We start from the raw sequence: 121896 nt of genomic DNA, 5'->3' as shown, positions 1-121896 counted from the left end.
TACATTGACTACACGGCATATGATAATTGTATATGAGAATTGTACATTCAATAAATGTTTTATATCATTTCAAGTGAATTGAATTATAATTAAATTAAACTACTCCTCATTTGGCTGGGGATCCTCTGGAACCTAATCAAGGTCCCCTGGGAGTCTCTAGACACAACTTTGAAAATAGCAAGACCCCATTAACACTAAAATCAGGAGAAATGTGATTTTTTTTAAAAACACAGTTTCGGTCTAACAGGGTCGAAACCGTGGAGGCCTACTGTCATTTTAATATTTAATCACAATATGAGTCCCAATGTTCTTCCATTTCATCACCTAAAAAGTTTTCAAACGTATAACAATCATTTGAAAATAGCATATCTATTAATAATTAAGCTCACAATGCATAGAGATCGCCTATTTTCAAATGGCCGAAATGTATACAGAGCTGAAGGAGTTAATGTATGTTTTGTAATAATAATCAAAATCTATTAAAGTAACTGGTAACTAAAGTTGTCAAATAATTGTAGTGGAGTAAAAGTACAATATTTGCCTCTGATCATATGAAGTGGAGTAGAAGTAAAAGTACTGAAAATTTGAAATACCCCAGTTAAGTAAAAGTACCACAAAATTGTACTAAAGTACAGTACTTGAGTAAATGTACTTTGTTACTTTGTACCCTGGTTGTCTCACTGTATTGATTCAAATGAGATGAAATGTGACGTCACCACCAGCCTGCTCATTCTCATGCAGCGGTCTCGCGGTCTGCCCGGGTCTGAAGCAGCGTTGCCATATCCGCTTATTATAAGCGAATTTGGGCTTATTTTTCTGTAACGTTGCTTGTAAATATTGGTTAGTTGCGGGTTTCGGTCATTTTTAGCTTGTTTCTAAAGTGTAGTTGCTTATTTGGGCTTGCTTCCTAAATGTTGTTTAAAATCCAGTGGTTCTCAAACATTTTATGCCAGGGACCCCATACAATATTTTTGTGTTGTTAAAATGTAAAAACATGTATACATATATTCCACATTTTTCACATTTTCTATAAGCTCATAACCTGTTGCATTGCAACGTGTTGTGAGCTTGTAGATCTGCTATTTTCAAATTTAAAGGGCGAAGGGCTTCTTTTGGGCTTGTTATCATAGACCTCGTTGCTTATTTCTTTCACAAAACCTGGCAACGCTGGTCTGAACCAGCTCCAGTCAATCGTAGTAGGAGCGAGTGAGAGAGCACAGTACGTGTGGAGGAGCCGGGTTATAGAGAGAGGAATCAGAGGACCACACTACTACGTCTCTGCATTATTCTACCCAGGACATGAAACCCGTATTCTAAGCGTGAAAACTTTAATATAGTCTCTAAGATGACGGTGGATTTTGAAGAATGTATTAAAGATTCACCCCGGTTTAGGTAAGAACATTTTCGTGTTATTGTTGATGATCTGTAACTCTTGCCGATCTGTTGAACGCCCGGCCTAAACGATCAATGCAAGCTGTAACGAAATGTGATGTATTTTTATATTCTACCAGTGTTGCTTTTCTTCACCATATAAAAATAATCCAGCTCCGTCGTTGCAGACTGACAGCTTTTCCTTTCGGTCATGACGCTACATTGCTTACCTTGAAAGAATATTGATTATTTGATTCGGGCATGCCTATTAGCTTAATTTACTATGGTAATTGGATACATGTTGGGTATATATATGCTATAGCCTACTACTGTAGGACTGACAACATTTCTAAATACTGTACATTTAAATTGGTAGGACTTGTCTTGGCAACATCAGATCATCTTTAAAGGGGTAGTTCACCCCCCAAATAACTTTTTTTTCTATTGATTACTCACCCCATGGAGCCTTGAATTCATGGATATTTATTTGTTTTTGTCGCATTCCTTCCTTTATTATTTGATTATAATAAATTTAGCCCCATTGATTCCGGTAGGAGACACAAATGCATTTGTGTCTCCTACCGGAATCAATGGGGACACATTTATTATAATCAAATTATTGGCTTAGGAATGTGACAAAAACAAAAAAATATCTATGAATTCAAGGCTCCAGATGGTCAGTAACCAATAGAAAAAAAGTTATTTTGGGGGTGAACTACCCCTTTAAATCAGCCATCAGGCAGAATACCAAAACGCTCGCCCCAAAACACAGTCACCCCGGGGCAAATCCGGCGGTATATATAGCTGGTATTCCCGTAACCTCAGTAAACTATGCCTAAATCTAAACTTATTTCTAACCTTATCCTCAGTAAAAAACAAATACAAGAATACAAGAACCGCTGGTCCGCGAAAAGAAATGGGGGCGATCGTGTTTTGGGGCGAGTCTTCCGGTTACCATCAGGCACAGTAACGTTCTGCATGAGGATGAGCGCCCTGACTTATCACATGCATTCTGACAGGCTGTAACTGCAGGGCATCTATGCGAGTCATATTCCCGTATGAGATTAAATGTCATGACATGTAAATAGCCTATGTACTACTACGCCCTCTCTATTATGTGTGTATAGCATAGGCAGTACCAATTAACCAGCGGCTGGATATTTAAACATTTGTGTGAGAGAGAGGAAACTAGGGCCAAAATGTATCTGTTGGCCATCACATTAGAGTAGTAGGCTATTGCAAGCCATTTTGTGTTTTCCACTCCACTATTGCTGCAGAGGTCTGATGGACATGTGCTGTGATGTTCTGATGTGAAGCAGGTATATCTTTTAAAAGAGAGAGTTATGTGTGATCCTGTAGTAGTCACCATGGTCAACGTCTAAATGTCAAAGGAACAGATGTATTTTAATGCTTTATGGCAGGTATTCTCCTTAAGTCTTGAATGGACTTCCGTTTTTAATGAACTGTTCTCATGACACTGACTGAAATACTCACAAAGGAGGCAGTTCAAACAGTGTCACTAACCATTGGATCAGAGGAAGCTGAACGGTTCCATGCACAGCCTCATGCTCTTACTGCTGTGCGCTCACAGCACCAAAGGTTAGATAAATAGCATAGGAATTCCTCTACGCCCACATCTCTCCCCTAGACCTGGCCTGTGCTCTCCCCTCTGCCTGCCTCTGAGGAGCCAAGAACCTTCCAGACTGTGTGTGTGTGTGTGTGTGTGTGTGTGTGTGTGTGTGTGTGTGTGTGTGTGTGTGTGTGTGTGTGTGTGTGTGTGTGTGTGTGTGTGTGTGTGTGTGTGTGTGTGTGTGTGTGTGTGTGTGTGTGTGTGTGTGTGTGTGTGTGTGTGTGTGGATAGAATCTCTGCTCCAAATCAAAGACTTCCACACTTGGTAACAGCACCTTAATGACTGCCATCTGGCCTGGAGAAAGGCAGACCGCAGGAAGTGAAGGGTATTTACACAAACCTTCTCTCTCCATGTTTACAGTATGTGCTAAAGAGCATGGCTATTATTGAGATGAGCTACATGCAAACTCATCACCTAAGCCATCTTTGAGGTACCTTTACCGAAAATGCCCCATTCTTTTCTCTCATATACTTAAATATGCAGGCTAAAGCCATCACTTATTTGGCCAAGGCTGTGAATGTGGAATGAACGTAATGCTTTCACAGTATGTACTGTTTGGCCCACACACTATCTCAACAGCTAAAGAAGATCAAGTGGAGATGTTCTCATGTTCCATATAAAGCTGTTGGGAGCATTCCTCTCGTTCATTGTGAGGAGTTCTGAAGCTCATGCGGCGCTGGCACCGCATGAGCGCAACGGATGGACATGAATGGCAATAGAGACGCGCTGTAAAAGCGTATTTTTCTGCCCACTGAAGCCTGTAACAGGGTTTTCAGAGAACATTGAAATGGCCCCTTTGTGGAGCTCAAAGCAGTGTTAAGTGTTACGCAACAAACCCCGGAGGTGGATAACCAGAAGGAAGCGCATGGCCCAGAAAAGAGGAAAATCGTGCCTTTTTCATAGTTGGGTATTTTGAGAGACACCACTTCCCACATGTGTGAAAACACATGCAGGATATCAGCTCTGCATGATTACCTCTCGCTTGTGGTGGGTTTGACTGCTTGTTATGAGTTCACACACGACTCAACTGTTTGCTTCCCCTAGTCAAGGCATGCTATGAAATACCATAATGATACAAATGTGTCTCCATTGTCGCACCTCTGTTCTTCCTTCTGTTCAAACGTCTGCCATGACACTTTCCAACTTCTGTGCAGAGATGGCAAGCAATATGGTGCATTATCACACAGCAGCCATTTTGCTCTTACGTCATACTTAGGGTGACGGTAACCCTCGAGTGTGACGTAAAAGTAAAATGCTGCCGTGTTTGAATGTGGTCGATGGTGCACATACGTACCACTTCAGAGCCCAAATCCAGTTTTGGCTCTATAATTCAGAGGTTCTCAAAGTGGGGTCTGGGGACCCCCATGGGTCCTTGAGGGGGTTCCAGGGTGTCCACAGCTAAATGATGGATAGTGGGGAACCAAATGGATCCTTACTGGTCTGTAACTCTGAGAGTTATAGGGGTCTGTGGCCTATACCAAACTGGGGGTCCTTGAAATAAAAAAGTTTGAGAGCCACTGCTCTATATGTCTGGCTGCTCAAGAGTTGAGCTGACAGATGTGAAGTTGCAGCCTCTTCTCCACATCTGTTTTGAGACAGTGGACCAGAATGATTACATGGCCGCAGGAACGCATGTGTTTGTGTTTGCTGCAGCACAACACTGGCAACATGTAATGTTTGCACTGCCTTTTCCCCACCGATGCGCTAATTTGAGGTCACTGTCACATACTGTCACAACATAATATTATCGATGGCTTCTCTCACTTAAAAAAACAACAACAAAGACCTAGGAAATCATATGGATCTCAGGATCCACATAGAAACAGTGTGGCTCCATTGTGGATGTGATGTGACCAGCAACGATCACAGACCAATAAGACTTTCATTATACAATTAATTAAAGTTAAATATTTGTGTGTATATACATATACATATACATATACATATACATATACATATACATATACATATACATATACATATACATATACATATACATATACATATACATACTGTACAGGCATACACTATATACTATAGGCACTGATCAGTCCTGCTATTTGCACTCTGGACACACACACACACACACACACACACACACACACACACACACACATACACACACAGAGTCTGCTGTATGCCATTTGGCGGGACGTCTGGCTTCCTCGATGCTCCACGGTTGTGCCGCAAGCATTGCTTCAGCAGAATATGACCATTGTCCAAAAGAGCGCATTTATTCCGCTGTGAGACTGACTCTTTTCATTGAGTCTGAATGGTCAGGGCAGAGAAACCCTGAGGATGCTTGCTCCCCCCATGGAGTCACCCGGGGCTGGGGGGTGGGTGGGGTGCTGTTGTGAGGCTGCCTTCATGCCGATGGGCTTGTCATTGAGTCATGTTAGCCTTCGCAGGCAGAGAACAGCTTAGATAGACAGGGAGAATCCCAGGCCACTGAGGGCAGTGACCTGTGGTGTATTACTGCCTCTGTGTCTCCAGCGTCTGTGGGAGAGCGACTGATCGGATGGATGCGTGACCCAAAGTCAGATGACACGAGAGCATGTCAGATTCCAGGAGGTGCCTGCTGCTGTTAGTGCTGCAGAGGAATGCAGAGCATGTGTTACAGTTTCCTGCTGTTCTGTGAACAATAACGATTGAGCACCCTGGATTAGATTTGACAACAATCAGTAGAATAAAACAATCATGTATCTTTTGAGTACAATGATTGCATATGTAGTGCATCTGCATGTCTGTCTACAAACCTTTGCTTTGTTGTACTGGTCAGAAGCTGCCATTTTCAATTGGGGACAATATGTAATGCTGGCTCTAAGATTGTAGCATGTCATGTCTGATTTCCTCTCAGTCAGGCTGCATCCAGCTGGAGTTTGATTTCAATAAAGAATACACCACACCACACTGGTAACAATTATTGGGTATGTACTCTCAATTTCAAACATAGTCAAAATCACATTTGTATTGAATCAAATTTTACAATAAATTTGACTTTCTTACTTGAACGTATTTTGCTCCTCAAGAAATCAACAATGAGCGAGAAAGAAATGCACAGAAATATTGCCATTTCACGATATTCCTACACCTTTCCCCCTTCCGTTTGTTGAAAGGCATTTATGGTGTGAATACATTTTTGACAGCCTCCTATCTAATACTTGTTTACTGAAACACACACAAAGCCAAGCCAGGACCTCCCACCCACCCATCCATCCACCCACCCATCCACCCACCCACCCACTCACTCATTGACCACCCTGAATTCAGGAAAGGATCCTGTTCCTGACAGTCTTTTCACACAGGGCTGTGTGCCAGTCCCTCCCAGTTTCAGCCCAGGCCCAGTAGCAGTCATGAGGCATTCCAACCGTCAGGTGTGTGTTGTGGTTGTGACAGATAATCCAGCTGAGCATGCATTTTGTCTTGGGTTTATTTCTTATATGGGGGTGGTGCAAGATACCAGTACTTGTCATCCACCTGGTTGAGCTGTGTCTCCAGCTGCGTCAAGCTGGAAGACATTTCTTCTGCATGGCCATGTTGTTTCTGCTCTATTTCATACTGACCCCTTGTTCCATTTAAACTTAAGTCTCTGCTCTGTCAGTTAGTTTCCCTTCTGTTCAGCCAAGGGTGCACCTACCGAGACCCTCACTTAGGCCAGCAAGGGTGGGGGATACGCCATTATTCAAATTGAAAAAACGCTTCTCTGACATATAGCTGGCCATGGTCGCATCCATATCTCTGCTCAGTGTCCATGCTGCTGCGCTGACTGCAAGTGGTACTGAACATACATACTGTATACAGCATTCACACCAGCCACACTACACACACAAACACAAATTGTGTGCCGTGGCAGCACAATGTGAGTTGGTGAGCCCTCTAAAGCATTCTGTTATAAGAGGATACATATTTTTAGCTAAGGTCTGAGACATGGAAAATGGTAGTCACGTTGCTTGTGATCTGGTTTGTGTTCTATTCATATTGTTTATTTTTATTTCCACATAAGACACTTTGCTCTGTCCTGTGATTTAATGACAGAGAGAGCGATGCAGGCTTGCCTGCAGGCACTTTTCTACCATCCTGTTAAGGGTGTCGGCGAACTCCCTTCCCTATACACTGGAGCTGACAAGTCCAGGTAATGAAAGTGACAGGGATTAAGTTCACTGTTTGATAGCAGTGTGTCTTAATCTGGGATTAGCCCACATTCCTCTCCTCAAACCCTTCATGGCAAGGTGTCACACACCTGGACATGTCCAACTGGTGTCAACCAGTGCATGTACACATATACACTATGAGTATTAACTGTAAAAATGGACTCTTAAATTAATTTTGTGTGCAAGTGGTGTGATCATTTCTTAACCACAGAGCTCATCGTGCTGTCAGCCCCTTGCTGAGAAGACAGGACAGGGTACAGTGATACCAGTGCAGGCTGAATGAGAAGCTTTCATCTTCTTTTCAAACGAGAAGAGATGAAGGGCATCTTCCCAGCTGGAGCCTCAGAGCTCAACAGGATCCCTCCGAGGCAATGGAGGCTAGAACAGCCACTGTAACATCATGTCAGATTGTTACTGTGTGTGAAGGATGTCCTGCAGGACTGGAGAATGGAGTTTTTTTTTTGCCACTGCCACCACAACAAAAATATATGACTGGGTAGAGAAAGAGCACAGACCTCTGGAAGCAGGCATGGCTCTTGCTCTTGTGGAATTCTATGCAGTTATTAAGGTGAATCAGAGGATATATTAATATAAAAACAGGCTAATAATACCCTTTTGAAAGTTTAAAGGTAATACTAATATTTATTTGAAAAGCAATATCAGTGGCTTTTTAAGGTGTATTGTACAACATACATTTGTGATTATACTGGAGTTAACTTTAGTAAGCCCTACTTCGACATAGGCTATGACACACATTGTTTGAAAATGTTTGCCGATAATGACCAATGTCCAAAATATGGACGCCAGGTTGAAAGTGGTTAAATTAACACTCAGGATATTATTGTTTTTCTAGGTTAATAAAATGAGCAGAGAGTAAGCCGTGGTGAAATGGCTCTGGGATGCAGCGATGATGTCACCCCCTAAGCCTTTTGTGTTGGAGGGGGAACTCTCTGCATGAGCCCTGGCTGTCTGTCGCTCTCATTTCATGTTGATGAATAGCAAGACGTTTCACACACTGCACACACAAAGAGCCGTGTGGAGCAGGGCGCTGCATTCTGATCAGTGTGTTAATCTACTTCCATTAGGCGTCCTTATAGGTGATAAAGAGACCTGGGATTTGGGCCAGCACTAACAGGGACACTCGCTTAGATCCTGACCGATGGCAGATTTTTCAGTCCGTGGCTGATCCTGATTTTGGAGAGTCGTCCACCGATTAGGCGATTACCAATGTTTTGACTGAAAAATATTTTTTTGATTTGAAATCAATTTGAAAACGTTTGATTTGATTTAAGTTTCTTAAGAACATTTAACTAAAATCAAATAATGACCCATATATCGGCAGGACTGATATGTCGGTTCGGCTTAAGACTCGCTCTCCTGCCACCATTTACGCACAGCCGCCTGCGGCCGAGTGTGTGAACAGTTTATTAAGTGGGGTGAAATCTAATCGTATTGCTGTCATTCTTGCTCAATTCCGGTCGCCTCTCTTTCACCCCAGCCATCCGGTATTGCCACAGGTTGTGCATGCTGTGTTTTAGACATTGAATCAGCACTATGGTAACTACTGAGCCTTAAATGATGGATGATTCAGAGTAGACTGACATTAGTATTCCTATCACAACCTACGGTGAATGGACCTAATGATGACTAATGTGAGGCTGGGTGGGCAGAAAACAAGCTGGACCAGTGAATGTTAAAGAACACAAATAGATTTTAAACTCAGTCAATTTAGACCGTCTGGGCCTTTGGTCTTACACTGCGGCATGGTCGAATAAAATGATATAGTAAAGTTATAATTTTGTATCCCCCAGTAGATTGGATTTGGGTATTCTAGACCAAACATCTGATCTCAATTCAGTATAGTGCTTAGGTATCAGATGTCTCATGCTGTTTAGAGGGGGAAATCCACTTTTCCTCCTGATAATGTACCAGGAGAGCTCTGATTTCAACCAGAGACAAACCCAATCATGGGTTTTGCCACAGAGTTGTAAACGCTTTATACTGTGCGCTTAAACTGTTGGTGTCTATTGGGTATGTTGGCATTATTATGACACAGGCCAGAGACCTTTGGCTCAGTGTAATATTAGACCACACCATGGACCACAGCATAGCCTACAAGAGGCTGGAATCCACAGTGTTGGATTAGTATCATCTGTGCACCTTTGAACCTTTGTGACCCATGCTGAGTTGAGTTAAGCCCAGGATGCAACGTGACTCCATTGAGGATTGCTGGCTGCCGTGTAAAATGGACTATAATTCTGATTTAATATAAATGGTCTGACTAATGTCCCTGACTCCCCGGTGGATTATCCATACCATTTGCCAGAGCTGCAAGACTGTGTGGCAGTTGTCCCATTCTACTCTTCTCTGAACATGTTTTGTTTGTGTCGCTTTCACATCAAATTAAATTGCTTCAAGAGCTTAGATTGTTTTAAATCGTTTTATCCCTGTCGAGTGGGTAACCTACAAATATTGTTCATAGGGGTCAGGCTTTAGGAGGAGATCTAGGAGATCTTAGACCCCTTTGAGATGACGTCTTTCCGTTTTCCATCGACAGTGCTTTATGTTTGAGATAAAACCCTAATTGGAAAATGTCCAATTTCCTGCCCAGGACTCCGTTCAACTCCAGCTCATGCCGTCTCGTTGCTCAGCTGTCAGCTGTGCTTTAAACAAGTGGAGGGGATTTGCCATTATGAAGGATTACCCAGTAGTATGATAAGGCTAACAGCAGCACGTGAGGGACTGTCCTGTCCTGTCAGACAATAATTGCACGTTGGGCACCATAGTCCCGTGGCTACATAGCTGCGACTGTACATTAAAGCCCGATATATAAGAGCAGATCTACAAGCTCAGAACATGTCACGGATGCAACGCGTTGTGAGCTTTTAGATCGGCTATTTTCGGTGCACCACACCTCCGTATGACGTAGCATAATTAAGCATTACTACTAGCCTGAGTTTTATACTTCATCTGTGCAGTTGCTCTGCTATTCCCAGAGAACGCCTACAGACTTATTTGTTGAATATGTGTGTTTGTGCGAATCTTGTGTTTCATTGGATGACAGTGGACTCGGAGTGATTTATATAGACACAAAGCTTTACAGTAATATGTACAGTATTGGGCTTACCAGTTGAATGTGTGTTTCATGGGATGACTGCAGTGATTTACACACACACAGCTTTACAATAATATGCATGGGCTTACCATTTGGGGCTGACAGGAGAGTTACGAGTAACAGATTTTGCTGTGTAATGGAATGTCTCTGAAATGCTTCCTCTGGTGAACACCAGTCTCGTGTGGGAAAGGGGGGGCGTTTCCAGGTGTGTAAACATCACCTTTTGCCCCAGGACCTGCGTGTCCCATTCATATCCATTTATCACCCCACGGTTCAGGAAACTTGGTGACGTTATTGATAGCAGTTTGGGATTTCAAGCCATCCAAGCCATTCTCCGTCGTATTAAATACAGCGTAACAGGACAAATACAAGACTCTCGCATCCCGTCCCTCGGTGTCGGTTGCCTTGGGAGAGTGTGATTGGCATTTTCTTGATCTCCATTTCACATCGGGGGTTTCACAGCTTTCCAGCTATGCTGTTTCCGCAAAAGCATAAGGGAGAGGGAGAGGGAGAGAATTTAAGTTGCCTCCTGAGTTCAGGTCTACAGGCTCCGGTTTTGAAATGCTGAATCACACGATGTGTAACCAAGAAGAGCATCTGTTTTTGATTTCTCCCTTTCTCCATCACTATTCCTCTCACTCTCTTTCTCCCTTCTACTTTTTGCTTTCCTCTGTGAGTGAGTGGGAGGGTTAACTTCCTGGTTCTGGCTTGGCCTCGGCTGGGTATAGAGTAGGGACGGGTCAGGAAATGCGTCAGTTTTGTGAAATATTCAAAAAGGGGGCTCTGAGTGAACGGCAGCGATCCGGTGAGACTGTGATGAGGTTGCTGACTCCCTCTGTGCCTCGACCCACCCTGTCTCCGCTGGGCTGAGTCACTGCGGAATCCTGACTCTGCATCCGGGCGCATCACATGGAACTAGAAGACAAAAGTGTTAACTTTGAGAGCAGATCTGGACTCTTATGGGTTCATTTGGTTCTATTTGTACACTCTCAGAGTTACAGATCTGTAATGGTTATCAATCGATTATTGCTTGAAAACTATTATCAAATTAAACCTTTGTAATCAAATAATCGATGTGTCGTGGACTGTCACCAAAATGCTATGTTTTTGTAAAATGAAAAAAAGATTATGACGATAATCATTACTTGCAGCTGTAACCGACACACTGTTTAATGGCCATAACTCTTCTCTATACTTTTATTTTCTGAATTAGCAGTGTGTTGCCCATTTTGATCACTAATCATCAAACATTTTAATGTTTGGGATGCATTTTCCAGAGGCATGATGGGAAATGGTCATTAGCATACGGTATACTTACTGTAGATAGATGAGCCTGAGTTAACTCATTATGCATTGTTTTCTCTGGGGACTGTGTGGTTCAGTGTACACATTGATGAGCCATGACTGAAACCCTTTTTTTTCCTCTCCCGTTTGTACACTTGTGCTCCATTCTCCCATTAGTCTGAGTCCCAGAGAAGAACAAGATCAAATTCTCAAGAGAACCATTGTTATTGCCATTTTTCACCATCGCTAACTGAGGAGAGACAGCTATCTCACGCCTCATTTCACCGCGTCATTACGGCACATCAAATGTCAAGGTTGATTTTCTGCCTTATTGCCATTGAATCTAACCCCCTCATCCTGTCAGGGGGCTCACAGTAGTAGCATATTACGTTTTCTCAAAGAATAGCCTAGCTGTTGCTAACCTAGATACTTTCCATATCTAAAGATGCTGGTGCGAGACCATAACCAGCAGTCGCAGTGTATAGGTTAGTTAATGCATTATCTGGGTACCCCTCCCTTTCCCTCGTTTTTGTCAGCTTGTTATGCTTTCTCCATCACAATGGCAGGGGTCTGGTTCTGTCTACGGCACGCTGGTTGACACAGATGTTTCATCAACATCCTGGTCCTGATGGCATGGGGTCTCACTGAGGGCAAACACATTGACGTCAGGGGCACAGTGCTGACTTCAGGCCAGAGGAAACACCTGGGGGAAGGATGGGAGGAAGTGACAGGACCTTCAACCTCTCCCGTTGTCTCTTGACTCTCTCTCGGCCTGCTGCGTAAACGTTAGCGTTGCCGAGAAGTCGGGATGATATATGGGTGTGTAGCGTGAGCGGGCAGCAGCTCCGGACGCCTGTGTAAACTATGAGTCTGCTGTTTAGACTGTGTCTCAAACTTGGTGTGAACTGAGCGAGGCAGCTCCGTGTACGTTGATCCCCATCTCTGCTTTTGCAAGCATGCATGTAAAAAGAAAAAGAGAGAGACCTAGAGCTTTGGAGCATTTAAGTGTGCTCAAACCTAAACGCCTGTTAGCAGGATCCATATGGAAGCAGTCTCTGCTCTTTTCAGTGTGGCCCGTTGTTTCTGCGACTTCCATCTCCCTGCGAGTTTTTCAGACAGGAAAGAGCTGAATGCTTCACGCGTCTGGTATGTCTTTCTAGTGTGAGCCAAGCTGCATGTTTAGCCCACAAAAATGCCGGGAGCTCCCAGCTCAGCCCTACCATCACCACCACCGCTGCTGGACATGGTGGCAGTCGACGGCTGTGTTTCTCAAAGTGGGTTCAGACGACCCCCAGTAGTCCTTAAGGGGGGTTCCAGGGGGTCCCTAGCCACATTATTTTAAGATTGCATCTAAATAAATGTTACCACTTTAACTATTATGCTAATCATGCTAATTGTGAGCTTGTAGATCTGCCATTTAAAAACAAATCTTTTAAAATTGAATGGGGGTACCTAGCACTAAATCTTTTCAGATGGCGGTCCACAAATACATATTAATTTGGGGGTCCTTTGACATGAAAACGTTTAAGAACCACTGGTCTATGGGATGCAAGATGTTTTTAGTTTTTTTTTCCTGATAGAATTCCGCTATTTCACAGACATATTTCAAATGACAGGCACTCTCCTCTGCACCCATTCACCCAGGCGGCCTGGTGGGACGCCCAGAGAGAGGCTGCGTTTGGCCTTGTATCTTTGGTCTCATTGTCCGTCTCCTTACAATAGAACATTGTCCGGGCCAATTCTCACAGATCAGGGATTTGCCGGCTTCTGTGCGCGCGCGTGTGTTTTCGTCTCTCTCACTCGATATCATCTTTGACATTTTTTACATGACATTGCAGTCATGTTGGACCACCCTGTGTTAATATAAACCCGCACTGCCAGCCAAGGTGTCTCACATCATTTCTCTGGCTCGTCAGTTTGTTTCTGCCTGTTGTTTTTATTTACATTTTTTATAATTTATTGGGGCTTTTATTGATAGGATAGTAGTCTGACAGGAAATGGGGAGAGAGATGGGGAGTGACATGCAGCAAAATCCGCCGGGATCGGGACTCGAACCCGCGACGCGCTGTCAGGCTACTTTGGAGCCTAGGTGCCTGGACCGCTAGGCCCCTGTCTGTTATTTTTGGGATCACACTCGCCCTAATGGTTCTGTCTCATCCCCCATCTCTCAAAGACGGACGTCTTCTATATCGATAAACACACCACGTATTGAGACTCAAATGATAAGTTGCCCCACGTGGGTGGACTCGATGACGTGCTCGTAACCAGCAGCAGTGTGTCATTCAGACGATAGTTCTCGTTAGTTTGGTGTCATTACTCGGCGGAGAAATGACTCAAGCATTGTTGTACTGAAAGGGTTAAGCCCTGTCACACTTCCCTTACATGACGGCTTTTGTTGTCCTGTTCTGTTTCCTGTCTGAAGTGCCCTTTTCCCAGTGGTCTTCTGTTCTGTGGCCTAATTGCGTGACCTCTCCAACACTGATGGGGTACACAGCTACTGCTAGAGCCTGCACTGCATAATGCATAGTGTATAATGCATAGTGTAACCCATCTGGTTTGTCATATTGTATAGTGTCTATCCCAGCAGCTGGTTTGTCATAATGCATAGTGTGAGTGTCTATATCCAGCAGGTTTGTCATGAAGCCCAAAGGCAGATAATAATATTATACAGTATGAGGCTAGTGCGACTGTGCGAATGTACAATAACTCCAATTTTGTTCAAAACTCTCTCTCTCTCTCTTCCTTCCTTTTCTGTTAATGCTCTATTAACTGTACATTCTGATATTTGGCCTAGCCTATAGTTACAGACAGTTACATCAGACATCTCCTTGTCCCTCCCAGTCCCTCATTTTGCATGTGATTAAATTAACTAAGCAGTGCATGTTGTTTACCTTGCGGTTGGATCAACTAAAAAAGTTTAAGTGATAAACATTAGGATAGGAATGTTGATATATCAGAGTTAAGTTAACTTTACAAAATGACTTCACCCACCACTACTCCAGTTCATAGTCACAAGGTACTTATGGCAGTATTCCCATGCATTGTGTGTTTTGTTCGTTCGTTGCTGCATTCCACTTCAACTGCCAAAGAAAAGTACTGTCGGCAGGAAGGACAGGGGAAAAGAGTAACATGTCAATGTCATGCCGAAACCTTGTATGTCCAAAACCGTTACTTTCCAGGAAATAGAACCAGTGTTCCAATGGACCCATTCATTGTAGTTATCATTTAGTCACAAGAGCTTGTTAATACTTTTCATAGGTTCAATAATTATAAAACGCACAGACACTGCAGTGTTTCCCCTAGGTTTTCTGGTTTGTGGGGGGTGGTGCCTGGGCTGGATACAGATGGGCCGGGGGGGGTGGTATGGACCACCAAGGTTTGAATACATTCTCAAGTATTTTGGGGCCATGTGACCTTGCAGATCAAATCCTTGCGTATCAAATTTGTTCACATCTGGAGTGTTTAGAGAATGTCTTGGGAGTCTCGAGAATGATTGAAATGGATTCCCAAATTAAACTGAATAAAACACAGGCTGGTAATTCAGTGGTCTGAAAGCACATACATAATGTAAATGACAAACAAATATTTTGTTTCTTTATATTTAGTTTCTTTAATTAAAACGTGTGATCTAAATGTGAAAGTGCTTTTAGGTAACTTCTGTTGTGATTTGGACTTGCGGGGGGGGGGGGGGGGAGCATTGTTATGGCATGGGCGAGGAAACACTGGACAGACTTTGGGCATGTCATTGTATGTGAAAATATTCAAACATCTTTCAAAATGTGCTATTTCTGCCTGAGTGCTCTCCTACTTTGGCCAAATGTTCACCTATCATGACACTAGGGTTCATGTGTCTTCAACAATAACTCCAAAATGTTGTGATTAGGTCCAGGTGGGACGCTACAGTTCAGTGATGGCTTGCTGGATGTGATCCCACAGTTCCCACTGACCACCCAGCCTCCACAATGCCCTCCTTCCTGCCCCCATGTCCTCCTCAAGGCTTTAGCCATAGCCAGGGGCTTTAGAATGGACACACGTCCCCAAGCCATGCGGTTACAAATCCCCTGTCCATTACCCGGTAAGCATTGGCCCTGAACCCAGTGTACCACCGCTGTTTAGCCCTCGATCTCTGACGGACAGCCAGGCTGCAAAAAAATAACAGTCATGTCCCTCTGGGACCCACAGAATAATGGCTGCTATCAGGTTATCCAAACAATTTGGAAATGCTCTGAAAGGATGCTTGTAAGAGGCAACAATGGAAGAACAACGGCTTGTGTAATAGAGTTACTGTTTTCTTCCCAGCAAGTACGGTACAAAGACACATTTTTCCTACGTTTTTTTTTATGTCCATCTGCGATACTGAAGTGTATCCAGTCGTATTGACTTCTTGAATGAAAGGCAATATTGTGCAGAAGACATCTGCTCCAAAGCTGCCTCGTCATCAGAGCTTTTGACATTTTAGTGGAAAGGCTGACACAGGAAAGAATAGCTCCATGTCAAGATACGGTAGGAGAGAAAAACATGTGACTTTCTGCCGCATGTGAACCCTGTGGGTTATAATTTTGGGTGCCCGGGACGTGCTTTTATATGATTTTTAAATTGCACACTGACCAGGGACATCAATTATCTTGACATGCGCAAATTAATTCTGTTCTATTAGTCGAAGTATGGATTTGCTCAGGTCATGTCCCCTTAAATCTGCCTCTGTCTGGACAGAGGCTAAAATTAGATGATCCAGATGTTTTGCCCAAAAGCCCTGAGCCAGGATAGTTAACATGGCAACAATGTTATTGCCGTTATTGAGGCATCACAGAAACTTCAGAAGTCACTAAATGACTTCATATAGCATTTTTGACTAGAAACAGGGCTACTTGAATTAGCCACCTCTCTCTCATATACAGTGTATCTGACAGAACTAAATTTGTTCTGTGGTTTTGCCTTTTATACTTCTCATTTACTTTAAGTTTCCAATGTCCTTGTCCTATTTTCCACACTGCAGTTGAACGGGGAGAGCTGTAGTTGAATGGATTGAGTGAAAAAAAGACCGCCAATGAGAGCCGCAGCTGTTGCTGTTGGTCAGAACAAGCGTCTTGTGTCCATCTGACACGCTGTTCCCTTGATTCTGACTGTGAAGAATCAGAGGAGATGCCTACTGGGAGAGACTGTGTCTCTTTTGGCAGGTTAGGCTAGCGCAGAACCCCTTCTCTGCCAGTCTGTGCTGCCTGTGAACCTCCTGTGTGATCCAGGGGCACAGGGTTTAAAAAGTCTTAAAAAGTCTCAAATCCAGTTATCTGAATTCGAGGCCGTAAAATGTCCTGAATACAATTTGGTCAGGTCTTACAATAGATTGGATCATGAAGTTAAACATTACTTTTATGAAGTTCAGTCTCACTTTTAAATGTGTTTTGGGGAATAATTTGTACTGATCACTCAGTAACAAAACTACAAAATGAAACCAACAATGGAACCAATAACCACTAATTTATGTTCTTTCTTACAAAGGTTTTAAAACAAAAACTCGTTGTTGAAACCTGCAGAAACCCTTGGGGCAGCTGCTCTCTCCCTAGAGGTTAGGTCACCGTTTTGCAGGGGTCGCAACAAGGTCAGGACTCTCGGGGGGCCTAAGCCTACTGGTGTGTGATTGTGTGTGTCTGTGTGAATGTGATAATGTCTCTATTTAAATAATGCTTTCCATTTATGTGAGATGGTAGTGCGATGATTGTACTAGATGGCTCTCCCTACTTAACTTGCAGAGCATTCATATTTGAATAACAACATCCGCTGAATGTTTCTGTTTTGTTTTAATGCCACTTTAAGACCGCCCGTTTTTTGTTAAAACATGCCTACATTTATCGCGTGGTTTCTGCGTTTTTTTGCACTACATTAATTCGCCAGGGAACGAGCACTATCAAAAAATTGTGTTAGAATGAAAAGCGGGACCTGACCGTTATTTTATTCCTGGGCCTTTTCCATATTACAAACGCTGGCAGCAGGAGCATACTGTAGCAGGAACATGGTTCTCATGAGCCAGAGGAGTCTTGTTTGGTTTGAATGTCTCTGCTGAAGAATGCGTCTCTGTTTCCCGCTCTACATAGGAGTATTAAGAAGATGGGATTCATGTGGTCAGATTAAACGGGAATGTTATCCTCTGCTTGGGGACTGCCTGCCTGCCTGCCTGGCTGCTTTACTGCTTGGCTGGGCTGAGAGCCTGTGAACCGTTGCTGGTTGTTGGACAGGGCCAGAACTAATGTCTCTCTCTCCAAGGGAGGGAGTGAAAATATGTGCACATGTTGTTCAAGGCCCAAGGAGACACTAACGGTCTCAGAGCCATACTCGAACAGCAGGTTTTGTAACGGCAGAGAAAATGCTTTGCTACATTTGAAGTGTTTCACACACGGCACACATCTGCGTCTGCATTTGTGCGCACGCAGCCTCACATACATACATACACACACACACACTCACGCGCACACACATATGCGTTATGGACACATTCAAAAAGACAGGTGGTCCTGTCCTCAAAACTTTACAATTTCTGTAGGACATTGCAATTATGCGGTCAATATATTAACTGGCCGAGCCACCAAATCGCCACGTGATCTAATATCCAAATGATGAACAACTCATTTTTAGAGTAACACTTTCTGTATTAGGAAGGGTCCTGAAACCTGAACCTTTATCACTTTAACCTGAAAATCAGAGGTCATCTCTCCTACACCAAATGAAGTGAAACCAACAACACTTTTATAGAAAACGCATTTTTCGGCAAGCTTTTGCTTTATTTTCCAGTCTTCTGCAACTTTGTTTTGGGGCTGTTGTTTTGGGACCGATTTCCACAAGAACATATAGTGCCTCTCTCAGGCATGCTGCTCATTCATGATTTATGTGTTGCTGTGGTCCCTATGTGGTGGAGAAGCACCACGGACGTGTACGGGAATGAGTTTGAGGCTGGTGACCCAGACACAGGGGTGTGGCACACATGAGGTGCGGCAGAAAGCAGACAGGCAAAAGTTCAGCCTCAGCGGGCAGCCTGGTCATCCGAGGTAGAATACTCTAGACTAGTCTCAACCCCCTGACAGACTAGATATCTTCTCTCTAAAATAAGGAGTGTTGATTTTGGAGGGTCAGTGTGCAGTCAAGAGGGGAATATGTTATGTGAGCCAAGAACAAGTCCCCAGCTCCTGACACGCAAACTCTTAAACACGCATTCTCTTATCTCCCCTTCTTTTTTCTCTTTTTATTTTTCTCTCTATTTCTTCTCCCTGTCTCTTCTCTCTGGACTGTGTGTGCATGTATATGTGTGTGTGTGTGTGTGTGTGTGTGTGTGTGTGTGCTTATAGCTCTCTGTTTGACTGACACGATCTCAGCTGGTCTCCATATGCAAATTGACTCCAAAATAAACCCAATGCATGCCTTTGCAAGTTCTGTGCAGGGGGAGATACAGCACAAATGGTGTACTTGTTAACGCCACCTTCTCTCTCGCTCCTTAAGTTATTTGCCGGTGTCAGCCAGAAAAGGTGTGCTCAGGCACCTGTCCCATAGGCATCATCAGCGGTAGGCCATACAGTACATGCTGGTAAGACAGACGGGACACTGTTGGCATGCATAGCATGTCAGCTGTGGTGAGTACACATGTCCTCTCCCTTGGAGACGGAGGAGGACACACAGAGTGAACCCTAATTTATACTACGGTGTGACTTGCCAATAATGACTGATTCTTGACAAGTGGCACCACCATGTGCCTAAGTATGAATTAGGCAACAGTAGAGGATAGATAGTGTTTTAGTCTCCAAAAGAAAAGGGTTTTGTCCAGATATCACTGAAATGTTTTTGTAAGCATATAACAGTGCTCAGACAGAGTGCAACAACATTTGTTTTACTTGTAGCACCACTGCCAACCTGTATGTGTTGGGATATTCATTAAATAATTTTAATCTGAAGTTTGGGTATCTTAGAACCTCGTAAATGGCCAGGGCTGTCAGTTGCCACAACCACCCAACCAAGTGGCTTAAACTAGTGGTCTTTGGTTTGTTTGTGTAGAAACGGCAGCGGAAATTTCCTCCGGTCTCAGCCTGTACGGTATCTCACTGCCCTCTTCAGAATTGTATGAGACTTAGCAACATCCTTAGAGAGGACTGACATACAGTACGCCCCTCTATTTAGGCACGTGAGGACGCTGCTGGGCCAGGTAGCAGTTAGGCCTGTCACTGTCACTTAAGTCGCTACTTTACTGAGTGAGTGCCCTTGGGGGAGTGTGGGGAGTCCTGCATGGTGCATCATTGGGCACAAGCCATGGTGAAGTTGTCAGAGGACCAATGATGTCGGTCAAATTTCAGTTTTTGAAAACTTTTTCCTGTTTTTAAAGTGGATACGATTTATTTTGATTTGACTGTTCTATTTAGTTTTCACACTGCATTACTTCAGTTCTTCTTAAGGTAGCTCTCGACCACACCGACATCGGCGGCGGTAAGCGTTGGAAAGCGGCTGTGGCCGAAAATCTGTTGTCAAATGGGCGGTGTGCACGCTGTCGTGGCGGGTCATAAGCTGTAAGGAAGCGTTTGAAAGCCGACCAAACATGCTCGGTAGGCTACCAACAGCTACTGCCCGTCGGTAGCAGCGGGGCGGTGGAGAGGGGGGAGAGAGGGGGGGTGAAGGCTCCGTAGAGAAGTAGACCTCTCGTCTGCTTCTGGTGCAGGAGCAAGCCTAGATAAGCCAGAGACATTGCCCGTTGCACATTTGAACTAGATACCATATTCTCAACTCTCAATTCCTATACCGACCAACTCCAAAGCAAAGCAGTACTATGACTAGCCTAGCGCAAAATAAATCTGTGTTTTTGTTTTGTTCCAAGCTGTCTGAGGACTGCAGCCACTGGTGTGAATAGTTATTTCACCTGATTTCCTCTGACGCATGCGCACAACAAGGTGCCATCGTCCGACCGTTTGCAATAGTTTGTGCGTGCGGTGTGGTGACCATAACTTTTGGACACCTGAAAATCATCTACTTCCTGACTAGAAAATAATCTGGCGTAATCTGGCGCTTCCTACCTGACAGATCCCCCCCCCCCCCAAAAAAAAAAACACATCCCCCATAACACCCCCTACCCCCGCCATATCCTCCCATCTTCCCCTTCCTACCCCCCATACCCATACAAACTCCCCCACCCCACCCACCCCCATAGCCTGCACTGCCCCCATACTCCATTTTCCCATCTTTGTTACCAAGCAGTTCGTACCTAAAAAGCCCCTCATACACCTCCCGAGCCCCTCGATACCTCCCACACACACACACACCCCCATACCAACCAAACCACACCCTCGCTCACCCATACCCCCATATCCCCTCCCCCAATCTTCCATACTAAGCAGTGAGCCATTGTCTCGCCACCTTAACAACGGTGCCCACATGATGTGACCAGCTCAGGTCCTTTCAGATGTGAACCGAGAGGAACCTGGAGCAGCTAACTTTCCACTGAAGCCCTGTTGATGTGAATGGGGGCATGTGCTCCCTGCAGTTCTATGTAGATGGCCCATGCACAATTACGGCTGGTCCCCTAGTGGCCATAATCTGGATCCGAAATTGAGTGTTTATGCAAAGTGTACAATTTGTATGCAAATTGAAACAGGGGGAAGTAGCCAGTTCAATGCCCAGACCCATGAGCGATATTTATGGCAAGTTAAACTTTGGAGTCAATTCAGACAACTGGTCCGCTGTGGGGATGCCGAAGCACCCACAAACAAAATCCATGGCTTCCTGTTTAAAGTAATGAGATGAGATGACCAGGAGTCATTAATTGCATGAAAGCCCATAATTTGCCTGAACTCAGTGTCAGACAGCAGGTTGATAGAGAAGCTTAAGCTTAGACCCACCAATCCTCAGTTAGGAAATGTATAGTACTGCAAGCTGTTGGTGGTCCTGCTGTATTCAATCTACTGAATGAGTAGTTGTGCGAGCGGGTGGTGGTGGTGGTGGGGGGGGGGGCACTGTCTGCAAGTCTATTTGGCGATTGCCTTGGAAACGGGGTTTGGTGAATGGCTGCCACTCAGCTGTTGGCTACACCCAAGTATCTGGCCCAGTAGGACACTGGAAGGGGGAAGGGAAGAAAGAAACCATCCGCTCGCTGCAAGACTGAAAATATTGTCCAGCGCCTCAAAAATTGTAACCCTGTGATGGATACAACTTGGCCCCGTTTGTACACGACTCGTACAGAACATGCAAGTGAATCTGCTCATCCGATGACAGCTTAATGCCCGGGCTCCTGGCATGTTGTAATTGAGGCATAAATGAGTAATTATTGCTGGAGAACACACATGTCATGGTCTGTGAAGCCATTAGTGCAGACGTGTGTTGAAGACCGTCTGAGGCTCACGTAGCAACAACAGCACTCTCTCTTTGGGTCTGCAGTAATGGGATGGGACCGCTGTTGATAGCAGGGTTGGGGTCTTCTTCCAATTTGAGTAAGAGGAGAGCATGTAAGCTTTCAATTGGAAATAGAAGCCTGGGCTCGTGAAGCAATAGCCTGGATTTTGAAGGCATTTCAAGGAAGGGTATTTTGGGAGGCATTTGAACTGCTCCTGCCACCTCCACCCTAAAAGCATTAGGGTCGGGTGACTCGTGTTACTACAGATGAATGGTTCTGGCACTGCAATTTTAAGTTAATGGAATGTTGAAAAATGTATGGCGCCAACTGGATAATTGCAATTATTTTGGAAGATGCCAACAAATAAGGCATAGTACGGTGATTGAAATATGAGTCTCCCTCTTACACTCTGCAGGATGGCTGGTAGAGACTGTGTGGAGAAGTAGGATATTTTTTGCGCGTGTCCAGCCAACTCTGAAATTTAAGCTGGAGCTTTGGTACTATACAGTAATTGCTTGACATAGCATAGCTAGGGGGCACCTGCTCTGACTCTGCATTAGCCTGTGTAGTAGTGGGCCAGCCTTCTCACGAGCGGAGGAGAGAGGAGAGCTGGACAGGGCTTGGGCATTAGAAGCCATGCATGCAGCTAAGAATAAACCAGGCAAGTCTGCTGCTCAGCAGAGCTGAAGGGAACATGCTCAGGAACCACCCCCTCCAATCACCCATTCAGCCTCACAATCCGACCTCATTTAAGGCACTATAAAGCAATCAATATTCGAACAAAATGCTGTCATGCCATGTCACAATGGGACCCTCAGACTGACAGAGCCGTCCCGTCTCCTTTCCCTTACCCACCCTCGCCGCCCCGCCTCTCATCCTGGCCCTGCACTGCAAGGGCAACGACTCTGGGGTGTTACTTTCACTCCGAGAGTGAAACTGAAGCCTGAGCCAAGCTCACATTGTGGCGTGTTGTGAGCTTGTAGATCAGCATATTTTCCGCAAGTGATACCCTTGCGCAATTGAGTAAATGAAGTTTTAATTTACGCTACTGATTTGCAGTGTGGTCTCCCAAACAGCTCCCTCTCCCTTATCGATTAAATCCTGCTTGCTGGTTGTTAAATTTAGCTCAGATTAAAGGTATATTGAGCAGTGTGAGAGAGAGCAAAGAGCGGATTAAAATCAAACAGCTCACTGATTACAGAGGGATCACTTGAAGCGAGCATCCAGGCTGAGCTATACAGCTGTTCTCATTTGTATGCTGGCGCAGCGCAGGAACTGAGGGACAGCAATGCAAACGGCCTTGCCCATTGGTTCCCACGCTGGAACTCCCACCTCTTGTAGGTTCAGTTGATGCACCCCAGCTGGCGGGTTGGGTCTGGGAGCCCATGGCTGCTTGTGTTTTTAGGGGTCAGTAGTACCTGGGCCCGGTGTTGACTGTCTCCTCGGCCTCCCACCTGCTCGTTACCCATACACAGGCCACCGGGCCACTCTGCCTGGGTTGGTCTCCCGAAACACAAGCCCTCTGGGGCATCTGTGCTCAGCTGCAATCACTCTCAGCCATCCAGCTCGCAGAGAAACAGATGAGAGATAGAAATGAGGGTCTGGGAGCGCTCATACTGCAGCATGCAAATAATGCTGCTACACCTTTTTCAATGAAGTCTCTCTCTCTCTCTCTCTCTCTCTCTCTCTCTCTCTCTCTCTCTCTCTCTCTCTCTCTCTCTCTCTCTCTCTCTCTCTCTCTCTCTCTCTGCACAGTCATATCCTGTCTTAATTTAGCTCTGAGGCCGTAAAGAATGGAATTTCTTTACACTCTCAGAGTTGAATTAACAGTGAGGATTTGACTGCGTGCGGTCAGGCACCATGTGACTTTAGTTAAGATGCGAGGTGGCTTGTGAAAGAAGAGGAGCGTGTCGTTGTGCGTTCCTCTCAGGGAGTTCGGCTGTAGTAAACGGCACCTCAGGTCCTTCCCTCTCTCTGGACGCCCTGTCAGCACATTGACGGGCCAGAAACCAGCCGGAGCCCTGCTTGCACAGCACAATCTCTGCATTTATTATGCTTTTTTTAACACCGCTGTGGTCCTTGAACGGCAATGTTCCATGTCAGAAATGAACCCCAAAACGATCCCAGATTAATCTCGAAGACAAGCCGCTGCATGTCGGTTTCAGTCTGCCCTAACCGGTTCTGAACTCCTGCTGTGGGGTGTGACGTTTCACCAGGGTTAATAACACCTACCTGCATTATAAACTCTGCACTGCTGCTGGTCAATCAGTGACGCCCCTTACTTTTCATCGTGGAGGAGATTTGAACCAGTGTTTACTGCCACTTTGTGACGTCTATTGATGGGTTCTTTAATGGCGCCTGTTCCATTGATTACTCCTTACGGTGACATGTCTGTCACATGCTTTCAGTGGCCTTGTTGTGTGAATCATGTTATTATCTAAAGTGACCACTCCAGTGTGTGTGTGGCGTGAGTTTTAGGGTCAACTCGCAAGCACATCGGGGACCGCTGCTGCCCACTTAATGGAGGGTTGCCATAGCTACATGCCTGGGGGATGTCTATGTGGATCCATTATTAGAGGCATGTGCATTGAGGTGGGGAGGTGGGGGTTTGGGGCCCCCGGGGGCCGACAGGAGCAGCTGTCCTGCAAGCCAGCCCCCCTGCCCCCTCTGCCCCCCGACCGTACGCTAGGGAGACACATCTGGCAGGCCAGGGGCTCAGAAGGCCTTCGACCATAAGGCTCATTGAAGCCTGAGCTGGCTTCACTTGTGGAGGAAACCGCTCTGTTGAGACTAGGTGTGCTCCAAATGTACTCAGAGCACCAGCCTTGAATCTGATTGTACCTGCCTTAACCACTTAAGCCCTATACAAAAAAATCTAAATTTGCCAATCTACAAACTCAATGTACAATCTACAAGCTTAAAAAAATCTGACATTTTTCTTTTGGGGGAGGCTCTTTTTTTTTTGACAATTTGTTTTTTATTTATTTTATATAGGTATATATATATTTTTTGTGCCTATAAAGACATTCCCAAAATAGGGATGCCAGGTAAACGGGGGTTGAAGAGAGGATATCTGCAATGTGGTTTGGCTTTGGCAATGAAATCACTGTCCATAGCAGGTAGAATCAATGGTCATTAGAAAGTGCTTGTCAGTTTATCATAAATAAAGTATAATTGGACTATCACTGGCATGCCAATGGATGCAGGTGAAGAGTGTGAGGAAAATGGGCCTCCTCAAACAGCGTTCTCTCTCTCTCTCTCCCCCCTCTCTCTCTCTCTCTCTTGACTCCGCATTATCACATAATTATAAAAAAGGGATGTTTCTTAAAAAATATATATCAATGAAAACCTTATGAGTGGGCCAGCCTCTGCAGTATTGTCGCTGGGCGTGGTGAGCAGCAGGGTGTGGCCTGTAGGAGATCAGTTGAGGTTACAATAACACACGTGCGTGGAATAATAATAATATGGTATCGCTTAGTTAGGTAATGTATGTTTCCAGTCCTCCCTATTTTTGGCAGATATTTCTCTCTCTAATGTGTGTGTGTGTGTGTGTGTGTGTTATTTTCCATTTTGATGGAGGCAGTGAGAGTAGAGTCTGTGGGGGCGGAGAGGCAGAGGAGAGCGCACGTGCCTGCCGTCCTTCCTCCCCCTGAGCACGCTGCAGCCCAGCCAAGCAAGCTAATCCACCCAAGGCCAAGGGATATGGTGAAGAGAGAGAGACAGTCACATAGAGAGAGCGACCAAAAAAAAGAGAGAGAGTGAGCGAGAGAGAGAGAGACAGTAAGAGAGAGAAAGGGATGCATATTGTGGCAGCCACTCATGGTCGATAATACGGTACAGATATTCCTTTTACAAAGCTGCTGTGTGAGGCTGTTGTCTTAATTCGCAGCCAGATGTCCTCTCCCCTCTCTCTATCTCTCTCTCTCTTTCTCTCTCTCTAATAAAAACGTTTATTTAAAATGTGGGTTTGTGTTTAACTGATACCTCGTTAAGAGTACATTAGCAGTCTAATCTGTGGAAACCTCTACCGTTACAGTAGTGGTGAATCATAATACTCTCCCACAGTCAGGCATGTAGCAGGCATTGGAGGTTGGGCAGCAGTAAAGTGATAGCAAGGAGAATAACGATCCTTCGCCCTCTGACCATATAGCTCCATATATAAACCCACTCTCTTATTGACATGAAGCTGTCAGATGAGCATTGGGAGAAACCGCCCCACAGCTGTGGCCTCTGAGGAATGATGTTTGGGTAGACGTCAGCCAGCCGGTTAGCCCACCCCTGGCTGTAAATCATCCTCCACCCAGGGACCTCCAGATGTGGTTGGGTGTGGTGGTGGTGGCGTTGGTTCTGATATTGGTGTGGGCAGCGGTGGCTGCGGTGGGTACAGGTGCGTTGAGGCTTTGGTCCGCGACGGTAAAAGTCACATTGATTGCTCACACTGTGTGTCGTGTATTTGTGTGACTGTGCTGAGCTGCTCCTGGGACGGTGTCTTAGTCACTTAAGGGCGCTCCCTCAGCAGTACACCCCAAACTTCTGCCCTTTATGCTCGAACATGTCTGGGTTTTGGCTCTCCAGAACCGCCCTCTGACACTCTTCGATTTATGGAACACCCATCCGCATGCTGTCTGAGGACATGGAGAAATCAGAAGCAGATTGCAGAATGGCAGTGCTTTCCAGTGAGAGAAAATTACTTTCTGTTAAAAAAAAAAGACATAGAGATTGATTATGGTGGTTTTGGTTCAAATTAGGACAGGAGTCTCCACCAGTTATTTATAAAGTGTTCACTGTTCACTCCAACATTTCCTTATGTTTCCCCCCCAGGGCAAATATCGATGAGGTGGAGGCGGAGGTTGTGGAAATTGAAGCAAAGCTAGATAAGGTAAGACACGGCATGTGCACTGTTCTCTGTGAACACATTTTTTATCATCTCAATGCCAAACTTGACCTCATTAAAACCAGATCATACACACACACACACACACACACCCCTTGTTATAGTAGCCGCAGTCAAGCCTCGTAACATATGGCTTCCCATAAGGGAGAGCTACTGTTTGTACAATTGGATTTTGTTTCGACAGAAGGTACTATCAGTGCAGGCCTAATGCAAGCTTCTTGTGAAATTATTATATTACAAATACAACCTATTCTTTGATTATTATTGCGAGCGTTGTTAGCTGTAGAGTACATGTTCCATAAGGAAAACATTAGAAATCGGTATTGCTGGATTAAAGGATGATGACTGTGAAAGTGCCACACTGCTGGCTAATTGGACGGATTTACAAACAAAGTGATTAACACAGTAACATACACTCTTTTGCAGCAGGCCTTTCAAGGCTTTGATTAATCCCAGTCCCTTAGTAGCTCTAGATCAATAGCTGCTCAAATGTAGTTTTTTCTTTCTTTCTTATTTTGACGATGCTTGCACATGAAATCTAGTAAGGCAAATAAATATATGCTAAACATACACATCAAAGAAAAAAACCCTGCTCATTAGTATTATACAGCTCACTGCCAACACTATTCTGCAATGCTTATTCATAATAGGACACGGTAAAATCCTCAGTGTTAACTTCACTCAGAGAGTGTTTACATGTAACCAAATACCCTTACCCATTTGTTTACATTTGTACACTATCAGATGAGTTACAAATGAATACATTAAAAGTGTATTTAAAATTTTACTTAACTTTGTTAACTTAACCGCTGAGGGGGCATGATAACATTTAATCACTCTCAGTCTTGCTTAATGTTTAGCATGTTTGCTGAAATGTGACCTGGTAGGATGGTGAGATGCAAGCCAACGATGACATTACTAGAATGCATTAAAACCGTCTATCAAAGCATCCGGTTACCCCTTAACGACGGGGCCAGATGCTTGGCCTCTAATGCTATAATGTCACAAGTCCATCTGTTCCTTTTGACCTTGAGTTACTGTATGTGTCTGTGACAGGAAGGATGAACCGATTCAATCCGGCAACGCATCTGTGTCATTTTAGATTTTAGAAAATAGCAGATGTGCAAGCTCATAGCACGACACAGAGTGCCGTGCCACGAGCTTGTAGATCTGCCATTTTTGAAAAATAGTGAAGATTTGTACAAATCTTTGAGTATATATATTTTTTAGCGAACATTTGTATATTCAAAGATTTGCACAAATCTTTGAATCGATTTTTCAAAAATAGCAGATCTACAAGCTCATATTGTGGCACTATGAGCTTGTATATCTGCTATTTTTTAATAGCCAAAGAAATCTAAAATGACAGAGATGCGTTCCGGGATTGGATGGGTTAACCAGTCAGTCTCTCTACTCTTCACTGTCATCATTTTTCGGAAACCTCTATTATGGTTCCTTTGAGCAATCACCGTGAAATAGCCAAATTGTTCAGGTCTAGACACTAAATCGACATTGCGATTGTGGCCTGGCATCCATCACATATTCTTCTCTTGAGAAACAATAACTGCAAAATATAGCGTTTACATGCTAGGTTTTATAAAGTTACCCTAGGTACGCTATGTTCAACAAAAGATGTAGCAATAGCATATTGATTGAACAATATGTGCTGTTCTGGGAGTGATTTGGGGTTGTTTTCGGAACTCTGCATGAAAGACGCTAATCCAATTACAGGGTTTGAAAATTAGATTATGTGCGGGAAAGAAAATCAGAACAAGGAACTTATTGAGCCAGTGATGCATGCTGTGCTATATATTCACCCTGGCACTCTCATTGCAGATTACCAATGCTCTAAGCACAAAAAAGAAGAAGAAAATCCTGTTCCTACAACTGTTAATATGTTATTCTATATAATATTCTTTATCAGTATGATGTGATGTAACATAAAGATGTTTCAGGACGGTTTAAAGCAATCTCAGCCTCTTCATGTAGTGACCACAAAAATGACAGGGCACTTTCTTGCAACCCCCCTGTTGCTGTGGTAAAGAGAATGTTGTAAAGTTCATAGAATGAACTATGATGCCAAACCCTAATTTGCTACACACTTTATAGGATATTTTATTTGGAAAATGACTGGAAGAAGTCTATATAATGTAAATATTAGAGAAAGACATCTGTATATGCTATATAAATCATCTAATATGAACTCAACCCTTCCCCGCCTAAGATCATCTTGTGATCCATGCTGTGGGTCTCGACCCCCAGCTTGAGAACCGCCTGCCATAAGTGCTGAACACGCTGTGACCATATTCTTAACCTTGCCATGTGTGCAATGTGCGTACATGAATGTACAGTGCATTCCCTGTGCCAAGTGCTTTTGAATGGGGTGTTTATGCTCTATCTCAACAGTGGAAACTAAGTCAATGTTTTATTGCTTGCAAACACACACGCACGCGCACACACACACACACACACACACACACACACACACACACACACACACACACACACACACACACACACACACACACACACACACACACACACACACACAGATGGGCATTACAGTAGCATGACCCCAACTGTTGAAGCACTAATCCACTATCTGCTTGTCTTTGCTCTGCATGAGCAAACAGGTGTGATTCCCCACTGTCCCTTCCCAGCTCATTTCTCAGCCCATTCTCAGCCCTGTGGGGGCTCCTCTTGGGAATTGGAGAGAGGGACAAGGTTGCTCAGCCCCAAGTCTGCTTAGCAGCTGGGAGGAAGTGGGACTTTGCTGGTGAAGAGGGTATTGAGGAACAGAGAGTCTGGCTTGAGAACACACAGAGAGAGCGAGAGAGAAAAAGGGAGAGAGCGAGTGAAGGGGGGAAAAAATCCTCTCAGGATTGGAGAAACAAAAGAAAGGATATTAGGGAAACAGGCTACGGCACATATAACAAGTTCAGTGGTCAGAAGTTAACCCTTCTGACAAGTCCTTTGTTACTCTAAAGTCTCTCGTGGTTTATTTGCACCAGGAAAAAAATGCATTGTGCATTGACTGCAACATATTAAATCAAAATTTCCACACAAAACATTCATGTTCAAAGTTCTCTAACAAGCCACAGCCCTAAATGACCAGTGTCTGACTTAAATCCCCAAGGCCTGGTTAACATTAAGACATCATGCTATTCTCATATGATGTCATAGGCTAACATATGTACCCCACCTGAGAATGTACACACTCCATGTTACCACAGCTGATAATTTAAGCCTTTAGAAAGAAAACATGCAACTGTGTGACATGCATAATGTCTATGTGTGGTAATGGCAAGCATGTGCTTAAAAGCAGAAAAATAGTGTGTCAGACTCTGCAGCACGCTGGAAATAGAAGTCAGAGGTTTGCAGTAGAACATCTGATGCAGAATAAATGAGTTGCTGTAAGTGTGAGTGTCGTGCAGAGCAGATTTCTGTCTCACAGTCCTCTGACTATAGACACACACAGACTCACAGACAGACAGACCCAGTTCTAGACGGCCCGCTTCCTACAGCGACACACCATAATAATTGGTCATTTTCATATCATGTTATGCTATACTTCACAGTTCACACACACAAAACACTTTGACATTGACCTGTTCTCTCTGGCACTCTCATAACACTAACTAACTAACTAACCCCTTCCTCTCTTTCCTCCCCAGCTGGTGAAGCTATGCAGTGGGATGATTGAGGCGGGGAAGGCGTATGTCAACGCCAATAAGCTCTTCGTCAATGGGATCCGGGACTTGTCCCAGCAGTGCAAGAAGGACGAGATGATCTCGGTGAGGCGCCGATACGCTGGTCCAGTTCATGTGTCCAATCTGTCCAAATCAGGGTGTCTGCCCACTAATTGTTGAGATAACCACATCTGTCCAAATCAGGGTGTCTGCCCACTAATTGTTGAGATAACCACATGAACCCCAGCGTCCCTATTCTGGGGCGAGCATTCAGCTCACAACATGTCGCGTTGCGGTAAAGAGATTTGGTGTAAAGTGAAATATTAGCTTAGAGGCCAGGGGGACTACGATCAACTAAGTAAAAGGTTTACGTCAAGTGGTCACTGACTGGATAACTGATACAGTATGGTGGAAACAATTTCTTAGATGTACAGTAGCCACTTGGAAGGGTGCATTCCGATCTCTGTGTGTGTGTGTGTGTGTGTGTGTGTGTGTGTGTGTGTGTGTGTGTGTGTGTGTGTGTGTGTGTGTGTGTGTGTGTGTGTGTGTGTGTGTGTGTGTGTGTGTGTGTGTGTGTGTGTGTGTGTGTGTGTGTGTGTGTGTGTGTGTGAGTAAACCTGATTACTAATGGATTTGTCAGTGAAGATCATAAGTGACCAAAAATGTTGCTCTTGGTCGAGCTTGCACTACGGCATCTTCACGGTCTCTCCCTCTACACCTCATAAATCAGTCTAATAATAATAATAATAAGTCTTCATTTAACCCTTGCTGGTCTGTTTCTTGACACTCAAGAGTTAAATTGATGGGCAGAATTTTATAGTGTAGTTATACAGCTGACAGATGCAGACTCATTGCCGCTGACTTTAAGTGCTATTAAAAGCCTTCTTGGCTTCAACCGTATGACTAATTCTGAGTTTAAACACAATTAAACTTGTGTTCCTATTTGTATTTTCCATTGTAAAAAAAGAAAAAGAAATAATCAGGCCTTAAATTACATTTCCCATTTTCTGTGCAACATTTGCGTAAATAAACAAATCCCTCTAAATCATGAAAATTAACTTTAAGGACATTAAGCAGTTTCCACTTTAAACAGCTTCCACTTAGGCTCTATTTGGTACCACGTACGGTATGAATTCAGATGAAGTACAGTAGTGACAGTAGTTTGTATTTACAGTACTGTACAATATTACAGCAGCACTTACAGGAATGTTTCTTTATCTGCAGAATGATCTACTTAAGGAATGTGTGTAACACAATATGCCCTGAAAGTATTGTGTGTGTTATTTTCATTTGCAGGAGTGTCTGGAGAAGTGTGGGGAAAGTCTCCAGGAAATCGTCAACTACCACATGGTAGGTCTGCCCCCCCACACTGTCCCCATATGCCACACACGATGTGAGCCACCACTGTGGAGACTCACACAATATCATCATCCTGTCTGCTAACGCAGAGTGGCATTTAGGTCCCACATGGGCCCTGTATTCCCTTTTAGTTAATACCGAGGGTCCAGTTGACCTGTATGTTAAGTGATTCAACATGCAAAGGCTTCTTTCACAGATTATTAAGTGTGTGTGTGTGTGTGTGTGTGTGTGTGTGTGTGTGTGTGTGTGTGTGTGTGTGTGTGTGTGTGTGTGTGTGTGTGTGTGTGTGTGTGTGTGTGTGTGTGTGTGTGTGTGTGTGTGTGTGTGTGTGTGTGTGTGTGTGTGTGTGTGTGTGTGTGTGTGTGTGTGCGTGCTCACATAATATGCTCACTGTCTGTCAAACATCTTAACCACTGGCCAAGAGGGTATCCCCCTATGGCTAGCGGAGATATTAGACTTCTGATCTTCAGGCTGAGGCTCTGAGTGACTCTGCTGCATTACATATGGAACCTGCTACAACTCAACTAATTGACGGTTATAATTAGGTCCATGTGCTTTTCAGTCAGCTCTTTATGGAGGACTTGATGTTCATAATAAAGCTAATCGAGCTCTAGCAGTGATTCTTCCTTTTTAATGTCAAGGACCCCCAGTTTGATATGCATTAGACCACGGACCCCCAATTGATATACTTATTTTTTTTAATCTCTGGGACCACAATCTATACTGTAAAATTCTTACTGTTATTTTAGGGTGTGCAAATGTAACCAAATGGACCCATAAGGGTACATTTGGTTCTTAAAGTCCTATATTCCACACGTACAATGTGTGGTTTATATCCTCAGACAAATCGGTCTCTGATCAATGGACATGACAGTACATTGGCTTGAGTATTTTTCTCCCCCCACAAATGTCCATAAAGTAGCTATTCATTACCTTTTTTCTTTGCTGTATTTTCCCCCTCATTTAGAATTCCATATCCTATGAATTGTGCATAAGTTTGACCCATCAGAACAATGGGTAATCCAAGAGAATATACACAAAACGCATCGACGAAAACGTTGTTGATGACTGCCTCATTGACACGACGCGTGTCCCTGCATACTTACTCATCGCGTAATGCTGCATTAAGTGAGGCTCTGATTGGCGAGTACATTTTTGACGTAACACTGTGTCTGAATTTTTCAGGAAGTGGAAATCTGAAAGCCAGATTTTAGTGGTAAAAATCCATACAGAGTAAAAGAACCAGCTCCAATACCATATTAACCACAAAAAAACAAACATGATTTGGAGTGGAGTGGGTCTTTAACTATTTAGCTGGGGACCCCCTGGAACCTGGACCCCAAGTCGAGAGCCAGTGCCTAACGGTAGCTACCACAGAGCTCTGGGTCTGTGTGGTAGCTGTGGTAGAAAGCCAGTAGATTTTTATTTGTCAAAAACAAGTCTTCACTTTCTAAACATTCTCATTAGCTTCCTTTATGTATCCACTGATCAGACACCAGCAGAGTAAATCACAGCTCTAGTAAAAAAAAGAAAACATTCTTTGCTTTTCGTCTTCGTTATCAGGGTTTTTAATCATGCCGGTTTATTCTCCCACATTAATCCTCGGGGGCTTTACTACTTCTGTAGCGTTCCAGACCCCCTGCCTCTCCTGCGCCTCCGTGGTCCTTTGATGTCCATTAGCTTGAGCCCATTACGTGTTTGAGGACACTTTAAAGAGATTTTTTAAGAATGTGAACAAAGACGTGCGATGGTAAATCACCACAGTCCAGTGTACCGGCTGAGAGGGAGGTCAGTAGTACAAATAAAAGGTTAATGGCCTGGGTCACTGAGGAAAGCATGGATTAGCTTTATTGGTAGGACAGTAATGGCCCTGTAATGACCCCAACATGCCAGGGGCTCTAAAATGTGTTTATTGTGTGTGTTGGACATTAGTGTGTATGCTATGAGACTGACCTGGTGCAGGTCTTAACCCATTAATACCTGGAACGCATATGTGTCACTTTAGATGTCTTTGGCTATTCAAAAATAGCAGATATACAAGCTCATAGAGTGCCGCGCTATGAGCTTGTAGATCTGCTATTTTTGAAAAATCTTGAAAACATTTTTTTTTAGTTTTTTTTCCAAAAACTGTTATGATTTAGTTTTTTTTAAAGAATCACCTCAGGTCTTAATGGGTTTTAACAGACATGGCAAGAATGATTAAATGTGCCACAGATATGAGGAGGAGCTTGTCACACTCCTGCACATTGGTGCTAAAACGTAGTCTTGAGTGCAGGATGACAGTCAGACAGGACACAGGAATGTAAAGGATCTGCATTGCAAGGCCCCCCCAAGGCACTCGGATCCCCCTATCATTATGCTGGGAACCCACCAGAAAAGCATCGCTCACGCGCTTTTATTTGCGCGCGCAGGTGTTCGCGTGACGGTTCTCGCCAAACCTGGCCGCAGCGGGACGTCTGGTCAATGCATTTAACTGAGAACTTTTTTTTACACACCCTGAGCGGTAAAATAAATCTTCACGTACGCGAGTGGAACGTCCGTGCATGCCCAGTGAGAATGGCTGCATTCATTAACGTGGAGCGGGAATAAAATCTGTGTCCACGAGCTTATGCTTGCGCACCTGGTGGGTTCGTAGCCCGCCTAGACAGAACAACAACTGAATGGCCTGGAATTCTACTAGTACATCACTGAGTTAGAAGGACAAGTACACATTTAATGGACACTTATGGGTCCATTCATTTTGCTTACATTTGTACTCTCTTAGAGTCACAAATTGATCAATTATCACTGAGAAATGTTACTGTGTGTACACACACAACACAAGCAGTCTGGATCATGAATAAACCTTCAACAAGTTAATCATATGATACATTATTATTGACATGCAAATGTCCTAACCTTGTTTTGATCTACAATGTACCTGTAACCTGCATTTATTTGTTTCCGTGTCGTTGAAGAAACGATTGTGAAACTATTCATGAAACTTCACATATTAGATCCATAACTGAATAGCTGACTGACTTACAGTATGGTACAATTTGGCGGTCACGGTCAGTGAGGAGCCATGTGGCTCATCACTCTGGGTTGTCCTTGTTTATCTCTGTGTTGTGACCAGTGGTGGAAAAAGTACCCACATTTTCTACTTAAGTAAAAGTATCAATACTGCAATATAGAAGTACTCTGTTACAAGTAAAAGTCCAGAATAAAAAGATTACTTGAGTAAAAGGACAAAAGTATTGGCATAAAAATGTACTTAAAGTACCAAAAGTAAAAGTACTTAATGTTTGAAAATAGCAGATCTACAAGCTCACAACGCGTCGCATCGCGACGCGTTGTGAGCTTGTAGATTGGCTATTTTCAAATAGCCTAGGTATAAAATAGGGCTAAAGTAGTTCATGTATGTTTCATAATATCATAATTTATATCTGAAAAGTAACTAGTAACTAAAGTTTTCAAATAATTGTAGTGGAGTAAAAGTACAATATTTGTATGTAATTTTTTAATGTAGTGAAGTAGAAGTAAAGGTACTGAAAATGGGAAATACTCCAGTAAAAATCCCTCAAAATTGTACTTAAGTACAGTACTTGAGTAAATGTACTTAGTTACTTTACACCACTGGTTGTGACCCTCATAGTCTTTGTAGTTGTGTTTAAGCTATAAAGTGAAGTTTGAAATGCCTCTTCTCAGCTCCAGTCAACAACTAGCCTTTAGCATTTTTCTGTCTATTTGGAGGTCTGTCTGTCTGTCTGTCTGTCTGTCTGTCTGTCTGTTTGACGGACTAACTCACTCACTCTGTGTTACATTTTCTGCAACTGTGACTGTACAGTACCACACAGAGCAGGATTTGGCTTTGGACCAGCTGGCCTTGTCCACTGAAAGCTCAGCTGGGTGCTCCCCTCCCGCCAGTCCGCTGAAATTCTGGCTGGACATTAATACAACTGTCTCTTAGATGCCTTTTTCTTTTGTTTCTTTGATGTGGAAGCAGAACAGACCGGGGGGTTGGCAGCATGCATACTGTGTGATATCGAAGCGAAAAAGGGGGTTTCTGATGACATTAAAGAGTTTAGAGAAATATTAATAATATTAGCGATTATTTGATCTTTCCGTGGATTACAGCGCTGACGGCCTTTGTGATCCACAGACAGCCTTTGTTAAAAGGTCAAAGGTCCTTAGTCAAATAAAAAATCGGAACCAACTTAAATAACATATTGAAATATTTGTGTTTTGTCTTTAATTAAAAAACACAGAATATTATAATATTATATTATATATATATCATAATAACTGTGCAGTACTTCGGAAGTTGTGTGGGACTCCAGCAGTGCTGGAAATGACGGATGTTATACCTACTACTTGGGATGGATGTCCGACTGTGAGTGCGTGTGTGCTGCACAGCTGCTACTATAGGCTGCGGCTGCACAGTAGGCCACACTCTCAAGGAACACTAACAGGACAATTAAAGAGTGCACAGCAAACTCCTGAACGTTAATTTAACCATGAGAGTGTACAAATGGATCCTTTCCGCTCAGAGTTAAAGTAACCATATTAACCCTTGCATGCCTATCTTGTGCGTGTCATTATAGGCGGAAAAAAATCAAAAGGCTTGTAGATCGTCTATTTTTGCTCTTTGTCGTGCAAAGACGTATATGGCTTAAGTGGTTAACACTCAGGATTTTCTGTGTGGCTAAATGGAATTGCCCACGTCACGTTAACCACACGTGTTTGAGCCGATACGTGGCCATGTGCTTATACACATGCATGCATAAAACAGCATCCAATGAAAGCAGAAATTCCTGGCCTTCGCCTCGCTCCATTTCCTGATACAGTTTGGTTCTCTTTTTGCCAGTCCAATACCACACAACAGAACAAACAGCCTCTGTTTGCTTGAATGTCAAATGTAAGCCAAGTATAGCTCCTTTCACTTCAACCCAGAGACCACATGTCTCTGCTATTCCAAGGATTTCACAATAGATTCTCTCTCTCTCTGTCTTTCTCTCTTTGTCTCTCTCTCATATGCACAGAAACTTCCAACCGAATCAGGCCAACATTTAAACAGTCACCGTCTAATTCAAGCGTGAAACACCATATGAATACTCGATAAATTATTGACACACCTTTGGCTCTCTTAACATGCATTAGAAATGAGTGAAGAGTGGAGAGACCGACAGAGACGCCAAATGAGGCTTACATCTGCAGTCGCTAGGACTTAATGCAGTAGAACAGTCTCTGAACAGTATTTGTACACTGGCCCAGGATTATCAGTGGGTGGGTGAGGGGTTGACAGGACTACAGCAAGAAAAAGTGGCTCTATGATCAAATGTACATCATGTTCCAGTAAGTGTAGATTACGCTGGATTCTCTTATACGTCACATGAACAAAATTCCCATTCCGAATGACAACGATGGCATCTGATCTCAACCTGGAAAACAAAGAAAGACACTTTAGGGAAGAAATCCTATAAGCAGAATTCTTGTCTATCCAGAAGCAATTGAGAATGGAGTGAAATTATCTAAAAGTATGGCTTTCCTTTTGGCAATTACTTATTTCAATTATTGTTCATCTTTGTTATTCACACAGTTATTCTTGCCACCGTAGCTTTAGGCTTTACCATTTTCTGGCTGAATAGACCGCTACCGAATAAGCAGCCTAACTTGTGTAATAGATTGACGGCTGAAGATGATTTGCTCGCTGCCATGACACCTCTCTGTGTCCCAACATGCCACCGAGAAAGAGGGGGAGATGACACAAAGTGCATATGATAGTAGTCTCATGTGATTGAGTGTGTTCCTGCCTCATTCCTGACATCTGATATCAGCTCTTGTGGGATTAAATGTGTCACATTTTCCTCACCTCCCTGTAGATTACAATTGCACATGTTGACAGTTCTTGAAACCCATTCACACCTTGACAACGTGTTGATAAAATATCTTCATTGGACTAAATTCCAAATGTATGTATCATTAATGTTGACATTGCAAAATATGTTTTGAAAGGCATTCACTCTCCAGAACATTACATGTTCAGATGATCTCTTTCACAGGAAAATCGTGAGCGTTCATTTAATACTGAGTGTGCAGTACAGAGAGCACCTGTGGCATATTGGCCCAATTAATGCAGACAGATTACAGTATCGGCAATTTCCACCAAAGTGAACCTATAGTAGTTCTGGTTCTGGGCTGGTGCTAGTGTCGTCGTTCAATTTGTAAGAACCAGTTTGCTTTTCCACAGGCTAGAGAGCCACGTCTGTATAATGTACCTCTCAGCTTTCAGCAGCACCAACTTCAAGCACAACAAGAACAATGGCGGTCTACATTGCATCTTTACAAGTGTTACTCCTGGCTTTGCAAGCCTTTTAAATCCATGCTGAGGCTCTGTTGTTGTTTCACAAAGTTTTTGTTGGTCATGATAATCCTGCCCCAGCTAATGCGCAACTAGAAAAGTGTGCCCCTCAGAGCACAGGTCTCCGTCAGGCCGGGTTGCATACCCAGGGCCCGCAAACTTTGAAGTCTTAGCCAATTGGAATGGCAACAAAGCAAATCCAGGAAAGCTCTCACCACTTTTCTGCCACTGCACGCACGCACACACACACACACATGCATAACATGAAGACGTACTTGTTTGCTTGACTGCCTTTAATGTGGTTATGGATAACACAAGACTAACCAACCAACTCCCTCTGGTTGATTTTCTGGTACCATGTCCATCAGAGGGCCCTAATCTTAACACCCAGGTGTTTGCGTGTCCACCACGCCGCACCAAATGTCTGTGACATTCCCTGATGCCACGACATCTCAGTTCTCACTCACTGTATTTGTAGGGGCCTGTTAAAACCACTTAAACCCTACCCTTAACCAGATTCCCGAGGGCCCTATACTAGGCCCCCTCCTGTTTTCTCTCTAACCTAAAAAACTTTGTGGAAAATAGTCAATCTACAACACATCGCATTGTAGATCTGCTATTTTCGGTGAGTGTTCTGCCCAGAATATAGCCCCTACGGAACCTCTCCCTCCGCTGTATAGCTCCGAGATGAGGTTCCTCGTTTCCCTCTGCCGTTTGAGCAGGACATTGTCGCACATTTTCCACTTTACACATCGTATCCAAAAAGTAAAGCTTTTCCGCCATTCTCTCAAATGTTTTAAATTCTAGTGCACCATAAAAGCTATCCAACGAGTTGAAGAAAGTATTTAATTTGCCTCGGTCCTCAGCCGGTTCCATAATATTTTGCATTAGAAGATGCAATTCAACATTTGACCAGTAGGGGAATCAGTAATGTTATCTCTACGGGCGCAACTCTTGCGCAATGTCTTAAAAACATGTAACCGGATGAGGACGAGGCAAATTAAATACTTTCTTCAACTCGTTGGATAGCTTTTATCGTGCGCTAGAACTTAAAACATCTGAGAGAATGGCGGAAAAGCTTTACTTTTTGGATACGATGTGCAGAAAGGGGTAACAAACATGTAAAGTGGAAAATGTGCGACAATGTCGTGCTCAAACGGCAGAGGGAAACGAGGAACCTCATCTCGGAGCTATACAGCGGAGGGAGAGGTTCCGTCAGAGCTACCCAGAATAGGGATACTAGGGTTCAAGTGGTTAAATTGCGTGTAGCCAAACAAATTGACCGCACACGCACAGTCAAGAAGACAGGCCTGCTGTCTCTTTGCCGTCGGCAGACAGATTTACGGTGACAGGGGGGTGGTAGGCGGCTGCCTCCCTGACATGCAGCTCCATTCAAGAGCAATCCCAGAAGCCCTTGGAAGCTCCCGCTCACATTAAAGGCAGTATATTTACTCTGAATGGAAAGGTTGGATCTCCGATTTGCATATTTACAGCCAGCTGCAGGAGACTGAAGGAATTCCTTTGTTCATTAATCAAGTGCAGGGGAGGGTTTCTGACAGGATTGTAGAAAGACGAAGCATGCAACAGGAAGGGAGGACTCCTCTCTAAAAATAAAACGTACCACCAACTCTCACCATCACATAACCTTGAATCATGGATCAGAGAGAAGGAGAGAGATAGGCAGACAGACAGAGAGATACGGAAAAGGCGAGATAATGTCACGGGGGCTGAGAAAGAAATTGATGGATATTATGGATAGAAATATAGCAAAGTAATTATAGTGTAACAAAATTAAATTGTCCTCTTAATCTTAATCTTAATTTTATCAGGTTATGTATCATTAATGGTGCACACACACACATAACTAAAGCATGTCTGGTGAATTTTGAGCTTTAGTGTGTCTAGCACAGGACCTGATCTATTCCAACTTTGTTGTAACAAGAGAAAAGCCTGAGGCCCTCAACAGCCCTTCATGTGATTCCACACATGAAACCTGTCAAAATGCCAGGGACATTGCACTGCTGCTACTTTCATAGGGTTCAAAATTTTAATCGTCTAATCCATCCTGTTCATGACTTCATCATATTGGATCACTCACTCATCCAGAGATATGATGCACAAACCGTCCGCAGACTCTGCTAATTACTTGTGTGGACAGTGTCCACCACTGAGTGCAATGGTTTCAGTGCTGAAGCCAGGGCTCTGACATTTTGTCTGGGGTTTGCACACTGCATCGGATGCAGGCTCTGCAGTGTCGTCACGCGGTACCAAAAGCCTGCTCTCCTCCCACTCTGCTTCCTCACTCTCCTCCTCCCAGACTCCCTCCCTTTCTGGCCGAGTGACCTATTTAGCAGCAGCACCGCATGAACAGCCACTAAGGACGTCCTCAGAGGGAGGGAGGGGAGGAGGGGGGGGGCTGGTGAAATAGAAATGCAGACCATGGTGTTTATGTGTTACAGTGGGTCTGTTTCACTCTCTGTGACATTGTGCATCCATGCTGTTTTGCAGGCATGAAAGGGTGTTTTTTTCCTTACTTTGCTTTAGAAAAGTCTGGACTTTAGCGCCCTCTGTTGGTTGAATGGAATTTGAGAATAGTGCCGCAGTAGAGCATTCCCTCTTTTCTTATTCCATTGGATGAGGAATAACCAAATGACCATGAGGTTCAAATTAAAAGTGATACTATGAGGTATTTTGTCTTGGTATTTTATTCCATAAGATACTAATAAGGGAAAAAGAAGCGGAAAAAATGCCTTTTATGTAAAAGGTCCTCCATTTTTAGGATTGCCTTCCCATTCTAATATCAGCTTCATACAAATGGCTACTGCACAATTCTGTGCTGTAGCCACTTTGGGTCTGCATTTCTCAACATTCCTTCTCATGGTTGATGTACAGGAACTGAGCATGATTGTAATAATCAATCCGGACGAGACACAAACTCATAATGTATACATGTATGGCCATGCCTCTCAAATTTATAGTGTACTTCTACAATATTTGTTTTAAAATCTACCCCCTTGAGAACTATTAGCAGCTGCTCGTATCAAAAGAATACTAATTGCTTCTTCTGTTGTATTTCAGATTCTATTTGACCAAGCCCAGAGATCTGTCAAGCAGCAATTGCACAACTTTGTGAAAGAGTAAGTAGACCTCAAGATCATAGATGTGATGTTTCAGCAAGGTTTTGGAGTTCAGCTTGTATAAAAAATTAAACACGGGTAGAAAAAGCCAAGTTCCGCTGCATTTTAAGGGGCTGATCGCTAGCTTCCTGTTTTGAAATGTTAACCTATTTTGTGGTTTGAAATATTACAATGTGCGACCTCTTTGCAGCCAAAGACATACTGTAGCACAAACAATCCTACTGTAATAGGTTATGAGTGATGTATCAACAGTGTCAAAACAGCTACAAAATAAACGCAGAACCTTTACAGATGGCTTGTCGTCGCCCAGCTGTAGAAATGACCACACCGGGTGTCTCACCCCTTTTTCCATCTTTCAGGGATGTCCGGAAGTTCAAGGATACCAAGAAGCACTTTGACAGGGTCCGTGAGGACCTGGAGATAGCCCAGGTGAAGAATGCCCAGGCCCCCAGGAACAAGCCTCACGAGGTGGAGGAGGCCACCTGCACGCTCAGCATCACCCGCAAGTGCTTCCGACACCTTGCCCTGGACTACGTTTTGCAGGTCAGTGGATAGAACTCAACATCTACCGACCGACCACATGCACATGGGGGTCATTTTGCTCTGATGTCATACTCTGGGGGGGTTGGAAACCGCATGGTAATTGGGTATGAGTATGACGCAGAGTGAAAATGGTCAATCGATTTTCATTTTGCAGTTGCTTGGAACAATCCTAGATAACCACTTAAACCAGACAGAAAATAGCTGATCTACAAGCTCACAATGTAGTGCGTTGCGACGGGTTCTGAACTTGTAGATCTGCTATTTTTATTATTTTTAAAATATGAAAATAAAATGTACCCAAAATAGGGATGCCAGGGATACTGAGGTTAACTCTTTAACTGCCAGAGTATATACACAATCTACCCCCTTCCCTGCCATAGAAAATACATTGCAAAAATAGGTAAAATGTGAATTTTGTCTTATTTTTTAACATTGAAGTGAATGGAGCAAAAAATCTTAGCATCGCGTTATCTCCTGCTTCCTTTGTGATAAACGAAAAATTAAAACAAAAACAAAAAAGCCGTTTTTCTCGTTGACGGAGATGCAGAGAAAAACGAGAAATATCGTCAATGGCAGGTAAAGAGTTAAAAGATTATAAATTGAGATTAATTTAAAAGGGACATAAAGAGACAGACGGACTAATAATGCCAGTGGAGTCCACCTACAGTACATGTACGTGACACTGCTGTCACGGAGCCCTCCCTGGTCTATTTTTATACAGCGTGGCTTCATTCTGCCAGTGCGCTGTGCCCTCCTCATCACGACCATAATGACTGCCTGTGGGAACAAAGACACTGATTCAGTGTGGTATGATAACCCCCTCCCTTTGCATTCTGCTGTCAAAGATTTGACCCTTTCAAGTCTTAATTGAAAGTGTCTCAAGGCAGAAGAGGTCATGGTCACGACTCGTGGAGTTATGCACCATAATGTACAAGTTACCTCTCATACTGTAAAAGGAAGTTGTGTATTGATTGCAAAAATGCCACCGTTTGTTTCAATGTCTCTAATTACTCACTTAATTGCACTTAATTATAACATTGATTATGTTTATTACTTTCCCCCCCATTTCCATTTCATTACAATGGCAAACACTGACAGGATGTAGGTGAAGGTGAGGTGATTTATTCAGCTCAGGCTCAATGGGATATTGAGAGAAATATATAGGCTGGTAAATATATATTGTCCACTAGAGGGCGTTGTTCGAATACAGTCTGTAAAATCAGAAAACATTTGACATGCTAAGAGCACAAATTCCTATCATCTGTGTAGGAGATATTCTTTATGTTTTGGTGTTGGCATGTTATTTTGTTGTTAATTTGTAATGTAGTTCTATGTCTAGACACTTGGTGGCGGGCATTAGATTGACAGGAAGCACAGGGTGTGCATACAGGAAGCACAGGAACACAGGTGTGTCAATTAGTGTGGGCACAGAGTGGAGGGGAGCATACCAGACAGATGACAGACAAATAGACAGAAAAATACAGACAGAGTGAAGAAATTCAAAGGAAACTGGGCTTACAAGGAGCCAAGAGAGACCACTAAGTTCACTGCCACGTTCTTGTTGCAGTATTAATGTGCGGTGCTTCAAAAGAACTACAGGAATATTGATTGGACTTTGTTTGTATATCTGCGTACAGGACACTCCCTTTCCTGTGCATGTAATGGCGAGGTGGACTTCCTGTGCATGTAATGGCGAGGTGGACATTGGAATTTTAATGAAATCAATCTGTGTAGATAATGTAATTAATTCCATGTTTTTGTTTTGTATAATACTTGTTCATTCACTTGTTTCTATCTTTCTCTCCCTGCAGATCAATGTCCTCCAGGCAAAGAAGAAATTTGAGATCCTAGATGCAGTACGTACCATCTCCATCCTGTGGATGCACAAACAAAAAGATTACAATCTGCAAATAATGCAACAATTACACACCTGTGAACATCTCTTCAATAGCATAATTTTGTCTGTCTTCCCTAGATGCTGTCATTCATGAATGCACAGTACTCACTATTCCAGCAGGGCTACAACCTCCTGGATGAGATTGACCCTTACATGAAGAAACTGGCTGCTGAGGTGAGCAAAATGGCAGGAAACTGCCTCTTTTATCACCATTCAACTCCCAGCTTCTGCTCAATGAGCTGTATTTCAGGCCTTGGGCCAGAAGGCATGATTGGAGCTGACAAATATCGACAGGGCCATTTGCGTCACCAGTGCTGTTGTGGGTTGATGTGATATTCTGTTTAACCACTTGCAACCTGCCGTCCCTATCTTTGTGTCAAGTCATTGAAGATGTTTTTTTTGTTCGTTTTTTATTTTCAAAATCTTTCTAAAATTTACGAAAATAGCTGATCTATAAGCTCACTGCCTGTTGATTGCCTATTTTTGCATACGTATAGAATTGGGCTTACGTAGTTAATACTCTGGAGTATGCAATGTGAAATGTTTCCTCTGTGCACTGTACAGTATGATAAATTAAAAAGATGAGAGTTAGAGCTGCATCCATCTTTTACCAGTATGTTTCAGATGCACAATGTTGTGCATTGTGTTAATGAAGAGCAATGCTGTTTGCACAGTGAGCTCATCGCTGAAAACAAGTCAATTCTTCATTAACAAACATTGATCAGGCATTGATCATTATAGGCTCAGACCTCTGCTAGCCTAAACTGGATGAGCCTTGTACGGAGCAGCACTTCATTAACGGTGATCTTGTTGTCGTGTTTTCAGCTGGACCAGTTGGTGATCGACTCCGCGATGGAGAAGAGGGAGATGGAGCATAAACATGCAACAATACAGCAGAGGGTGAGTTTTACTGCACCGATAAATACTCTGAATGTAGTAGTATAGTCAATCGGGCGATTCCAGGTGAAGCTTAACCACATGAACCCTAGCATCCCTTTTTTGGGGGGGAACATTCACAGAACATAGCAGATCTTCAAGCTTAAAACACATCACAAGCTTGTAGATCGCCTATTTTCAGAAGAAGATGATATTTAGTACCCTTGGGAATACGGTCAACTAAGCCCTAACTATCCCTTGGGAGTCAAGTCAACTAAGTATGCATTCTGTATGGTTTGCACTTTGCAGTAAGTGGTTTATTTGTTGTCCATTGAAAAAATCAAGTTCTACAAGCTCACAACGTGTCACAGAGCTTGTAGATCTATTTGCAAAGTGCAACACCCTCATATGATGAATTATCAGGCGGCTTATGTTTTTAGGGTCATAATGTGTTCCTGGTTTAGTCCGATAGTCAGATAGATGTGGATGTAGGTGTGTTCAATAACTGTAGGATTAAAGGTGACCAACCAAATCAAAGGTGTTTGATTAATCTCCCTCACAAAGGCCAGGTATTGATTTAACTGTTAAATCAGGTGGAATTGAGTGTTTTAAGATATACTAATCCCACTGGTTGTGGGTTACAATGATCAGCACATTAAGTGTATGCCGATATACAAGGAGTAGTCTCACTATGGTTGATTAAAATGCTGATTGTGTTGCGTTGTCCGCTTGATATTGAGGTCACCCCTTTTGCTTTGTGTAACTAGCAATCTGCATCTTTATAGGCATTTTATAAACATTTTCAAGCATAAATGTCCCTATTTGAACCAAGCTATCGCCCTCAAGCTACACGGATAGTAGGCTGGATAACATGTATCTCCTGATGAGTGTGTGTGTAACCGGACATACAGTAAGTATAGGCTTACAGGAAGTTCCGGTAGGCTGGACAACATCCCTGTACTTCATGTTAGACACTTTTGAGAAAAAACTGGGAATGAGGTTCCACTGATGGTAGCTTTGTTTACCAGTTTTTTTGTTTCATAATGATGGGTAACAGCCATCCATGGAGGATTCGCTCTTTGTTGTCTACCTACTGAATTATTGAGGAACCTCTTTCATCAGAGGGCCTGTTTTAGGCTGCTCTGTACCCCAGGATAAGTGACCATCTGTCAGATGACCAGTCAACCATACTGCCCTCCAGGCTCTGTGGTCTGGGCTAGAGACTGCAGGAAGGGCCAGGTCCTTATTGATCTGTTTTTGAAGCAGACTAATAGCTTCAAACAACCCTCCTATGGTCGAGGGAGTTGCGTTTCTAAACATTCAGTGTGTTGGACCAATGGAATATTTGCATGTCATGATGTCAGGGACCGAGTTGGTTGGTAATAGGGACACAGGGAGACGTGTGTAGTTTCTTTAAAAATGTATTTTTTTTTGTCTTTTATCTTTCCAACACAAATACTGCAAACAATAATTTTGGGCCCAAAAACAAATATCAACTTCACAGCATGACTGACCTAACCAAAATGAGACATGAGGGGAACATGTATAGTGTGTGATCAGACCACTACTAACAGAAAGGGGAATACACTAGGTCCTGTGTTATAGTTATTTGTAGTTTGTTTGAATGTTATGTCCTAGTGACTAGGACATAACATTCAAACAAACTACAAATAACTATAACATAAACCGCTGCAGCACTAGCTAATATTAACTAATGAAATTACAATGCAACTGAAATATCAAAAACACATTTGTTCAAAAAATGCAGCTGGTCCATCTTTCCTTGGCAAGCCACATCAACTCCAGCACTCATCCGAATTGATAACTCAAAGAAAATTAAATAAAATACTAAAATACAAATGATATGACTCATGATAAAGCAACTTGACCCTAACAAAAGTTAACTAAATGTATATGAACTACACTTAGTTGACCGGGGTTCCCCAGGGGTATATTCTTGGTCCCCTCCTTTTTCCCGTAGTCTACACCAAATCTCTCTGCCGAAAATAGTAGATCTACAAGCTTGCATTGCATTGCATTGCAATGCAACGATGTGAGCTTGTAGATCTACTATTCTTTCCGAATGTTTGCCTATTTTCGCTGAATGATCACCTATTATGACATGCCCATGTAGGCCCTCAGGTTATTGTTCTTTCTGAACTGCAGTGTTGAACCGTGTTTCTTGTGTTCACTAATACTGTGTTTCTTTCTGCACCCATGCTTCTTTGTTCTGCCCCTGGGTCATCTAAATATACAATCTGCTCTCTCAGACACTCATGCAGGTGAGTAATGTTACAATTGTATTTCTTGCACATGTGGGTTAGGGATCCTTGACCTTAATACAAGTACAGATCATTGGCTCATCTCTATAAGGTTGTTCTCAAACTGTAGACTTTGAAGTCCTTTGGGGAAAGCCGCAGTTTATTCAGAAGTATTTATTCAAGACAAAGAGGCACCAATCGATTGAATAGCCAGTATAAAACGAATCAGTTTTAATACCGGTCAGCCTTGGCCTAAATAAGAACATTTTTCGCATAGATGAGTATGGGCTAAGATGGTTTTATGATGAGCAATTTAGTACTGTATCGATTTTACTTTTATTGGTTGCTTTCCCCCTCTGCTCTCCTTTTTGAAAGTTTTAAGTCACAGACTCTTGTTTTCTTCTTCTCATTGGTCCATGTTCAATAAGACCTGTGTAAACCTAAGGAGGACAAAGGGGCATCTCTCACACAGCGGAGTAGACCGCAGACAGGGAGGTAAAGTTCTCCCACCATAGACTGTCAGTGTAGCTGGCTGGGTACACAGTACAGAGAAAGCCCTTGAATGCCAGAGCCATTCATTTTTAACTGGAGGTTTAATGGAGAAGTTCTGTTCAGAGCAGGGTCAACCGCAACTATTCAGTGTTTCTAACTTTACATGTACAAAACAATACAGCTGCAGCATGTCCTTTATAATTCACATCTTGGAGATTCAAATTACAGAGGTATTGATGGCCGTGATAAATCTTCAAATTAGAATAAAACTATAACACAGTATTTATATATTATACAGTATGTTAAACTTCACTCTGCTCGCATCTAATACACACTTATGACAGGCTATTGCACATATTGTAGTGTTTGGGATTAGCAGAACAAGGTTGGGCAGATGCCAGGCAAGTAAGGATGGTGTGAAGGCACCACGGCAGCAGGCCAGTACCTAACAGATGCACCTTTCGACACATTTATGGCAACAGCATCCTTAGGACAATAGGAAAGCATGTCACAGCAGACTGTGTAACCAGTGGTACCAACTGTGCTAACCATGTGTGGCAGTGGGGAGCCCTGTGGCATAGCCTGTACGAGCTAGATGTGTACACAACCAGGTGAAGTGAAGAATTAGGGCATGTCTGTAATCTGTTTTTGAAATCTGTGTAGATAATCGATTTACACCCCATGCCTTTGTAAAACAGAGGGCAGCCTAACTACATTTGGAAGGAGTCTTATTTCCTTACATGTTCAATAATTCACTGATGTTCAATTTCCATCTCTATGATGTTGGATCGTTAAAAATGGATGGTCTGTGTTGTGGGCTTGAGAGATTACAGAGTACTGCACAACACTGGTTTCTCATTAAGTATACTGTTTGAAATATTCATATAGTCTTATTATGAAAACAGCTTCCTATCTCAAGGTAAGATATAAATTATAATCTTGAATATGTTCTTGTATATTTGAGAGGTAGAGTGTTGGGGAATGCAGTTGTTGCAAGTTTGTAATTGGCATTTCTCAGCATAGAAAGCTAATAAAGGCTTCAGTAGTGTTTACTTGGTGAACTTGGGTGCTTGCCAAACATATCCTCTCAGGGTCAATAAAGGACTGAATCTGCCCCTCTTCAATAGGGGAGGTGCGTTTAGGGAGTGGTAAAACTGAAGCAGGCTTAGGCATCGGAGTCTCTAAACAGTCTGCATGTGTCCGGGTCAAGGGCAGTTACAGTGCAACGTAGTCCACTATTCTTCCGTTTGGTCCTGACAGGGATACATTGGCAGCTGTATGTTAATTAGGTCTAATCCAGATCCACAGAATGCAACGGGGCAGGTGGCTGTAGTTCAGAGCAAACATATCAGCAGTGGAATAGCTGAGCACAGTGCGACTCGCTGCGTTTACAGTCCACTGTGAGTGCCACGGCTTTCAGTAGAGAGGAGTTATTGGATCTTCCATGTCTCCACGGACATGCTTCTAGTCTGAGTTGAATTCTTTCTATTTTCCTCTTTTTTTTTAAACTTTTTTAATTATTTCTTTTTTTCAAAAGTTTGGGTATTTTTTTCCAATGCTGTTGGAATATTCTAAACGTTTGAAAATGAAGATCTGCGGGAGATGGGACTGTACTCTGGTGGGTTGATCTGCAATGTCTGAATTGTTACGGCTATAACTTCATTACATATTGTTAGAATAAGTACCATATGTCTAACAGGAGTGACCAAAGAAGAAGTAGTTGTAATGCTGGAAGGATCTGTATCTTTGAGATACAGTACATGTTACAGTATGAATGCTATGTAATTCTACTCCCTGTCCCTCTTGTGTGTCTCTCACTCTCTACTTTTCTTTTTCTTTCTCTCTTGCCTTGCTTCCTTTTTAGTCGAGAATTTCTGGTCCTTAGCATTATGATAAGATGTAGCTTAACACTTTTACAGTTAATACTACACTGCTACTGAGTTAAAAGGGGGAGAGTTGGAGAGGAGTGCGTTGTTGTATTATTTAACACAATAGAGAACTGCTACATGAACATGTACTCTGTTATGATGAAACAATTTTACAGCGAGTGAATATCACTTTCTGTGCTGGTCTCCCCAGAAGCCATCTTAACCTACTCTTAGACTTTGGCTTAAAAGCATACACAGTATGTTCAGACCTGAATGTCTGACTGCTTTGAAGCATGCAGTTTGAATTGACTGTGGTGGGAAGGCTCTTGTCCCCTTTACACGGCTGCATTGCGTGCGACGGTGAAACTTCATTTTCATCTCATGCAAGTCAATGTTCTGTACTTGCTGCATGGTACAGTACATTGGGTGGAAAGGGTTTAACATTTTTTTAAGTCTCTGTACATTATGTACTTCTGGTCCTAAACATGAAACATGACACATGGAACATATCTCAAGTAACTACACTGCAAAGTCCTGAGTTTCAATTGAACTGTGAGAGTGCAAAAAGTGACTAATAAGGGTCAGTTTTAGCACTCTCACAGTTAAATTCTGGATTTTACAGTGTACTATTGTGTTGGCCCCCTTTAATTATGAGATATTAGAGACATTCCCCATTACGGTGGCCTCTAAGCCTTAAATAGGTACCTGTCACTTTCTGTTGTTTAGCATTAAAGTGTTAGGTGGTCTGTATTCTTCCCATCAGGGTATTATGTTTTACGCAAATTAGATCCTGTTTATGTAATTTGCATCACATGTTATCCAAGTTATGAAATGCCATGGTGAATCATCCAGAAAGATGGCATGCAATGTGTACATGTACACATACACAACCTAACACGTGACTGTTTCTACATGATCGCACAATGTGTGACGTTTCTGTTCGTTTTATGGATATAGTGCATGCAGCGCAGTGTGATATCAAATGCTACAGTACCAGGATACTAGGAACAACACACATTGCACTAACATGCAGTTTATTCTATGGAAAGACAAGGGTATTATGCTAACAGGTACAGTATGAGGACTACTAGTCATTAGTTTATTTTCTTTGCTTAAAAAGATGTATTGAGACTTAACTGTTCAGGTCAGATTAATGCAAAAATAGCCGATCTACAAGCGTGGATATTGTTGTCGCGGGACACCGGCGTACAACAAACTATAAATCAGGCTATAGGCTACCAGTGTTACCTGTTTTATGCCTTAATCTGTGATTTTCAGTTTCCTTTTCTTATCTCTTCCATAAGAACCAGGGTTAAACCATGTGTGGCTCTGTCTCCTCTCTGACAGGACTTCTCCTATGAGGACTCCAAGGCAGAGTTCAACGTGGATGCCCCCAACGGGGTGGTGATGGAGGGTTATCTGTTCAAGAGGGCCAGCAACGCCTTCAAGACCTGGAATAGGTATGGAAGCTTCCATAATACCTCTGTATACTACAGTATTTTAACTGTAAAATCCTTGATGTCAATTAAGGAGAGTTACAAATGGATAATTTGACACTTAGGACTTAACTGTTTAGTACCACAATGGCGCTGCACAGTAACATGACTGTGAACTACAAAAAAGGGTGAGATGATGTCAGCTATTATGGAAATGGTTGTTTTATTATACTTCCTGTCCTGAAGCCATTTCGTGTAGCCGGGGATGTATTTGTCATTCTTATTCAAATATACTGTATAATTTCCTGACCATGTAGCTTCAAATGGCCTGCCGGCAGATCTACAGTGTCCTGCATTTGACGTTCGATCCATTAAAATGGTTATTCCTCTTCCCAGCTCCCCACGGACCAGTCTTCCCCTGTTTTTGCTTCACTGATGCACATTTTACTGTATTAGCCCATTTCTCTGTCTCAGTGACAGGGCGAGGGGGTCAGGATGTGGATGTTGTACTCCGCTTTCTTCTCACGGGGTCAGAATATTGCACCGCGTGGCGGAAAGCCTGTTCCACTCAATGATGCTTTTACTCGGTCATCATCGGCGTCTAGGGTGACATCGGTTCACCTTTATGCGCAAGACCCTTCTCGTGGAGGGATATTGATCTAACTTGTATGTTTTATTCACCTCTCTCTCTCTCTCCCCTCCTGCTCTCCCCAGACGATGGTTCTCCATACAGAACAGTCAACTGGTCTATCAGAAGAAGCTCAAGGCAAGTCCATTTCTCCTCTGGCTGTCGCTGAGTGGTCCCTGGGGGGCAGGGGGTTGGAATAGGATGAGTGCAGCTTTAATGGGGTTGGGATATGGTTGGAGGGGGGTTGATGAGAAATGGAGACACTGCTGCTTTTAAAGTTATAGAGAGACATTCTTCGCTGAAGTCCATCACCACTCACTTGCTCATTCACTCTGTCAGTGTGCGCACTGCGCAGTACTGATCTAACCTCTAGGGATACTGCATTCCTCAAGTTAACATCTCCACTGTAAATCCTCAATGTTAATTCATGTATTTATTTATTTTGGAAATTATTTATATTCAGATTTTCAAGATGTTTTCATAACATGCAAATACACGGACAGCACCTGCAAAAAAAACTGAAACGGAAACATAAACCTCAATGTTAATTTAACTGTACAAATGTAACAAAATGGGCCCGGACCCTTACAGGTCCAGTACATTTGCACACTCTCGGATTCCAGTTTGCTTCAAATCTAAGACGCGCTATCTTTATCCAATATCATCACAAAGAATTCTCTGAACTGTGTACTGTTAACAGCTGCCAAGAAAGAACTGTTTACCTTTGCTACTTAACATCTGATGTACGTATATTAAATATGATATGTGATGAAGATGTTTTCATGTGTTCAGGATTCTCTGACAGTGGTGGTTGAAGACCTCAGGCTGTGCTCAGTTAAACCATGCGAGGACATCGAGAGGAGGTTCTGTTTTGAGGTGGTCTCACCCACAAAGTAAGACTATTTTCTTTTTAGTTTTAGTTTATCTGTTGCTTTGTAATGACACACCAGTTTATGGAACTGCACAGAAGCTGATAGTGGTTTGGTGGAGATAAGCTAATTCCACCCTCTTCCATTCAATAGGAGCTGTATGCTGCAAGCTGAGTCTGAGAAGCTTCGACTTGCCTGGATCCAAGCAGTTCAAGCTAGCATTGCTTCAGCATACAGAGAGAGCCCTGATACATATTACTTAGAAGTAAGCTCCGGTTTTGATTCAAGTACAATTTGTATGGTTTCTTTCTTTTTGCGTGTTTCAGATCATCCAGCTGCCAGAAGGGGGAGGTTGGTAGGCAATAAGAATACTATTATACAAGCAAAAGAAAATGTATGAAAGTAAACTGGATATAATTAATTGAGAACTTGCCAAACCGTTGTTTGTTCAATAACAGGGGTCTCCTCGTATAACTACAGCTCTTTAATCAACAGAAAACTAATTTTCTTGTCGGTTTCCAATTTCAGCCAATCAGGAGAGAGTACCCATTTATCGACTTAAATTTGATAGTTTTCCAGTTCCAATTCTGTCTGCTAACTTTTTTGTGTCGTTCATTCCAATTTCACTTTCAATTTATCCTGTGCTGTATACTTTCTCTCCCCTGATTGGATGAAATTGGTATTCCGACCTGAAAATGTATTTTCGGTTTACGCTGGAGAGACGGGGAGACCCCTGTTACTGAACAAACACTCTATAGAAATGATCAGAATATGAGTTATTTTACACATTTTAACAAAAAAATTGCACGTAAACCATGTTTAATGTAGTATATATTTTTGGTGCGTTTCAGAGGTGTTGAGTCAGTGTTTAATAGAATGCGGGTGCTAGAAGGTGCTCTGGTTTGATTGTTTTGTGTACCTGCTTTGCCTTGACCATCTGAGTGTAGACAGCTTAGATAATATACGTAGTACATATACATGAGGTTGAAGGTGTTTTATTGTCACATGCACAATACATCAGATGGCAACATTGCAGGCATTGAAATTCTTGCTCACATCCATATATTACATGCAGAATATGTGGGGATATAAGTGTAACAAAATGAATAGATCACATACTGTGTATATGCCAGTGTACCACTTTTACAAATCCAACCCTCAAACTCTGTCTGTGACTTTAGCGCCTAGACAGAACGGCATCGCCGTCCACCAGCAGCATCGACTCGGCCAGCGAGCCTCGGGAGCGCAGTGTCCGAGGGGAGACCATCCTGCAGAGGATCCAGTGTCTGCCCGGGAATGAACATTGCTGTGACTGCGGCCAGGCCGACCCACGCTGGGCCTCCATCAACCTGGGCATCCTGCTGTGCATCGAGTGCTCTGGAATACACAGGTGGATTCCATTAACACATCTTCCAATCTTTATACATTTTCCCACACTATGTGCTGTATGAGTTTTGTCAGACATCCACCCATTCGTTCCCTTGGCCGTACATTTTTCTGTCATGGATGGTCGTTCGTTCTGCCTCACACATCGCTGAAGGGATTACTGTGGAGTAGGCTGCTTATTGGATCAGGCTGGTTTTGATTGCGAGAATTTAGAGGATAAAGATCCGCCCCACTTTGACACTACAGGCATCAAGCAAACTATTGAATGCTTCTATACAATGGTAGACAGTAGACACTGTGTTGAACATACAGAAGCCATAGTGTAAGTTTGTTGACTGGAGGAATCGTGCCACACTTGAATACATCCTGTTGTCATCCAGGTCAGCGCACTCGCTGCTCTGTTACATCACACTGTTGAATCGCCAGGGGATAGTGCTCATGATCTTGTTGGGAACGTGTCCCTTAAGTGTCATAGGTGTTTACTTGGGAATGCAATTATTAATGCTTATGTAATCACAAACCCTGCATCTGTTCGGCCCACTCATTGAATATTCATGCTCCCTTTTTTGGGGACTGTCGTCTTCTCACGGTGAGATCAGACGAGGCCCCCTGTTCATATGGCAGTGGAAGCACGAGAGGCACACTATCAAGTTCTTTTCCTTTTTTTCCCCCCTTCACTGTGCCACTGTTGCCTGGATACCGGACGGTTTCACTGGAGGAACTCTGGTGATTTGCATAACATTAGGTGCAGCTTCTCTCGTTTCCCTGGGAACAATGGGGTTTTAGGCCCCCGCTGTTATTCATAACCACCTCACAATGCAAAGGCATGCAGTATGACACATCTGTGGCGCTTCCTGTTCTGTTTATTAGAAGAGTATACAGCTTAGTATTTTTTGTGTGAACTTCCATCTGTCGGCAATATAGTTGTAGTAACATATTTTACCATAAAATTCTGACGGCAATATAGTTGTAGTAACATATTTTACCATGAAATTCTGACATCTTGTCATGTAACTGATGTTGTACAACTACTGCATAACTCTTAAGAGCATGTAATGTAATTTGTTTGTATTTGCTTGTCTTTCCATCGCAGGAGTCTAGGGGTACACTGTTCTAAAGTGCGCTCTCTCACGCTGGACTCATGGGAACCAGAGTTGCTAAAGGTAGGACTATTCATGCCTTGTAAGTGCAATTCAACAAAATCCAACATAAATCTCATGGCAAAGAGCCCAACATGATGCCTGTATTGAATTGCAGTTGATGTGCGAGCTGGGAAACAGCATCATCAACCACATCTATGAAGGATCATACCAAGAGCAGGGTGTGAAGAAACCCTTACCATCCAGTTCAAGGTAAAACCTAACGTCCTATTTGTTGTCCGACAAACAATTGAATCATGTCCTGTTACGGTCAGGAAGTTGTCATTAGCATTGCCTTTTACCTATGATGACTTGCCTTCATGTCTTCAATGTGTCCCCTGCAGGCAGGAAAAGGAGGCCTGGATAAAGGCTAAGTATGTCCAGAAGAAATTCCTGAAGAAGCTGGGCTCCACAGAGATTCTCATCAACGGTGTGAAGAAGTCAGAGCTGCGGTGGAGTGTGAAGAAGTGTCGGAGACATAACAGTGCCACCACGGTGCCCAAGACGCGAAGGAGATATCGACAAGAACCCGGAAGTACCTCTCCTGCCACCCTCTCCTCAGGTACCTCAACTCACTGTATTTTGACAAAACTCTATTTCAGCATCTTTCATTTAAGTGGGGCAGTCATGAAATTGCTTTTCTTAATCTTTCTTTACTTTGTCGGTATGCATTTGTGTCACAGCAGCTGCGAAATTCCGGCGAGACTCCCTGTTTTGCCCAGATGAGCTGGACTCTCTCTTCTCCTACTTTGACACAGGATCCGGACCTCGAAGTAAGTCACTCCCAATTCTGACACAATGACCCAAAATGGTTATTCATTAACCTCTGATTCAGAATCATGATCAATAAGGCACGGGTACTGTTAGTTACTCATCCACAGATGCCATGAAGATAAGCATGCATGAATCCTGTACTTTACTATATTTTTTTTGCACAGGTTGTGTCTTAACATTTGCTCACATATGTACTGTATGTGCGGGCACCTTCGCATGAGTGCATGCATGTCCCTAAACATTATTGAGCCATAGCTAGCAGCAGTAGCTAACGTGTCCATCTGCTGGCGTGTGCTGGTCCGGCAGGTCTGAGCAGTGACAGCGGGCTAGGAGGCAGTACAGATGGAAGCACTGACATCCTGGTGTTTGGCTCGGTGGTGAACAGTGTCACAGTGGAGGGTGAGAGCAATGTGTAATATATTGTACCTTAACATTCAACCTTAAAGTTGTACAATGCAAAATCACAAATAACGATTTTTAGCAACCTCTGCTGGTCACTACCGTCACTGCATACAATTTCCCTAGTCCTCGATTACCCAGAATTCCATTCGTTTTCACCGGAAGCCGGAAGCGTTTCAAAAAGCGATCTTTTAATTGTTTTATACTATCTACGGATCGTTTCTCTTAGCCAGTGGAGCATTAGTTACCATGAGCTGTGCTTTGTTTTTCCGTTCTTTTTCGATCTCCAAATCCTACATTCTCTTAAAATCAGCGTGAGGTTCCTTTTTGTTAATAGCGCGGTAGTTCCTGGCCAAACAGGAAACCGTTGCGGTAGTTCCTGAGGACGTCGGCCACGACGTCATGACGTTGGCCAGGAACGTCATTTTCCCGGGAAAGTCCCCCCCGTACACGTTCAATAGAAAATATATAAATAAAAGGCTTCCGGGGGTGAAATTCACGGAGTGGGTGTTGTGAAACTTTTGCCACTCGCAAAAGATATACAATTTAACTTTAGTTTTGTTGAAAACGTTACCTAGTATTACTTTAAGGCTAATTTATACATCATCGCACAACAAGTGTCATGGGAATTGTAGTTTGCAATGGGATACTGAGATAAGATACTGTCTGTCTTGGAACTCGTTTTCAGAATGCGAGGTGTCAGAGGACTCGAGCGGCGAGGCTGAGCTGGAGGCAGAGCCAGAGACATCAGACCCAGAGGACGTGAGGGACCTTCACCCTGGGGCGCTGCTCTACAAAGCCTCCAAGGCCCGCAACCTGCCTGTCATGTCCGAAGCACTGGCCCACGGGGCGGACGTCAATATGGTGAACGACGAGGACGATGGGAAGACCCCGCTCATACAGGCTGTGATGGGGGTGAGTCAATCCTGATTTATACTTGGTCGTAGCATGGTGTCCCAAGACGAAAATACCAGATCTACAATCTCACAGCATGTCATAATGCGTTGTGAGCTTGTAGATGAGCTGCTATTCTTGTAGATCTCTGCTATCTCATGTACAATCAAAACACACTTTTACTGATCGTCAGTATACAGTGTATATTTCCTTACCCTTCATTGAAAGAGCGTTAACTTGTGTGTGTGTGTGTGTGTGCGTGCGTGTTTATGTCAGGGTTCATTGATAGCCTGTGAGTTCCTGCTACAGAATGCAGCTGATGTCAACCAAAGAGACATACGAGGGAGGGGACCCCTGCATCATGCCACTTGTCTCGGACACACAGGGTGAGTTAGTGAGGCTAGACACTTTATTTATTCTGGACAGTTTATTCTGTCCATCTTCAGTGTTTGTGGTAATCTTCTGTTGGTGCCACCATAATGTTGACTTGATCCCAGAAAATTGGGATTTACAGACACAACTCAGTAACAGTTAGTTAAAAACTGTTATGTAGTTACAGACTGGTTAGTGTAGCGTCCCCATATCTGGCCATAACTCCCTCCACCGAGTGAGCTAGCTTTCTTGGTGCAGGGGGTTGTTGGCCGGACTGGTGAGCCGTGGATCATGGCTTTGATCCCAGAACCACACCATGTGTGTGGTTCTGTGTTTGCTTGCTTATGTGTGATTGAGTCCATGTGTGTGAATGTTTGCGGTTGGGAGACTGTGTGTGGTTGTGAAGGTGTTTTGTGTACCGGTATTTGAGTTGATTATTGTTTTTTGTATTGTCTTGTATATATATTTTTTTATTCATGCTGCTGTAACACCTTAATTTCCCTTCGGGGATTAATAAAGTGTATCTCATCTCATCTACCGTAACCCCCTTTGCAATACATGGGTACAGTCCACCTGCCTTTTATAGTATGCTATTTTAAAGCTGAAATCTTGAACTGTTTTAATGAATAAAATGTTATTTTGATCAATCTGTATGGTAGGTAGATTATGTTAATACAATAATAATGGCACATCTGCAGTGGTTGGAGGTGGTCTCCCTACTATTCCATTGAGTGTAGACCCTGGTGTTGGGTAGGACACCTACTGGTTGACAAGTAGTACTGCCTCAAACTCATACATGTAAGCACCAGCCAAGCGGATATTGCTTGCCGTTTTAAATGATGGCAGACAGTAGGAAAGCAAAGTAAGCGAGACAGAGGAGGAATACTTTGACAGGGGTGTACACTGCCATTAAAAAAGTGTTGATATAGCATTTTGCACTCTGAACCACTAGTTCAGAGTGAACTAGTGGTGGTACAATGAACATCTCATTCACTACTTGTGTTTTGTGACTGATCTCCGCTTCGTTCCTGTGGTGTTTCCAGGCAGGTGTGCTTATTCCTCAAGAGAGGCGCTACGCAGAACGACGGCGATGAAGATGGTCACGATCCTCTAAGTATAGCTGTGCAGCAAGCCAATGCAGACATTGTTACCTTGTACGTCAATTTGCTACCTACGCCCGTCAATGTTAAAGCCTGAGATATACTTCACTGCATGCGGATGTCACGCACTGAAGCTCACAACATTGTAGGGGTGTGCCGATACGATACACGATATTGGGCTCACAATATCAATACGATATATGGCACTTTTTTATTATGAAAATATATGGGGTGGGGGGGGAAGCTTATGAAAATATATGGGGGGGAGAAAGCAAATGCAAACAAATACTTCTGTTTTTGCATTATTATTCTTTTTTTTCAAAAACGCCAAAACGATACATATCGTCACAAAAACGTATCGCGGGACGATATATCGGCACACCCCTACAACATTGTGATCTTGTAGATCGGTGTGTGACATTGGCGTGCAATCAAGTACAAATCAGGCATACCATCTCTCCCATCATTTTCTGGCTATTCAGTGTGGATGGAAGTGTTTAATTGAATCGTCGCATCTCTCTTTCTCCACCCCCCCTTTCAGGCTGCGTCTGGCCAGAATGAATGAGGAGATGCGGGAGTCTGAGGGACCTTTCGGCCAGCCAGGTCATTATCCCACCAGCAGCCCTACTGAGCAGCAGTATAAGAGATGCATACAGGAGTTTATCTGTATCAACATAGCTGAGTGTTAGGAGAAGCTTCAATCTCCACTTCAAATACAGTCAGGTTACACTAACAGTCTAAAATGATATATAAAGGAAAAAAATAGTCCAGGGGGTGCCTGTAGACAATGGACTGATCTAGATCCAGATGGACCTTTTGGGTGATGCAGATTAGCTACATCTTCTCCAAATAGCCAGGGCCCAAGAGTTCAAGACTATTAATGCCTATCCGAGTGGATCAATTAGTATTTTGGGTGTTATAGATATTATTTGATTACAAACACATATTTCTTATTGTCATAATGTTTGCTGAAATAATTCTATGATCACAGGTTGGATTTCACAAGTGATCACAATTATGTTTTTTTTGGTTATACCCAAAATCTCAATCTGGTCCAATCGGAGAGGGATTAAAAGTTTTGAACTCTTGGGCCCTGGATATTTCCAGTGTTCTTCTACCAAGCACAGTTTAGAGTTGAGGTATTGTACCAGAACCTGCCAACAGCCAGCTACCCTCTCAGGATCACACTATAAAACTCAGTATTAATTGCCCTTGTAATGATGTCAGAATCACAAACAGCTGACTTTGAAAACATCTGTGTAAATGAACATACAGCGTTCAGTACATTCATGAGTTGTTATGCTTGTTATGTCGTTGTACGATGGTGACAACATTGTGAGACAAATTGTGGCTTTAGTGTCTTTACAGAGCAGGACAGCTCACTGCCAAGAAAGAGGTTACATTATTACCTTATGACAGTGGTCCTGGCGTTACATTATTAGTTATGACGGTGGTCCTGTCGTTACATGATTACGTTATAAACATCCTTCACTACGTCAAAGTAAAACAAAGTAGACAGCAGCTGATTTAGGTCCAGCCTTGCCCTTTTATTTTGAGTTGTCAGAAGGTGGTTTTCAATAGGATACAGGGTGCTTTGAACCAAAGATCAGCCAGGACATATTAAATGTCATTTTCTCAGTTTCGCTATTTGTTTAATTTAACTCTGAAAGTGAAGAATTTACCCTTATTTTTACTGTGCAAATTACACTAAGTAACACACAAGGCCCTCTAGTTGTCAATCATGACTGTTCTGGCTATGCATGATGGTGGTCTTACAATTAGACCATCAGAAGGAGTAACCACAAAGATGGATAACAACTGTGAGAGTAAAAGCTCATGAGATAATGTTTTTACTCTGTATTTGGCTTTGAGACTATTCAAAGTAAAGCTTTTATGTAAATTTAAAAGCAAAATTATGCACTTTTCCTACCAACAATGATTTGGTCTTTGTTTTTACCGTTATGCATTTTGTTTGATAGGGTAGGGTTATTGTTTAGTTTTATTTTGTATTTATTTATTATGAAATGCCCAGAGCAATAGTGCAATGATGATTTTAATACAGATCCTCTGTATTTTTTTGTATTATTTTTAATGATGCAGATGGTATTTTTTTAAGCTGGATATATTTTGTTAGATTTTATTTTACTGAGCACTCACACTAACTCTACACCAGTAATAATATTCCCATTTTGAAAAAGACAACAACCGCTCCATAATTTAACAATAAACTACTGTCAGTAACTATGATGTGCGAACTGCAGTGGAAGATGGATTTTTTTATATAAGATGTATTAAACTAACGTGTATGACTGTACATACAGTATTTGTATGTGGACATGTTTGTCAAAAACATTTGTCATTGGTAATCTGATATATGATGTCTAGGCCTATATTAGATTTGTTCTTGGTTTTATTGGTCAAATAGTGCATGGGTGGCTGTTGCCCAGCCCTGTTGCTTTTGTTTACTTCTATACCCAGTGTATGTGAATACTTGACATTTAGTATTGTTCAATAATGTTAATATCCATGTTGTATACTGCCAAATCATAAGAACAGTGCATGGAATGACATTCCTCAGTTTATATCTGTGGTCCTTGGCCAGAAGGAAATTGATGCAGATGAATTGAATGCCTCTCTTCCATATGAAACTCCATTGGCAGTAATGCTAGTGAAAAAAATAGTGTGAGCTTGATGAAGATGGATATGGCAGTACAGCTATTAATTCCATTAGAGAAGCAAGATTATATGTATCCATCTGTGTTGACATACCTACTTACACACAGTCATTGAAGAGATTCCAAAGGAGACCTTTTACCATTCTCATAGCTGATCTAAAATCAGGTCCTGTGTAAAATGTCAGAAATTCTATCCGTATGGCCTCATTGGAAAGATAAAAGTTACTGTGGTTCAGCTGTTAACATTTTGTTTGCTCAGTTTACACAGTATAATGATGATAGCATACGATACATTGCATTTGAGCAAACTGGACAGAGCATTTGGTATTGTACGTGTTCTGTATTAGCAGTCTCTTAAATAACTGACTGCTCAGTTCAGTTGTTCACACACACACACAACCTAAATAAGAATATGAAATTACTTGTCCTTAGACGTGCTAGGTCTAGAAGATGGATACACTGTTGGGATTTTGTTCAAGCCAAAGACCGCAGACAGTATTTCAGAAGGATGTGGAGGCAGCATCTCCTGCTAAGTGTTTTACCATTATCTTTTTTAATACCAGACTATGATAGAGGTCCTTTTTTAATATATGACATAATTTACCAGACACATGGGTTGAGGTTCCTTGAAATTAACAGCCCCGGCTGACTGAAGATTTATCCTCTCCATTCCTGCTCGTCAGTGTTACATTCAAGCACTTTGATATAATATGTTAGAAAAATTACTGTTTAATGCTCACATATGTTGAATATACAATCAATTTTCATGCAAGCCTTTTGTTATTTAGTGCAGTACATGGTGCTGTATATAGTGGCTCACATAGGCAAAAAAATACCAACCATTAATTTACAAGCCGGTGGAAGATTATGCTGTACAGGACACTAGTACAAGTCGATAGATCAACAAATTAACCACTGTACATAAACTAAATGCTATTAACACAACTGCTTGCTTCTAACATGCAACTCTGAACTTTCCTGTATTGTATTGTTTTCTGTTTCTGACTGTTAATATCTGTACCATTTTATTTGAATATTGTAAGGGAACTTGTATCTCAGAATATACCTGTGCATATTAACAATTACTGGTACCTTTGGTTTGAATTGACCTTTTGTTCAATAACTCCTTGTGTCCTCTAAAACGCTACTGAAAATAAAATGGAAACGTGATTAAAGGCTAACTTTTCTCTTCGCTTCTTGCTTCACTCTTCTGTCCTCTGTCCTTTGCATCACACCCTTCCCCTACAGCTAACAGCATTAACACTTTTTAATGCTTAATGTCATACAATGGAGTTGCTCACTAAAAGTATCTGATCCAACAAGTTAACAACGCATTGCACGGCTATTTCAGGTGCACGCCTCTCTGTCATATGACGACGTGTAAGTCAGGCTTACCTTTATACCCTGCTGCCACACTAACTATGGATCAAGATGAGACCACAATTTGGGGCCAGGAATAGAATAGCACATTGAGGTTTTTCTTATATTTGAAGTTTAGACCAGTGTTTTGGCAAATCGGAACACAATCAAATTGATACATAAACTAAACATGCTCTGAAAATGCATGCAGATATGGCTGCTGTGTTATGTGGGCCCCGAACACTTTCGAGATTTTCAAGTGGGCCCTGATCCAGAAAAGATTTGTGCTAATATTTTTTCCACCACACTATCCAATTTACAAAAAAGATTATTTGAGCCTCGTACATTCATCCCCTCAACATCACCCAGACATACATGTTGGACGCACAGCAAAGAGCGGAATGTCCAATCCCCCCTTTTAATTTGTTCGTTCTGGGGAGCTCTCAAGGGATACAAAAGAGTTCAACTGCTTTTGTTATGTCCATAGATACAGCTGTTGCCATGGTTGCGAGAAAAGTAAAGCCTCACAATTTGGGAGCTGGAGAGAGAAGCGTTCATGGTGCTCGGTGTGTTTGTGCCTATTCCTAACATGAATCATGCCGTTAATGAAGGGCTCCTCTGCATTTCCCTTCACCACAGTTTTGACTTGATCATTTCTACAACTTGTGCCAAACTTAAAGAAACATTTGAGCTTTTTGCAACATCAACTCTATACGGGTCCTCGCTAATGCTCACTATAGGAAGTACAGTTTCTGTCTACACGCTCTGTGTCTCAGAGGTGGACTGTGGAGTGCAAACACGATAGTCTATTTGTTTATTTGCATTGATGTAACAACAGTGGGTTATAATTTGGTGTGCTAGGTTTCCAGGAAGGGTTTTAGCTTGATGTCCAATGCTGTCAGTGGTAGGCAAATATCCACATCAAATTTGCTTGTAGATCTGCAATTTTCAAATGAAGCATTACAGTACACTATTTCATTCAGAATTACAAAATGTTCCTTTTTTTTTGGCAGAATGTGTCTTTTTCTTTTTTAACAATTCCTTTCCATCATTTCCTTCAGGAGACGCCACGTATCTTGACATCTTTCGAGAGTTCTCCCACATGGCCTCCCACAACCCAGAGAAGCTGAAGCGGAGAAGTGTGCACTTCCGACATTCCTTCAGGTAGTCTACGGCACTGGTTCTCAACCTTCTTCATCTCAAGGACCGCCAGTTTGGCCACGGACCCCCATTTTATACAATTATTTACATCTGGAACCCCAATCTACACTGTGAAATCCTCAGTGTTCATTTAAGTCTGAGAGTGTTCAAATGGAATCATATGGACCCTTACTGGCCCATTTGGTTCCATTTTAACATACTCTGAGTTACAAACCTGTTGGGGTCCATTTAGTTCCTAACTATCACTCATTTTGGTGAGAACCCCCTCAAGGACCCCTGGAGGCCCCCAGACCCCCATGTTTGAGAACCAGTAGTCTACTGAACGGCAGAGATTCCTGATACTGAAATCATACTTGAAAAGTATGACTGCAAAGATGAAACGAAGTGGGGGAAATACGGGACCTATGCTTTACTTTTCAGTACATTTTCAGCGCTTCCTTTGCACAGACTGTATGACGGAAGCATTTAAAAATTGTTTGAGTCAACAGTTTGGCTCGAGAGACTAATGTCAACTCAAAAGCATCTTTGCCTCAGTGCAATAACTTATAACCACTATTCTCCTCTATGAAGTCATCCACAGTATATCTAGCAACAACTCTTTTACAAAACTCTAAATCCAGTTATTGAAGTGGTGAAAGGCAAACTTTTCAACAGAAAATCCAATGTTATTTTAAAGGGGATGTAATTAATTGTATTTCTTTAAATAAGCGTGAAATACTGTAGCTCTATTTTCCCATAGCATTCATTGCTACTGTATTTATTCAGTAACAGGGGTCTCCCCATCTCTCCAGCTCTTTGGTAAACAGAAAATACATTTTCAGGTCAGGATACCAATTTCGATCAATCAGGAGAGAGAACTCATGCAGGTGCAGGATAAACAGTTGAAATTGTAAGTGAGGGGGGGGGGGGACAAAATGGGAACTGGATGAGTGATCTTTGTGGAGTTTAAAAACATCACACCCCCTTTAACTCTTGACCCCTAAGGTTTTTACTATGTAGGCTATGTATGTGCTACTTACAGTAGCCTAAAATGGTAGAAACAACTTTTTGTATGCAATGAAAACACACCACATCTTGGTGTATTTTGAAAACAATACAGAGATTTTCATAATGCTCTATAGGCCAAATTATTCCAAACACAAATTTACACAAATTTGTTGTAGGTTTAATGATGGTAATGAAGTGCATAGCAAATAATGCAAAGAAAGAACCTATGATGCTGTAATTTGATTGTCTCTTCTTACTTAAGATTGCTGTGTAAAACAGTCATGAGCTGTTCCGAGCTCAACCCTTTTTTTATATTGGAGTTTGCAAAAATGCATTTTTCTCTAGGAGGATTTGCTGGTCTTTTCCTCTTTTGTGTATTATACATTTCGTATTGCTTTTGTAAGATGTCACATTTCCTCGGAGAAAACCCCAAGCACTTAATTCATCTGCGTATTTGATGTTTGTTGTATTGAAATGTTTATTTAGTTTTTAGTTTTTTAGTTTTTCTTTGCAGTGACCGGTTTCATTATGTTTTTGTATTGTTTGTAATTGATTCATTGAATGAATAACTTCATTTTTTAAATAGAGGAGAATGTCTTTTTATATATATATATTTGTATGTGTAATGCATGCATTTATTCCATTACATTTCATGCTCGAACGTGAACACAGCTGCAGTGTATCTACATAATGATCAGTTCTTAAATGGATGAAGAGGGCCTTGTCATCATTAGTTATCAGCACTACCCATTCATCTTCTTATAATCACAGTGTTATTTCTCTTAGTGGTGAGATTATTTTCTTACGGAAGATATTTTTGGCATTGACTATGCTGGCATAGTCTTCTTAATGTTGTTTAAAAGTACTGCCATATGTTTGTTGTTGTACACAGTTCCACTATAAAATGCAATGCTGTTACTGTTGTATAAGCGCTGTAGAGGCAAAAAATAATAATATATCTGAATGGAATGCTATTTGAAGTCTTTTAAAAGATGTTTTGCCTTTTATGAGTGAAAATAAAAAATGGTCTATGTTTACCCATTTACACAGTATCAGAGTGATTGTCTGGTATGTTTTTCTCATCTTATCACACTGACATGTCACCCAGCTACAGTATTCCTGATACAACAACGCCCTCTTGTGTCAAACCGAGATGGAATAACCATAGATATGGGAATAACCATAATAACTGAGAAAATAACATGTGGTGCTGCATAAAGGCAGTTTGTAAGACATTATGCATTTTACCAAAAAGCAGGAAGGAGAAGCCATCCTTTTTTGTCATCTTGTTATTCTCTTGGATTAGTCGGATAACTTCGTGCCAGTGGTGGAAAAAGTACTCAATTGTTTTACTGAAGTAAAAGTATCAATACTGCAATGTAGAAACACTCCGTTACAAGTAAAAGTCCGGGAATCAAAATGTACTTGAGTAAAAAGTACAAAAGTATTGGCATCAAAATATACTTAAAGTACCAAAAGTAAAAGTACTCATTTTCAAATGGCCGAAATGTATATAGGGCTGAAGTGGTTAATGTATGTTTTGTAATAATAATCCAAATCTATAAAGTAACTACTAACTAAAGTTTTCAAATAATAGTGGAGTAAAAGTACAATATTTGTCTCTAAGATGTAGTGGAGTAGAAGAAGTAAAAGTACTGAAATTGTAAATACTAAAGTAAAGTAAAAAAAATACCTCAAAATATTACTACATTACTTGCATGAGTAAATGTACTTAGTTACTTTACACCTCTGCATTTTACCAATAAGTAGGAAGGAGAAGTCATCCTTTTTTGTCTATGTTATTTGTCTTGGATTGCTTTGCTCTTCATCACCGTCACGCGTCCTTTACGCTCGTGCTGTTGACGTATTATGATGTCCTGAAATTGGTGGCCTATCGAATACTGTGACTGACTACAGCTATTGCAAAAATATTTGGTTGCCGTTTGAGGTTGTTGAATGACTTGGGAAATGTTTTCCTGTTGTCATGCCACATATTCCTGAAAAAAAATGGAGGCTATAATAACAGACTGTAAAAATATAGTATAATAAGGCCGGCCAATAGTGCTGCGCCACTGCTACCTCTGGAGTAACAGAATTCTCAGTAGTAACTCATTTAGGTGTAACAACTGTAAAAAATAAAAAATAAAATTACTCTGGGTAGGAGGAAGTACTGTACCAGAGTGTAGTAGAGGATGGCTTTTCTAGGAGGCGTCAGAGATTACATTTGATATCGCGATTGACAATAATTAGATTTTAATTTATCAGTCAGATAAGCTATTTCAGATTCATCATCATTCAACTGAGATGTACAGTAACTGTAATATTTACGGCTACAGCTAACTATTAGCTCTACTTCTCATGTACAGGAGAAGAGCTGGTAGCTCAGCTGATCAGCAGCAGCAACGCAAACCAAAACAGCTGCGGGTCGTGAAAATGAAGAGGCCTTTATAGATGGCAGATCTGCAACAGCACATTCCATCAATAAATACAGGTATATTCACGTCTGTTTGGAACTCATTACGTTTACATAAAAAATGCTGTTAAGCTAGCTGCTATCCAGATAGTATACTGTAGCTAGCTATAGTTCTTCTAGTGTCTCTTATATTGTATTTTACTCATACTCATCCTATTTTAACTATAGTGTTACCCTATTACTTATTCTGTACTGTGTCCTATCCTATCTTCACTGCGGTGCTGTGCTGCTGCTGTGACAACTGAATTCCCCTGGGAATCAATAAAGGTCTGTCTGTTTGCCCACCTGCCTGTCTGTCTGTCTGTCTGTCTATAGAGTTGGGATCTGTTTTGTGTTGGGAATGGGATCTGTTTGATTTCATGAGATAATTATATCCCCATGTCTCTAGTGGATAACAATCTCACAATTCCCAACTGTTGATATATCTTGCGCCTGAAGCTTGCTTTAGCCTAATCTAGGATATTAATTATCCTGAAATGTGTCCGTAGACATGGCCTCTCAGCTGCAGGTGTTCTCATCTCCCTCGGTGTCCTCCAGTGCCTACTCTCGTTCCAAGAGGCTCAAGGTCGAGAACCCTGCCTGGGAAGGGAGCAACCAGCTGGGAGACAATGGTTACTATCAGCAGAGCCCTAATCAGGGGTCTGTGCCCTCCGCTTCCGGATCCAACTTCAACATGATGTACAACTCCAGCCAGGTGCACCCGCCGACCGCAAGTTCCCGTGAACAAACAGTGGTGCGGGCAGCAGACAGCACAGGCAGCGTCCGTGGACCGCCCTCCTCATCCTCCTCATCCTCTTCCTCCAGTCGCCGGGTCAAGGACGCAGAGTCATCCTCTCAGCCATGCGACCTCTACCACAAGCAGTACAGCCTGAAGCGGAAAAGCGAGGAGGTGGACAGCAGCGACAGTGTCCAAATACTGGAGGAGCTTTCGGCTCCTGTGGTCTCAAACCGTACTGGCGGCGGAGGGGGCACCACCACGGCCCAGTCCATAGCACATTCCACTTCTACCACTAAGAGCAGCAACTCCCACAGCGAGGGGGATTACCAGCTGGTGCAGCATGAGATTCTGTGTTCAGTAGCCAACACCTATGAAGTGCTCGAGTTCCTGGGTCGTGGGACCTTTGGTCAGGTGGCCAAATGCTGGAAGCGTGGCACAAACGAGATTGTGGCAATTAAAATCTTGAAGAACCATCCCTCGTATGCTCGGCAAGGTCAAATTGAAGTGAGTACTCTAGGCGGCTTAAAAATGCCAGCGCTTTTGCTCACAACAAATTCAGATGCAAAAACTAGTGTGCTCTCCACATTAATATCTATAAATATGGGTATTTCATGTTTCCTAGAATACACTGTAAAATACAAAAATTACTTGCACAAGCAAAGAACAAGATTATGTTGCTGTACCTTTATTTCTCCTTCTCACAGGTGAGCATCCTTAGCAGACTGAGCACGGAGAATGCAGATGAGTTCAACTTTGTACGATCATATGAGTGTTTCCAGCACAAGAACCACACCTGCCTTGTGTTCGAGATGCTGGAGCAGAACCTCTACGATTTCTTGAAGCACAGCAAGTTTAGCCCTCTCCTCCTCAAGTCCATCCGGCCTGTTCTGCAGCAGGTGGCCACAGCACTGATGAAGCTGAAAAGCCTGGGGCTGATTCACGCCGACCTGAAACCTGAGAATATTATGCTAGTGGATCCTCTGAGGCAGCCATACAGAGTGAAAGTCATTGACTTCGGCTCAGCCAGCCATGTGTCTAAAGCAGTTTGTTCCACCTATCTTCAGTCACGCTACTACAGGTAGGGACAATAAACGCCTGTCACTGTATTTTTGATGGACTGATCTAGCTGTTAAATTTACTTAATCTGTACCACTGAGGTCATGGGACTCTAATTAAGGTGATGTTTGTTTGCAGGGCGCCAGAGATCATTCTGGGCCTTCCTTTCTGTGAAGCTATCGACATGTGGTCTTTGGGCTGTGTGATTGCTGAACTGTTTTTGGGGTGGCCCCTCTATCCCGGTGCATCAGAGTATGATCAGGTCAGACACACACAACTATCTCCAATCTAAATAGTCAGGGCGGCAGTAAATGTCCAGTTGATAATAATTTGTCTCACATTAGACTGGATAAGATGTATAATTGTCTTTTGGAATCTCAGTAAGATTTTATTCTCTACATGTTGTTTAAACATGTCATCAGTTGAAATCTTTCCTCTCTGCCAGCTGGATTGAGAACCACATGCATGTCCTAAAATATAATGATAGTTTAGGATGTTTTCACTTAGTATATGTAAGTTTAGCACATTAATTGACTTTTAATACTTCCCTTCACAAACTAGCCACTCAAACTCAACAGTTATCCAGTTGTTCCCAAAACTGGTTCCTAGCAGGTTGATAGTCAAATTGCAACCATATTTTTAAATGCCAAAAGATTCTAGTGAGTGTGTGGGAACTAAGCTCACACTTACATTTGTCTTGTGTTTGTCGGCATGGTTAGATTCGCTACATTTCCCAGACCCAGGGCCTTCCTGCAGAATACTTGCTGAGTGCAGGAACAAAGACCAGCCGCTTCTTCAACAGAGGCCCTGACTCAAGCTATCCTCTCTGGAGATTGAAAGTAGGTTATTCTGCTGGGATTAGTCAACACAGTCATCATAGCTTTATCGCTCCAATAGTTATGATATCAGTGACGATATTACCATTTACACAGTATGATACACTAAGGCCTCGATGTGTTTATTTCTCTGCAGACATCTGCAGAGCATGAGGCAGAGATGGGGATTAAGTCAAAAGAGGCAAGAAAGTACATCTTCAACTGTCTTGATGATATGATGCAGGTGAGAAGGCTTTTGTTAATTTTCAGATACAATTCCTGTCATTGACTTCAATGACATACAGTGTTGTCGCTACTTCGAGTGATATTATTTATACTGTAGTTTGATTCACGCCTCATTGGGTGGGAAGTACATGACTGCATTTCAGTTATGTTTCTGAGGAATACTCTTATTTAAAACAAAATGCGAGTACTACTTGTTAAAGTTATCATTGACTGCAAATAACACAATTATCGTCACTTGTCCGGTTGTTTAGTGCTTTTTACATGTAAGAGTTGAGTGAGTGAGTGTTGCTTGTGTTACCAGCACATTTCACACATTGCCAGAATATGGAGTATTATCTCCTACCTTTGATATCGTCTACACCATTGTTTTTTGTTATGTGTTTTTTAATGCTGTATATGTATCATTGCTGCAATGCTGCAGGTTAACATGACCAGCCTGGAGGGGACTGACATCTTGGCTGAGAAGGCTGACCGACGGGAGTTCATAGACCTGCTAAAGAAGATGCTGACACTGGATGCAGAAAAACGCATCACACCCATGAAGACCCTCAACCACCCCTTTGTCTCTATGACCCACCTGCTGCACTTCCCTCACAGCTCACAGTAAGTACAGTGTACTTGTAGCTGTACAGTGTAGCTGTACCCACCGGCTATACAGTAGATGGTCAACAAGGAATTTAACATTTCTGTTCAGATTCTAGGAGGCTGGGATTTTGGTTTAGAGCTGCTAGGAGAGCTGACAAAGAAAATGGGCCTCTTAAACCAATATCTATTACATTTTTTAACTCCCTTTACAGTGTGAAGTCCTGCTTCCAAAACATGGACATATGCAAACGCAGATGCAGCGCCTTTGAGAATGGAAAAAACATGTTTGCTAGCAGCAACACTCCCAGTGCAGCCGCCAACCTCACTGTAACGTTTAGTAGCCAACTAAACCAGCACAACCAGGTGAGTTACTTCCTCCCATACGTTTTCTCAACTTGCCTCCGCCAATATATGGTAACATATATCCACCACGATATGCCACCTTAGATTTTGTATTCAACAACATTCTAACGTAGGCCTACTACATACTACACTGTAGTATTCTATTTTCAGCCTTTAGTATCTACAAGGGTTTCACACCGAACATACTACATAGTTAGGAAAGTACCCTATCTGGTGGCAAAGCAGAGGTACTACACATAAATCCCATGCTGTGGCGCATTTGTTTTGATCTTTTATGATTTCAGCCAACCAAAAAGACAAATTTAATATAACACATAGCAAAGTGAAACATATAATTACATACAACAACTGTTCCTCTGATTGTGGGATATTTACAGCCGTGTAGTGTCCACTGTTGAATAATATAAAGTTTTCTGAATTTAGTATGCATCTCACATACTATTTTGGCATACTAAATGGTATGTTAGTATGTGATTTCGGAACACAGCCCAGGATGAAGTGACTGAGGGTGCAGTTAAAATGCAGTTACAAAAAAGCAAGCAAGGTTGAACTGAAGTGATGTGTTCTGTATGTCTCTCCTCTGTTCCATTCAGTACTGGAGACAGGGCAGCGCACAGCCCTATGCCAACAGCCTAAACCAGCTAAATTCTGGTTTAGGTTGTTCTTAAACTGGGAGGTTACAACTGAGGGGGCAAAGCCTCCTTTCTGACCCCTCACCGTGGTGCTGGGCCTGCAACAGTCCACTAATCATTTACTCAAAGTTTCAGGAAAATCTAGCCTTCCAATCTTGAGTTATTCTGCTAACAAACAAACAAACAGAATAGGTGAAAACATATCCCTTGTATCCATATTCTCACACTCGCACTTCCTCCATATCCGATCCTCCAGGGTCACAGGAACATTACTATGGGTCTGATGGTGTAATGGTATTGGTTGCTTGTTACACTCATTAGTGACCCAGGAATTGTTGCATTTGTTGGTAGTTTTGCAATGTATGGTGACTACAATTGAATGCCATGTCTTCCAGATGGCCTCTACGGGTGGCCAGTCCCTGTCCCTGAGCAGTAACGTCCCGTTATTGAACTACCAGCCTGGCCTGTACCAGCAGGCCACCATAAACATCCCTGGCCTTGCCCAGCAGAGTGTGCCCCTGCAGACAAGGCCCACCCAGCTCTGCACTCAGACGGAACCCTTCCAACAGACACTGATTGTCTGCCCGCCCACCATCCAGGGTGAGACCCCACCTTTGGTGTAGTGTTGCTGCTCATAGAAAAAAATTAAAACGTTCTCAGGCTAGCATACTCTAGAATGTGTTAATAATACACCTGCAGTTGTGCAATTAATTATCTCTGTTTCGAGGTAATAAAGAGTCACACATGTGAGATTGTTCTGTATTTATCTGTGCTTACAGTATGTACATTGTAACCGAACATTATTTTCCTATATTTATTCCTTGTAGGTATACAGACATCCAACAAGCACTCGGGTTACCCAGTGAGGATGGATAACTCGGTTCCCTTAGTACCTCAGAACCAGTCCTCCCAACCTTTGCACATTCAGCCCAGCATGTTGACACAGGTAGGCTCCACCATGTGAGCGGGCCAAGTGCGCATGTGTGCATGTACTACATTAGTAGGTTTATTCTTTATGCACATGAATTTGATTATGTATAATGAATTTATTACATCATACATGAGAAAAACACCTCTCTCACAGTTCGTGCCTTTGTTGTTTTAATTCCCTGGAAATGTTTGAATGCCTCCTGTAGCTTGTTCCATACTAAAGATAAAGCTTCTCCACGGATGTACAGTAGGGACATTCCAAGACCTTACATTTCTTCGTGTGGCGTCCTGTTTCACTTATCTAATGCCCTCCACTAGGCTGAATGAGCTTAGCCCAAATTATGAATAAATTAATGGGGTGGTCCACGACACCTGTCGCTCACTTAACACAATGAAAGTGAATAGAGGCAAATTTGGGTTGTAGAAAATAAGCCCATTTAGTTCTTGTGACTTTTTGGTGCAGTTACTGCTCTGGTTCCATAATTTTTAAATAATCTCTTCTAGGTTTTTTTTATTATACCAGCCTCCCCTGCACCCAGTCATATCAAAATTGTGCTCCTACATCTTTAAATCCTTGAAACCATCTGCTATGTACGTACAGCATTTATTTTGTTAAACTATGTATCAGTGAATGTCATTACAGCATAGGAGACCAGCCTTGGCACCTTGGTTTCTTCCTTATCCTTATCTCAAACAGATTCCCCTGTTCTTCAGGGTTGAGATCTCCCAAAGCATGGCCGCTGCTGGGCACTGGTGGCTTGAGAGACTGTGGTCACTGTAGTGTATAGTATCAAAGTTTTCATTTGGATACCTGTTTCGGCTTACTGTGTCTGTAATCCTTAATTTATGCTCTGTTTGTAGATCGGCTATTTTCGGCACACAACACTGTCGTAAAAATGAATTATAAATCAGGGTTACATGTTGTCTAAGTCTCTTGACTTACTTCCTCACTCTTCCTCCTGGGCAGTAAAATGCACCTCCTCCACTGAATGGCAATGATTTTGACGTGTGATTTTTATGTATTGACCACGTGATGTCATTTACAGTGTTTGTTAACTCCATCGGTAGTGCCCGGTTACAATTTATTTATTTGTTTATAATATCATTACGGTGAAATTTGAATACTTGAATTATTTATCCAAACCCTATTTGTGGCATGCTGGACAAGTTTTGGTCATGTATGCCAGATGGACGGTGGACCTTTGTATTTGTCTGCAAAGTGCACGTGCTTGTCTGTAAACATGAATCTGGAAGAAACTTCTCTCCAATTTGCAATTTGTGGTCTTTGTGCTCGATGACTAAACTGAATTTACGGTACGCTTTGGCAAAAAAGTTAATGAATGAAATAAATGACTTATTTGGCACTTGAAAAAAGTGCCAATGCGAGTCACGCTGAAAATGTACACATGTAGTTGTACACATTTTTGCCAAAGCGTAAATTAAGCTTTGCTCAGAACAACGCATCATTTGTTGTATTACCCTGTCACTGCTGAAGTGCTAGCCTATAAAGTTTTGAGAAATTGAATTTGTTTTGTGTGTGTGTGTGCGTGTGTGTGCGCGCGTGTGTGTGTGTGTGTGTGTGTGTGTGTGTGTGTGTGTGTGTGTGTGTGTGTGTGTGTGTGTGTGTGTGTGTGTGTGTGTGTGTGTGTGTGTGTGTGTGTGTGTGTGTGTGTGTGTTGTTTCTGTGTGTGTCTGTGTGTGCATGTACAGCAGGGCTGGCCAACCCAACAGATTCTCATTCCCTCCACGTGGCAGCAGATGCCAGGCATGGCCATCCACAACACTGGCCAGGCTGTGGTTCCTGACTCGCCCATGGGAGCCCCCCTCTCGGACAACCAACAGACATCCAGCTGGAGGTGAGCTCTGCCTCTTGAGTTTCTTTGTCCCATGTCTAAAAGTCCTTACACACAAAGGGCCCTATCTTGCCCCTTATGCCTAAACTTTTTATGCATTTTTTACTATTTTGAAAAACATTTTTAAATAGTTTTTCAATAGTTCAAAATAGTTAAATTTTCTTTCGCACAATTAATTCGCCCTAAATTATATTTTCTAAGTATAAGTACTTGTTCTAAAATTAGGTAGATGTTTCAATTATTCAACTGTTCAATTATATGAATATAATTGCGATGCAAAATACTTGACCGAACATGTTGACATACTGTAGCTCTATGACTTAAAAGTGTGTAATTGAAATCTTGCCAGGAGTCGACATGGCAGCCAGTATGATGGCCTCAACCTGCAAGACTTGGGGCGACACGGCTCCTCCCAGAACCACAACTCAGGAGTGGCTCATTCTAGATCCCAACAGGGCAAGAGATCTAAGGCTCGGCATTCTGACAGCAGAGTCAGGTATCAGTCATAAATCCACATCACTTGTGGATATCCTATATTATGTCTGTTCTCAAAGTAACTTGAAGCCTATAGTATTATTCTGCATATACCTGTACTTATACATGCGTGTCTTTAAGGGAGAGATGCTTTTCTGTCCTTGTTTAGGCCAGTGTCTTTGCTGCAGTCGGTTCCCTCTGTGCTCCACAACTCCCCTGCCTGCGCTGGGGACCAGTCTCAGCCAATCGTCATCTCTGACACCCCTAGTCCTGCGGTCAGCATCATCACCATCCACAGCGATTCGGAGGACGAGGACGACAGGAAATACCCCGCTGCCTGGTGAGCTCACTTAGATCTAAAAGCCTTAAAAAAATTGAATAGATCGTAAAAATATGTAAATGTTTAGAAAACACGTTTGGGCTCAATATTTCTTCTTCCCAGCTCGGGGACAAGCCAGAGGACCAACGTGATCAGTTGTGTGACGGTACACGACTCCCATGACTCTGACTCGTCCACCAGCAGCCCTCGGAGCCTCAAGGCCAGCTCGCAGCAACCCAAATGTATGGCCATCATTATGCCCTCTGTGAAGAGTCAGCCTGGGGAGGGCTCAGCCCCTGCAGCGCCAGGTACCATTTGGCCACTGTGATGCCTATAATGTGATCCCTTATTTGGAAGAGGTGCATGGCGCTAATGATTAATTGGACTGTCCTCGGTGAAATTGGCCTCCTGTATTACTTGGCTTAGAATATTATCCGTCAGTGTTATATTATCGTTGCTGTTGGACAGAAACCATGTACAGTTTCTTTGTATTTCACCTTTTGTGTTGCATTGAATTAACTATAGATGGCTTGGTTTGACATCCTTAAATGGATGCATAAATGGAAAGGTTTATTGCTTACAACAACAACCTAGACCCAACTCCCAACTATTCATGTTGAAAATATTATTATTATTATTATTATTCTATTATTATTATTCTATTATTATTATTATTATTATTACCCTTATTATTATTATTATTATTATTATTATTATTATTATTATTATTATTATTATTATTAATATTAATATTAATATTAATATTATTAATATTATTCCTTTATGCTAGATCAAACTGCAAGTGGTTCTGGCAAATCTAAAAAGAGTACAGCACAGCAGTCCAGCCGTTCTGGGGATTTTAGCAGCGATCGCCATCCACGGGCTGCGTCTAGCAGATCTCAACCTCTTAACCTTAGTCAGGTAATGGCAAAACATTTTTATTGCAACTGTCATGTATCTATTCTATTGCAATGATAGCTGTTTGACTTGGTTACTTAACTTGTATGTACTGTAGGTCATCTAAACGATCCCTGTTGTTTCAGGTCCAACAGTCTGTGATGTCATCATCACATGACCAAACAGGAGGCAACGGCGGCAGCTCCCTCAGGCGACAGCCTACGTACCCTCCCCCCGCCGCCTCCCACGCGCCCTACCGGCTCCACGAGACCTCTCTGTTCGGCTCCACCCCCAACTTGTATGCCTACCCGGCGTCGGCCGCCCTAGCCTCTGTATCCCAAGCCGTGGACCAGATGCAAGGGGGCTCTACCCGCCACGGCAGGGCAGGCGGAGCCTACTCGACCCTGGGGCTGCTGCAGAAGAGCGGTGGCATGGCGGTGGGGGGTCACGTTCCTGGACAGTACGGCAGTCACCATCATCACCACCAACAACAACAGCAGCTGCTGCAGCAGCAGCAGCATCAACTGGGGGGGCAGGTGTTCCATCGCTCTACTTCCACCTATCCGCGTAAACTCAACCAATACCCTTACCTTTAAAGAGCGAGGCTACAAGAAACCGACGAGCTTGCTCGCTGTGCATGGAGACCAAACGGAGACAGACCTGAGCACAAGTTCGGCTACAGTTGACTGTGATAGTGTGCTGTAAAATCCTGAGTGGTTGATTTAACTCTGAGAGTGTACAAACGTAACTTGGTCAATGTGGTTACATTTGTCCATGCTCAGAGTTACAAATGTATAAATTAACACTGAGGATTTTACTGTGTAGTAATTGTTATCAACATTCTGATTGTGTTACGTTTGTTTTGCGTGCTTATGTTGAAAGTTAACGGCTACATTAAATTATACTGTAATCTTTTGATATGTCAAATTGGCATGTAAGCACTAACTTATGCTGCTCTCATCTATGAAGTGGAGTTACTTTTTTTAAATTATTATAACTTAATCGTTATGTGAAATACCATTTCTAGTATGTTCTTCAGCTCTAAAAACTACATGTGTGCATAGTACATACAACATACTCGCCTTACTTAACTTATTATTACCATATTGTTGCCTATTTCTTGCATTTTGATTTTGTATTTATGCATTTCTTTGTTAAATATTACCTGTGTTTACTTAAGTGACTTTTTTGTGCATTTTTTATTTATGAATGTCTGCTGTCTGTTTAGTTAGTTTTACTGTAGATACAAATTAATAAACTATACTGTACTGTAGGCTGAAGTGTCACTGTGTTACAAAGCAGGTCTTTAGAGTTTGTCATTTGCGTTGGTCACTTGGTTATTATTGGTATTTATATGTTTCTGTGTGTTAAACACTATGATTTCAATGCAGGTTTAGGTGTGGTTTTCAAAACAGAATGTCACATTCTGTTTTTCTTGTGATGCTAACGTTATTAAGGTTGCATGTGTCAAGAGAGGCTACAGCCAGATTTATACTTTGACGTACAAGAGAGCTAAGCGCCAAAAATAGCTGATCTACAAGTTAGTAGATCGGCTATTTGTGGGGCGTGACTCCGTATGAATTAAGCCTACCAATGATAACTTTCTAGTGTTTTGGGGAGGGGGGACAGCAGTGCAATGTCATGTTATTTTAATTTATACAACAATCATAAATTATGATATATTATGAATCATAATGGTAGTGGAGAAACTGTAAAGGCTCTTGTCTTGTGAAGTGATGTTGTATGTGAAAGCGTGCACACGAAAAATCTGATTGGGTGTCCCACACTGTACTGTCTAGTAAACCCATTTAGATCAAATTGTGATACCGATATTCACATAACACTTTTTTGAATTAACATTGTAAATCATTAAGTCTGATAAAGATGATCCATGAAAATATGAATTGATGTTCAACATGTACTGTAACTGCTTAAGAAGAAATCATTGGTTTGGTGATGATGGTTTTTACAATCCTGCTGTTGTTAAGTAAAGTACTACATTACATAGAATACACAATGAACCTTAACACATACGTATATACGCAATAAAATCTTTTCAAAACAAAGTTTGTACTTATTTCTTTTGTACAAACTTGACCAATTTAAGAACACATTGTGTATGAAGAAGCCTGATGGATGCTGTCTGAAGAAGAGTAGACTGATAAATGTACTGTACAGCTTAATGTTTGACAGCCAAAATGTGAAAACAGTTTTTTGTTTTTATGGTCAGTAGCATGTCAGTATCTTGGTCAGTACCATGTCAGTAACCATAGTCACGTGGACGTGGTTTGTTTATGGTTTATGGTTATGTCAGAGTGACGTGGCCGTGGTCTGCCCGCTCGGTTTTGGCCATAATGAGGTTTCCTCCCGACAGACAATATATTAATATTTATATTGTACATGCAAAATTGCTGCTATACAAAAACGTATTGTTACTGCACTGTTTCTTATTTTTATTTTCATTTGTAATAAAATGTCACTGACATCACAAGGTATTCTTCATTTTATTTATGGTCCAGTATATTATTAATTCATATCAGTCACTGTATTCCAGTGGGGCAAGGCAGCCTACTGTAAGTCTTAAACAAAATATATAAAACATAACCCTAACCCTCAACAGTGGGATAAAATCAATATGGTAACGTCTTATGCAAATGAGCCATGCGGTCGAGTGAAGTCTGGATCTGTTTCTCCATTTTTGACCCGTTCATTCATCTACATAAACGTTCGGATTTCAAATATAAAGTTTTTGACCCTGGCGAGGGTGGGAGTTGAAAGTGTGACTTCTACTTATTATGCTTGCTCTATCCATAGCTCAGTCGGAAGAGCTCTTGACTTCAGACCACAAGTTCAAGGCATCGAATCCCAGCACAGAAACCTTGGCATCTGACCAGCAAAGCCAAGCTGGGAAGCTGGGCTTGGCTGATCAGTCCAAAAGAACACTTCAAAGGACTAGAAGACGACTTCAATACATTAAACATGTGTGATGGTGTAGCGGACTAATGCTCAAACTCTTAGCACCAGGTTTCCATGTTCAAGTCCCAGACCTGCGGTAGTTGATTATGAAATTGCTGTGAAATTGTTAACATAAAAAAACGACTGAGTAATGGTGTAATAATATTCAGTCTTTCAGCAGAGAGTTTCCATTGTCAAGTTTTGCAGCTAAATTATAAAAGAACAACTCAAGAGCATTCAAAGGCAAAAGCAGGGTCGAGCAGGAAAGTTACATAATGAAGCTTTAAATGCTGAAGTATTTCAACTTTACTAACTGAAGGCTAACACAAAATAACGCTTCAAGAGTACGAAGAGACATAATGTGAGTGGTTGAAAGATGGTGTAGTTGTCTAAAGATCAGACTCTCCACATTGAGATTCCATGTTCAAATCCCAGTCCTTCTTTGGTTCATTGCTTTTGAACTTTACTAACTGAAGGCTGACATATAAACACTTCAAGAATACTAAGAGACACTGGCCTAAAGAAAGTGATAGATGGTGTAATGTGATAGTGATCAGACTCTCAATACAGAGGTTCCATGTTCAAATCCCAGTCGTCCAATATTTCAATGTTGTAGTACTTTGACATTTTCAAGGCCAAAATACAAAAAAGCTAGTCAAAAAAAGTAGAAGACACCTTTTAAGAGACAGTGAGAGATGGTGTAATGGAATAGTGATCAGACTCTCAGCACAGAGGTTCCCTGATCAAATTCCAGATGTCCCATTCTTCAATATTGTAATACTTTGAAATTTTCAAGGTCAAAATACAAAAAAGCAAGGCAAAAACACTAGAAGACACCTGCTTCAGGGCCCAAAGGTGCGTTGGCGCAGTGATGTGGTGCGCTTGATCGTTTGCCTCTGCTACAGACAGTTTGCAGGTTCAAGTCCCATGCCATCAATGTACACGGAGGACCATTGGGGGGACTGCGTCCCTCCCCTGTTTCCTGATAGTTAAAGGTGGGGGGTTATGACTGAAAGAACTCTTCCCAGCTAAAGTTTTACTAATTAATTAGTATTAGCTTTATCAGCTAATTAAAGCAGACACACAGGGTTATTGTAATTTAAAGGTGTCCCTGAGCAAGACCCAACCCCTAACTGCTCCTGTTGATTAATAATACATTTAAAGTCTTATGAGGTCATATCATTTATAATAATATAATATAATATAATATAATATAATATAATATAATATAATATAATATAATATAAAATAATGTAATATAATATAATATAATATAATATAATATAATATAATATAATATAATATAATATAATATAATATAATATAATATAATATAATATAATATAATAATATAATATAATATAATATAATATAATATAATATAATTTAATATAATATAATATAATATAATATAATATAATATAACATTAGTTGTAAAAGACGTGTCTTTTCAACAGATATCTCTTTACCCACTGGGCACACACAACACAACGCCCATACGCCGTGCATACGCCGTCCATACGACGTCCGAGTCAGACCTCAGTCAGCAGCTGTTTTGCAAAAAATACATTGAAACGACGTCGACACACGTCTGACTCGGACGTCGTATGGACGGCGTATTCACAGCGTTTGGGCGTTGTTGTATTGTGTGCCCAGTGGGTAGAGACTTCTGTTGATGATTTTGTATTGCATTTTAAGTTTTATGGCTTTTCCCAACCCCGTAGCCTAAGTGAACGGTGAACACCAGTGATATTGTAAGTTTATTAAGTGGAATTCATAATTCATAATTGTCAATTATTGTTTCCTCCCTTCCTATAAATATAAGGCAAGTTTTAGATTCATCACGCACAAACCTTACATTAGTTTTAGATTCATCACGCACAAACCTTACATTTCCCCACCAACATAGAAAGAATGCTATCAGTAATTTATCTACAAAAATAATGTATATACACAATAAAAATATGCTATGAATAATTATGTTGTCAGTGCCTTTATAAAGCCCTGCATTGACTTTTTGGTGAACACCAGTGATATTGTAAGTTTATTAAGTGGAATTCATAATTCATAATTGTCAATTATTGTTTCCCCCCTTCCTATAAATATAAGGCAAGTTTTAGATTCATTACGCACAAACCTTACATTTCCCCACCAACATATAAAGAATGCTATCAGTAACTTATCTACATAAATAATGTATATACACAATAAAAATATGCTATGAATAATTATGTTGTCAGTGCATTTATAAAGCCCTGCATTGACTTTTTTCAGCCAGCAGGTGTCATGGCAACAACATGAGACCAAAATACTTGATAGTCACGTGACTTTTTGCCTTTTGTAGTCAAATGCATTTATATATAAAAAAAGAATAATAATAATAATACCAGCTAATGTCCCTTATGTCCTTATTTTTTAACTCTATGGTTGACATAATCATTTTAGCCTGCTTTACTTTATGTTCTTTATGGTAGTTAATGGAACCTCACTCTCTAGCATAGCTGCTGGACAATATATAGAGGATGAAATGCATAATTTATTAAATAATATAAAGGTAATATCAAATACATTGTACAAAATGAGAGACATGACGCATTATTAGCAAGACAGTCTTTTATTATATTATTCCTCATTTTGCTGGTTTCCCCTGAAACCCCTTTACTGTTACAGACTAGAACTGCCTTAGAATCTCTACTGATGATGTGGCCATAGCTGAATGGTTAGAGAGCCTGCCTGACAAGCCATAATTACCAGGTTCGATCCCAGGCCTCAGCAATGTGTCAAAGTGTCCCTGAGCAAGACACTTTACAGAATAGTTCACCCAAAAAATACTGCTTTTCTATCAATTACACACTCCATGAAGTCTTCAATGGGTCTTGGGACTCGAGACCCAAAAGAGAAATTTGATGTCTCCCCGGGAGCCTGGGTCTTGACTCAAGACTCTTTTGGGTCTTGGGACTCAAGAGCCAAAAGAGAAATATGATGTCTCCCCGGGAGTCGGGACCCAAGCCTCAAGACTCTTGAGCTAAAAAGTTTGTGAACCACTGCCATTTAGAACAGTGGTTTTCAACCTTTTTCATGCCAAGGACCCCTAAATTGATATACATTTTGCAGCGGACGCCCATCTGAAAGTGTTTTGTGCCAGGGACCACCAGAAGCAAAGATGTTCGCTTTAAAAATGTATATATATTTAAAAGATATGCACACATTTTCAAGATTTTTTGCCGCGCTATGAGCTTGTAGATCTGCTATTTTTTAATAGCCAAAGTGGTTAAAAATGATTGTGACGCTATCAGTGGCGTACCCACCTTAGAGGCAGGAACTAAAATCTCGCCTCCCCTAGAAAACGAAGTAAAAGACTGACTGAAAAACAGGCAGTGAAAAAAATCCAAACAGAATAGTGGCCGTCGGACCATTTGCCCGCCTCCTCGTCCATTCAAGCGGGCAGGCACCTAATCACCACCGTATCCATTCAGCAGAGCGACCCTCACCCATCTAGTGATGCAAATGTGGCCGTTGTCTTCATGGGGTACCAGGAGTGCCAGGGGTGGGGGTCTGGGCCATCACCTGCTGTACTCGCCTGGCATAAAAGGGGCTCTGAGAGCAGGGGGGGGAATCTCGTCTGCCCTAAATGTAATTCCTGGGAACGCCACTGTTCCATGAGCTGCTGCAGTGCTGCTGTTCAGCCACAGAGAAGAACGGCACTTTGGTTTTGGGCTCCATGATTGGTCAAGTTCAAGGATTCTGCGATCGACTTTCATGGGCTTTTATAGGAATACGTGAAGCCTGGCTTTACCATCCTGACTCGACAAGGTCTAGCTCGTCTAGCTCAGCCCGGCTTGGCGTTCATGGAACGGAATAAACCAGGCTGTACGGACCAGACTTTGTCAAACCTGGATTTGACTTAAATCCAGGTTTATATAATTCTCCTTTCATGTAATAGGCCCCCTGTCCAGCTGAAATATTACAAAATCTAAACAAATAAGTCAATAGTCCAATCTTTGATTAATCAAGTGTTAAGAAAACCAGGTGCTCAGTGATTGATAAGAAATATTTGTTTACAATAAAATTGCAATACAGTTATATAAAGCTGTGTGACATTCCATCATCATAAATCTTATCTTACAAGAAAGGACCAACAGAGAGGACCTTTGTGTGATCCAAACAGCACTCCACAGGATATTGTAAAATGCAACATAACTGAGGAATGCATATTACTTAAGCTTGATTTACAGTATGCTTCGGCAACAAGTGTCAGGCGATGCGTCGCTTGAATAAAATAACATATTTGCACATTTTCAATAGACAATACTTATTTTACTGTATGTGGCTCACATGGGGCAAGCCATCTAGAAGAGGGTCTGTGTGTGGCACCGTGTAGGTGTCCATGGCTAATCTCACAAACCACTGGACTGATCAGAGACAACTTTCTTGTTCACACTGCCAGTATGCCAAGGAAGTACCTCCCCTGATACTTTTTCATATATTGTGAATATTCTTCAAAGTTTTAGAAATTACATTTATACTGGAAGTCAATGGAGTTTGGATTGGGCTAAAACATAGCTCAAATATGGTTATGACCGACATCAGATTGGCCACATGATGGCCACATGACATCTAAGATCCACAAGGAAGCCAGGCCGTGATTAGATCACGTCTTGTTTAGCGACAGGTCACCAGACACTTTCACCTTAGCACAAATCAGTCTTTAGTTTGCATAAGCAAAGCATGTCGAAACACAAGGTACTGTACATGACTGTATAGATGAATCAAGCATGTACAAATAAACAAGGTGACTGTCAAGGTAACCATTCAACATCCCTGATAAGCATCAACTACCATGACAATTTTCTGAATGAGAAGCTCCATTAGAATGAAGCAACACAAAAAAGTTAAAATTTTGCAAGTGTTAGACAGTTTCATACGGTTTGATATTGAGAAAAAAAACCCTATCATTTCCAGTTCTCTCTAGTGCTATAACTAATAGGTAGAGTACACCGAACTGAAACAGACTACCGTAAATCTGATTATTTTATTCATACCGTGGGTTAAAGCTCTTTAAAATGAAGCATGACAATCTATTATACCTTGTCTGTAAGTTTGTAAGGACGGATACCATCTACTGTCATAACAACTTATAAGATCACCTGATTGATTTATCAACTGCAAGTATGGAGAAAGCAGTGGTAATTAAACAATTGTGCTTCACCTTTTAACTGCAAGTGACATCTCTGTAAAGACAATCTCCTTTAAGCAGCATTATATTAAAATTTACTCTGTCATTCCATCTGACAAGCACGGATGACATATTTACATTGTATACAATTGCCCCAGCTAATGTGAATGAGTTTGTGGTACAAACGATACATCCTACGGTACAAATAATGGACCTTGTTGTGCCTTTCTCATTACTGCACTAGGAAGGGGACAGCTCTAATCTTGATTGAAGTGCCTCATATACACACACACACACACATATATATATATCAATATATCAACACAAACAAATTTTGGAGAGCCCAAAAATTACCATCCATACAAAGTGAGTCCAACGGCACACACAGAGGGCAGGGCCAAGGCAACGGTTAACTTAATGACGAAGGAGAGGAAGGGTGTTTCAATGCATTTGAGTCAACGGTGGAGCAGGCCGGAGTGGCTAGGCTTTCACAACGCCTGCTTACTGAGGGTAGGGCAGGGTTGGAAGGGGCAGTTTCAGAATTCCTCGTGAACATTCCTGGCGTAGTCCATGAGCTTGCTGCCAGTAAAGTATTCACTGTACTTGAGAATTTCCTCCAGCTCCAGGTTGTGGTTCTGGTTCTCGTCTGCCACAGCAATCATCTGCTTGGCCTCGTTCAGCGCGTTGTACTCGTTCATTGGGTCCATGTACTCCTGACCAGCAGGGGGAGACGGAGACACAGAGAGAAGGTGACACAGAGAGAAGGTGAGGTCAAGGATGAAGAAGAGAAAAAACAGATACTGTATACTGTATATCACCAGCCTCTCTTTCACTTTAGCACAATGCATATATTTGCATGCAGGCAAAACAGAGACTGAATTGAAGAATGTTGTTTTCTCTGTGCCTTTCATTTCGTCGCTTTAGGGCAGAAATCTCGTATCTACATTTTCTACATTTTGCAACAAACAGGTTCTTTCTTATTTTTTTCGGTTTCCGGAAAAGTAACAGTTTTGAACATACAAGGTTTCTGCCCGACAGCGACGATATCTGCATAGTGTTCGCCCTCTCTTTTGCATTTCTTTGCATGCAGGCAAAACAGGGGCCCAATTGATCAATGTCGTTTTCACTGTGCCTTTCATTTGCACATACCTCCAATTCATCCATCGTTACGATGTTGTCATGATCCGCATCAATGACGTCCTCAAACTCCTTCTTCCTCTCTCGGACCCAGTCATCGTCAATATCCTGTGCCTGCTGGTTCTCCACAGTGCCCATGGGCAGGGAGATGAACTCAGACAGAGTCAGCTTCTTATCACCGTCCTGGTCTGTCAACAAAGCACGACAAACACATCTGTCTTGGGTGTCATCGTCGTCGTCATCATCATCATCATCATCATCATAGGCCTACGCACTTACCAAAACACCCATAATCATTAAGTTCAGCCTCTGTTCACACTGCTCTTAACTCATTGAGTGCCATTCACGCGTTTCACGTGTTTTACCGCTATGGTGCAACGTGCCAATCACGTGTTTGACGTGTTTTTGAAAAAAATTGTAAAAAAATAATAATTTCAGAACCCAAGATATCATTATCTGAAGATTTGGAGCTCCATCCACTCCTTGTTTAACTTATAACTGAAAAAGGCTGTATCTCGCTTCCTAAGCACTTTTTTTTACTATTACTAAAAAATAAAAAATCGCACTGGCCAGAAATAGCCAGAAATCATTCAGGCACTCAGTGAGTTAAGATGCAACCATGGCTTTTATTACTGTACTAGACTAATAAATACTGGTGTGCGGGCAGGTGTACTGTACATAGCAGCACATGTTATGAATATGCTACTGTATATGAACCATACCTAGGTCACGAACAATCTCCTTCACCATGTATTTGAGCATGCCTCGGCTATGCTCAGGGTGAAGGAAGGAGAGGAACTCCTGCTCATTCAGCAGTTGGTCTGCTGGGGGGTCGTCTGCCTGGAACCAGCGGTCTTTCAGGCTTTCCAGGACCTCCTGGGCTGCAAAGACGGAGATAAGACACAAGATAGATAAAAAAATTTAGTACGAGTACAACTCAACATCATTGTGCCCCACATTGGAAAGACAACCGGATATCCACACCTGAACAAATATCCTGTTAATATCCTGAACAAAACCAATCAAATAAGCTCTACTAAATGAGCGTTGTGTACTCTTTACAACTGCTGCTAGCTGACCACTGGTCAGCCTCAGCTCCACGCTTCCATTCTGAACTAATAACATACACACTTACTAATAGAATTTCACTAATAGAATGGCCCATTTAATTGGGGAGATTTGCATTACTCATTTGCTTGTATGCAGCATAGTCTCATGCTGCTGTTACTTCCTCTAGGATTGCAGCTCAGCGTCCACCATCATGTGTTGTCCTGACTGAACTGAATCATTAATGAAACTGGACTGCCTGTGATCCATTCACTTTGCAGGTTGCAGATCCGGTCAAGAGCGGATACAGAAATATCCTTTGTGCGTCTCTATGTGTGTGCGTGCAAATTACCAGATACAGTAGCCGGTCTACACTGGATCAGATCACTGAGCAATAAATAGATTATCGCAAAACAGCCGTGCTTGGAAAGGGTGCTTTGATTGGCGATTTATTATTCCTTTCAAAGAAAAGTTCCATTTGAGTTCATATTGACATTCGTATGGAAGTTTAGTAGCCAACAAGTAGCCTAATTGTTGAGTTTGAAATTGAAGTTTTGTGTCAACATCAACACATTATTCTGTGGCACACACACCATTTGATTTTTTTTTTTACATTTTCTACGCATGATATGTGCTTGAATGTGGAAAAAACTAAACAAAAAAAACATGAGCATATGAAAGTTGGTGTATAGTTCCGGCAAGAACTTCAAACCACTTTCACCCCTGCTGTTCATTCATCAGAGTTCTTGTACAAATGTGACTGTATGTTATGTTCATACTTACTTTCCTCGTCCACCTTCACATCTTCGTTATTTTTTATTTTCTCAGCAACTTCTTTCTCGTTGAATCCTTTGCTGCCCAGGAATTTCACCCGGTATTCGTCCCATGTAACGTGACCTTCGGTTGAGGAGAAAGCATAATTTTGAGACAGTCTGGGACACAACGCAGCAGTTTGGCCATGATCTTAGCAATGCCTGTCCAATGTCTCTCTCACCATCTTTATCTGGGTCAACTGCACGGAAACTCAGCTTGTTCTCCTTTACAGCCTCCTGGAAATGCTCCTCAGTCTTCTCCATGATCCAGCGCTGCATCTCCTTGGCACTCACACTCCTGTCTCTGTTCAGATCCACCCTGAGTGAGTGATAGCAGACTGTTAATGAAATATTCAAGTCACAACGAGTGACAACGCCTATTCCTGATTTGAGTTGTAGAGATTTTAAACACTTGTAATCTGCATCAGCCACATGCTGCAGCACCTGACTGGCTTATATCCAAACCACACTCAAATCTTATATATTTTATTTTATTATGTATACACATTTTATTGTTGTTTTGTTATTTGTCTCTACTCTTATAATTATCCATGATGTGACTGCAATTTGTCAGAGCTTGTATGGTAAATAATTTCACCCACACTTACACCTGTAAAACTGTAATGTTACATGAACTTGGAAGATGAACTTGTATACTTTAAGTTCCTATTTGTCGGTATCACAATGAAAACTATTTTTTCAATGTTTTAAAGAAAAAGTACTGTGACATTTATTTTCTTACACATTTTTTGTTGTTATCAATATAGTCTTTGTGTTTTGCCAATTATTTGGGGCCCCATTTGCAACATACTCACGGCCCACAGGTTGGGAATCGCTGGTCTAGATGAGTTATGTCAGTGGCGGCGTGTGCAGACTTTATTGACTGGGGTGGTCTAAGTGGGGCACTGACTTACTGTATGCAGGGATGGAATTTAAGTAAGAGCACAGTGGTTCTCAAAGTCAGGGCACCCTAGGGCCTAAAGGCAAATGAGTAACGCAAATCTCCCCAATGAAATGGGCCATTCTATTAGTGAAATTCTATTAGTAAGTGTGTACGTTATTAGTTTAGAATAGAAGCGAGGAGCTGAGGCTGACCAGTGGTCAGCTAGCAGCAGTTGTAAAGAGTACACAGACTATATTTGCTCTGCGCATTTCATGCACAAGGCTCATTTAGTAGAGCTTATTTGATTGGGGTTTTTTTCAGGATATTAACAGGATATTTGTTCAGGTGTGGATATCCGGTTGTCTTTTATTTAAGTACCGTAATATGACATAAATGTAGTGTGCTATAAAGTAACAATGTAACTCAGGGTTACTCAGGGTGCCGTGGATGGAAAAGTAATTTACAAGGGTGACCGGAGTAAAAAAAACCGTTTGAGAACCACTGCCATAGACACACAAAAAATGAAAACGTACCAAAATCGTTGCACTGCTCCAATTGGTTACATTTGTACATTCCCGGATTTACAAATGGATAAATTAACACTGAGGATTTTACTGTGGCGTTTTAAATCTGGAGCTTTTGTTTGAAATGTGCTCAACGCTAATGCATTTAAGTAAAGCTTCCCATTACCATATAGGGTTCAATTAAATTGTCAGGGTCTTTGCTTCCTGGTGCAAGAAATTTGTCAAGCAACAGAAGAGGATTAGGCTAAAAGAAAAGAAAAGAAATGGATTGAGGCGTTTGCCTCTGTATGAATCAGCTTATGACACTACTTTGCTATTGTATATTTTAAAAGAGAAATGTTGACAATACAGTATCCCGTAGCCATGATGAGATCAATACTGACTGTATTCAGAAACACAGGTGGAGTAGGCTTGAGTGTCAGCTGTGATTTCAGTTATCTAAAAGCGAACATATTTAGTCAGAACAACCTGCACTTAAACAAAAGATTGATTATGCAACCATGCCCACAGGCAAAGGCATGAAATACGAGACATGAATAAGGCAAGTTACACAGTAACCTGTAGTACCTCACCTAGACCTCGCCTCATATGCAGCCACTTTTGCATTACCAATGTTGTGACACACAGTAAGTAGCCTTTGCATGTTTAAATTTGACAGCTTGACCCAAGGGTGTGATTACACACAAAGGAATTGTCATGACCTTCTGAAATTCTGACAGCATAACAGTGGACAACAGTGCAGTGTTCTAGAAGACAGCTGTGTGCTCTGCAGACTGTGTATACTCAAATCAAATCAAAGCATCCCTGTGTGTCATGAGTCATGACTCATAACCAGTTTAGGAACATTGCACAGGCTTCCGTTTTGTGTCAGGTCAATGTAAATTAATTGCCAATTGGCCTTCACATTAGAGTAGGTGGGGGAAACCAGATTGACAACATTGTAAGTAAAGCACATATCTTACTTGGTGAAGATGTCAATTAGCTTTTTCCGGTTCCTCCTGGGCTCAGAGTCCTCTTCAAACTCCTCCATATCTTTGCCCAGGAACACCTCCTGGTGGAAGTCCTTGTTGAGGTGGCCATCCATCTCCATCTTTACCCCATTCAGGTGGTCGGGGGGCAGTATCTCATTCTCATCCTTGCCTGTTGGATTCTTCTCTTTTAGGAGGGCTGACATGTTGGCTGGTCGTGCGTGGACATCCATGGCGTGGAGCAGGACACACAACACCAAGGACACAACCAGGTGCCTGCAACACACTTGCCTTAAAGTGGCCATGATGCTTCTGTTGACCTGCAGACGCCCTGAGTTGGAGATAGAGAGATAACATAAGTTACATAACATCATACTTCTAGAGGCACAATAATCCATCATTATCCAACAATGTTGTGACTTTTTTGTATAGTAATTAAATAGTTTTAAGGAAAAATGCTGCTATTTTTCCCAAAGAGACGAAAGATTGCTGCGATTTGTTTCAAAAAGCTTTATACCCCAAATATATAACATGTATATATAAGTTATATAATATAACGACGCAATGTGACATAGCTGTTTACACAATGCTGTAGCCTTTATATATATCTATGGCTGTAGCCCCTCTGTATATACTCTCCCCATTTTCAACTGTTTTTATTATATTTTGCACTTGCTCTTGCAATGTAAACGTATGTTTTCTCCTGCCAAAAAAGCTCCTTTGAATTGAATTGAAATTGAATGTCCTACGGATCATCTCCTCTCACAAGCTTCATTCATCAAATATGACGTTGTGTAGAAGACAGTTTCACTTATAAATGAATGGGTGATCCATCCCCACAGCCAGAAAGCTATGATAGCTAAACACAGCTAACGCTAACTGCTCGTTAGTCAATCAATGTCGTACTGTAAATAACGCGCATTAATGCTAACACACCGGCTAAGGAATAGCATTAGGCTTTTGCTATTATTAAATACATGACGTAAGGCGAAGAGGACAACCAACCAACCAACCTGTGTGACGCACTCCTCCGACTAAACAAACTGGCTAGAACTCAAGGAAATGGAAGATGCTTGGCTAGCCTAGTAGCAGAATCTCCAGTTGACTAGGAGGTGTTTCATGTCATTACCGTCACAGAGCCAAACAACCCTGAGCAGCAGCTTCAGCAAGCTGTCAGATGCTACAGTGTTGCCAGATTGTGTGAGAGAAATAAGTAACCAGGTCCATGATAACAAGCACAAAAGAAGCGACTATTATAGGCCATAAGCAATTAAAATCTATATTCGTCAGCTAAATTGAAATAATAATTAAAAAAAAACTTGGGGAAAAAAGTAAAAAATATCCTTGAAACATTCTAACAACACCAATTTGGTGCAGGAGTCCCTGGCACAAAACATTTTCAGATGGGGGGTTAGTTGGGGGACAAATACTTTTTAAATTGAAAAAAAAGCCCAAATAAGCAACTACACTTTAGAAACAAGCCCCAAAAATGGCAACCCGCAACTATCAATATTTACAAGAAACTAAACAGAAAAAGAAGCCCAAAGTCGCTTATAATAAGCGGACATGGCAACGCTGTATACTTCCTGTACACGTGGATCCTCCACAGACTCTGGTGTAGGACACGTTTTTTTCAGCTATGGATGATGAATGGTTGCATCATATAACATGTTCTACGCGAAGCACCAGCTGATAGCGAAATGCTTTCGGATCATGATAGTTTGTTAGATGGTCTTGTTGCCTGCTGATATGTTGTCACACACAGACTGACTTGGGAACGGATTCAGGAACTAGGGCGGTCGTGGCTGGGAGCCATGTTGGAAAGGTCAGGGTTGTTGGTTGCACTTGACTACAGGTTGCTGTCACTGGGTGGCAGTGTTGTCAAAACAACAACAACAAAATCATGAATGTTGGAACCATAGACTGTGGCTGGAAGGCTGGAACCCTTATTTTTAACTCTATGCTGGAACTAGTGGTGGAAAAAGTACTAAAATGTTTTACTTAAGTAAAAGTATCAATTCTGCAATGTAGAAATACTCTAAATACTCTAAAATTAAAAGTCCGGAATTCAAAATTTACTTGAGTAAGAATACAAAAGTATTGGTATCAAAATGTACTTAAAGTACCAAAAGTAGAAAGTACTCATTATGCAGAATGTTTTCAAATGTATAAAATGTATAAAAATCTTTTGAAAATAGCAGATCTACAAGTTCGCAATGTGTCGCATCACTACGCATTGTGAGCTTGTAGATCGACTATTTTCAAATGGCCCAAAATGTTAATAGGGCTGAAGTGGGTAATGCATGTTTTGTAATAATAATCCAAATCTACAAAGTAACTAGTAACTAAAGTCTAAAAATAAATGTAGTGGAGTAAAAGTACAATCTTTGTCTCTAAGATGTAGTGGAGTAGAAGTAAAAGTACTGATGTTTTTTTTTATTTTATCCAGTAATGTAGAAATTCCTCAAATTTGTATTTAAGTAGAGTACTTGAGCAAATGTACTTAGTTACTTTCCACCACTGGCTAGAACTCAATTGGGATCAGAAAGGTATTTAAAGTTCTTCTCAAATAAAATCCTATTTTAAAGACTACCCTTTAAAGGTGCTGTAAGCCAAGGGATATGTTTTTATTAATACAAAACGTTTTTGGTTAAAACGATAAAGCTCTATGTTCAATTCTGATGGTAATTAAGTGTCTGTTCAGTAACGGGGGTCTGCCCAGCTCTTTAATAAATAAATAAATACATTTTCAGTTGGGTCATCACCATCGCCAAGAGAGAACCCATTTATCAGCTTCAATTATATAGTGTTACAGTCTTCTCTTTTTTTTGCATTTAATAATCACTTCCAATTTCACTCGTGAAGTTGTGTATCCTGTATGAGTTCTCTCTCCTGATTGGATGACATCGGTATCCCTTCCTGAAAATGTATTTTCTGTTTACTAAAGAGCTGGAGACATGGGTTCAGTGGTCGCCTGTTACTGAGCAAACACTAGGCTATAGCAGTGATTACTAAGGGAATATAGAGCAATTTAACACTGATTTTAACAGAAAATATCACTTACACCACCTTCAATTAATCGATCCTCTGGTCGTGTCTATAAGACTTTATTTACTTACCTTTATATTTACAAGTTTATCTGTTTTGCCTAACTGTAAAGAACTGTGTAATTGTTTTTAATTGTGCAAAAAAAAGTTATTGTTATTATTTATATCTAGGCAGCTAAGCTAAGAAACTGGCTTGCATTACAGAGCCAACGTGTTTCTTATCCTGCCAGGAACATAGGAGATGTCACCCATGATGACTCATTCAATGCAAGGCGCTTCTGTTTGCTTATGGGTAGTCTGACAAAGAACCTGAACTTTGAGAGCATCTATTTAAAAAGTATTTCAATTGTAGCAAAGAGTGTATCTACTTAAAAAAAAAAAACATTCCACACGAATAACTGGCATTATATCAGTTCACTTCAAAATTGGCCAAATTTCCAATACGTAATATAACACATTAGAAACAGGCACGCTCTTTGCTACATAATTTAGTTAGTATTCATTCTGGCAGATTGTCAAACAGCAGATTCTCCAGGACGTCGCCCCAGGGCCACTAAAAAGCGCACAAATTCTTCTCTATTGCTTGGATCTAAACACAGGGCTTTGGTGGAGTAGGACGATATTGAGCCATAATGACAGACACTCTTAAAAGATACACATGCCCTCATACACATCATACACAGAGCTTGTCTGCCAAAGAACCGGAGCTCAGCATATCGTCTATGAGATAAAACAGAACTGAACAAGTCAGTGGGATTGCCAATTGCCATACTGAAAAATAGAGGCGAGAGAGAGAGAGAGGGAAAGAGAGAGAGAGAGGAGAGAGAGAGAGAGAGAGAGAGAGAGAGAGAGAGAGAGAGAGAGAGAGAAGCGGGAGGGAGAAGGGGTGATGATAAAACTCCAGTGTGAGTGCTGCTGTAAGCTCAGTCAGAGAGAAAAGGAGCGACTGAGACTCAGGGGAAGACGGCGTGCAACAGACCAAGCAGAGGGACCTACCACACGCTTACACACACGCACACACACACATACATGCACGCACGCACGAACGCACGCACACACACAAGCAGACACACACACGCACACGCACACACACACACACAAACACACACACACACTCACGTGCACACACACACACACACACACACACACATACGCTGGGCTCTCTGAAATGAAACTGCACATGGTCTTGGACTGGATGATCTCACAGAGAGGATAGAGAACACCTGAGTTACTTTGGCCCGGAGGCAGCAAAGCACGCTGGAAAAAAAAGAAAAGGTTTCACCGTTGTACATTTTGTTATAGCAGCCGGGAGCCAGTATTCACTTTTGAAGGAGACGAGAAGAGAAGGCAGGGCAAAGACCAAAGCTGGACCTTTTCCAACATCTCTTGGACTTTGTCCACCCTGCACCCGCCTGGGCACCCCATGTGAGGCAGAACAGACTGAACTGAACGCTGAACTGCATTTTCGGAGGAAAAGCCAAGTTTTGTGGATCTTGCATTTTTGCCCCGGCTACCACACAAGATTGTTTAAGGGGGGATCCGTTCCTCAGTGTGAGAAACCGCAGGAGCGAGGGGGAATAGAGAACATTGCCATCCATCTCTAACCCCCCTCCCCACCCCCTCCTACACCACCCTCATCTTTTGACGCCCCTCCCCTCCACCTCTGCTTTCACCCCCCAATCCCATCCTACCCCACCACCACCGCCATCACCCACCCACCCACTATTCACCCCCCAACAGAGCAGAAAGCGTGAAAAATCTCACTAATGGGTTTATTTGCTGTCAGATCTGTGCCGATCTGTCATTCCCCTGGGACCATTCTACTTGACACATTTCATAGTTGAGTAAGCCGCCTGGCGTTGTGGCTCGAGTTAACGGTGCCCCAGCAACATTCTGCTGGCTGAGAGAGCTCATCGGGCAGAGAGCAGCAACAGCAGCAGTCGGACTGACAGCCCTGTTGGACATACAGGAGTCTCTGAAGCTGCTCCAGTCTCCTTCTCCTCAGCTTGGGTCCAGAGCAGTTTTCTGAACCCACATCCAGCAACAGCTCCATCCTCAGCACCTCATCTGGCCAAAACCACAGGACTACCACTCCACCAGGAGATCTGGGTTGTTTCCTTGAGGGGATTCTTGGTGCTGATTGAACGGGTGTGAAGATGTGGTGTGGGGCTGGGCCGCTGGCAGTCGTGGCGGCAGTGTTTTGGACTCAGTGTGTCTTTCTGGAAGGGGTGGATGCCAAGAAGGAGAGGAAGCGGCCGAAGGAGGCCCCCCCACAGCACACGGAGGCGTACAACGCTACTCTCTCCAACAGCGAGGAGGTCGGAGGCAGCATCAAGGTAATCATTGCAACCCTCTAGAAGTGTGCTTATAAAATCACTTAATCCTATTCAATTCATGATACACCATGCTTAATATCAGATTTGTATGGCCGATATATTGTTTCAGCTTCATTGTGATAATCGATATCCCCCATATCGAAAAATCGATATGGGGGAAAGCATGCAGCTTGTCATAAAATATGAATCTAGCTTTGAACTAGATCTTGAGCTTGAATACCTTTTATACTTTGATGCATGATTTCTTTTCAGCACGCTGTAGTGCTCGGGCCAAATGAATGCAGCGAGGGCATGAGCTAGAACGAGACAGGTGTGCCCTAATAGGTCAAGCCTCAGAGAGTGTGACGGCGAAAAATGTGTGAAATGCTAAATGGATGACTTCCTGAAGAATGTCAGGAATGTGAACATCTAAAGGTTGATCAACGCATCAATTATGCCCAATTTATGCTTTGTCGTACAAAGGCTTGCACGCCGATAGCGGAACTACTGTACAAGCTTGTAGATCTGCTATTTTGGCACACAACACCATCGTACAGTGAAGTATAAATCAGACATTAGTCATCATCACAGTGTAGGCTACATCTGCCACAAATCTTCCAGTGTATCACATTTAAAGGCTAGCTGCAAATAATCACATTGGAGAGTCTTAAGATCTGATGTCTAGCATCATCTAAATGGCTGGTAAAGACACATTTTTGCCCTTTCAGATAAATTAACACTTGATACTTTGCCATGTACCTGTCACTCGGAGATTATATGTGCACATAATTATGTGCACTCACTGATGCCAATCTATGATAACTGCAAATGATCAAATGTTGTAGCTACAGTATGCCACACAAATTATGCTCTTTAAAAAGGTACCTTTAACATGATTCACTGTGCCGTTGTCCAACAGCAGCTGGCCTTTGACATTGTTATTTATTGGTTTATTGCTGGTGTTGCATATTTGCTAGGTTTTTCCAATGGAATATTTGTTTTGCTTTCAGCCCACCCATTGTGTTGGCATTCTCAAATAACTCACTGCCCAATACCAGCATTTTCTTCAGTCTCTACCAGGCTGCTCCCCCTTGCACCCAAAATCAAGCAGTGAGGTCCAGTCTGTATCTTTAAGAACACATTGTGGCTGGTTGTGGCCGGGTAATGTTTATTTGACTTGGTCGGGCCTGTAAAAGCAAAGGCTATGAAGGATGACCTTGTGTCAACCCTCAAGACTGCTGAAGATTGCACCCTATTGGGATTTCACTTCTCGCTCCCATCCCACGGGAAGAGTGGGGTGTCTTACTGTGTTCACAAGCCTCACACTATTTCCCCTGAGGTCCACCACAGGCCCACTGCCATGATGTAATTCCTGGGAAAGTTAGGTGGGCAGATATTTAAAGACCTTTGGCTATGCTGTTCCCAGCCCATTGATTCTGTCATTCACAGGCCTAGTCTGACTCCGCTGTGTCTGGGACATCCGATAGGGGCGGTGCGGCCCCAAAAACTGGGGCAGCATGCCGTGTAAGCCCCTCACAAAGCCCCATAGAAAGGGTCCTGAAAGAGAACACCTCAGTGAGGATTAGCCCCCTGCACACCCCCCTCACCAACATTCTTTCATCTCGTCTCCCACAATCTGAGGGTAATGACATAATCACTCCTAAGACGCAGTGTTATGCCAGATAGTGTCTCTGCCAAACACTGTCACCTCTGATGAGGAACTGGACTTAGGGCTTAACATCTAAGGTTAAGGCACAACCGTGTCCAAGGTTGGAAAACACAATGTTTGTTGATGCCATTCTATCCTGGATTCTCATTTTTTTGAAAGGGCACCACACACCACACAAGTAGCAAATTTGCTTTTCTTGGGTGGTTTGTAAGTTTATGCCGTCACATACAGTATCTGTAGCTTTTGTATCCTGGATAAAAACACCATATCCACTGGAACTGTCTTGGCAGGATGTTTGTATTCTTAAACAAGCCAAAAGTAATGCATTTACTTTTTTTTCTTTTGCCCTGTGGAAACAGTGGAAAATCTTTTTATGATGGCATTAATTTTCTATCTGGCAAATTCCCCATTTGGGGAGTTGGCAGGGTGCAGTAAACCGCATTCCATGAGAGATTTTCCATTTGAAATTGATCACAATATTGAGATGTGGAGTTGCACGCTGAATGGAATTTTAGTGGAATTGTATTTGATGCTATCTTCGAAGCGGAATTTCTAAACCACTATGAACTTTTGCGTTTGCGTGTACTATATGAGCAGCATTGACCATCAGCATATCCCTTTTTTGAGGAATGTAATGGTTTGACATGACTGGATCACAAATATCTACTACCCAAACCCAAATCGTGCAGTCCTCTCCCACAATAAACATTGGAGCGGTGACTACTCTTTCATACAATGGTGTCACACGGTGAAAATAACAGATCATTACAATCATCCATCCGTGATGCGTTGTGAGCTTGCAGATTGGTTATTTCTGGCATGTGACACCGGCATATGAAAAAGTATAAATTGAAAAATGAGAGGAATCTGTCATTGTTGAACAGTGGAGCGGGTCTGCCATGGCTGTAATTGAGGGAGGCGAGTCGAACATCACGCCTAGCATGTTGAGTAATGGCTGAGTTTAGCCCTAGGGGAGGGTTTGTCTTTCCCCTCTCTCATCCCCAGTGATGATTAATGCAGCGGTGTGTGGGACCTTGTGGATTACCCTACACACTTGAGACAAGACCCAGTCCCACAGGAAACAGGGCCACAGGGGGAGCAAACCACCTCTCATATATGCTCGAGACAGCGTAGCCCACCTTTAAGGCTAATTTAGGCTATACAATGTCTTTCACTCAGCAAAAAGTATTTATTTTCCACTGAACAAAGTGTATGCTGTCGCCATAACTCTCCCTTTCTTGTGTCAGCAGGGGCCAAAAAGGGGCCATGTTTTTCAATTAATTAATGAGCTCATCTGACATAGAGTGAGGAATCAAATAATAAACAGTCCTGTCATTACATTAGAAATCTGCAAGTAAAATAAACTGTCAAGACAATATTCCCATTGCAGGCCACTTTCAGTGCCAGACATACAACATTTCAGTTTTTACATATCAGACACAGAGGGCCTGTTTTATTTGGATTTCGTCTCATTTTTAATAACTTCAGATTGATGCCAGATTTATAGAAATCCCTTAATCTTGCCTGATGCTTATCATGTGCTGGTCATGTTGCTCTAATTTTGATTCACATTGTAGCCTGGAAACAACAATTTCACTATTATGGCCCTTTTGTGTGTTACAGTACTCAGTCAACTTGTGCTGGTTATTCATAAAATGTAAGTTTATTTATTATTTTAAAGCAATGGCCGTGTACCCAGATTATTTATGTGTTGAATGCTTACGCACAACAATATTTCTTTGTAAACAAAACAAAAAAAAGACAGAAAATATACAGACTACAGAATATGCAAAGTAGGCCTATTTGCACATTTGATGTAACATTTATAGTTAGAATTTCTATTGCAACAATCAGACAAATGATAAATGTTGTTATTCTTTGGCAACTACTACTTGCCCTTTTAGAATGTACACGATGCATTTTACCTTTCGGGGAAATGATAGATGGCATAGCTGTTTTGTAATTCCCTGCGATTCCCTGTTAGTGTTATGCTTCAGATTTCTCCAAATATTTGTAATGTACTGTAACCTCACAGGAATGGGGAGAATGGTACTTACAAAATAAATGTAATCCCAAAGTGGAAAAATGAACCATCTGTGTACTTATGTGGCATCAAGGAGAACCGCAAATGAATCCCATCATCAAATGTAGAGGATCTAAAGCCTGACTACTTTATCGTATGACAGCGTCACTCGCCAAAAATAGCCGATCTACAAGCTCACAACGTGTAAATTAAGTTTAAGTTTATGTTCTGCCCGAAGTCAAACCCAAAAGGCTTAGCTGTGTACCTGATATGAAACTGGATCCAGTCCTTTTCAACAACTCATTTTACCTACCACAGGGAAAATGAGCACTCGCTCCAATTTCAAAGCTATAATTTGTACACAAAACAGATGTGACACAGCAATCAGAGTTTCTTTCAGTTCATTGACTTTGTTTTATATCAGGAAGCTACACTCGCTTCGCTGGTGATTTTTTAAAGCATAAATTGTAACGCATGAATTTACCGTAATCATTCTCTCACACTCACACATATGAACACATGCATGCATACTGTATATTAGGCCTGTCCATTAGCTAGAGTAACTATAAACAAGGAATATACAATTTGGCATTATTCATGTATTTCGAAACATACAAAAATGTTATTACTATATTATTATCTCAGAACTATAATTCATATGATGTCCCAACAATGAAAAATTGTTTCAGCAACCCTTAATGTTTCTTGAGCTAATAGCAGCATACTCACAATGTGGTAAGTGTAAGTATGTTTTGCCCACCAGGCCTTGTGCTTGCTTACCAATTGAGTAATAACACAGTGAGAGGAGGGCAGAGTCAACATTGCATGTCTGACTGTATTTAGCACTTCGGTGGTAAATCCTCAAGGCAGTCTGCGCTTGTGAGCTGCACCGATGGGGAACATGGGGGTGGATGCATGGAGACTGGGATGCACGCAGGTTTCCTGGTTTCCTTCAGCCATAACAGCTCTCAGCCAGGGGATCCCTGCCTCCCAGGATGGGACAGGCCCTGTTAGGCATAGACCCTTTCATCCATGCATGGATGACTGCACAGAGAGAAGTACGCTGGTGTAAAAACAAGGGATTATATGGAAGGCTCTTTATCATCCTGTCCAATGTGAAACACAGTAACTTTTTGCATCAGCAGCTAGAGTTCAATGGTGCGTTGCATTGTGTGGATAGTTTGTATAGATATAGAAAGCCCAATGTGTGGCACAGTTACAAAAATGTGATGGTATAGCTCCTACATCTGAAGGTTTCAATCAGAATGTTGTCATATAGCAGATGGAGTAAGTTCCCTAGTCAACAAACATGGGTGAAGGAATAGAGTGCTAAGAAAACAACGATGTGCTGCAAAGTAATTAGGATAGCAAGTAGGCCTACACATCAAACCTGCTATCTATCTGACGGACATAATAACAGCATGTACTGAAGTACAGATGCAAACATAATATGTAATAAGCTAGTAAATAACTCAGGTGCAGTGAGGCTGAGATTCAATATCAGTTACAGCCCCAGAGGTAAGTTTTAACTGTTTTGTTTGTTTTGGTAGCATGGTGCCCCAGGGAAATATTTCCCCCTTTTATTGCCTCAAATAAACCGTAACCTAATTTTCCCAAACTACATAGCAAACATAAATAGAAGAAAGCACATACATTTATTTTTCATAGAGACCCAAGGTGATGTTGTAAGCCTTTGCTCCTGTATGATCAAAATGGCTTATTAGTTAATTCCTTCAAATGTGATGCACTTAAATCTGGGCTATAAAATTATGCTTTGTGAATCAGAATTCTAGAAATAAACATTCAGGCATGCACTAGTATATTGACTTCTACCTTGTGCCCCCTGGTTGAGTTGCAAATCCCTTACAAAGGTTTGATTCCTGCAGAGAGAGAGAGAGAGAGAGAGAGAGAGAGAGAGAGAGAGAGAGAGAGAGAGAGAGAGAGAGAGAGAGAGAGAGAGAGAGAGAGAGAGAGAGAGAGAGAGAGAGAGAGAGAGAGAGAGAGAGAGAGAGAGAGAGCGAGAGAGCGCTACAGGTCTAAAGCAAAATCACTGAGAAAAGAAACGTGTCATGACGATTTAAAGTTTGCCACCTTGGGAAAGTCTGACACATTTTCCTTGTCAGTGCTGGAATGGCGTGTGCTCACACCTGCTGACAGACAAGGCCATTCTGCTGCACACACAAAACACTAGCCATCAAAGCCAGAGAGCTAGTGTTCCTCATCAACCCAGAGACTGATACCTCAGCCTGCTTTCTCCCACACATTGTTCATGAGCTTTACGTGCTGATGCAGAGGTATGTGAGCAAAGCCATAGTTTATTTTGCCCCACAGTCAAAAGCAGCAAGTGAGAGATTTAACTTTTCTGACAGGCTTTTGCCATGTCGTCAGGCAACATGGTTTTCCCGAGTCTGTGTGCGTGGGCTTCTGCGCGGTGCTTTGAAGTTCGTCATGTCAATCTAGTGACTCGCACTAAGACAATGAGTCACAATTTTTTTTGTTGGGGGGGCCACCATCAATCACCAGGGCATATTACACACCTACCTTCAATAAGTCACATTGAGCGAATCTGAAACATTGTTGAAGTTGACGGTTAAACTATTTATTCAATGATTTGCTGTTATTTTGTAGTCTAGAAATTAAGTTAATAATTACCTTGGTCCTAGCCTGCCTTCCCTGAGCACAGAAAATCCTCTAGGGCATGGTTTTAATAGTTTAATTACAATGGCGTGTGCTAAAGAGGATAACAAGCCCAGAGTATAGCTGATTTCCTGGCAATGATGTGCTTTTTTGTATTATTATAATGCAGGGAATAGCTAAGATCTATAATTATAAGTCACATGTGTGGGCCGACTTGTGCTGCTTGACATCTTTGAAATAGCAGACAACGATCTATGCCATAAACACGAGAGGGGATGTGAAGCTCTGAGTTTCTTGCGGTTTAGCAGCCGAAGCGCTCTTTGTTTCTCACAAGCTGTGAGTGTTTTGGGGGGGGGGGGGGGGGGGTCTTGTAGTTCACACAGACGGAGCTGCCTGAGAATCGTTTGTGGCAGTGATTCACTTCAGTATCTTACAGACACTTTTCACAATTAATCCTCGTGGAAATATACTCAGACTACCACAGAGATAGAGTTGTGTTACATCCACCACCCCATTCCAATCTTCAGTGTGGCAATAATTGTTAAACGTTTGGAAAACATGTATACACTAAGGAATAATATTACTGACAGGTTTAATTGCTACATGGCATTGACTCCAGGGGGAAAAGCACTTTATGGAAACGATACTGATAGTATTGTAAAAGTATCCATGTCTTGACAAAATGTGTTGCGCTTTTATCTGATTCCAAGCCTCGAAATCACAACAAAAACACAGAGACTTCGAACATGCAGGAGGCACTGTGCCTCTTAAATTGTTTATTTTGTCTGCTGTCATAGGGAAAAGAGGAGAGTCGGAGAGATAGAGAGATAGAGGGAAAATATTTTCAAAACCAAAATAGGAGACATTCTTTTATTCCAGCATATTAAAAAGACAAAAACAAGGCGTTACTTTGTTGCTGTGTAACAAGAGGAGAGTCTTTGACAGTGAAGAAAGGGACATGTTAGTTTTGTAGATAAGTGATCCGTGTCCTGCTGCCAAACCTAAACAAATTCCATTTCAGACAGCTCACCTCCATGGCTCATCTTTATCTTTTCTTCTATCTCAACCACAGTCACTTGACGTTTGGGGAAGGACTTGGGGAAGATTCAAGGAATATTCAGCCATTGGAATTCATACGGCTTCAATTTTAGCCATGCGCGTGAAACCACACCAGCACGACTACCACAGCTTGCAAGGAACTATTTACTTGAGATGTCTCTTCGGAGTGTGTGGGTGTATCATTAGCTATCTCACAAACACATCATTTTCCTATACAGTAATTTGTTATAGCTGAAGTTATTACAGATAAGGAGGACAAGAATGTGCATTGGTTAGGAAATATAGAGCAGCAGTCCTAAATCATAAACACTCCTTGGTTGACTTTTATGGTATTCACATACATGCACAGTACACATCTGTTATCTCACCCTCACACTTTACAAATGCAATCAATATATGATTGAATCCCACACAGCACTGTTCATTTTCAAAAGAAAAAAAGGAAACAACATAAAAACTTAATTTCTGGTATATCTACAGGTACTGTATGGGGGAAAGTGTTGCCCATTTTGACATGTTGTTGTAGACTAATTGAGGTCTGCAATCCACAGAATCTACATCACACGCACATGGTCGGACTCATTTTTCACAATGTGGCTCATGGAAATTTTCATGTGTTGAAGAAAAAAGGAAAAGAAATCACTTGAGGACGTTTGTTTATATTCATCCAAGCCTATTGGACAAATAAGAACTGACGTGGTACCTGAGTGAATTATCTGGGATGAAAAAATAAGCAAAAAAAGAGTTGAACCTTTCAGAGAGGAGTGGCAAATGAACATAGTTGGCAATGTGACACCACCCAAAAAGAAAGGAGAAAAAAAGCCTCATTCCTCTTCAAGGAATCGCAGTAGAGCGAGAAGGAGAGAAAGAAAGAGGGGTTTCGCAGTGTGACCTGCCTTGATGTCTGGCACCATTTAATAGTATCTTAGGGCAAGATTTTCCAATGATGGTTTGTAAGCAGAAATTATGACTCATTGGATTTTGTTACGTAGGTACAATACTTTGCATTGTGTGCCATTCCAGGCCATTCCAGGCTAAACTATCTGATGAATCTTGCAATTAGCACTCTTTCAAAGATTCATTGTAATTGTTGAAAGAGTGCACAGTTTATTGGTGTTTAGAGAAAATTCTGGCAGCAACAATATTCCACTACATTTAAATACCAACCGTGTATAACAATGCAAGTGGTCAGTCTGCTTGTAGTTCACTTTCCTATCTTCATTTCATTGAGTCTACCGTATGTCTGTAGTTCTGCCTACAAACACATCAAACATCTCTTATGCTGTATAGATTTCAGTGATGTGCTCAGTTACTGCTGATACACAGTATAATACTGAGTTAACCACATTAACCCTAGCGTCCCTATTTTGGGCAATTGTTAATGTTACATTTTTAAATAAATGTAGAGTAGCCAATTATCTTTACCCCTTTTCTCCCCAATTTAGTCGTTGTACCGATGAAATTCTCTCCACACATTTCTGTGTTGTCACTGTACTCTACTGGCTGACCTGCCAGTGAGGGGCTCCCACCGAGAGGACGTACCGCCTACCTCCTACTCCTCCTGTTCAACATTTTCCGCTGACAGGTGCCACCCCAGCCCGTAGTAGTGCAGTGACAAAGAGCACCCTCCTCGCCAGGCTTCCCTCCCCCGTTTGTATAGACGCTCGGCCAAGCCCAATGCACTGCAGTGGATTTGAGCCCCTAGACTCTGCTGTCGTGGGCAGGTACTTTACTCCTGCGCCACCCGAGTGCCCTGGAGCATTTTTTTTTTTTATTCTCAAAAATATAAAATTTGGTTTTAAACCTTTTCAAAAACAGCAACAATAGCAGACCTACAAGCTTGATGTGATGCAACACATTGTGAGCTTGCTATTTTAGCTACTGGTTGTAGGAAGTATAGGCTTAAGTAAGGTTAAGGTTAACTCTAGAGTGTAAAAATGGACCTGCAAGGATTTTAGCTGTACACTGAATATTATGGAAAAGCAATTAATCAATTATAATCCCATTTAGTTTTCCATCTTGAATTTCCATTGCATAATGTATTTTGCCTGTGTGTCATCTTTTTTGAACCAGGTCTCTGACAGCCAGAGAGTGGATCCATTAGGTTCATGGATGGACTTTGTGAAACGACCTGTCGACCACCTTCCTGGAAAGTGTCGCAAACGGAAAAGACCCCTGGTATTTTTTTTTTTTTACTGTAGCTGGTTGGATGGATTGTGTCCTGTATTTTATCTACTCTACTCTAATTTTTCAAAAGATTTTACTTTGAATATTTAACATTGCTTTGAACTAGGATTGCTAGTGCCTGCCTGGCAAGCCCTTTTCTTTGAACTAGAGGTTCGGGCCCGCGTATGCAGGCTTTCTTTTGTATCATGCCCTTGTCAGATAGAAGACTTCTGTTTTCCTTGTTTTTAAATCTATTAATATTTTTGCTTTTCTGCTTGCTGTTAGCCTGGTCCACCAGGTCCACCAGGGCCCCCTGGCCCACAGGGACCTCCTGGCACTCCTGGGGCAGAGGTCACCCAGGAAGTTCTTCTGCAGGAGTTTAAAGAAATGATAAAAGGTTTGCAGAACAGTTTTTATGCCAACAACATGGCTCACTGCTCCACGCCTTGTTTAGAATTTCACATGGCTTTCCCTCAATAGAGGGACAGAGTTAATTATGTTCATAGCTTAGTATTCATGATTATTCATCCTCTACACGTATTTCATAAAATAAATTTTCATGTACGTTATGCGCATCATTTAGGAGTGTCATTACCTCATGGTTATGGCCAACAAGGTCTAATAGCCTGATGTGTGTGTGTGTGTGTGTGTGTGTGTGTGTGTGTGTGTGTGTGTGTGTGTGTGTGTGTGTGTGTGTGTGTGTGTGTGTGTGTGTGTGTGTGTGTGTGTGTGTGTTTGCGTGCGTGTGTGCTTGCGTGTGTGCGTGCGTACGTACGTGCGTGCGTGCGTGTGTGCGTGCGTGTGTGTCAGAGGCTACAGAGAGACGAGCGGCAGCTCTGGACAGACAGGCCAGCCCCAGTCAGCTCCCTACAGCGCTCCTCACTCTGGAGGGAATGACGTCCTACCGGCGGATAGAGGAGGCCTTCCACTGCAAGCTGAAGGGACCTGTGGTGGTCGACAAGAAGACTCTGGTGGAATTGCAAAACTTTCAGACGGTATGTTTGTTTGAAACAATGGACATGTTTCACTCGCACCCTTGGTACCAGGCCAGGCCAAAAAATAAAATTCAGTCAAGATTGAGCTAATCCTGCTTCTTTAGCTATCTGTTTTGCCTCCTACCCACTCGTTTTTTTTTGTTTTTGCCCCTTAAGTGCATTTGAAAGAACAAGCGTTATGGCAATCGTCACTCAGTTTGTACTGGGGTGAATTCTGAGTGGATCATCCCGTCAGTGGGTGACTAGCCTCGGAAACCCAGGCTTTTTTTTTTGTTACAAAAGAAAAAAAGCCTGGGGGAGCGATGCAGGAACGATGGTCTTGGACCTTGTTATCTCCTAACCAATCAGAGTGCAGAGGGGCGTCGCTCTAAATTTGGTGACGTCAGCGTGCTCCGTGCACAGGCCGAGGGGGGGAGGGGAGGGGAGGCGGGGACATAGATTGGTGAAGCAATAGGAAGCCACGCACAAATCCAGGCGGCTGTGTTTGGGTCCGCCCTTCAAGACCATGGATTGAGCTCGTAGCCTCAGGCTAGTGGGTGACTGGCGATGACACAGTGGCACCATTTTGAGCCTTAAGACTAGCTCCCTCTCTGGTCAAAAATATCTCCTTTTTCAATCCTCCACATCACTTTCTGGGCACCACACAAAAGGCACTCTGTCTGTGACTTGGAATAAAGTGTGGAGAGGACAGAAATAGACACTGTTTGAAACAGCATGCTGTAGTGGAAGAACTGTGCCCCGTTGGGACAGGCTGACAAGGCTTTAAGCCTAGCCATACCTCAGTAATGCCTGATTTATGCTCTGTTGTACAACGGTGTCACATGCCGAAAATATTCGATCTACAAGCTCACAACCTGTCGTGGATGCAATGCATTGTGAACATGTAAATCTGCTATGTTTGGTGCGTGACACAAGTATAAATCATGCTTTAGTTTACCATGCTAATACAGCGCTGTGGTAATACTGTTTGATACTGGGGCTTTTACAGATCATTTAAGGGATATTCGAAATGTTTATTCAGGGAATCAGAGGTAGAAAGAGGAGGGAACAGGAAAGGCATAAAATGGGGGGGATTAAATTGGGATTGGAATCCAGAGGTCTTTAAGGGCCATATTTCTGCAGGTAGAGAAATACATTGCAGCAGCATCCTTTGCCCAAAGGATTTTATACTATCGTTAAACTGTGGTGTGACTACAAGACCATTTTTGGTACTTTGCTGTACTTTCAGCCCCCAGCTAAAGGAGCATTTCTCAGAGGATCAGGAATGGACCAGTCTACGGGGCGATTCACCGCTCCCATCACTGGGATCTACCAGTTCTCTGCCAACGTCCATATTGGTAAATACTCCTTTCCAGGCTTCCAGGCTGCAATATGCAGTCTACATCGCAGCCTAGCATTTCACCTGTTCTGGGAAGACTCCTGACATTACATTACAGTGTTTCACAGAGGAAATGGGTTTTCTCTCAGGGATGAATAAATGTAATGTTTAATTGTGGTGTTCCTCTCAGCCCAGTATGGTCCAGGTGATAGTGACAAGGTTCTATCTTCAAATTACAGATCACAATGATGTGAAGAGGAGCAAGAATCAACTCAGAGCCAGAGACAATGTTCGAGTTCTGATCTGCATTGAGTCCTTGTGTCACAGATACACGTAAGTATGACTGACCAGGGTGATAAACAGAGTAAATCAGTGGTTGTCAAAGTGGGGTCCGGGGACCCCCAGGGGTCCGTGAGGGGAATCCAGGGGATCCCCTGCAAAATGTCACAAATAATGAATGCAGCGATCAGTCTATCCCAAATTTGAATCACACATTGAGGGCTCCAAACGATGCAGAGCCAAAAGTAATTTCACTTCCAACCATAGAGGGTTCCATAAATGTTTGTTTATTGTCTCCGCCAGGCCGAAAGGCATGGCGAGAGAGTATGTTTTACCCCCTGTCCGTCCGTCCGTGTGTCCGTGTGTGTGTGTGTGTGTGTGTGTGTGTGTGTGTGTGTGTGTGTGTGTGTGTGTGTCCGTCCTTCTGTCTGCGACCAGCTAATCTCCGCCACCGTTGGCCCGGTCGCTGTGAAACTGTGCACACACACTCCCTGGATACCACAGCAGAACCTCTGCCCCACATTTTTCAGATCAGCCCGTCATAGCGCCACCATGAGGCCGACTTTTGCAAAACACATTTTTTGCTATTACTCCTACAGATTTTGTCCAAAAAACATGCAAATCGGTACACAGTATCTCCATAGCCATGTGATCAACACGGATCTGTCCGATTTCCCATATTCCATCCTCATTGGCTAAGGTTGGCTTCCAAAGTTTGCAGGATTGGTCCGTTTTGAACAAAATGCCTCAAATCATGAACGCAGCGTGCGATTTCCGTGAAAATTTGCACGCACATTCCCACTAGGCCGCGGAAGAAATGCCCCCCTTTTCACATTGCCCTGTTATAGCGCCACCAGCAGGTCTACTTTAGCAAAACACATTTTTGCAACAAAATGCCTCAAATCATGAATGCATGCACATTCCCACTAAGCCGAGGAAGAAATGGCACCCTTTTCACATTGGCCTATTATAGCCAAGAGACCTGTGCTCCGAGGAGCACTTTTTCTAGTTGCAGAAATGTTTCCCACCAAATTAAGCACAAATCTTGCGAATCATGTCGCTAAGAGAGAGATTAGGGATTATCCTCACCCAACCTTTCATCAACATTGTCCGTGGTATATTGCTGACAGTATGTGGAAATAAAAATCATGAGCTTATTGAGTGTTTGACCATCACACATGATGTTTGGCTAGTGGAGGTGTTCAGCTAGTTGGAGGTGCAAGAACTACTGAACAGAACGTCGACAAGGCATGGCGAAGTGCTTATGACGTCATTTCAAGCAGAACAAATGTTGTGTTCAGTCGGAGAATGCTGCAGCCTTTAGACTGGCAGGCTGGGGGGGCGAACCATGACCTTTCAATTCCCATACGGCCTTTCTACCCACTCAGCTATGGCGGAAACCCACTCATCTATGGCCACTACATATCATTATTTATTCACAATGAGAAAATAGCATTTAATCAATTAAGTGAATAAATAGATTTGAGCCTACTGTCAAAGCGGAACAAACAAAATGGTAGTCCTGCTGGGGTAACCAAATAGTTTAAAGAAGGAGCTGACTAGCCTCGCCATTAAGCAGCCATTCTGCGAACCGTCAAAGGCTGCTGTTTTCCGCTAAGTGTTTTGGTTCCTTTGCATACAGTATGCTTCAGTGTCTGCTAAACTGTGAATTTTACCAAATCATCCAAGAGAGACAGCAAGTTCCTGCCATTCAAAGCCATTACATTCTTTGTTCAAACTATAGCCTAAAATAAATAATTACAATAAAGTTAGACTGTGACACTGAAATATAAGGCAATACATTATTAGCTAATACTTGATCAGTCTACGACCCTCTCAAGTGGTTTTTTTTGGAATGCACCTAAATATGCAAAAGATCATTTTCCTGATCTGAATTTAAAGAGGCGTAAGTTGGCAATAGGCCTAAGTAAAAAGTAAAAATGCTGTGGGCCTCTCTGATCGGTGTAAAACAGATTGCCAAACAATGAAAGAACCATTCCTTTAACAATTTTAAACACCATGATCAGCCTGGACATAGTGACCCGCGATCAGACCCATATCGGCAGAGGCCATTAGAGAGCTCAACTGGCTTCCAGTTGAGCTCTCTAATGGCCTCTGCCGATATGGGTCTGATGGCCCAAACCTAGGATTACTTTGATAAATCTATTCTGGGCTGTTTGAAGTCTACTTTTAATGAGTTTAGTCAAACTCTCAAACCACGTAGTGGAGGCAAAATGTAAGTGCCTTAAAATCAATGAGTTGGCTACAACTAGCATAGCTCTGTCTAAAAATCTATAGCCTGGAATAGAGACGGAGGCACTCGTTCAGCGTTTTTTTTTTTTTTTTACTTCAAAGTGGGGGAAAAAATCAGCCGAACGGAGCGAATCAGTCTGGATTCCATGCAAAAAAATCTAGAGGTTCTTGCTGAAAACTTTGGTGTTCCAGTGAGTGATCCTATACCCAGTACTTTCATGCCGGTATTTCTACCATCCAGATTGCTGTCCAAAATACAACCCATGTAGCCTACTTAACCGACGACCTTGAATTCAGGACATACTCAGCCTGTACCTAGAGACAAAAAGCAAAGCATTACCCTTATTTCTAACCATTTATCAATAGACTTTTACTATTAACATGTTTACATTACTGGAAAGCAAGCACACCACAAGCAGATAAATCGACAGAACTCTAAATGATTCCTTTGAAATCTGTGACACAGTGCCGTCTCTGGCTTTTGGATCCAATCTCCAGAACAGTGTAGTTTACACCCCATAGCCAAGAGGAGATAGTCCGCTGTAGTGTCCAATAACTAAACAGATATACATTCTTACACCACTCCTTCTATTAAAAAACGCCCACAAAGGACACACTGATGTATATCCTCGCCAGGCGCTCAGCCCTCTCTCCTCCCCCTTGGCTCTTCGAGAAGCAATTAAAGATTTGGGACAAGATATATTTCTGGGTCACTGCTGGAGGACAGAAGAGGGAGGAGGTGAGGAGGCAGAAAAAGAGAGAATCTGAATTTGGCTAAAGATGTTCAGGTTTTGGTGTTATCCTGGTGGAGGTTTGGTCGTGCCAGTTGAATAGATCATCCATGTTTACTAGAACTAAGGGTTAGAGATGTGTACTCGAACATGGTGTTGCAAGTAGCTCCAACCCTGGCGTCAAATGATAAGAAAAGTTTGGTTATTAGGATAGTCTACATCCCATAGCCATCCCATTGGGACGACTGCTCTGCAATTGGCTGGCTAGTTCGTTGTAAGACCAGACTGGCCAACCAATGGTGCAACTTCATCAGTCACTCAGGGAAAAGGCATTTGTTTATAGGCCTGGCCCCACTGTTGCGGTCCAGCCAAAAAACACAGAACAGCGACCAAAAGAAAACAACAACATCGACAGATTGTCAGGGGAGTGTGATCTATTTAGCAGCTTTCTAGTACGTTTTGGCGGTTTCTGCATCTGGAGCCAGAAGGGAGTTCATATTCGTTGTTTAGTGGATGAGAAATGTCCCCTACACTATGTGTTTGTTTTATTGCTTGTGATGTGAATAAAGTAGGAAATGTCATGGCATTTAGACCCGCAGAATTTACTAGCTACTCCCCATGAATCCAATCAACCTGGTGCACTTTGTCACCTCAGTAGATTGTGAACATGTGGTTCTCATTTGTTGTGGCTTACATAACATATGCTGTGGTAAAAAACAAAAAAGAAAACAGAGAATAAAGAAAATAAAGAATAAAGAAAATTGAGGACTACTGCTTCTTAGAATAATCTATAGAACCAGACTTTGGCCTCACTTGCGTTGTTTACATTCTGTCTGGACACTTTGTTAACCTCTACCATTGGACGGTTGATAGTTTGTTAGTGTCTAATGCCAGTTTAAAATTTTCGAGGATTTATGAGCTGTTAAAGGTGTTGTCTGTTATAGTTTGTGTGGAACCAGCTTGGCATTTCCTGTATAAAAGCAGGAGCAGGTCTTTTAAAGGAAATGTCCTCACACTCAGGGCCCTCGTCCCTGTCGCCTAACTAATCTTTATAGACTCACCTCTGACACCCCGTGCAGTGTGCTGCTCTCAGCGCTGTGCAGAGAAAATGCCCTTGTTTGGGATGTGGGAGGTGGATAATGAACAACAACGTTACACAGAGGTTCTGCAGGGGCAGAAATCCCAAGTCCGGTGGGGAGCGGTTATGAGTACTCCTCAGCATTTCAACATTTCTATTTACTTAAAGTCTGAGAAAATTGTTGAAATGAATTGCTCCCAAAACTCTCCCCTGGAGCTTATGGAGCCCAACCGCCTCCCACCTAGAATGGCATAATGAGAGGAACGTATAAATAATATTATTATGATGGGTTACTTAACCTAAGAGAGTGCTTGGTTTTTGCTTTTCTAGCCAAAGCTCCAGACAGTCTCGCCCTCCCTCCCACACACGAAAATGTAGAGAATGTGAAATGAGGCTCATTGAGGTGGCAGTTAAGAGTGAGGACAAACATGATTGATTTGCCATAAAAAATGTTGCATTTTCCACTAAACGGGAGCCAGTGCTCTTGCTGTGAGCTTGAAGCCTGCAGCAGCGTAACCACGAAGTGTGCAGTCTTCAGGCCCCGATAACATGTTTTAAATGCTAACGTAACCTTGCCTATTGAAAAGCCAATTTGACATTAAAATATTAGAACAAAGTTCATTGTTTATTTTAAAGTTTGTTTTTCATCTTGATTGTAGGTCACTGGAGATGATAGTTGGATTGGAAAGCAACAGTAAGATATTCACTGTCAGTGTGCAAGGGCTGCTGGAGCTACAGGTAAAATTACATTCTTTATCAAAAGGAACTACAGTATACTCTCACAAACACACGTGCACGCACACACAAACACACACACACACACACACACACACACACACACACACACACACACACACACACACACACACACACACACACACACACACACACACACACACACACACACACACAAACATACAGACGAACACCCGAGCACAGAACGGCATATACAATATCATTACACACATATGCACAAAATAGTGTAATGTTTTATACATTCACAATCATCCCATCTTTCTTTACAGGCTGGACAGTACACCTCAATATTTGTGGATAATGCTGCAGGAGCATCAATTACAATACAGAATGGCTCTGATTTTATGGGCATGCTATTAGGGGTATAGCTTGATAGCTCTACCTGCAGGAGCAAGTCAGCAAGTCAGACGAGTCAGCCATTTGTGCTGCTTATCAATGGACTACTAATGAACACTATCAAACTGCATCATCCATGCGGGGGATCGAGAGAATTCTAGCAACAGAGAAAAATATATGGTTGCTACTTGACTTTAGTACCTGGCAAATGTTGAAACGACAGTGTTCAAGAACTGGACTGGGTTTGTCTTTCACAATGCACTGTCACTGCTCAAGAGAACGTTTGCAGTTTGCTGTCCCATGAACAGACAAACCAGACAAATAAAACAGTGAATTTACCTGTTAAATTGTCATGACTGACAATCTTAATAGTACACCAAATGTCAATGTCATATTTTCTGCATTGGAAGACCTTGCAAACTCCAAATAGGAGTCTGTGTTCTATGACATGTTCTAAGACATATTGTGTATTGTCTACATGATTGATTGTGTACAATCAACTTTTCAAACACATTTTTTTTCTTATGAACTCAATCTCACACATGTATATGCATTACGTATGGTACATAGACTCTGTGAGTACACTGGACAATAGCAATATGCTCATCAGACATTACAGTATATGGGCCCACAACGTCTTGGAAAATGTATGTCGGTAATTACATCTTTTTGTAACATAGCTATTACTGTGTTATTACAGTTTTCTTAAAATATCTTGTTAAAGCTGTTTGACTGCGATTGAGCAGAAAATGGACTCTTTGCCAAGATTCTATTACAGTGCCATTTTTGTTAGAGTTTTAACATGTATCACATTTTTATGTTTGCAATATGTTTATTACACTTTCTGGCATAACATTTTCTATAATTTATGATAACTGATAGTCCAGTAACATTGGAAAGTCTTTAGAAATGCATTGACTTGGTATTTATGTTTTAAATGTATCCACTCGTTTTGTGGCAAATGTATCAGTTTCAGCTTGACCTTGGATCATACGGACTCTTAAAAAAACAGATTGGATTGCAAGAATATCTTTTTACTATGAAATTTTATTAGCTCGTATGATACATGTACTGTATGCTGTAATTTGAAATTAAACCATGCCTTACTGTTGTCTTTTGCTGCTCTCAGAAACCTTCTTTCAATACACAACACAATTATGAAAGCATCCTCTGTGAGTGCAACAGAACGGTTGACATTACTGTTTTGGATCATTCCTTAGATACCTTTGTAAACAGTGGCAGACAGCCATTGATGTGGAACTACAGTTTGATCATGATCACTTTGTTTTGATTTTTGATATTGTTCAGTCCAAGAATCAGAATCAACTTTATTGTCACATCACAGGTTTACAGGTAAAACAGTGGGTGAAATTTGCTTTAACCATTGTTACAAAAAATCCAATGGCTATTTCTTTTTCCAGACTGTGTTTTGCTTATCCACTAGTTTCCAGTTATATACTGACTGAATCACTGTGGCTCACATAAATATTACAAGCGCTTGCACAGAGTTACAGGAAAAAAATCAGGACTGTTGCAGGACTCTTTTATCAAATATTCTCGATAAGCAGAGACAGCATTTCAGCTAAGGGATCCCCAAATTACCATAGAGTGCTGTTTAACATAATTGCTAACAATGTGTCGCCATTGTTAGCTTGAAAATCTGTTCTTTTAGTAAGCAATGCCGTCGCACTACAAAGTATAAATTAGGCTTATGGTTTTAGCCCCTGTTGCACAAATGCTTGTGTGGCCACTTGTATGAGCTTGTTAGCATCAATGCATGAATACCTTATAACAGAGGCTTCTTGTGGGAGCATTGCTTAGATGCCAAGTGTCACATACTGTACCCAAAGACCAACCAGAAGAACTTTGCACCCTCATGCTAGCTGGACGTAGCACACTGAAGAATGCACCTTTAAAATAGCAAGTCTCATGTCGTAGTAAGTTTTCACTTTTAACTAAACTGGCTCTACATTTTCCAAAATAGATCTGTTTTGTTTCCTCTGTCAAACAGATCTCATTCCCACATCCCACAGACAGCATACCAAAACGAGAAGATTGTCAAAAGACCAAATAAAAACAAAAGGCCTTGACTCTAGACCAGCAAGATGTGTTTTTTCCCCCCCAGCCGGAATTCATGAGGTTTATTGGGTGACCACTGTCAAAGCAAATTAATTCTGAATATGACCAACTCTGCAGCCTCATCAACATTCGAAACACGATAGGCAAGACGGGACCGACATGGTTCACATAATCTTTTACCACTCCGTTGCTCAAGAACTGAGCTAGAGTGGCACAAACTTGAGAGTTTTGATTGTCTTATGTGTTCCCCCCCCCAAAAAAAACGTGTTTAATGACAGCTATGTGAGCATGCTGCAACGCATTCACTGCCCTGCCGTGGAACACGTGGAGGCTGCCAAAGTGGTTGCGAAACCACCCCGCGCCGCAACTCCCTGACAGGAATTTCCCATCGCCCCATTATCAGCATCAGACAAGCTGAGTGATCGCTATTACATCTGCCCAAATGCTAAGAGCAACTACTTTTTCTCTTTCCCCCCCAGAGAAGTGAGGTTTTATGAATGGCTCCATTGTGAACATGTGAGGTTTATTTCTGCCCGCGTTGTGTAAACCAGCATAGTTGGGTTGTATAGCTTTAAAGGGTCCTTAATTATCGGATTCCTCTTCCTTTTTTGTGACTGGTAGATGGCTTTGAGCAAAGTCCCCCATACTGTATACAACCATTCTTGAGAAAATGGGAAACCAATTGTGATAATAAATATAACTTTTCACTGTCATTGCACTGTCATTGCCACCTTGTTTTAATATAAACTCCCAGTAAATTTGGTCCAATTAAATGTTATATTAACATTATCAGCCACACACAAAATAATGTAGAGTAGTTTCAGCTCAAGGATGAGCAGCACAAAACATTTTGTTTGAGCGCCGACCACCCGGCCCATACCTCACGCATTCTGTCTTTCCTCTCTGTTTGTCAGCATTTCCAAACATGGCCACCTGCAGGGGAGAACAGACAGAGTGGCTCGCAGCCTTAAAGAGATGCCAAGCTCCTGTGTATTATGTTTTCAGCATGCTTTACATTTTTTCACAGCAACCTAAGTTACTCCAGACGGATCCACACAAGGCCCAAGTCCTGCTGATAGCAGGACACCCCTAAACAGACCTGTTGCCGGGATACCATCCCAGTCATCTGAGTCTCTCCCTTAGTCGAGCAGGAAGACTGGAACAGGGAGAGTAATGAGATGGAGGGTCACGCATGACCTAGTCTCGCCTAGCCTGACAACTATTCCACAATCTCCGAATGCTATATAGAGTCTGGATCTACACCTATAGTGCTTGCCAACGTGTCGTCACCACGGGGGGCGTGGTATAGTAGCTGCAGACATACTGGTGGGGGCCAATGTTAAAGGAGAATTTTGGACTAAAGTTTTCTTACTTTTGCTATGACGTTATGATATCTTAGGATGAATGGTACAGTAGAACATTTTCATAACTCCACCCCTGAGCCGCCACAGCTTAAAAGGTGCGCGGATAGGCCTTAGGTTAGATCACATATTTTAATAGCTTTTTTTTTATTTTTATTTTTTTAGATCTGACGTTCATAGTGACAGAACACTATGCAACCAAAAAAAAAAAAAACAGAACTCTCGCTAGACGAGATTGAAATCTCGAGATTGAAATCTCGTCTAGCGAGACTTCTGTTTTTTTTTTTTGGGACAGTGTTCTGTCACTATGAACGTCAGATCTCACAAAAAAAAAAAAAAAAAAGCTATTAAAATAATGTGATCTAACCTAAGGCCTATCCGCGCACCTTTTAAGCTGTGGCGGCTCAGGGGTGGAGTTATGAAAATTTTCTACTGTACCATTCATCCTAAGATATCATAACGTCATAGAAAAGGTAAGAAAACTTTAGTCCAAAATTCTCCTTTAAGTCAACCTATTTATACCCCACAAAGATGTCCGCCGCTACCAAATTACACTTGTTGACGCCCCCTTCAGGATTTTTGGCACGCAATATACCGAAATCCGAGAGAGGAAGCTGGCATTTCCGTTCACGAAAATATATTTTAAAATATCTTTACATTTATTTTGTTTCCATTTCTGCTAAGCAGCAAGCTATATAGGCCTAGATGATTTTTACTTATATTAGGATAAATTTGCACGGAACAGGGAGGAGGCTTCAAATCCGCTTTATCGCTTGATCATGATCAGACCTTCCGTACTCCAGACTGTATGACCGGAAGCATTTGAAAATTGTGGGAGGCAACAGTCTGCCCACGCGAGACTACGCATGACCTCATTTGTTTTTGCTTTTCGTGTATGACAGTTCAGTTTTCTACAAAGTACAATCTGTTAATTGAACTCTGAAAGTGTAAAAATGGACCCTTTACAGTGTACCTCGGTGGAGTTTTGGTAAGTGAGTGTTTTGTCTGTCTGTGCTTTAATTGGTGTACACAGACCGTACAGAGATTGATTTTCCTGTAAAGTCTGCCCTGCGGGAACACAAAAGAAGCTGCCGTTTCCCTGCGAGTACCAGAGACTCCAAGTACAGGCTCCCTGCCCAGAATCAGAGGCAACAGAACGTCTGTATCTGATTGACTTATCTGTCTGCCCCTCCGGCCGTCTGTCTGTCGACTTTGGCTGGCCATATTCTAGTTGAGGTACTGGTTGGTGATTCACACAAACTAGTTATTGCTCAGCTCCTTTTGTTTGTTTTGTTTACCTACATTATCGACTCGACAGATGGCAGGTTTCATTCCATTCTTATCTATTTTCTCCAGCACAGAGGTACAACAAGGAGGATTCGTTGCTTGGATTAGTTGGCAGGAATAAGGATGTAGTCACTTTTACCTGAAATAAACTTTAAAAAAAATAAAAGTGTCAGGAGTCAGACTCAGGACCACTTTCCTGTGACCAACACAAATTTAATATGTCACATCTTGTATTTCACTGTGCCAGGACCAGCGTGTGGTTTCAGGATCAGACGGTGATAATGAGAGCATTTGCAGTAATTATCTTCTCAAATTGCACCGCCCCCCCCCCCCCCCCCAGTGCATTTGAATATGCTGTTATTCATGTATGGTAGCTTGTCGCGTCATGATTCATGCCTCTGTCATTTCTACATCTCTTAATCTCAGTGCTTAGAAAACCACTCTGCAACTTATGGTGCAATTACATAAAAGCAGTGGGAGGACAGGATTCATTAAAAGATCCTATGTCAAAAGTGACACAACCAAGAATCTCACAAATCTGAATGTCCTCATTATCCACACACTCACATACATGTCCGCATTGTGCACTGAAAGGTATATAACACGCATGCACACACGCATGCACACACGCACACGCACACACACACACACACACACACACACACACACACACACACACACACACACACACACACACACACACACACACACACACACACACACACACACACACACACACACACACACACACACACACACACACACACACACACCTTTTGCAGGGGGGAGACAGACAGTGGGAGAGAATCCCTTGGAGTTGGAGACGGTGGGTTTAAAATGACACAGTATCTTTCATAGTGCTGTAATTATCCTGTGTCTGACACGGATCTGTCATTGGCATTGATTGTTTGTCCTGATGCCCACCTCCTTGAGGGGAAAGCAGGGGCGGGGATGGATGTTTGGATTCCCCAGAGTTTGGACAGGTTGCCTTCGGGAGCCCACGAGAGGCCCAATCTGGAGCCATTGGTGAGATTGGTATCGTGTTAATAGCTCCTCAGGCTCCGAGATGCATAGCAGCAAAACCAGAAGAGACCCTGGAATGTGGAGCGCTCATGAATCATTGTCATAATTAGGGACAATTGCACACACAGTCCTGAGACTTTCAGACCTATTGTGTTCATTTGGAACCTGGTTCGTCTGATCTGATCTGATGTATTGGGTCTTTATGTACTGGTGTGTGCGTGTTCGTGTGTGTATGCGTGCATGCATGTGTTTCCAAGTTAAAGTTTGCTATGGACTGATGATGGCCTTATACTTCAACTCTCTGTCTAGACGTGACTTATAACATGGGGAGCAGTCAAGCGATGGTTCTCAGGCACCCGGCTACCTCGTGCGACAGCGCCGCTGAGCTTGGTTGTTATGAAAAACATGTCAAACATCCAGCATAATATGTGCCTCTTCATAGGACTGATGATTAGACAGAGAATCACACTAATGGCACTAATAAGAGAAAATATCCCCCATTATCTGTTCCCTGAGTGATAGGAGAAGCAGGGAGGGGGGTGAAGGGAGAGAGGGCTGCTGGGAATACGGACGATAAAGAACAGGGTGTGGATAGAGGTGTACTCGTCTGGTCTGATGTAGATCTGAGACCAGTGGCTAGCAGGAGGACCGGGGACCGGGGATTTAAGGTTAAACCCGAGGGTGATGAGATGGATAGATGGCTAGGAGAGATTATTTTGAGCCCAACCTTTAGAATAAAACTTATGTGCTTCAAGTTAGAATTGTAGGTGTTGGTTATCTCTGGGAGTGCTGGATCAGTGAGCTATCTGCAGTACTGAATGTGCTTATGTGGTCACTGACGCCAGGGCCATACAGAGGTGTTTTGGATGAGATGAATTCACAGACTCACTTCTATAAGGCTTAGAAGGTGGCAATGTAACAAATCGTGAAAAGAGAATGTAATAGGTGTTGAAGAAATAATTAGGTTCAACTCCCTAGTAGATAAAGAGCTGCATAACCGAAAGGCAATACTAAGTATTGCTGCTGCCGACAGCTTCAAAGATAACAGCTTTTAAACAAACCAATGGCACTCTCATTTTTATGCGGGCGATGGAATGTAGCGTGTGGACGCGACTGGGTTTCTCACAGCCCTCATGTCATCTCCTCTCATCCCAAACCCCTTCTAACGCTCCTTCCCACATCCCCATTCTCTCAAATGCCATCACTCTCTCCTCTCCTTGTTACTGTGTTAATGAACTGCAAACCACAAACCTGGCAACAGCCTGCCTTGTTAAAATGTGCGAGCGACCTCCGTTCCCCCTTCACCGTGTGGACTCGAACAGCAATTCAGTGTTAAGTGGTGATGGGGGTTTCTGTCCATGCAAAGGGCCCGAGGGATGAATCCAGCCACCCCCCCCCTTTCTTTTCACAGTGAGTCACGTCAGTCAGTGGCGGGCCAGCTCGCAACTCGGCAGTGAGAAAGAGCTTGACTTTGCAGTACCAAATCAAAACTGTCAAAATGTGTATATACCCTGGCAGGAGACTGATTGTGCAGGTTCATAAATGCCCCGGCCTCTGCCATCCATTTGTTCTGATGTGTAATATCATATATCACACCTGTCCTTCCTGGACGGCTGTAATCTCTCAGAAGCTTTTAGGAGAAATCCTGCTGACAGTGTCATTTGAAATCTCCCTGTAATTTTTCCCTTCAGAGTTTACACATCTGTGACACATACCCAAACAGGCTTTTGCGCAAATATATGATGGGCAGTAATGTTCAACCAGCTGCCATGGTGTGGTTGAGTTAATTAAAAAGCAATATGTTGCCAGCAAGTATATTGAGTAGCTATTTAACCCTGTGGCACTCACTCGATCGCCTGTTGCTGGGAATGTTGCCAGCCTACAGTACATTGCCAAAAAAACTGCTTTGTGTATGTCCACCCCTCTGAGATGAGATGTTCAGTGTACTTTCACACAGTTCACAGACTACAAACTGTAATCTTCCAAATCCAGTCAAAGTCCCAAGGATGTATGCTGTAGAGGATGTATGTTTCACTAGCTAATACTCACTCACCTCCATTCTCCCACTGCACACAAATGTAATGCAAGATGTATTTCAATGAAAAAGAGCATCTCTGGATATTTTGGCCGGACAATATGACCATTAAAAAAAAGAAAATGTAATATTTGAGGACATAACTCTTGTGGCTTGAGACAGGTTTACAGTCTCGTGCTGGCAGAATGAATTCCTGAAATAAACTTTCCAGACCTTGGGAGTGAAAACAACTCCCTCTCTTTTGTGAGGGAGACTGGCCTCAGCCCGATATTCATCAGTGGGGATAACCTCTGACCCTAGAATCATATGACGCTGAGTGCTGGAGATCCTGGTGCAGCCAGCCAGTCTGCCTGAGACGCCATCTCTCGCTCTCCCCGACACTTTCTCTCCCTCCCGCTCTCTCCCTCTTGTCTCCCACTCTTTCTCTTCCTTCCCACTCACTGCCTCCACTGTTTCACCCAGTCTCACGCGCTCCCTTTTTGGAATGTCACTCCTCCTGAACATCCCCCCTACCCCTATAAAACAATGGGGAGAAATCTTACGAGAGGATCTTGTCGTCCGGGACCAACACAACGACCCCCCCCCCCCTCCCCCGAACCCTCCACCTCCACCCCCTTCCACTCCGCTTACCCCCCACAACCACCAGTGCTGTCACCCTCCACTCTAAAACCTTGAGATACCAGCTTTGCAGACAAGACGGCTCTTAGTGCTTCCAAACAATTACCATTAGTTAGGCCATGACAGGCCTTTTCCACACCATGCAACAGACTGGAACAGCTGCTGACAAGTCCCCTCTTTCTCCTGCAGTCTGCGGAGATGCTCTCCATGTGACATCGGCGTTCCGGAATGGTCTTCCCAGGACGTACACCTCAAGAGGAAGTCTTTCTCCCGACAACCATTGACCTGATGAGGTCAACCTACTGGGTCTCTGCTATACGTATCATGCATTTTTTATACAAGAGCTCCAATTGAGTCTTAACCACTTAAACCCCTATATACTATATACTACCCTATATAGACGCATAGCGAAGATGTACAAGATCACATCGCATCGTGACACATTGTGAGTTTATAGATCTACTAAAGTTTGACATTTCTGAACATTAATTGTGGAAATGTTTGAAAATGTTCACCTTTAATGACATGCGCAAAGTAGTGATGGCAGGTTGAAATTGGTTAAATGGTTACCTTGCCTTTGCCACCTGGGCCTGTTGTAGCTGTTGGGTGCAATCGCAGGTTTTCGCCTCACTATGATGCAATGGGTGCCACGACTGATGTATTGGAGTTATTTTTTATTTTTTATATGAGACCTGTGGTAATTACAGTGCGTACTGTGGCTTTATCTCAGGGGGGTGGATATGTTCATACTTTCACTCTTCCAGACATGGTGTCGCTAAACATGTAATTACCTTATAAAAGAAGTATGCCCGATTTACATGCGCCTTCACCACTGTTGAGTGCTCAAATGTTAAGGTAGACAATGCAGCAATTTTTCACCAAGATATCTCCTGCGGTCGTGTGTTTACGCTCCAGTCGGTGTTAAAGCATATTGTGCAGAGCCTCAGTAATGAACTCTAACACCACTGACAACAGTAATTTAACATACTCATCTGCAGACAATTACCTCACTTTTATAGTGCTGGTGTTTACAGTAAATGATATATGTTCTCATGAGATGAATGTATGGTGGCATAACACCACTGCATGTTTTGACAAAAAAAAAAAAGAGTGGGGTGAGGGGGCTACAGGTGGTCGTGTCAAGTTGACGTCTCCAACGCCTTCACTTACAGGAAGAGGAGGCCTTGCCCGCGCATACATCCCTGTTCACTTCACAGCCTGGCAACCATAAAGCCGTCATTAATCAGAGCGCGAGGCATTTCACTCAAGTGAGTCATGAGCGGAGAGCCGTGCCAAAGAGGTGCTGGGCCCGAGCGCGGCAGCGCTCAGGAACGAGGCAGAGAGCATGAGGTGACATGTTTTGCTGGTATAGAGGAGATGGGAGATACTCCCAGTAATGAGTGCTTTGTGAGATAATGGTATGCACAGGTCCGCCTCCTGCTATGTTTCCTCACTCGGCTCCAGAGGCAGGAACGGCAACAAGAACAATGCCAGAACATGTCACATATAGACGAGTTTCAGAAC

At 42.3% G+C, this 121896-nt stretch overlaps 4 protein-coding genes across 9 annotated transcripts; 3 read left to right on the top strand and 1 right to left on the bottom strand.

Annotated features, from left to right (window-relative positions):
* Nucleotides 1-1234: 1234 nt before the first annotated feature.
* On the top strand, nt 1235-64359 carry acap3a (ArfGAP with coiled-coil, ankyrin repeat and PH domains 3a). 3 transcript variants are annotated; one of them, XM_080444397.1, is made up of 25 exons: nt 1235-1392; nt 26731-26788; nt 30478-30597; nt 31789-31842; nt 41270-41328; nt 41688-41871; nt 43683-43727; nt 43847-43942; nt 44594-44668; nt 46915-46926; nt 50613-50725; nt 51416-51467; nt 52122-52222; nt 52352-52463; nt 53380-53588; nt 54678-54747; nt 54842-54936; nt 55068-55285; nt 55410-55498; nt 55797-55896; nt 56585-56811; nt 57067-57176; nt 58206-58316; nt 58804-58865; nt 63358-64359. In XM_080444397.1, exons 1-25 carry the CDS (start codon nt 1346-1348, stop codon nt 63462-63464), a joined length of 2526 nt encoding a protein of 841 aa, XP_080300523.1. In that variant the 5' UTR covers nt 1235-1345; the 3' UTR covers nt 63465-64359. The 3 variants fall into 3 exon arrangements, with proteins under 3 accessions (XP_080300523.1, XP_080300524.1, XP_080300522.1); XM_080444398.1 differs by having other exon boundaries at nt 55407-55496; nt 55804-55896; XM_080444396.1 differs by having other exon boundaries at nt 55407-55498.
* A 2261-nt stretch (nt 64360-66620) lies between these two features.
* On the top strand, nt 66621-77867 carry hipk1a (homeodomain interacting protein kinase 1a). 3 transcript variants are annotated; one of them, XM_080445581.1, is made up of 16 exons: nt 66621-66935; nt 67406-68139; nt 68340-68713; nt 68830-68953; nt 69411-69530; nt 69664-69750; nt 70174-70355; nt 70550-70700; nt 71728-71932; nt 72160-72278; nt 73976-74118; nt 74465-74611; nt 74759-74929; nt 75032-75216; nt 75699-75829; nt 75952-77867. In XM_080445581.1, exons 1-16 carry the CDS (start codon nt 66896-66898, stop codon nt 76399-76401), a joined length of 3363 nt encoding a protein of 1120 aa, XP_080301707.1. In that variant the 5' UTR covers nt 66621-66895; the 3' UTR covers nt 76402-77867. The 3 variants fall into 3 exon arrangements, with proteins under 3 accessions (XP_080301707.1, XP_080301706.1, XP_080301708.1); XM_080445580.1 differs by having other exon boundaries at nt 73973-74118; XM_080445582.1 differs by lacking the exon at nt 66621-66935 and adding an exon at nt 67123-67184 and having other exon boundaries at nt 73973-74118.
* Nucleotides 77868-83075: 5208 nt separating this feature from the next.
* sdf4 (stromal cell derived factor 4) lies at nt 83076-90470 on the bottom strand. Its single transcript, XM_080444628.1, has 7 exons — nt 90321-90470; nt 89302-89638; nt 87115-87251; nt 86904-87017; nt 85796-85954; nt 85086-85261; nt 83076-84649 (listed from the first exon to the last, which is right to left on the bottom strand). The coding sequence occupies exons 2-7, from the start codon at nt 89610-89612 to the stop codon at nt 84473-84475; spliced, it is 1074 nt and encodes a 357-aa protein (XP_080300754.1). The 5' UTR covers nt 89613-89638; nt 90321-90470; the 3' UTR covers nt 83076-84472.
* A 2826-nt stretch (nt 90471-93296) lies between these two features.
* On the top strand, nt 93297-113081 carry c1qtnf12 (C1q and TNF related 12). Of its 2 annotated transcripts, none has more exons than XM_080444538.1 (8): nt 93297-94690; nt 104131-104235; nt 104509-104620; nt 105043-105218; nt 106447-106555; nt 106776-106869; nt 111537-111615; nt 111903-113081. In XM_080444538.1, exons 1-8 carry the CDS (start codon nt 94511-94513, stop codon nt 111999-112001), a joined length of 954 nt encoding a protein of 317 aa, XP_080300664.1. In that variant the 5' UTR covers nt 93297-94510; the 3' UTR covers nt 112002-113081. The 2 variants fall into 2 exon arrangements, with proteins under 2 accessions (XP_080300664.1, XP_080300663.1); XM_080444537.1 differs by having other exon boundaries at nt 105034-105218.
* The last annotated feature ends 8815 nt before the right edge of the window (nt 113082-121896 follow it).

This window comes from Gymnoscopelus braueri (assembly GCF_963280865.1).
Source record: "Gymnoscopelus braueri genome assembly, chromosome: 12".
Taxonomy (NCBI): domain Eukaryota; kingdom Metazoa; phylum Chordata; class Actinopteri; order Myctophiformes; family Myctophidae; genus Gymnoscopelus; species Gymnoscopelus braueri.
The sequence above is the reverse complement of the archived record's forward strand: the minus strand, read 5'-3'. Positions and strand labels throughout refer to the sequence as shown.

What these genes read in the sequence shown, in the direction of transcription:
- acap3a (XM_080444396.1), top strand. Translation starts at nt 1,346, where the DNA reads ATGACGGTGGATTTTGAAGAATGTATTAAAGATTCACCCCGGTTTAG. An exon ending in TCTATCAGAAGAAGCTCAAG is followed by an intron (nt 51,468 to 52,121) that starts GCAAGTCCATTT and finishes TCATGTGTTCAG; the next exon opens with GATTCTCTGACAGTGGTGGT. An exon ending in CTGATACATATTACTTAGAA is followed by an intron (nt 52,464 to 53,379) that starts GTAAGCTCCGGT and finishes CTGTGACTTTAG; the next exon opens with CGCCTAGACAGAACGGCATC.
- hipk1a (XM_080445580.1), top strand. Translation starts at nt 66,896, where the DNA reads ATGGCAGATCTGCAACAGCACATTCCATCAATAAATACAG. An exon ending in ATCCTCTCTGGAGATTGAAA is followed by an intron (nt 69,531 to 69,663) that starts GTAGGTTATTCT and finishes ATTTCTCTGCAG; the next exon opens with ACATCTGCAGAGCATGAGGC. An exon ending in CTCAGCCCCTGCAGCGCCAG is followed by an intron (nt 75,217 to 75,698) that starts GTACCATTTGGC and finishes CCTTTATGCTAG; the next exon opens with ATCAAACTGCAAGTGGTTCT.
- sdf4 (XM_080444628.1), bottom strand. Translation starts at nt 89,612, where the DNA reads ATGGCCACTTTAAGGCAAGTGTGTTGCAGGCACCTGGTTGTGTCCTTG. An exon ending in GGAGATTGTTCGTGACCTAG is followed by an intron (nt 85,262 to 85,795) that starts GTATGGTTCATA and finishes CTTTGTTGACAG; the next exon opens with ACCAGGACGGTGATAAGAAG. An exon ending in TAACGATGGATGAATTGGAG is followed by an intron (nt 84,650 to 85,085) that starts GTATGTGCAAAT and finishes CCTGCTGGTCAG; the next exon opens with GAGTACATGGACCCAATGAA.
- c1qtnf12 (XM_080444537.1), top strand. Translation starts at nt 94,511, where the DNA reads ATGTGGTGTGGGGCTGGGCCGCTGGCAGTCGTGGCGGCAGTGTTTTGG. An exon ending in GCAAACGGAAAAGACCCCTG is followed by an intron (nt 104,236 to 104,508) that starts GTATTTTTTTTT and finishes GCTTGCTGTTAG; the next exon opens with CCTGGTCCACCAGGTCCACC. An exon ending in TCCTTGTGTCACAGATACAC is followed by an intron (nt 106,870 to 111,536) that starts GTAAGTATGACT and finishes TCTTGATTGTAG; the next exon opens with GTCACTGGAGATGATAGTTG.